Below are 127578 nucleotides of genomic sequence, written 5' to 3'. Positions count from 1 at the left end.
ACACAAAGGCAAACAATGAGAAAATCTTGCATATCTCCTTTTTTGACATATAAGGATGGTTCGCTTTAGCTTCTCTCAATTCCGCTTTGACAGTATTACTTGTCAATATTGCTATTCCAAGCTCGCGGTGCTTGCTTCAAGCCATAGAGGGCCTTCCAAAGTCAATACACCTTGCCTTCTTTCCTTTGACTGTATAGCCTTGTGGTTGCTCCACATAAACCTCTTCTCTAGTTCACTATTGAGAAAGGCAAATTTGATATCGAGCTAATATACGGGAAGCTCGTTTTGTGCAGCTAAGGCCAAGACTGCCCGTATTGTCTCCATCCTTGCGACTGGAGCAAAAGTCTCATTAAAGTCTATTCCAGGTTGTTAGGAATAGCCTTTTTCCACTAATTAAGCCTTGTGTTTTTGAATAGATCCATCTTCTTTGTACTTAGTCTTGTAAACCCATTTAAGACCAATTACGTCTTTTCCCTAGGGCAAGTCAACGAGCTCCCACGTGTGGTTCTTTTCAATAATTGTAATTTCTTCATTCATTGCTTTTAGCCAAATTTCTTCTTTTGCAGCTTCCTCAAAATTATGTGGTTCACAAGTAAAAAATGCAACATCACAAGATTCATAAATTTGGCTTAAAGAGCGTACCTTCCTTGGTAGTGTACTAGAGTCCTCATCCAAGTCATCTCTTCGATTGTTGGAACTCGGGCTTGGATTCTGACTTGGAGTTGGAGTTGCAAATTCTTGTTCTTGTTCTTGTGCTAGTTCAATAAATTCAAATTCTTTTTGATCTTCTGCAAGATCATCCCATTTCCATGCTTCTTTTTCATCAAATATCACATCTTGAGAAATCACAAATTCATTTGTTATCGGGTTAAATGGACGATAACCTTTGGATTCGTCACTATACCCGATAAATATATATATTTCTCGCCCTTTTCGTCAAATTTTTCTCTTTTCTGTGAAGGAATTAAAGCATAAGCAATGCATCCAAAAACTTTTAGAAAGTTTACCTGGCGCTTTTGTTTATGCTAAGCCTCGTAAGGTGTTTTATTTTGGACAGCCTTCGTCGGAGAGCGATTTGAATTATAAACAGCAGTATTAACAGCTTCCGCCCAAATTGGAAGACCTTTACCTTTTAGCATGCTTCGTGCCATTTCAACACTGGTGCGGTTCTTCCTTTCTGCTACTCCATTATGTTGAGGCGTGTGTCAAAGGGTGAGTTGCCTCTCAATTCCTTTTTCTTTGGAGTAATTCTAGAATGGAGTACTGTAAATGAACTCTCCTCCACAATCTGTTCGCAATATCTTTATTTCCCTGCCACTTTGCCTTTCTACCAAGGCTTGTAAGTAGCATTTCTGGTGGTGGCACAGGTCCGAGTCACGGAAACAAGCTCCCCAAAAATAAGGGTAAGGTATCTTACGTCTTGCCGTCACCTGTACCCCCTCTGTTTGCACTCTTTTGAAGTGAGAACAGAGTTGATAGTGATGTGATCCAACAGGAGAAATCTGGTCCATGTTTTTTGTTGGATGAGATACTCATATTCACTAACAACTTCGACGAGGTGTTAGTTATTGGGAATGGAGGATTTGGTAAGGTATACAAACAGTTCGTTGACGATGGTGGTATGGTTGTTGCCATAAAGCGGTTGAATGCCGAGTCCAAGCGAGGTGCGGGAGAGTTTTGGACAGAGGCCAAGATGCTTTCAAAACTCCAGCATACTAATCTCGTTGGATTGATTGGCCACTGCAATGAGCATCAGGAAATGATCCTTGTTTACGAATATATAGCTCAAGGGACCTAGCTAGTAGGGATGAAAATTTTAACCGGAAAACCGACTGAACCGATCAAACCGATCAATTTTTGCTTAATTCGGTCAGTTTTAGGTATGAGTCGGCTCGGTTCAGTTTTTATTTTTTGAAAACGAAACAGTTCGGTTCGGTTCGGTTTTATAGAACAACCAACCAATTCAAACCAAACCGAACCGAACTTATTATATTAAAGAGATTATGCTTTCAATCCTAGCCGTTGGATCTATCACACATATATATATATATATATATATATATATATATATATATATATATATATATATACCCACGATCATCAGATCCTAAAATCCCTAATACCTCCACTTCTGTTACTCCTCTTCTTCCCATCCCCGACCTCACTTCCCAGTTCCCATTGCCGACATCACTACCCACTCCACGTTGAAACCCCACACCACACCACACCACCCCCCTGCGAGAACGAAGAACAGATCGTGATGGAGAACAAAGAACAGATTGCTTGTTCGAAAGCACAATCCACACCTATCTCCCTCTCATCTTACTCTAAGATCTCGACAGTCAATACTCAATAGGTTCGAAACACAGCAGTTTTTTGAAGAAAAAAAATAGGGTTTTTTGAAAAGAATCTTTTTTTTCTATTTTGTTTGCACGATTTGGTATGATTTGTATTGTTTATGGATGGATTTGGACGTGTTTTGTATGATTTGTGTTATTTATGGATGGATTTGGTTGTGATTTTGTATGATTTATGTTGTTTATGGATGGATTTGGACATCCAGCTGCCATTTTCGTCAAAAACCGATGGAACAGACCAAACCGAACCGCCAAAACTACCAACCGAACCGACGGTTACTTCTAGGCTTGGGTCGGTGTCGGTTTGGAAGATAAAAAAACTGACTTGGTCGGTTCGGTTCAAAAAGTGGTAAAAAACCGACCGAACCGATTTCATCCCTACTAGCTAGTCATCTCTATAAAATTGGTAGACCAGCGAGTGGCACAAGCATTTCTCCTCTCACCTGGGAGCAAAGGCTCGACATACGTATTGATGCCGCGCACGGATTAAACTACCTTCATAGCAGTACCGATTGAACTTTCATACACCGGGATGTAAAAACCAAAAACATTTTGCTAGACAAAAATTGCGTAGCCAAGATTTCTGATTTTGGGTTGTCCAAGGGCACTAAAAGTCATTTAACAACCCATATTAGCACAAAAGTGAAAGGCACGTTCGGGTATGTTGATCCACATTATTCCATAACCCAGAGACTAACCACGAAATCCGACGTGTATGCCTTTGGCGTAGTGTTGTTGGAAGTGTTGTGCAGGAGACCAGCTTTGTATACAAGTCTGGAGGAAGAACAAATCAGCTTAGTCGATTGGGTTCAACACTGCATCAAGAAGAAAAAGCTCGACGGAGTCATTGATCCCTCTCTCGACGAGCAAATATCACCGCGTTGTTTTGAAGTCTTTTGTTGGACTCGTCGTCAATTGTTTGCAAAAGAGACCAAGGTCAAGGCCTTCGATGGCTGAAGTGTTGCGCAGCCTTGAGCTCGCTTTAGTATCCCAACAAAAAGGAAGATCAAACGGGATAGGTCTTGAGGTTGCAACGGGTATTCTACTCCTATAACATTTCTCTGGTGATGGGTAAGAACGATTGGATTACTACTGTTGAATTGTCCTTTATGTTTGATTGTAAAAGGTGCTTGTTTTTTAGCTCAAAAAATATAAATATGAGGAATTTTTGGCTAAGTCTCCCTATAATTCTTTGTACCTTGTTTGCTATATTGGTTGGTATGTGTTTGCTTAATTCATTACTTGGAACTTGGAAGTCGTTGTGATATGTTTCTTTTATCTTTGAAAATTGCGGTGAGCGTGGATCAAACACGCCACCTTCAGATAGGTTAATAACAACTAGAGGGCTGCGAAAGTTAGTGTGTTAACAGCCCGAGAGAGAAAATTAAGAAAATTTCACAACAATTAAAAAAAAAAAGAAGAAGGAAGAAGAGAGAGAGGTTTTAAGGAACATTTGTTGAGAAAATCTTATTTACATACGTACAAAGGTGATGTAAACACAGCACTCAATCGTGACCATCCAAAAGTGTTTTGGACGGTCGGGATATTAATGAAATTTTTCCGTAAAAGAGTTAAAAACTTTTCCCGGGAAAAATTTCATTAAAATCTGGACTATCCAAAACATTTTAGTGGACAAGTAATCCATCAGTTGTCTTAGGGTACCGAGATGTGGTGCCCCAACCGTCTCAACACTACATATTTCGGCGGGTTCCATGCACAGTGGTTATGAGGTGTTAAGAGATTTGCAGGCACCACCTACCCCAAGAACTCCCAACAATTTTTCTTGATGGAGGGATGGTGGTTGCAGGGGAAAGTCGGTTTGGGTCTATGTTACCAATATGAGAGAGAGAGAGAGAGAGAGAGAGAGAGAGAGAGAGAGAGAGAGAGAGGAGGGACAAAAGGGTGAGGTAGGAGCCTGAACACTAGGAAGCAAGAGGGGGTAGGGATGCTAATCAAGCCAAACAAAGTATTTCTCAAATTCGGCTCAAGTCCTTTTTACATGTGTTCAAGCTCTGCTTGAGCTTGAGAATTTTATAAGACTAACAGTTCAAGCTCAACTCACATTTAAAGTTTCGTGATCGTGATAAGATTGGCTTGGCTCATGAAATATGCAAGTCAATCTCGCTTTCAAGCATATGCTTGAGCTCGTGCCATTCCAAAATGACAAAAGTAGGGAAACAAAAGCTATTCACCTGCACAAAATATTGTTCCATGGAAACCCTAACCAAAAGAAGGTGATGGTGGCTCCATATTTTCCCACTAAACCCTATGAATTGTTCCATGGAAGATTTTTACAAGGTTGGATGAAGCCTTAAATTTCTATATCTCACTTGAGAAGTTTCCAATCTAGATCAATGTTCTAAAACAAGGAATTAATCGGCGATTAATTGCTGGAGGAGCCTATCCGACTAGGTCCGAGTAACGACTAATCACCGATTACTAATTAATATGCACCGATTAACCGCCGATTTATCTTATTAATTGCTCGAAAGTGGCCGACCGCTAGCGCCTAGCGACTTTTAGAACATTGATCTGGATGCAGAAGTACTGGATTTAAATGGACGGGAAGATCTCACATATTTGAGATATTTATTGATTTACCCATATCTTTACAATATTTACAGAATGAGGGTTCACGAGCCTATCAAGTCAAACACACATATGCTCAAGCTTGATTTGAACTTATCATTGTTCTAAAAATCAGCCTAGGCAGCCAATTAATCGGCGCCTAGTCGCTAGGTGGTAGCCCACTGCCACACCTAGGGGCCTAGGCGTTTATCATGGCGTCGGATTGTCGGCCGCTAAGTTGGATTACTTGGCAAGGCAGACAATTAGGCGAATAGGTGATGTGATTTTAAAAATCAAGGGCTTCAGTGACGTCATAATATTAGGGGCTTTGGTGTAGTTTCACTGTGATATATATACATTTCCAATCTACCCAATTCTCTTACACGATCGAACATTGAACTCTGAATGTTGAAGTTTCCATATAATTTAATGTTTTTGTCTACTTATGTTGTATTTCCTCTCAAAATATTCAAAAAATATAAAGAAAAGAAAAATCCGCCTAATGTCTAGGCGCTAGATAGTGCCCGGCCGCCCGACTAGAGCCTAGCGACTTTTAAATTCATGGAATTCATAAACAAATAATAAAAAGTGATTGAGCTTAACTTCAACTTCGTTTGAACGAGTTGAAACAAGCCAAAAGTCAAGTCAAGCTCGCGCCGAGCTCAAGCTAATGGGTTTGTTTAGCAGCCCGAGGGGGCACTAATTTTGGGTTGGAATTGTTGGGAGGTTTCCTCCCAAACACAGTGGACACATAACATGACTGAATTCCCTTCTTTTTCCCCAAACATGTACAGTGCAGCAGCTCCTACCGTGCTTTAAGCACCGTAGCCAACTGTGTTTTAAGCACAGCAGGCTCCCGGCTCCTCCTGGAGCTCGGATACAGTCCAGTTCGAACAAAGACATCTTATAGTTACCGGCAGACTACGACCCATTACAGATGCCAAGGGAAAATCAGTTATGTGAAAAAGGTGCTTTCCATACGTCTAGTTCCAACAGATATCTAATGATTCTAATCTCTCCTTTCAGTAAGATCTCAAATTCAGCTACCATTTTGTTAGACATCTTACACCCGCAATCCCTCTTTCTCCTTCAATTCACACCACCACCACAAACACCAGCTAGATCAGATTAAGGAAATAACTAGAGGTTATATAGGTGAAGTATATTAACAGTTTTAGTGGTTGTAGATTCACATTGGACAGCTCCAATATCCATATCTAAGCAAGCAAGAAAATTAAAGATCGCAAGAATAGAGTCCATGTCTGCATTAAACATTATTAATAGAGTCAAACATGAAAAGCTTCACGATGCATGTGTCCCACAATTCTTCAGCTCAACAGAAATATAGAACATCAAAGAGAACCCAAAATTCTCAAGTATCTCTACACGTAGGGTAACAACTGCTTACGCTGAGGATATCTCCTACTCGGCCACAATATCTTTAAGCTTTTCCTTCAGCTCACCGTTCTACATGACAAAAAAACCACATAAGCACCATATCTAAGATTAAACAGGAACAATTTTTTTAAGTCAGATTACTTGGTGCTCTATTTCTTATGTTAGTAATTTAGTGTGGGAATACCAGGAAAGAGTCAATCAACCAGTGTCACGTAATTTACCCAAAAAAAACAGTGTCACATAGGGACATTGGTTCAAGTGGGTCACTTTACCCTCTTACAGACTATATTTTCTAGTATGTTTTTTACAATTGCGACCCCACCAAAAAGCCTAAATTGCCCCCAAACCCCATATTGACCCAAGGCCTCAACTATTTTTAGATTTTTGACCTTACTGCGCGCTGATTCTAGCTCCACCGCTACCCACCGGGGAGACAGACAAGAGAAGCATGGACATTTCAGGTAACAAGGGAATACCACAAGCTCGGGTCAGTAGGTGCTTCCACAAGACAAGGTTAAGCAATAGATTGACCGTGCATTGAGTGAATAATGGCATGAAGCCAATACCTTGTGCATGCTGAGAATAATGTCTGATCCTCCGATGAACTCCCCCTTGATGAAGATCTGTGGGAATGTTGGCCAGTTGCTGCAAAGAAACAGATTGAGAACTAAATGAAACAAACTACACGTTTAATTGTCAATAATTTGACCAAATTGGTGGCTAAACTTATATTTAGTCCAAATAGCAACTCCATTTGCAAATGTTTATTTACATTGCAAGACTAAATCACAAGGACTGCGAACTCTACAAATGATCCCAGAAGTTTACTGCCTTAACACAAACTTTCTCAATGGAGTTCGAATACCAAAGGGAGAAGGAACAAATTAGGGAAAACAGGTTGAAATGAAAAGGGTAAATTAGATAATTAAAACATAGGTTCTGCCCCTACTAAAAGATTGAAGTATGAAATTCCAATTTTTTTAATTTTAACCTTGAACTTTTAAGATGATATGAATCCAAACGCTCCGTCTAACTCCTTTAGTAATGGTACAAAACAAAGAGATTAAATTGTTTTTGCGGCAAACCCATTGATCAACGCCATGTCACCATGGCTCATCCAGATTCTTCTCTCCCTCTCCAGTCACTTTTCTCACACTTTAGTTTAATTCTTTTAGACTATTTATATATTAAAAATATTATTAAAAAATTAATTATTTTGATTTTCAATCCAATTAAATCGGTGCGAAGATTTTATTTTTTTGATCATTTTATCTTTAAGAATCATAATTAAATTATCTCTAGAACTCTCATAATTAAGTAGCTATTCTTTATTTAGGATCCTATAGAGTAGAAACTTGATTATAAGAGCCCAAGGCGACAAAATTTGATTATGACCATTTAGAATAATATGATCAGAATAATAAAATCTTCGCACTGGTTCAAACGGATTAAAACTGGAGCACTTAAGTTTCTAACCATATTTTTTAATATAAACGGTCTAAAAAAATTAAGTGCTCCAATTTTTAATCCGTTTGAATCCATGCAAAGATCTTATTATTTTGATCATTTTATTCTGAAGTGTCATAATTAAAATTGTCTCTAGGGCTTTCATAATCAAGTTCCTGCACTATAGGGTCCCAAATAAAGAACATTTACTTAATTATGAAAGCCATAGAGACAAAATTTAATTATAACCCTTCAGAATAAAATGATCAAAATAATAAAATCTTCGCACTTGGTTCAAACGGATTGAAAACTAAAGCACTTAATTTTTTTACACTGTTTATATATTAAAAAATATGGTTAAAAACTTAAGTGCTCCAATTTTCAATCCGTTTGAACCGGTGTGAAGATTTTATTATTCTGATCATATTATGCTAAAGTGTCATAATTAAATTTTGCCTCTAGGGCTCTCATAATCAAGTTTCTATTTCATAGGGTTCCATATAAAGAGAAGATACTTAATTATGTGAGATCTAGAGACAAGATTTAATTACAATCTTCGCACCGGTTTAATTGGATTGAAAATCAAAACAATTAAATTTTTAATATATAAATAGTCTAAAAGAATTAAACTAAAATGTGAAAAAAATGACCGGAGAGGGAGAGAAGAATATGGATGAGCCATGGTGACGTGGCGTTGATCAATGGGTTTGCCGCACAACCCTTGTACACGGCAGGGCCATGCACAATTTTATCTCCAAAACAAATACTAGTTTTTCACTTTATCTACCATTTTCTTCCTCTTTTACTTTTCATCTTGACAGCCACCAACCACCTCCTTCTGCCTTCCCACCACCAAAACCGAAACTGCTCCCGCACAATTTGACACCACCAGTCCACCCTCATTCCAATCGCCACCTCCAATCCACCAACGCATAACACCACCAAACCCCTTAACCCCATAATTGGCACAACCACCTATTCCAGCAACCACCAATCTCTTACATATTCAACTCAAACTCGTACCACGAAAAATGACTTTTCAACAAGAGTAAGACATGTTATGGTAATATCGAGTTCAAACAAACATTGCTCCAGTTGGAAACCCAAGCCTCTCAATGGACAAATACATCGATCGTTAGTTCGTTACAGTAGTTTCATTTCATTCTGCACTATTAAAAAGTGCCAAAGACAATGGCTTTATAGCCTCTTACTACTCTTACATGGACAACAATGTCAAAGGGATGTTCTAAGATAAAGATCCAAAGAACTGAGTTACCTGTATGCTTTGACAGAATCCTTAAGCTCAGGATCTTCAAGTATGTTTCTGGAACTAAAAGGTACATCTGCAGAAAGCATAGCAACAATAACCATGCCATAAATAACTTTAAAGTTATATCAGCAGGGTTCAATCGACCTAAATCTCAAGAAGTGCCATGCACAAATACAATTCCCTCTATCAGATATAACTCAATTCAGCTAGGCTGTGAAATTTGAATGCTTTCATCTGTCCCCTTCTCGAACATTTCTTTTTTTTTGGGATCCTACACCTTCTTGTACTTCACTTAGGGAATTTAGGCTAACTATAAACTGATCTCTTACAAATAACTATTCCATAAAAGAAAACAATCAATGCACCCCAATTTTCAATTTCCCTAAAATTGGGTAATCAAAAAAATTACTTTTCTTGGCACATAAACAAGCGATAAATAATTCTAGCTCGCTTAAATATTCATGTCAATATATACACCTAGCTGCTAAAGTGAATGGTACGTATATAGGCAATAGAACACTTACTATATTCCTGCAACACTCTTACTGCTAGCGAGCTGAACCCACAACGAGGAAGCTCAGGCACCCCTTTTATGTAAATCATCACAGGATTTTCCTTGATATCCTATATTATAAGAAACATCATCAATACAATTAGGCTTCAAACAATTTAAATACTAAAAACTTTAGCTGGACAAATGGAGAATGAGAAGGCTTAAGATGTGATATCTAATGTGGAAGGTTTGTTGTCTACCTGCTCAACAATGTCCTTCAAAGAAAGGGAAGAATCCTCAAGCTTACTAGTAGGTCGGAAGTCCTCGTGTGTGTCAGGTTCATCAGGTACTGTAGTTGAGTATTGCATCCCATGGTGGATAAAGGATCCAGTTGCCTACCAACAAGCAAGTGACAATATTGGCAAACACCATTCCAATGATCAGGAAAAAAAATTTCCCAAACTGAGGTCAAACATTTGTTGGCTGAAATTTCAAGCGGCCTTTTTTTGTTAATTCTATTGTTTATAGTTAAGCAATCATCTGAACTTCTCCTTTCTGGAGTGTTTCTTGCTTGCAAGAATTTCGCTTACAGTTTTATGAATGTAGATCCAGGAATTTTAGACGCAGATGGTTTTGCTTTACTTAAAAAATCTAAGCAGTTTATTGAATACAAGGAGTATATTTTACGATTAAAGTATAAAAGAAATTTGGATCATATGATTTTGTTGCACGTATTAGCTCTAGAACAGAGCAAAGGCCAAAGACCAAGTTGACCATGGTTTTGAACATCATAAAGCCAAAATAGATTATTTGTTGAAGGACAACCGCATATGACACACGTGGGCGGAGGCAGTGAGAGACAAGGGGAGTTGATCCCACTGCCTCCCAAATTTTCGTAGAGATAGGTAAAATTTTCACCCTATTTTTACTCATTTGACCCCACTTTAAAATTTATTTTTGCCCCAACTGATATAAGGGTTATGTACTTAGGGAAAAGAGGGGTCAAAATAGAATCACCACCCACAAAATCCCCAAACATTGGTTTCATTGGTTTCATTCATTCTTCAGGAAAAAAAAAAAAAAACTAGGTTCTCCCTCCCCCCCTCTCTCTCTCTCTACGTACGTCTATGAGTGAGAGTAACTGTAGGTGCATAATCGATGTTTCAGATTATCAAAATACAATCATTCTGTTTCAGATTACTTATGCCTTGTTCGGATGGGATTTTGAAAAAAAAATTCCAACTCAAAAAACACTCATTACCCCTATTTCCAATCATTACTCTCATTTCTCTTTCCTTTCTCCAATCATTATTCTCATTTCTCTCTCTCTCTCCACTCTTTTCCCTATCTTTAATCATTATCCTAATTTCTCTCTCCACTCACTACCCAAAAGCCATACTCAAAAATTTTCTAAACACCATCTAAACAAGGCATTATTCAATTTTATTACATCTCTTTAGCCTCTTGAATGCTTGTTTCTGTTATCAGATTACGATGGTAATGGGAATCATGGGATTAGTGCTTTGTTGTTTCGAAACATGTGATTAAAATAGTCAAACGAGGCTATCATTCATGGTTTCAAAAGTATGAAAAGTCGTCGAGGTCAATTGTGAATCGAAGCTACATTTTATTATTAACATATATCTACTTTTTGATTAACTTGTTAATCTAATTATTTTTTCAATTAGCAACTAGAAAAAGTGAATCAAACATAGTTCATATTTTCGACCCCATTTATCGAAAATCCTAGCTCCACCACTGCATCTACATGAAGTTACAAGATTGAGTCCAAAATTAGTGTCTGCTGCAGTGGAGAGGTACTGTTTTAGTCTTTCAGAGTTAAAGACAAGGGCAATTTGTACTCTGTTCTAAAATGAAAGTCCTGAGGGGTATTATGTTTATAGAAAAGTATGATCCTACAATATTAAGCACCCAAGCCCAATTAAGGACAATCACGAGTAAAATCTCAAGCCAGCATTGAGCCAGAAATATGACACTCCTGTTCAACAATAAGACCATAACTTTTCAAACGAAGCTCTATGTTAATTAAGCAGTTATTTAGACTTCATCCCTTCCCTACAAATCACTTTCATGATACAACTGAGCTATTTACTCTCAAAAGACTCAACTTCTTAAATCCCAACCCTTGAATCGAACATGATGATACTTAAACAAAATGGCTAGCCGAACACAACAGCAGCTACGATGGCATGTGCAACCAAACAATAGCTAGCAGGATTTCAGTTTTCCTAACAGGAAACACATACAATCAGACAAAATTCCACACGACTACACAGGATGGAGACTATAACCACTTTAGAGAAATATACTTCAACTAATTTCCATATTCAGGGTGGACCAAAGACTTCATCATTTGGCTCAACTATAGAACAACAGATATGGCTGTGCTCAGGATGAGCTTTCAATGCAAATGAACTAAGAATATGTCATTATATGGGCTAATCTAACGATCCCAAAAGCAGCCATGGTTTTGAAATCGCATTCTACTATGCAATCATAAGGACCTCTGAAAGGATTGCAGTCAGTGTTTCTAAATTCCAAGCCTAATTTGCCTTTATGATCCAAGATGACAAAACACCATTTCTCAAAAAAAAAAAAAAACCTCCAAAAAAAAATTCCTGAAATTCTTCCTCCAAAAAAATTTCCCGAGTTTGGCACCCTCAGCACCCTTAAATTTTTGGCTGATCTCGCATCCTCCACATACACTTCAGAATTTACAATAAAGTTAAGTGTTTTGGCCCTGACAAAATCTTGATAATTTTACTTTAGCCTCTTCGTAATTTCTTTACCATAATCCCTCCAAACTCAAAGTAACACGCATTTAGCCCATCTTTACCGGTTTTCTATGCCACCGCTGAATAAACCACTATTTAACCACGGAAACATTTTGAAAACAAAAAAGGCAAGGGAATTGGATTCGATTGACTAAAGCAACGAACTTATTTTAACCCTTTTTCCCAAGATGCATTCATCCATACCGTAATCGAAGGCTCATAACATACACAAATGCCGAAGACTAGACAAACGAATGATCACATAATCAAATTAATCATTACACCCAGATTGATTAAAACAAGTTTTTTCTTGTATAAGTAGATGTCTGGCAAGAATTTCATTTCAAATAAACGCCATTAAGGCCGTTAGCTACCGTATAGGCCGTACATAACGGGATTTTAAACCTCTACACCGTTATTTACTTATGTATCTGCCGGTACTGTCCGATATCGGTTCATATATCCCCGTATTAATGATACTATAACGTTTCTCGATACCAAGACTTACAACCCTGATACGAATAGACATAATTGAGCCCTAAACTGACCTCAGCAACGGACTCGGAAGCGGAGGGGCGAAGGAAGAGAGTGACGGATGATCGGAATCTCGACGGCGAGGAGGAGGAGGTGATGTTTGCGACGGCAAGGCGGTGGAGAGGTGTCGAGAGTCTTCTCCACATGGTTTTAGGGTTTTGGGGGATTTGTAGATCAGGAAGGAAGAAACCTCTCACTTTTTCTGTGTGTCGTGTCTCTTCGTGAAGTTCTTCAGCAAATAAATGGGAAGGGGAAATGGAAATGGGGTACGAGGTGGGTGCAAAGTGTAATAAATGATGTCTTCTTCTTCTTCTTTTTCCCTACTGCTGTAAAATAAATTTTTTTTTTTTATCAAGAAAATAATGCGATATAAGGGTGCATTTCAAAGTTATCAATCCCCCCTACCGGCAACCGTATTGTTTTCTCTATTAGGAAGGTATGTATCGGTATCGTCCATTTTCTCTATTGGGACGGTTCGTATCGTACCATTTCTCTATTGGGCCCGCGGGAAATACGAGAAATGAAAGAATTTTCTCTTCTATTGTTCAGTTTGGATAGAAAAATGAGAGTAAATAAAAAAATTTAGTGTATCTTTTTCCTAGGACACATCCAACGTACCTTATGTATCTCATGTGTGATTCAATGTTAGGGGAGTTTTCGATAGTGAATAAATTGTGAGAAAAAATTTATTGCAATTAAGTTATTAAGTGTTTTCGCTAGTGAATAAGTTGTTGAAAAATGTCAAATTATTTCCAGTAATAAATAAGTTGTGGATGGATATGTGAGTGAAAAAATTATTCAGAAAAAATTTGTTGTCCAGTTGCTAGTTAATATGACATGGTAAAATGCCAAAAAAAAATTGATTAATATGAACGACATAGTAAAAATGCCTATAATTTTTTCCTCAAATTGTTACAGGAAATACCCCTAATAGATTTCGATAAAAAAAATATCATCAACAAATTACAAAATATTTATAGGAAGTGATTTTCGCACCCTCTAAATTATTAACTTTTGAAGAGTGCTAAATCATGCGGTTAGCAATTCGAGGAGTGCCAAAATTTACGATGCTTACGTTTTCTTTTTTCTCAAATCGTTACCAAAAATACCCCTAACATGTCCCGATAAAAAAAATATCATAAACAAATAATAAAATATTTAAGAGAAGTGATTTTCGCAATTTCAAATTGTTAACTTATACGGGTGTTAAAATCATTTTCCATGTTTTATTGACTTTTTACCCACTAGAAAAATTAATTTCCTGAACTTTAACCACCAAATACAGTTGAAAATCTAGCTTTTCGTCAACGACTGATTCGTCTCTCTCTCTCTCTCTCTCCAAAATTTCTTCATTCGACTCTGCCACAGATTGCAAATTTAGGGCTTCAATTTTGACCAAAGCCCACAACCCAAACCCCTTCCTCAAAAAACCAACCCAATCAATCTCCAAACCGTCCACACGAAATGGACGGAAGCAGCGGCGGAGGACCGGCGCCGTTCCTGCTGAAGACGTACGAAATGGTCGACGACTCGTCCACGGACGAGATCGTCTCCTGGAGCGCAGCCAAGACCAGCTTCGTCGTGTGGAACCCTCCCGAGTTCGCTCGGATCCTCCTCCCCACCTACTTCAAGCACAACAACTTCTCCAGCTTCATCCGTCAGCTCAACACCTATGTAAATAAATCCTGTTTCCCTTCGATATATCATTAGATTTTTTTGTCGGTGTTTTTGCTCAGCCAAAGTTAGTATTGTTGGAATAGTTAGATTAGCACTTTAGAGGAGTTGAACTCCAGACCTTAGGACCGGTCCCGGGGTGCCCCTGGGACCCGGGCCCTGCACAACTCCAAATATTCATGTGTATTATACTAATTTTTAGGTTAATCTAAACAAGTTCTATGGGATTGACCACTACAAGTTCCGTGGGTGAAGAAAATTCTTATAATTTCTATATGTGTGGAGTAAAAATCCCTAGAATTTCTAGTTATCAATCATTTTTTAGGTTGCATTTATAAAATTGAACGGTGGCTACGCACAACACACAATATCTTTCTTCAGACATCTCAAGTAGCAATATATATACTTATAAAATCTTCTTCTTCTTTTTTATCAGTATGAAAATGAACATGTTTTGGGCCCCTATAGACTCAAATCCTACATTCGCCACTGCCTGACCTCATTACTCCTAACACCTAAATGCACCACCTGATGATGTTGGCCCAAAGGCCTCTTGGTGATTTATCATGTGAATTTCCTCTTTTTGTGTGTGTGTCTGTGTAGAGGATTGATGTCATGTTCAATTGTTGTAATCGTGTAAGTTGAAATTGAAGTTGTGTTTGCTAGGAATATGGGGATAGAGGGCTTTAGATAGACGAACATAAATGATAAAGCGTGCAAGTGAAAATCAATTAGCAATTAGTGGGGGATTTGCCAAAGCTCGTATACTAGTTTCGGAGGTTATAATTAGCAAATCGGCAACATTATTGATTATTGTATAAATTGAAGGCGAAGTCATGTTTGGTGGAAATTTAGGGTTTTTGATAGTCAAACATGGATGATAAAGGATGTGACTGAAAATTAATTAGCAATTAGTAGTTGGGAGGTCGCTCAAATTCATATACTAGTTTCAGCGGTTATGATTAGCTGATATGGGACAAGCAAGTGCAGAGTGGTGAACAGAGGATCGAGGACGATCACAAGGGAATTAAGTTCAATATGACTAACAATAAATGAAATAGAGTCTTGTCTAATTGTCTCGGGAAGGATAGCTTTCATACAATGTTAAAGCATTTGCTTCGTCCGTCGATATATCAAAATATATGATCACCCCAAGCGTAGAGCTAAAACGTCACTTGAAGCATAATAATCCGGAAGTCCGGGATCATACCCAAAAGAATATCATCATGGCTCGATTGGATTTGTAGAAGCAAGTTTTGTGGCCTTGAGACGGCTAACTTTAGGAATAGTTTGAAACAGAGAAAAAATGCAATTTAAGTGTGTTTTGAAAACAATTAAACTAAGCGGCTAGGTCTTGGGGATTTTAACACTCTTAACTTGAATCAATCAGCTTTTCTCGCGAATTACTCGGGTTGAGATACGCGTCAACAATCTCCCAACCCGGAAGATTTGACACTAAGCCCGTTTAACTAGAAAAAAAGTTGAGTTACCAAGCGAGTTCTAGTATTCGTCTAGCAAACGCAAGGGATGACAGTGCTCCAAGCATCTATGTGTGGCAAGTAGGCTTGCTCTTGTCTACGCATGATCAAAGAGGTTAACACCGCCAAGATTTGATAGACAAACACAAACTACCTTGATTTGCCAACTAACTTGAAGATTTATTGAGAAAAGCACGATCAATCCAAGTCATGAAGTGCTAATCACCTCATGACCAAGCCTAATTAACTACTCACTCATGCTAGAAATTGAATCAACAAAGGTAATTATTGAAAACATAATGGAATTCAAATTAAACTAGAGATTAAGATAGATCAAGAGCGTAGCTACAACTTTAATGAAGAGTAAAATAACAAACTACAACTAATTAAGGGAGGAATCAGGAAAGTGCAGAATTAGCTAAGAACACCAAGAACAATGAAGAACAAGGAAGAGTAAGCACCAAGTAATGGAAAATCCAATTCTAGATCTAAAAAGTGTTGTAGATATTTGTGACATCATGGGATATTTATACAACTCCATTCTCCCCCACAAAATATCTCAGCAAACGTCCTAAAAACTTGCCATGTATTGATACCGAGCAGCTTTGACTGGGCCATCATAGCCACTCGGTATCGATACAAGTAATGTTGTATCGATACCCAAAGTCTACGAGCTGACTGGGATCTGCTTGCAAATGGGTATCGATGCACATCTATGTGTATCGATGTGTATCGATACCGACCTCGATATTCTTGGATTTTCAGCTCTTGGCTTCCGGCTTGGCTTCCAATGGTCTTGGCCACCCGACGGGTCTTCGACTCTTCGTTCTTGGGCCCCTGTAGCTCCATTCTTGATCATCTTGAGTCTTGGATGCCTCCAGCTTGGCTTTAAGCTTTAAAACCCTCTTTGTTACGCGATTTTCCTACAAAATGAAATAAACTACCCTACGCGCAATATCAAATAAAATACTAATTTAACTAAACATAAAGCGATAAAACTAAGGATTTAAGCATCAAGAATATGCATTATTGGATGCTTATCAGCATCCGTCTCAAAACCAATCCAACAATGAGTGGGGAGGCTTATAAGGATTGTATCCTAGTTATAATTAGGTACAGCGAGACAAGGTCTAAGAAAGAAATCAAAAACGGAGTTCTTTATGTATTTGCAGTCTAATGTATTTTCAGTATACCCCTTTTGTGAGCCTATGCTAAGTTGCATGACATGCTATTTTAGATTTGACCAGACACAGAAGGTGATGTGTCGTATTCTTTTTTTTTTATAAGTAAATAATTATATTAAATAAGGCATTAAGGGAATGCCACCCGTATACAAAAAGGCCACCAAGACAAAAAGGCCCTATACACCACCTAGTGAAAAGAACAACTCAAACCACTCTAAAATGATCAAGGGATGGATGACACTCTCCCTTATCCCAACTATACAAACTACTAACCACAAAACTTTTAATTTTAAACAAAGGTTTTTCTACCCCTTCGAAACATCTCGAATTCCTCTCACGCCAAATAGTCCACATCAGACAGAGAGGAATCATAGCCCAAACGCGCTTTCTCTTCTTGCCCACTCTATCACCCCTCCAAGCAATTAAAAGCTCCATAACATTTCTCTACGTAACCCATTGTATCCCAAACCAAGATAACACTGTGGACCAAAGTTCCCATGCCACCAAACAATGGATGAGGAGGTGATTCACCGATTCGGCATCCCTTTTACACATACAACACCAATTAACAATTATTCTCTATCTACGAGATTATCAATAGTAAGAATTTTTCCTTGAGCCGCGCATCAAACAAAAAAAATCACTTTCAACGGTGCTTTTGCTTTCCAAATCGCTTGCCACGGAAGGGTAGAGTTACCACTCCCCCGTAACGCTTGATAATTACCACTCCCCAGTAACACTTGATAATAAGATTTCACCTGAAAAAGACCTGATTTTGTAAGTTCCAACGCATCTCATCCTCTCCTTCTCCTATTCCTTGCAAACTGTACACTCTAGAAAATAAAGCCATCAAAGCTTCCTCCTCTATTTCTCTAACATGTCTACGCAAAAGGATATCCCAAACCATAGCCCCATCATAGAGAAAAAGACCTGATGTGTCATATTCTCATCCCCTTAGGAATTTGTTGGAGCAAAAAGTGTAGTCATTTGCAGAGTTTGTAACCACCTCTTATTTTGTTTATTTTCTTGTTGACAATCTCCTGTATATCCACCAAAAGATGCTGGCATGCGCCACTGACTTTTGGAAGAAATTGTAACCTCGTGTGTACCGTGATTTAGGCAACAGACCTTAACCTTGATGAGTTGCTCTAGGCAATAGTTGAGGAATCTCAATCTCATGTGCGTTGTTATGTATTTCCTAGAGCAATTGAAAGATCCCAAAGCTAGATTTACTTAGAATTGAAAATAAGTTTTTCTCTTGATTGTGTTCTAATTTGGAATCTCAAGCAAAACTTGTCATAGCTAAATGATGTTTCCGTGTTGAGTCAAAGGTAATGGAATTACTAAGAACCTGATTTAATGGTTACTAGGTTGAACTTGAGCATAACTACTTTTGGCAAGAGCTGTTCCATGTGTTTAAAAGTCAAAAAAAAAATTAATGAAGAAGAAGAATTACAGCTCTGGGATTCGCTTCGTCTATCTGAGATCAGTTACACCATTTAACAATCATTATGGTGGGCATAGAAGTTATTTGTGATGTGTTGCAGTTTGGTTGGCAAAAATCACGTCTGTTATGATTGTATATATAGAGATTTCCCTCAAACTGCTCAACCAACTTTGTATGCACTCATTACTTTGGCATTCTTTATTCCTCCTTTGTCAGTGGATAGAAGTCTGCCATATGATTTTACTGTATTATGTTCTCCCAAATGTTTGCTTCTTCTTTTTTTTTTCTTTTTTTGAAGTTCTTGGTTTCTTGTCTCATTTTCCTGTGTAAAAAGAGACTTGTTTGTATCCTTGGCATGCTCCTGGGAAGTCTTATGAATGTTTGTTTCCTATCATGTCCAATCTGTTTCTTTCCTTGCTGAAGTTGCTGTTGTTTATACAGTGTCATGCTCTTGTTGGAGAAAAAGCAGAGAAATGATGGATACTAGGCAGTGCATGTTTGTTGCATTGAGGTCAAATTTGAAACTGAAATGTTTTGCACCCAATTCAGGCATGTGACATGTCTAAGAAAAATCAGAAACATAGTCCAGACTAGATTATGATGCATTATGAACTTTTTAAAGTTTGGGATAGGAACATAATTGCTGGCCATGAAAATATTAGCAATAGAAATGGAGGAAAGAAAGATTCTACCAGGGGATGAGAAAAGTTGTATCAGTCATGGTGAATTTTATTGGTTTCATCTCAAAAGTAATAAAGAGCAATGAGCGTCATCTCAAAAGTAACAAGGAGTGTACATTTGTCAAGTTGTTTGTGTCCTTTTTCCTCACTTTTTGTTAGACCTACATATGCATATCATGCTATGTTAGCTTCCCACAATGCACCTTTAAATATTGCACCTTCTTACTATGCGGGAAACTCTTGCTGGTTTTTTTTATTCCACATCTCCTTGTAATCTTGTATGTTTGAACTCGGCTTGTAAATCATTGGAGTTCACAAAAACACGAATACCTTCTGCAACAGGGATTTCGAAAGATTGATCCGGAAAAATGGGAATTCGCAAATGAAGAGTTTATGAAAGATCAAAAGCATCTTCTAAAGAATATCCATCGCAGGAAACCCATTCACAGCCATAGTCAACCTCAAGGTACCTCGGGTGACCCAGAAAGAGCAGCTTTTGAGGAGGAAATCGATAAGCTTTCACGCGAGAAAACTGCACTTGAAAATAACATTTTAAGGTTCAAACAGCAGAAATCTTCGGCAATACTTCAGTTGGATGACCTGACTCAAAGGGTAACTGGTATGGAACAGAGGCAGGAGAATTTGATTACTTTTTTGGAAAAGGCAGTTCAAAACAATAATTTCGTCGAACAACTTGCTCGGAAGCTCGAAGCTACGGATTTCTCGGCATATAATAAGAAAAGGCGCCTCCCTCAAGTTGATTACCGTATAATGCCGGTTCCAGAAACTAGCTTCGTAGAGAATAATAGCAGCTCTAGGCCTGATTGTGGAAACATTACCCACCAAGATTTCTCAAATACGCTACGGCTGGAACTATCTCCTGTTGCTTCAGATATTAACTTGGTTTCTCATAGCACACAGAGTTCCAATGAAGATGGGGAAAGCCCAAATAGGAGACTGTACGAACCTAAAGATACACAGATGGGACCCGTTGGTCTTTTGGTGGCCCCTGAAACCTTAGAGTTGTCAGACACTGGAACATCTTTCACATTTAATAGGGATTCAACAAGACTCCAGACGTTGCCCCAAAATTTGGCTTCGAATGAAGAACTTGATGGCAATATTTCTTGCCATTTAAATCTTACTTTGGCATCTTCATCACTGCAGTTGGAAAAAAGTCAATATCCACAACTAGGTCATGAAATCAGCAAGTCCTCAGAGCCAAGGGCCAGTGATAAAGAGGCTGAAATTAGGGTTTCCCCAAGGAAGAGAGCCGCCTTCTCTGATGGTGATGCCACTTTGTCTTCCTCAAAAGAAGCACCAAATAAGAATCAAGGGATGGCGACTCCTCAGGTCCGCGTGAATGATGTATTCTGGGAACAGTTCCTAACTGAAAGACCAGGCGCTTCAGAAACTGAAGAGGCTAGTTCTAGTCTGAGGTCAAACACATTCGATGATCAGGAAGATAGACAATCAGTGCGTGGAATGTCCAGAAATGCGAAGAGCGTGGAGCATCTCTCTCTTTGAGCCCTGAAGTTACAGTTTTACTCGGTCAAAAGTGTTCAAATGCTTCTCCAGGCTCCACATGCATGCAACTTTCATGTATCATCAGGTATAATATTCTAGGCTTCGTCTGAGATGCTTGTTTTGTGTTTGTTTGGGCGAAAATGGTCTTCTTATCGTACCTTTCTTTTGGTCATCAATGGTTATGCTCTTTGCGGGCATTGATACATGCACCGGAAAACACTTTTGGTTTGTTAGTTTAAACTGTAATATATTACTAAATAATGGATAATTCAGAGGTAGCAAAGTGTGTTGAGGTTTGCTTAAGATGTTGGAACTGGTATATGATCAGTTTCTTTTTGTTTGTTTTATAAGTATGTGATTCTTGTAGTATTGCATGTAGATGGGTTTATCACATGGAACTCCAAATCATTTAATCGTTGCGATAAGTATTCATAATTCTGACCTTATTAAAGTATCTAGATTCTTGTTGCACTGCACGTAGATGGAGTTATCACCTTAGGTTTTATCTCAGATGAGCATTTAGACTCGACGCCTACAAATTGTTTCTATTTCATATCCTTATACAGTTATACTGAGTTGGGTTGAATAAAATTGCAGCCTCAAAAGAAACCAACAAGTGGAGTGGTGGCCAAGTGGAAGGCTCCATGTACTCTCATGTATTTGACAGGGGTTCAAACCTCACTAATTACAAATAACAAAGTTTACTTTAAGCGAGCAAAAAAAAAACAGAGAAACCAACTGAGGCTCCGTTCCGGAAACCTTCTTAAAAAATAAGTACTTATTTTGCCACTTTTTATTCAAAAATAAGAAGGGTCATTTTACAAAACCTAAATAAAAAATTCCTTTCACATTTTCAAACTCAAAAATAATGTAAATGAAAAAAAAAATTCAAATTTTTTTGCACCGTATTAAAGATCTCAATGAGAACTATCAAACAAAATCCATAGTGATAGGAAAATTATTTGCGTAAACACATGATTTTTGAGCTTGAAGTTGCCTTATACAAAAAATAAGACTGTTGCTATGATAATGGGCGCCGGCGGAGAAAAATCGTACCGACGGAAAAGGGATGATCGGATTAAGCACCCTACACACTTCTGATGCCGTTGATTCCCTCGTGGGCCCCCTCAGTTTTTTTTTTAGAATTTTTGGACGGCTCGGATCGGCCGTCCGGTGGCCGGAGACGGCCCGGCGCGACCGTCGGTACGATTTCCCTCCCCGGCGCCAATTGGTACCTATATAAATTCTTCAAAAATAAGCACCTCCTTTTTATCTTTGTGGAACAAGCCTTATTATTGAACAAAAAATAAGTTCTTATTCCATTTATGGAACGAGCCTGATTCTTTGTTGTCAATGAGAAGAACTCTACTGTTTCCGACCTGTGTTCTGTCCTGATTCAAGTTGGTTCAGTTCTGTGTCTTTCTTGCTGATTGCAGTGGCAGACAGTTGAGTCAATTACTTAAAATCAGCTTGTTATGACAGAACTGAAATTGATCACAATTTTCGAAAGTTCTTTAGGGCTATGGGCCAATATTTATGGGATCAAATGTGGAAAATGGTACTCAAGTTATACTCGTAGCTACTCTGGCAATTTTTTCAAATTTTTTACCCCACTTGCTAATGCGTCTATCAAAAATGATATAACCACACACACAAATGCACAAACCCAATCACAAAGTGTGTGGGGTCCACACACTTAGCCACACACACTTTGCACACACAAATGCACAAAGTGTGTGAGTGCGTTTGTGTGTGCAAAGTGTGTGGTTCTAGACTAATTGTGCATCTATTTGTTGATGTAATCGATTATAAATTCAATTATGTTACGAGACGAAGTTAAAAGGGTGGCACATGGCGAAATTTCTAGAGAAAAAAAACCCTCATATCAATTTTCTCATGATTGTTTTACTCTATTCGTTCTAAAATGTTAGTCTACTACGAAAAGACTTGCGAACTTAGTTAAAAAAAACTTTTGTATATACTTCTTTGAATTTCTTCGCACCAAATTAAGGAATTAATTGAGAACTTTAGATCGGTGCAATAAATTAAAAAAATTATGTTCATCCAAAATTCTCACGTCTTTTCATGGAGGACTAACATTTCGGGATAAAGTAATTTCTCTCACAAGTTGTTTTGACAATTTATTATCGCACTTTCATACCATAAATAACTTCGATTGTCAAATTATATTGTGCCATTTACTTGCACCTCAAGGCCAGGATCTAACCTATTTGATAAAATATGTGAGAAAATAAATAAAATAAACATGGTCTCTCTCTTGTCGGTGGGGGAAAAATGATTGGCTTTCATTAGAGGATATTTCTTTTTCTTCATTGACGTTTGTCAAAGACAATCTTGATATTTTAAATAATGGAGTACAACCCAAGCTAGATCTGTAGATCCATTTGCACATGGGAGCCACCGACATTTTTATGACAGTTGCCGTCATATGAGCACATTTATATTTTGGAGTCCACACCACACACAACACTTGAAAACACTTTAATAAAGCTTCGGATCCCCTCCGATTTAAGCTTTGAATTGGATGAAACGTTCAAATCTGAACCATGCATTGATAGTATTAGTGATGGAATACATTGATAGTATTAGTGATGGAGTAGTAGTTTGAAGTTGCTCGCAAATCCAAACCATTGCAGTAACTGCCCCGTACAATCCAAATTAAAACCGAGGAGGATCGAGATCGTTCTATAGTTTTCTTTTTCTTTTTTGATTGGAAAGACTCCATTCAGTTTTCAGGAATGTTCTGTGGAAAATTGGTTTCCAGAAAAAAATGAAGTAAAGGAGAATGAAATTTTATGTTCCTGTGTGTGTTCTGTTGAGTGTTGACAAGAAATCTTGCAGGAAAATAAAAATTCCTTCCTTTTGACAACACCTATTTTGCAGGAAAGTATTTCCCAGTATAAAAGTTAAAGCGGTAAAATTACAGGAAAGTTGATTTTTCGGTCATTTCTCATCATTTCCGTGCAATTGAACTGGGCCAATTGGATGGGAAGGGGCAACCAGAGTAGAAATCCCTGAGCATGACCATAGGGATTCCCGACACGCTATGAAATATCCGATTCGAGTCATAACTAATACTTGTGAAGGCATATAGTCACCACAGCATCAACTATGTACTAAATGGAGTTCTAGGGGCCTCCACGTGAAATGTAATAAAATATTGCTTGGCGTGAGTCTTGAACCGCTGGCATTGATGGAGTAGTTTTTAACCCACTCACCTTTGCCATCTAGGTTGCCACCGTCGGTGGTAATCGTTTTTTTATTATTGGGATAACTAAACTTTGGTGGGCGCGCATAACAAGAATCTAGTTGAACAATAATGAGCTGGCTTGGAGTACCATTTTTTGTTTTAAAAAAAAAAAAAATTGTTTAGTAATGTATGTTTTGCGCGACTCGTGTGAATATCTTATGGAAAACAACTTTCTTTGAGGAAATCTAAAAATGATAATTTTTGAATTCTTGGATCTAGCATTTGATGATATCCACTTGAGTTGATATTTGACGACTGAAAAGAAGTTAGAAAATCAAACTCCACGTAATGAACGGATGAGGGCAATTTTGGTTGATAAAAAAGAAGGAAAAAGATGGATCTTACTACTGAAGTGGAGCTTAATGTAAAACTATGCAAAGTGGATAATATTCACCACTTCTGGGTGAATGACGAAGTTTTTCTCTTCTATTTTTGCATTAAACCATACAAGAACTACAAGTGTTCTAACTCTTATTTTCTCGAAAACAAGAAAAGTGAAAAAGAAAAATATGTGACAGCAATACAAAATTCGGTTTGATGTTTTAGGGAGGTTTTTGGAGGTAATTAGTGAAGAGATAGATACAGAGACATTTTATTGAGAACCGTGCTAGAGAGAGTAATTTGGTTTTAAGACTTAAAGCGAACACAGTCAAGTTTTGGTAGACAAAGATGTTGTAATTGGGATTCAAGCACTTTTATTTTAGTTGGTAATGGGTTAAGATGTAGTGGGGAAAGAAAGAAAAAAAAACTACTTCCTTCATTGCGTGTGTACGAAATATTTAATTTGTTGGAGTATAAATAGAAAGTAGCTATTTTCTTTTTGTAAAATATTGTTCCATACATTTCATGCTCGAGTTTCAGCCTCCCCTCTTATTAAATCCTTGCTCCGTCCCTGCTTTGTTGTATCTTTGAAGTTCACTTTGGACCACAAAAATTGTAGCACCAGCCTAAAGGCTAAAGTACAGAATTACTATATGTTGCGTTAATGAAGAAGAATCGACTTCTTCAGAAAAGGAATCCCAGCTCTCTAGTTAGATTGTGGGTTCCGTGATTAAGTCTTAAGGCCTCCAGTAGTCCACTTACGAAAGCTCAGTGGGGTTTTTCAGGTTCGATTCTTGGGGTCAAATTGCAAGAAAGTAATTTATCATAAATTTTCTAGTCTCAAAGTGAATGGTCTACCTTTGACCGGACTGATGTGAGGAGATTAGTTGACGTGAGCACAAACTTAACACGGACAGCTCTGACCGTCAAAAAGAGAAGAAAAAAAAACCCATAGGAAAGGAAGAGGTGTTTTATTACCAATCACCAGTTTCAACATGAGCACTAAAAACTTAAATTAACGAGGAAGATTATTTAGTGTTCCTGGGACATAGTCACATCTTCCACCACCACATAATCATGTGCGATGTGTGGTGCGTCCTCACATGATTGTGCACCATATGGTGGTGTCCCTCATGTGATTGCATGGTGGTGGAGGAGCCCAAGCACGGTTTGGTGCGTCCTCCTCACATGATTGTGCACCATATGGTGGTGTCCCTCACGTAATTGTACGGTTGTGGAGGAGCCCAAGACACTACGTGACAATGCCCATTGGATAACCTTTAAAATATTTCAGTGGGTTGATGAATGTCCTTTTCAAAGAACAAACTTTATAAGAAGAAAAACAGCCAAGAATTCCAGGAGAAGCTAGAATTTATAAGGGTTTAAAACAACCCAAAGGGCTATTCCAAAGTTGGTATCACCTACTCCATTGAAAAATCCAGCCAGTAGAAACAAAACCTACCACACTAATGTGTGAAACCCACACCTTGAAGCTTCAAACAGCCTCTCAAACATCTTGCCCCACCCATCAAAGCCTTTAATTGGATAAGCATCAATTGTCTCAAGTATTTGGATTTAGGAGGACCATAACCCACTCAAAAGAGAGAAAAAAAAAGACAGTTGATTGATTATTGACAAGAATCACAGTTGCCTAACACTTCATTTTCAAAAGTACAATAGTCTCTCGAGTTTATTAAAGAGAGAGAGAGAGAGAGAGGAGCCAAATCCGGTATCCAATCAACACAAATTTTTACATGGTTGAAGTACTCGACGAGATCTACATAATGAAAATTTTCAATTATCAATGTAGGCCCGGTATGGACCGAAAAAAAAAAAGAGCAACCGAACGGGAAGCTCCTCACATAACTGGAGAGGAGTGATAACTGTATTAATTATTCAGTGCTCTACTGCCCTGGCCAATATGCCAACCCATCTCTACCACTTGTTCCCAGCTAGCAAATTAATGAGTTAAATGCTTAATTTTTGAATTAAAGATAATGCATTGTGAGAAAATGACTTGTCTCGTATAGCAAAAAATAAGTACTTAATAGTAATTAAGAAACTTAGCAGAAAGGGGCAATGAATTTTCTCTACTACCAAACTAGCAGGAGGCCAACATACAAAGGCAGCCACAAATCGGAAGAGGGGGGGGGGGGGGGGGGGAACGAGAGAAATAAAAGTAACAAAATATTTTCTTTCCATTTTTTTAAATAGGCACCATAACCAATGCAGTAAATTCTAAACTGCAGCAGCTACAAGATAAAAAACTCACACACCACCAATACTCAAGACCCTTATTCAAACTCATTTGGTTTTCTTCAACAATGAAGAAACCATTTTTTCCCATTCCAACCACCCACCAACAAACACAAACCCATCACAAAATCTCAAGACAACAAGGGAAAAAAACTGCAATGCTAACTGAAATCAATGTGAAATAAAACCCATCATAGAGTTCCATTGATAAGTTTTCCGAAATATCCTCTCTTAGTACCTGTAGGCAGCCGGCTTGTAAGGACCCTCAACCGGCACGCTAATGTAATCGGCCTGGTCCTTAGTGAGCTTTGTAAGCCTAGCCCCAAGCTTACCAAGATGAAGAGCGGCAACTTTCTCATCAAGGTGCTTAGGCAAAACATAAACCTTCTTCTCATATTTCCCAGAACTCTTCTCCTTCCACAGCTCCAGCTGTGCAATCACCTGGTTCGTGAACGAACAAGACATCACGAAGCTAGGGTGCCCAGTGGCGCAACCTAAGTTCATGAGTCGTCCTTCCGCCAAGACAATGATTCCTGACTTGGTATCCGGGAAAACCCATCGGTCTGTCTGGGGCTTAATTGTAATTCTCTTAACCCCAGGGTAGGTCTCGAGCCCGTGCATGTCAATCTCGTTGTCGAAATGGCCAATGTTGCAAACGATGGCATTGTTCTTCATTTTCCTCATGTGGTCAACCATTATGATGTCCTTGTTGCCAGTGGTGGTGACAAAGATGTCGGCCTCTGAGACCACGTCTTCAAGGGTTAGGACTTGGAGGCCTTCCATGAGGGCCTGAAGGGCACAGATGGGGTCGATTTCTGTCACAATCACGCGAGCTCCAGCTTGTTTCATGGCAGCAGCACAGCCCTTGCCAACATCACCATAGCCGGAGACAACAGCAATCTTGCCTGCAATCATGACATCAGTGGCTCTCATCAGACCATCAGGGAGGGAGTGGCGGCATCCGTATAAGTTGTCAAACTGTTCACATGATGAACGGAGATTGTTACTCAGAATGAATAAATAAATACAAAAGCAGCCCTAAGTTTCAAGACATGAACAGCAGATCACTACCATACCCACTTGTAAATGTATACATAGAAGGGTGTGGGGGTGAGGAAACGTATAGAGATCAAAACAATGTGTATACCTTGCTCTTGGTGACAGAGTCATTGACATTGATAGCAGGGAACAACAAGGTCCCACTAGCCTGCATCTGGTAAAGCCTCTTGACGCCAGTCGTAGTCTCCTCCGAGACTCCCACTAGCCTCTCCTTCATCTTGTGATACTTCTTGGGATCCGTCTTCAAGCCATCACGGATCAAACCCAGAACAAGCTGGAACTCAACATTATCCGTCGAATTCGGATCGGGGATCTTCCCGTTCTTCTCATACTCCTCCTCTGCCTTAACCCCTTCATGAATAAGAAGAGTGGCATCTCCGCCATCATCAACAATCAGATCCGGTCCGCCGCCTGGGCCCCAGTCGAGCGCCCGCTCTGTGCACCACCAGTACTCCTGGAGGGTCTCTCCCTTCCAGGCGAACACAGCAGCTGAGTCGCGAGCGATGGCAGCCGCCGCGTGGTCTTGGGTGGAGAAGATGTTGCAGGAACACCAACGGACCTACAAGGCAATTGGTAAAATGTTACACTGTTACAAACTATACTACATGAAAAGAAACCCATAAATTCCAGCAAATGAATCAGATTAAATCACAGGTTCACTCATGACTCAACCATCTCAGAGCTGATCTGCACTGTAAACGTGTTCATGATGTCTTCCCTTATCGGAGGGGTAAAAAATCAATTTTTGAAGAGCAAAAACAAATTGAAGCAAAACAAAAAAACATATGCAAGAAACCCAATCCTTGATGCTTTTGAACATTTATTTTTCACTACTTTACATGTTTACCCCAAGTTCACCAGCAAAACACTTGCAGATCGGGAAGTCTATGCACACATCTTCCAAACACAACTCAAGACACAGCAGTATCCACAACTGTTCCATGCATATGGACGCATAAATATCAAACGGATCCAAACACAATTATGTCAGGAGTTGTGTTTTAAAGTTGTGTGCGTAGCATTGGTCGTTACAGATCTAGTAGATACAAAGTTACCGCTAAACTAGATGGACTAAAGCCCATGTTTTCACAGATATATCGGCAGGTTGTTCAGCTCACATACATCAAAAAAATACCAGTAGCCTGTAATCATTTAGCGGTGAACGAAATACCAAAATATGTGGGCAACTACTTTTTAAAAAGATATATAACCCCCATTTAAATAAGCGGATTAAGAAGACAATTAATGAAAACAAATAATGACAGCAATAATTAAACCATATCTATTCCAATCAAATTACTCCATTCCTTTTTTTTTTTTTGGCGAAATAATAATTTTATGAACCCCGAAAAGTTTACCAAAAATGTTCCTGAAAAACTAATGATTGAGATTCACTTTGATGTGTGGGAGCCCAACATCCAAGTGAATCTGAACCACTGATTTTTCATTCGGGTCCCTAGCATTGCTGTTGGCGAAATGCTCATTCCAATTACACAAATGCTATGGATACACAAGGAAGTGTAAAGATCAAGACACATTAACCCTGTGGAACTCACGTATACCAAATTTGTGCACTTCTATCTATCTGTGTCCGTGGAGTAGTAATTATTATTACCTCGGCGCCGAGGGCGGTGAGGGTTTCGATGAGGACGGCGGTCTGGATGGTCATGTGGAGGGATCCGGTGATCCTGGCCCCCTTGAACGGCTGGGACGCGCCGAACTCCGCCCGGCACGACATGAGCCCGGGCATTTCGACCTCGGCCAGCTCGATCTCAAGGCGGCCGAAGTCCGCCTGGGACATGTCCTTCACCTTGTACTCCCGCCCACTGGTGGTCTTCTCTACTAGCAAAGCCATGGCTATGGTTACTCTCTCTCTCTCTCTCTCTCTCTCTCTCTCTCTCTCTCTAGATCTGGTAGAAGTAAATTGATTTCTCTCTCTCTCTCTCTAGGGGTAGTGAGAGGGAGTGGCAGTGAGTATAGAAGGGGGAGGAGAGAGATAAATATAGGGTTTTGAAGGGGGAAATGGACGGTCAGGAATGAGCGGATTGGATCTGAGAGAGATTATTGGGTTGGTTGGTGGATCTGGTAAAAGGGGCCCATTGACGTCGGGTTCGGAGGGTGGTGTTGGACCCGGCTTAAGTCGATGGTGATTTGTGTAGGTGCTTATTAAACTCACGTAATTTCTCGTGCGGCCTCGTGCGTGCGGGAACGGAATTATGAGCGCGACGGTAAAAGCATCTTTCGAATATATTTCAGTGTAACGATTTAAAAAGGTGTATGAAGTACTATAGTAAAATTTAGTATAGCGAAGTTCGAGCGCAAGAACACGCCGCGAAAATTGGAAACGTGAAGCGGAGGACGAAAATGTGTTCGATAATTTTTTTTAAAAATCCTAACCCATTAATTTTAATTGGATTTCTTCAAGTACCAATAAGGTTTAATTACGAGAATTAAGGGCGTGTTTGATAGCCGGATTGGGGCTTGGGATGGGACTCCGAAAGTGAAGTGTAATTCAAGAAATGTGTTTGATTGGATTTTTATCCCATGGATTACAAATCCCATGGGAATACCAATCCACCCATTTGATGGGATTAGCCAACCCATGGGGGGGTGTTATTACGAATCCCATCCCCATGGGATTGAGCAAAATCAGTTTAAAAACTCACCTCAATTCCAATCCCTATCCTAATCCTAGCCAAAACAAACATGTTATTTACAATCCCACCTCATTCTCAATTCCAATCCCAATCCTAATCATGTGCAAAGCAAACATGAATAAATTATTTATCCCCTCATTAATAATCCCACCTCATTCTCAATCCCAATCCTAATCCCACCTCATTACGAATCCCCCTAAAACGAAATCTGCAATCAAACACGCCCTAAAGGACACCCCGGCTCAACTCGAGACCAAATTAAAATTTGAATTAAGGCAATCAATTTTAAGTTGGCAAGGATCTTTGGTCTTGTTCGTTTATCATATTTACTTTGTGTTAACTTTGTTTTTCAATCATTGCCCTATATCTTTCTTCAATCATTATCTTATTTCTTCAATTATTAATTTCATTTCTCTCTCTATCTCTCTCCACTTATTTCCCCTCTCTCCAATCATTACTCTATTTCTCTCTCCATCCACTATCAAAACTAAAATATCCAAATGTGCTAAACGAACAAGGCCTTTGTCTTGTCATTGCATCCTCTCCATGCATTTTCTCACTCAGGAATTCTAAGGCCTTGTTTGGTAATCATATCTTACGTTGTTAACCGTAAACATACGCAAGACACTAATAAAATACAGTACTGACATAAGGTAACTAAGCTACATTCTTTTAAACTTACAAGTCTGAAACTTATTTCGATATTTTTTATTTTACGTAACTTTTTGTTTAGTTTTTCGACGTAATTTAAGGGATTAATCGTTCGTCCCAACGAGGCGAATTGAAAAAGTAAAAAAATATGGACCAATGTTAAAAAAATTCGAATAAGACGGCACTTAAACTCCAAAAGACAGCTATTTGATACTTTTTGTGACTTTAGTGAACTTTTTCTTACTTTTGGTCATAATTTTGAACTTTTTAGACTCCTCTCATCAGGACGGATGATTAATCCAAACAAAAGACACGTGACTCTAACAAAATTCAAAAAAAACGAACAAAACACTCTAAAACGAATAAATAAGTTAGGTTTAGAAGAACCCAGCCTAAATGGGAAATGAACACATTCCCGGCACATGATTATGGACAAAACGATCAAAATCTCCGGTTGCCGGTTGCCTAAATAAATTGAATTGTTTTTTACCTATTTAAAAAACAAAACTCAGTTTTCTTTATTATTTCTGGGGTGGTTGGTGAGGATTTGGTGGGGGAATTTAGCAAAAACCACTTCAATACAAAATACCATCCAAATTTCAGCCTTTAATATATTGATGATTTTATGCTCAGATATGGCCCAATGAGATATTGGTCAATTAATATATAGTAATAAAAATGAGACTAGTTGTATTATATTCACAAGCAAAGGTGTCAAAGTCAGGGTTTGGTGTGGCCAAAAGTACCAAATTGCCCCCACCAACCCACATGCATATTGCTTTTTTCTAAACCAATATTTCCTAACCCTTACCAACTCCCACCACCCCACCAACAAATATCTCATTTTATTAGTGTAAACATTCACCACTTGATCTCCACAAGGGGTAAAGCCTATTGCATTGGGAGGCGATTTAATGCATTTTGTGGACCCCATAGATCTTATTATTGTAATGAGCAGTTGATCATCTTGTAATTACTAAGTTGATAAGGTAAAGTCATAGATCAATCAGATATCATTAGGTTTTTGATCGAACAATGTTTGTTGTTGCATAAGAAATGAATTGGTCAGTGTAATTCTAAAGCAGAATTGTAACAACAGTAGCTTGATCGCGTGTTATTAAAATTCTATTAACTTGATTTTTGATAATAAAAAAAAACAATACCGGAGCACATTCCTAATGCATTTACTTGTTAACGTATTGGCGCTCCGACGTTGATTATTGCTTGCAGCCTCATTCTTTTTTCCTTTTAAATTTTTAGGTGTTCGAATAAATTCACATGCATCTTTATAACTTCTTTTTTTTGTTTCGATCAACAAATAATAAAGAAGGGATAATACATATATATATATATATATATATATATATATATATATTTAGAGAGAGAGAGAGAGAGAGAGAGAGAGAGAGAGAGAGAGAGAACCAATATAGTTTTATTTTAAAGATGATTCTTTTTGTAATAGGTATGCTTTGGGAAAACACAAGTACAACCGCTAAAAAATACTGTATTATTATTCTAATTTCCGATATAATAGGAATATAGGATTTTATTCTTACGTCCTTGAGAAATTTAGATCCAAAGACATAAGTTGAATCTCACCCAGATAAAATTTAATAAAAAAGACCACCTTCCTGTTATAAGGTACTGTAGAATCCACCAACCTCTTGATCTTTCTTAAGCCACAAAATTTGTACAGGAAACAGTCAACGACAAGAAATGGAATAATGCACAATATCGAAAAAAGAAAAAAGAAAAAGAAAAGAAGAGAAATGGAAAATACTCCAACACATCACTAATAACACCAACCCCCTTAAGCTTTGGAGAGAATACCTTTGAAGGGTACAATCTATTTGGATATGTTTTGTTAGTAAAGGCAAAATGGATCTACACATCCATCAAAAAAATTGATATGAATCTTAATTTTTTTTCCCTCGTTAAATTCTTCAATCCAAATGGATTCCTAGTATATGTTCATCATTTCAAACATCTTTTCTTCTTCCAACTACTGATAGGAATTCATTTTCTCACCAAATTCCTCTTCCAAACATATCGTTTTTCTTGAGACAAGATTCATTTTCTCACCAAATCCCTCGTCCAAACATATCGTTTTTCTTAAGACAAGAAAAGATGCTATACGCATTCATGACTTCTTATGTCCTTTGTTCATCTAAACAATTGATGAAATCATGAACTTGAAAGCTAGCCCAAGTGGATGTGTGCTTGTTCCAAGTTCATGTAATCTTACGTTTAATTTCTCTTAACCCTAGTAACATATTAACATATATTATATAAATATGTTCTTTGTCTTCCCTTAAAAATTGATATTATTCTTCTTCTTTTTCCCATCAAATTCCTCCATCTAAACAGCCAATCACTTTCGAAACGCCGTCCAACACCATCAATACAAGGAACATCATGCCTAGTGTGGTTGATTCGTTACTCTCCTTTTCGAGAGAAAAGATTCCGACCTCGAGTCCTCATGGAGAAGTTGTTCGACTCCAATTGTAACCCCTAACCTCTCCTAACATCCTATCGGCAAAAAATAAAAAACACCATTCGTACAATTCACACACAATAGCAGAACTCAAGGAAAATATTACCATAGTACCCACAAGTATCTCATCCGAAAGCTCAGGAGAAACCACTGCAATTAATCCCCCAACAAACCCCAAGGGCTATAACTGTAATTTAAAACCCCCAATCCCCTGCTTTTAAACACCACTCCCTCACTCCAACCGCTCCACCACATATCTCTCTCTCCTCTCTCTCTCCTTCCAATTTAGCATTGTTGGAGGAACAAGATCTAAACAGTAATTCATTACAAGATCCACACCTCCTCTCTCTCTCTCTCTCTCTCTCTCTCTCTCTCTCTCTTAGACGCTTGCTTGTCTCTTGTTTCTCTCTCTAGATATGGAACCCGTCTCCGACTGGGGCCACACCCCGCTCCACACCGTCGACCCGGAGATCCACGACCTCATCGAGAAGGAGAAGCGGCGCCAGTCCCGGGGGATCGAGCTCATCGCGTCGGAGAACTTCACCTCCTTCGCGGTGATCGAGGCCCTGGGCAGCGCCCTCACCAACAAGTACTCCGAGGGCATGCCCGGCAACCGCTACTACGGCGGCAACGAGTTCATCGACCAGATCGAGAACCTCTGCCGCAGCCGCGCCCTCAAGGCATACCGACTGGACCCCACCAGGTGGGGCGTCAATGTGCAGCCCTACTCGGGCAGCCCGGCCAACTTCGCGGCGTACACGGCCGTGCTCGAGCCCCACGATAGGATCATGGGGCTCGATTTGCCGTCCGGGGGCCACTTGACTCATGGGTAATGTTTGGAAACTTGGGTTGTTTCTTCGTAATTTTTTTCTTAAATTTTAATGACCAGTTGTTGGCTAGCTTCCGCTCACCTTGACTAATCTTTGGATGATTTGCTTTTGCTAGACGAAATGACGTGGGATTTCGTTTTTTTATAACCAGGTGTCCAGTGTCAGCTTACGCTCATCTCAAACGAATAATCCTGGATGTTTTTCGTTAGAAGAAATGATTTGTTTAGGTGGTTTTTCATTCACAGTCGATTAGGATCGAGTATTTTGGTTTAAAAAAGGAAAGAAAGGATTAGACTGTCGCACTGAATCATTCAGAATTGAATGATTTGGTGAGAAATGGAGAGAAAAATGAAAAAAATTTATCGGCCCCTTTCGGAGAGCCCCATTGGATTTTGAGAAAGAGTGTGATAAGAAAGGGGAAGGAGCCAATGAAAAGATATCATTTTTGTAGACTCTTACCATTTCTCATCAAATTGCTTAATCCAAGTGAGTGATTTCACGAGAAACTCCAGTCCGGTCTTTTGTTTTCTTATCAAATCCGTCAATCAAGGGGGTTGATGGCTGAAGGAATCTTTTTTGCGTATTTCAATTTATTCAAAAATGGGATCTGGGAAAATGAAAGAATAATGTTACTGACAGAGATGAATGTGAACGGATCTGGACGTGTCCATAACCGTGACATCCTACGGTTATGAATGCATCTATGTTCAAAAATGTGCACGCCCATCGATGTCCCGTAGCATTTTTTGAAATGAAATGATTTGTTTCTGTGCCTATTCAGTTTTTAAGGAATTAATTAGGTGCAGTTACTAGGGTCTTTACAGAAAATGTGATTAGAAATTAAATACCCAGGAATCTAATGCCTGAAGTAGACTTATTCTGGTATTTTAGTTTATTCAAGGATAGTGTCCGAGGGATGTTTTTATAGAAATTTATGGACTGAGCCTGAAATCTAATATTATTATTGAGGAGCCTAGAAATAGGGATTAGTTGGATCTGGAACCACATTCATTTTCCTTTCCAGCCATCCAAAATGGGCCAAATGTATGAGTATATTCGTAATTGCCGAGAGAGATTATCTAGGAAGAGTTTATGAGGATATTTAGAAAACAAAAAAAATTAGGGAGGGAGGAAGAATTTCTTTGGAAGGTTTCTAAACTTGATATAAATATATATATTTCTCATAATTTACGGACAAATCAGTTCATGAGTCTTCATATTCTCGATATGGATGGATGTTAATACTGAATTAATAATGCATGTTAATTCCAAAGTTGAAATCTTGGAACCGATACACAGCTTTTGAACTATAGAGGAGCATCGAGTTTTGGCTAAATGCATCTGCTAGATCTTTACTAGGCTCTTATGTCTGTATATTATTATTTCTTTGCAATGAGAATCATCATTATTTTCTCTAATGTGGCTGACCATTGTTTGTACAGGTATTATACCTCTGGTGGGAAAAAGATCTCTGCCACCTCGATTTACTTTGAGAGCTTGCCATATAAGGTGAATTCAATCACTGGGTATATCGATTATGAGAAGTTGGAAGAGAAGGCAATGGATTTCAGACCCAAGTTGATCATTTGTGGAGGGAGTGCATACCCCAGGGATTGGGATTACGCAAGGTTTAGATCAATTGCGGATAAGGTGGGGGCGTTGTTGCTCTGTGACATGGCTCACATCAGTGGCCTTGTGGCTGCTCAGGTACATTTCTTGTTGATTTATGAATCTGATTGCTGCTCTGCCACGTTTGGTTTTACAGTCCACTAATGTTCTTTTGGTATTTTTTATCTATGTCTGGGTTTCGGTAGATGTTTGCATGCTGTTGATTTGTGTCATAGGGTCTCAGCTAAAGTGGCTTTGGTTATTTACAGCGGGCTGAATTGCTTAAGTTCTGGTCTGGGTTTTTGTTGGGTCTATTTGGTCTTTTTGTGGTTTGGGTGTAGAACGTTTTTTCTGTAGTTCTGTTTTTGTCTTTCTATTTGCCAGTTCTAAATTTGACGTGTCAAAGATTTTCGATTTTGGAATTCTTCTTTCAGCTTTTAACTATTGAGGCTCACAATTTAGGTTTCAATTTGCTTCTACCAGTAGTGCTTGGTGTGTTTGACATTGATTGGCAGTGCCTACTCAACGACTATACAGTTAAAACATTTGAAGTAGCTTAATTGGTGCTTAAATGAATTGTGGGTGGAATTTTTATATTTTCTATCATTATGGATTGCTTTGTCTGTAGTAATCTTACTCTTTTGGAACATGTTCCCAATAGGATTGTGGAGCATAAAAAATTCTACTTGATGATCCCAAATGTCTTGTCCATCCGTTAGGATTTCTGGTTTTCACCCGGGAGCCTCAGGATCATCCTGGTAACAGAAGACATTCCTTTAGTTAGAAGGAAAAGTCATTGTAACTTTATAATGGGAATAAATACGAGGTCTAGGCCAGCAGAAATTTTCTAACTTATTTCACTTTTGTACTATGTGAAGATTATTTCCACCTCAATTTTCCTTTCTGGATATGGAGTTAATGAGTCGAGTATATAGTTGATTAATAACCACCGTTAAATGATATCCGAATACATTTCCATGCAAATCATGAGACTTGCAATTCGTAATGTTCGCTTGTTCATCTTTGTGACGGGTTTTAGTGTACTGGCTATTGACCCAGATCCTATTTTTATTCAAGCAGTCTGGTAAATATTGGCAAAATTTTCCTGTTCGTGTAGGAAGCTGCAGATCCCTTTGAGTACTGTGACATTGTCACAACCACAACCCACAAGAGCCTGAGGGGTCCTAGGGCTGGTATGATCTTCTACCGCAAGGGTCCTAAACCGGCCAAGAAAGGCCAACCAGAAGGTGCAGTTTATGACTTTGAAGACAAGATCAATTTTGCTGTTTTCCCCGCTCTACAGGGTGGACCCCACAATCACCAGATCGGTGCTTTGGCTGTTGCTCTGAAACAGGCCATGTCTCCTGGGTTCAAGGCTTATGCTAAGCAAGTGAAGGCGAATGCAGTTGCCCTTGGAAACTACCTGATGAGCAAAGGCTACAAGCTCGTCACCGAAGGGACTGAGAACCACCTCGTTCTGTGGGATCTTCGCCCTCTGGGGTTGACTGGTAAAAAGACTGGATGCACATTTTTTTATTTGAGGTGTTTGGGATGTCGATAACTTCAACCTTTTTGGGGCGTATTTTCATCTCAATTAGATTTTTGTGGCTTCTTGGTAAAATAAATTTATTACTTGTTTGATCGTGAAAAATGGGATTAATTTTTTCTCAAATCTTGAAGTTCATTTTAAACACTTAACTGATTTTTGTTGGCGTGAAGTATTAGAGATGTAAGAAATGTCATGCAAGAAAAATGGCTTATTTAAGGGATGGCAAATGAAGACTTTATGAGAATATAGATCTCTATTGGTGGAATCTAATTACTTGTTGCTGTTGTTGTGGTTGTAGGAAATAAGGTTGAGAAGCTCTGTGACCTATGCAACATAACTGTAAACAAGAATGCTGTGTTTGGTGACAGTAGTGCCTTGTCCCCTGGTGGTGTACGAATTGGTAAGACCTGTTATATGGACTGAATAATACTTTGTGGACATTAAGTTGAAGTAACCTCTATAATGTGACAATAGAATAATCCAAACCCTTGTGTCGGGCACCTGGCCCACTCCTTGTATAATTGTTCTTCACGATGTAATTATATGGATATTTTGTTGCGCAAAAGAAATGAGAGTGTCTGTTTACAGGTACTCCGGCTATGACTTCGAGAGGGTTGGTTGAGAAGGACTTCGAGCAGATTGCAGAGTTTCTCCACCGTTCTGTGACCGTCACTTTGAAGATTCAGAAGGAGCATGGAAAGCTCTTGAAGGATTTCAACAAGGGCCTTGTGAACAACAAGGACATCGAAGAACTCAAGGCTGACGTGGACAAGTTCTCTTCCTCATTTGACATGCCCGGTTTCTTGACTTCCGAGATGAAGTACAAGGATTAGGTTTGCCACCGTTAATAGTTCCCCATTTTATTATGTTTCCGGGTTTGAATCATTGAAAGTTTTCTTCGCAAGTAGCGTCTTCATTCAAAGTCTGCTTAGGTGAAAAATAATATTGGTTGCTTTGTGCTTGGTTTTTCTAGCAGTCCGAGGGTAGTTTGTATTCAAGTTACGAGTTTCAGGGAAAAAAAATACACATCTGGTGTCCTGCTGTCCGTCTTCATTGCAATAAGTTATGAAAAGTTTTCGATTTCTTTGGGTTCTCCATCTTCTTTGTTTGTTTTTTGCGAGATGTGTAACAGTATTGCAAATCCTTTGAACCCTAGTCGTGATGGAGGCAGATTTAGTCTTGCAGGCTTACACACATGCAAAAGAATTTCCTCAATGCGTTCTTTCTTCCTATTTGATTGTTCTTTTAGAATTTGTTTGACATCTTGTCAAAAAAAAAAACTGCGAACGAAAAATTACGTTGTTTCGTTTTTGTTTAGTGTAGCGACCCGGATAATTATTTCATGGAAAATACGTCAATATTAAATGTGGCATTGGGGGTAATGTGTAATTAGTTTGGGGTTGGGGCCAATGTGTAAGAGAGGGAAAATATGTATATATGTATAGGGGTGGGGTGGAAATCAAAACAAAAACAAAAAAAATCAAAACATCTCTCCCCCTCTCTCTCACGTCTCCCTCTCTCTCTTTACCCCTCTTCTCCAAACTTCATCTCCCACAATTCCTCCACAAAACCCACATCAAAAACCTTCAATCCTTGCTCCTCCAAGCTTTAATTTCGTGGGTCTAGCTCGGTGGGAGTTGGTTCGCCTCGGTTTCGGAGTATTTCAAGATCTAGGGCTCGATTGGCTCGGGGGAAGTTCATACGACCTTGAGGTAGGGATTTCTTACGCTTGTTATGTGTTTATATGTTGATTATGTTGACAAATCGTGCTTAAAATCGTTGTTTGAAGCTATCCCTGTCAATTCCGAAAATCTGCAGAACAGGGTCTTCGGTTTTTGGGGTTTTACGCCTTCTTAAGCTCAGAATTGAATTTTGGTTTCTTCATATGAAATAGAGTAGACTTAAAGCCCGTTCTAATGCCGCTAGAATCACTCAAAACCGTTGAGAATTGAATTAATGGTGGATTTTAGAAATCAGGTCACAAATCTGTCACGTTTTTACTCGACAGATTCGTGTTGCTTCAGTAAATGCTTGTTTAGCCAGATTTTGAGTGCGAATCTAACTAGGGTTCCTTTGTATCTTTTGTACTTTGTTCAATTGCGCAACTATCGGGACTGGAATCACTCAAAAGTATTAAGAATTTGATTTATAGTGATTTTTAGAAGATTGTCCTGCAAATTTGAAAATCTGGGCAGCTTATAGAGCTGCGTTCTTTTCATCGCTGGTCATGGTTAAACGACTCTATTGGTTATGGATCCTTATGGGTTTTAAAGATTGGTAAGTTGGTGATATTTTGGCGTTGGAATCATTGAAAGATATTGAGTATGCAATTTTTTATGATGTTGTATAATCGTTTTAACTCGATAATGGGTGTGAGATTGATTATGGATGGATTGTGCATAATGAAGGATGTTTATGGAACTATGACTCGAGTGTTATGGCTACGTGTGATATCGAATTTTGTATGCATCATGGTGTGGCATGTCATAGCATATGGACAATAGATGGAGTCGTATCCAACTTCGGATGTCGACGAAGGTTACGAGGCCTAACACTGTCCGGAATGTGGAGTCGCATCCATTTCGTGGGATGTCGATGAGGGTTACGGAGCCCAACACCGCCCGGAATTCACGTCAATATGGACGGAGCCCGGTTCACCTTCTTGGTGGGACCTTGGCGAGGGTTACGGGACCCAACAGTACCAATATGGACGGAGCCCGGTTCACCTTCTTGGTGGGACCTTGGCGAGGGTTACGGGACCCAACACCGCCCGGAATTCACGTCAATATGGACGGAGCCCAGTTCACCTTCTTGGTGGGACCTTGGCGAGGGTTACGGGACCCAACACCGCCCGGAATTCACGTCAATATGGACAGAGCCCGGTTCACCTTCTTGGTGGGACCTTGGCAAGGGTTACGGGGCCCAACATTGCCCGGTGCATTGCTTTGCATCACATATCACGCATTGTTGATTGGTTGGGCTAGACATATGACCTGTGTTGCTTGAGAAATGAAAAGAGAGATAAAGTTGTTAATTTAATGTTTGGCTTGTCATTCGACTTTGAATTGTATCTTGGATTACTATCCTTCCTCATTAAGCCTCTTGTTTGGTAATTGAATATAACATGTTTTCATGTTTTTCATTTCAAGATTTCTCTACGAGCTAGTGAGCTCACCCTTCCTTAACATTTTCAGGTACAAATCAAGGAAACTGGTTCTTGTTGCATGGAGTGTATGCCTGCAAAGAAAAGGCATCTTTTGTGAACTTATTGGACGGTTATTTATACATCTACACTTATAGTCTTTTGGGAATTGTGTAGATGGCTCTGTAACCGTATTTTGACGTTTACTTTTGACATTGGAAGAATGTAATTAACTTTGTTATTTCCACCCGTTAACCTTGATACTTGAATTTTCTCCAACTTATGCTAAACTCAAAGGATCTTTTGGTCATATTATTATTATTTTTATTTGTTAATTAGTATCTTTTTTTGAAGATATGTTTAAAAAGCAGGGCGTGACATTTAGTATCACATTCTCAGCAGAAATGCATAATCTTTTGACAATTTATGAAAACTGTGTTATTTTAAACAAATTCAAAATGCGAACTGTAAAATAATAGTTTTCGAAGAACAATTTCAGAAATCAGATGTGAAAAGTTATGACTATAAATCGAAAAATGGTAATCATCAAATACTAGTAATATTTATCTAAAAGTACATCTCCGACAATTTGGTGATTTTAAAGACGAACAATCCTTGGATCTAGTTTTCCTGCTCTGGCCATTCCAGATTCTGGTCCAGAGGATACTGATTTGATAACTTCTTTCTGATGTGCACTATCTTGAAAGGGTTCGGATCAAAAAAAAAAAAAAAAGGGTTCGGCTCCTCTTTTAGGGGTACCGTCTGACCTTCTTGAATTGAAATTATTTATTGTTTTAACATTATTCCAAAACATCAACCAAGAAAAAATCATTTCGATCGCACATTAAATATGATTTTGGGTATGCATGTATCACTGAAAAAATAGATTGGCCCACTAGATCGAAGCCTATTTATCTAAGATAAGTGTGACGAACATGTGTGGGCGTCCAACAAAAGTGAATTTTGAGGGCGTCCAACAAAAGTGAATTTTGACATGAGATAACTATTATTTTCGGGAAGTTTTTAAAATTGAACAGTGTCAATCAGTGAAGTGAGAATAGAACCAAAAAAAATCAAAAAATCAAAACTGGGCGATCCAAACATAGCATTAGGCATAAAAAGAAAACATTCAGCATAACTAGTAACATCGTAAACATTATAGTACAAGTTAACTGGCTCAGGTCCTTGATAATTCCAGATACGTTTAATCAAGAATCTGGCTATACATCAGAGGACTGGAAACCAACTCACAAAGACCAAATTCGAAAGAGCCAAAAGTATAAAACAGGAAAACAAAAGAAAACATGAGTAGAAAGAAAATGAAAACACTTGCAATAGTTACTTTCAGGATACAACAAAACGTCAATGTCGACAGCTTCTTGGAACTGTCGCGCTGCTGCTCTCAACGATTAACGACCTCCATTGTGTCAAAATCATGTGATGGACTTCACTCGAATATTTCCTGGGCTTCGATTATGCTGTGCTGACTGGAAAATCGAGCTAGAATTAGCATATAAGAGCAAAATATACTTCCTCTACCCGACTTTGTTTGTCCATTTTCGGTAGTCATACCCTTTGATCAGATCACCAAATAATTAATTTCCGCAGATAACTTGGAACTTTTTCACCGATCAAAAGGTTTCAATTAGTTCTTTGGAGATGAAGCTCTCAAAATCAGTTTGAAAAATAAAATAGACGATATAGACAATTTATTGAGATGTACAGAATATGTGCAACAAGGCAAAGTGGCCGCCGAGAATAAAAAATTGAAATTCAAAAGAAACTAGAATGAGAAATCAAGCTAAACAATCATGTGCTTACTGGTCATCTTTCGTGACTCGATAATATCTTTCTGCATGCTGCCGTTGACCAATAAGTTGAGCGAATCGCTCATCGTGAGTAATAACTATCAGTTGAAAATTTTCTTGGCCTTTTCTATCCTCCATGATTCTGGAAAAATGGGTAGAATCAGAGAGAATTTGCAAATCTTCTCCTAAGAGAGAGACTCTCAAGTAATTTTATGAACTTTCATACCTCAGAAGAGCTGCAGCCAAACTCTCAGCATTGGGGCCATCTAAGTTTGTAGTTGGTTCATCAAGTGCAAGTATTCCACAGTTGAGGCAAAAAGTCTCGGCCAATGCCAACCGTATAATTAGTGAAGCGAGGACCTGAATCAAGATCCAACGATGTTTAGAACAGAAAGAAAAGCGAAAAAGTGCAGACAATTTTTCAGGGCATCTTGAAATATAAATACAATGTCTCCAAATAATGAGTCAAAATGGAAACAAGACAAGAAATTGAATGGGTGCAAAGCCCAGTATCCAAGGTGTCTTAACATGTGAAGACAATGTTCATGAACAAAGACAATGTTTCAGGGCATCTTGAAACATGAAAACGTTTCCAGGTGATAACTGACCTTTTGGCCAGCACTACACCTGCCTCGCATTTCTAGCTCTGCATTGCCAGTTTGCATTAGGACCTACAGAAGACACCATTATAAGAATTTGCCCAAGAAAACCAACAAAAAACCAAAATCTAAAACGAAGGAATCATATTATCACCCTGTAGCTGTAAGATCGAGTCCCAGCACCTTCTGAATCTGAATGAATGAATATGTAATCTATATCCTGTCCCCTGTACGTTTGCTGCCACAACTCCCTTATAATCTTATTGATTTCTTCCATTTTCATTGTGTGGAAGCGCATGAGTGCTCTGAAAGAGAACAGACAATTCAACACAATTGAGATACATTAACTCGGCATATGACCATAAAGGAACCTACGATATTCCAGGAAGGAGAAATGCCATTTCAGACCTACAACCTATTTCATCCAACTAAGTTGACCATCGATTTCATGTTTCGTCAATCTGGGTTAACACCCACACGCACAATGTTGTCTCATTAGTAAAAGCAACGTAACCTAAAACACTACTTATGGTCATTAATTTTTAATACATACTCTCCCCGTCCAAATTTGTTTGTCAATTTCCACTATTTTAGACATCACAAAGACCATCCATAAGTTACAGTACAAGTTATCATTTCTCCTTGCAATTTTGTAAACTCCGTCCAATTGATTGGCGAAAGGTTTTGAAACATTTTCCACAAAAGTACATCATTTGTTGACCCGATTAAGGGGAACGATAGCCAATTAGAGACAAGAAAATTGGGACAATTTAAGATAAGACAGGAAGTGCAGTACTGTAACTAAAACGTGTCAAATAATGTCGGCTAACATTAACTCCACGAGGAAGCAAACAAAAGGAGAGTATAAGCATAAATATGAGGCCAGCTTACTTGTCAAGGGCATTGTAATATCTGTCCAGGTCCTTGTTTGCCATCTCAGTTGTCTGTTGCAAAAGTCTATTGAGTTAATCATACAATGTAAAGTTTTAACAGATTGAATAATGAGGCAATAAGAAAAAGGTTTCACCTTGAGCTGGATTAGCTGATCATAATACCGTTTGTCAATGTCCTTGTATTGTGCTTGTTTAAGATCAACTTTATTCTTAGAAACATTGCTCTGATATACAGACATTGTACCTTTGCACCTGTTTAACTACAAAACATCACAAGTTATCCATTATTTCCTTGCATTTTGCAATAAGCGCCTGGAAATATTTGATACAACCAAAGGTAGAAGGAAAATTTAAATATTCAAGTTAAGGGGAAAAAGTTTTGACAGCATTATTCAACAATTTCCAAGTTAAAGTGACCACTTTGAAACCACATATTTCATCTTAAGTATTAATATCTTAAATTACTGCTTTCATAACTACACTATGATAACAAATTTCTCACAACATTTGCAAATGAAACCAGTTGGTTTGTAAAATCAAAAACAATTCCAAATAAATCAATATAAAAAGACAAAATACCTTTCCATTTCCTTTCTATTTTGGGCTCATATATACTACGCCTTTAGATTATTAGTTCCTATTTTCTGAAGAAAAAGAAAAGGAAGTGAGATTCAAATTGTTGCTGAATTAAGGTAGCTGGAGAAAACCTAACAGAAGGACAACAGAAATACTTGTCTAGTGATTTGATTTTCACAAACATTGCTGCTTAAATTAGTAATCTTATCCAGCATTTTGTTGCTTGTGTAATAATTTCCATATCAAATTAACATCGCAAGGAAAATGTGTTATCCTGAATGTTGTACCAATTTGTGGTGGATGCATGAGGTGAGACACAAAGTATTTCAAATATTATGCATCATGGAGCTGAAAATACTACCCCTAGCGGTGAAAATGTTAGGTCATTTTGTGGTTGATACGCCCTTTGTGATATTTTGTAACATCTTTTTGTGGTGATTTGTAGCATCTTTTTGCGGTGATGTTATGACCATTTTGCGGTGAAAGTCAACGGGACACATGGCATCCCCTGGCACAGGCGGCTCTACCTTGAGCCATGGGTATGCAAATGAACACTCAACACCCTAAATTATTTCTCACAAACAGGGTAATTTATACATTTCAAGTTCAACCCATTTTTTGAACACCCTATTAATCAATTTTGAACACTCTGGTCCGTTAAAGTTGAACATCTTATAATGTACTGTTCAACCCAAAGCATGGTTGTTACGAAAAAGATGAATTTCCAATTTATAGATGCGAGTAAAGAATGAAAAACTAAATTTAAGGCATTTAAGGCAAAAGAAATGTGATTTTTTTTTTAATGTTTCGTGTCAGAGCGTTATACTAATGTACTAATTTTCTTATGTGTGATTTACATAAAATTGATAGAGTTTAAGTTACTCAATTATGAAAACCCCGGGAAAAATTCCGGAGCCGCCATTGTCCTCAAGACACTATACACAACAGGTTACATATGTCTACCCAAATAAGGTAATCAATAAACACAACCAAGACAAGTTAATATTGGTTGCTTGTTGCCTAATCCAGGGTCCAAACCAAGACTCCCCCTAAACAGAACCAATTGGACAAAAGTAGGCTGGGTCAGCTTGGCTCTCAGGCAACCCTAGCACAATGTGCATGTGTAGTCATTGTTATATTGTGCAGATACATAATAATGCATTTGTATACTATAGCATCCAAATAAACTAAACTCAAACTCCATATGCCTTGAATCTGACTTGGTAATTGGCTGCATATGTTGCTCATCTCACCTCAGCTCTTTAAATAAAAACACGTTAAATCCAAGGCAATGTCAAACACCTAACAAGAATAACTGCTATGAACACAAAACTGATAAACTAATGCCTCAAAACACTGCTTCAAATCTAGCTTTTGTATTATTAACAGCATGCTGACCTATTTACCAAAAAGAACAAAAAAAAACAGCATGCCAACCAATTAGTTTAATTCTAGGAAAGAGCAACTGACTATGACACCAATATTTAAATGCAACCAGTTAGACTTAAGGTAAGTGACTGCATAAATATTTACAGCTGGATTCATACCTCTGAAAGAAGTCTGTCTCTTTCTTGAGTGAGCTTTACCAGATCCGCTTCAATGGTGGAAACCCCACCAATCTTCATCATTTTTTCTTCAAGTGATTCTATCTCACGAGTGAGCTCATCTATTTCATCCCTCGTTTTCCTATACTTCAAGTTGTCCTCGATATTGCGTTTTACCTCAACTTGTTTCTGTATCAATTCCTTACTTCTGTCCAGCTCGGCCACAATTTCCTGCTTCCTTATCTCACAACTTCCAAGTTCAGATTCCGATAAAGTTTGTTTTTCTTGCAGTTCCTTCAGCCTATCTCCTTTTCTTGAATCATAGTACCTGGTAGACAATAGATTAATGATCAATATCACCAACAAGAGAACCACATAAATCACTCCTAAGCTCCAGATAGCATACTCTTTGATCTTAGACGTCAGTCCAAGAAGCGTTTCAACTCCCTGCTGATAATTTCTTCTAACCTCAGCCTGTTCCTCATAATCACTATTGAGTTTGCCTTTCAAATCATTGTAGTCACCAAGCCATTTTTCTTTCTCATTGGATAAAGGGCCAAGAGCCTCTGCCAAATGCTGAAATTTTAAAAGCACAAAGTGTGACATATGCATAATAATTATAAATATGCAACTAGTTTAGCGAATTGGCGGGAAATATAATGACAAAGATGCAGATCCCATTTATTTTAGCTTCAGTGCTTCAACAATCTAGCAATGCAGGATTTAGCAGTCACGCAGGGCCTGTAAAGTCTCCAAGTACATCATCAAGTCATAAGAGCTGTCAGACAAAAAATTAATCCTCAAGGAAACACCTTCTCATCAAGATCGACTTGACTTTTCTCCTCTGACAGACGATCCAACTCATCCTCTGCCATTTTCACATTGGACAATTGTTTAGCTGCTTCCACCTTATCCTCCCTCAGGCGATGCCACCGTAATCGGATATTTGACAGGTCATTTTCCATGTCCCTGCGCTCATCTCTTAACTTTTCCAGATCATTATGTAAACTGTCCCTGATTGTCAACAAAAGTACAGAATAAAAAAGGGAGCAAAAATATCAAACAAAAAGAAGAGATACTGCTACTGAGTAGGTTAGACAAGACAGTAAGATAGGTACATAAACGCTATCCGATTGTTAACCACCATTTCATCTGATGCTTAAGCTATTAGAGCGAGGGGTAACCTCATTGTTAAATCCTTAACACGCGCCCTCACATGTAGCCAGGCTCTCATCCATAAGCGGGCTAAACATGTGCTAGTATTTAATTATCAGGTGGGCGGTGAGGTTCCAACACGAGATCTATTGTCTGCTGTGATACCTTATTAGTTTGTTAACCACCATCTATAACAAACAAAATTCTAAATCCACAAAACTACGGAAAATACATTCAGCCCATGGAGCTCGCAAAAAGAATCTTCTGTCCTCTCAAGTTCATCAATCAGGGAAAGCAAATTATTCAAGGACCGATACACAAACGAATATTTTATACTTTGTGCTCTGTAAAGTGTTCAGCTCCAGCTGAATTTCCTCCTTAGACTTCACGCCTTGCCCCCGAAAATCAAGCTTATACTCCAAATCATCAACTTGCTTTTGCAGAGCCTGTATTTCTTGGTAAAGCCTGTCAACATTTTCTACAGGTGGCACCAAGGCCTCAACGGAGTCTTTATCAGCCTTTATTTGAGCCAAAACACCTAACACCTGCAGGTAAGAACATTCTCTGAACTCTCAGAATCTTCTAAAGTATTGTGTACAACCAAAAATACGTGAAGCAAAACTGCTGAAGTAAATTTAGCAGCAGCACCAATGGTTCGACTTAGCAAGATATGAAAGAAAATGTAGTAGAAGCTAGAGGAGGGAGAAGCAGTATTTGCCAGACAAGCAATGACAAGTTTAAATGCAAGACTGTCACAGCTTACACGTGAACAGAAGATTAAACAGTTGTCAATTGTCATCAACTCCACATAAAAATGAAATGAATACACTGATGCTTTGGCAAGTGACACTTACCGTAAGAACTACAAAATAGTTGGTATCTTAACAGTTGCATTTTCAGGATTCTCATCGAGAGTGGTTTTCGAAGCTACACAGATCAACGACGACGGGGAAAGAGTAGATCGGCAACGACGACAGGGGGTTTCAAATCGATTGAATTTCATTAGGGTTTTGATAGTTTCTAGGGGTTTTGGAGACTGAAGGTGTTATTTGGGGTTCTCGGGGACGATGATTGAACCGCGGCGGCTGTGGTGGCGGTGAATTAGGGTTATGATATGGCTCTGATACCATGTTTTAGAGAGAGGAAAGAGTGTTTAGGGTTTGATTAACCCTAATACACGAGTATGACTTATACTTAAACAGTGAATGTACAAATACATAAAGGACTGAAATACCCTCTCACTAATACTTTACTACTCCTAACAATATTCATGGACTAAAAATCTAAATATAATAACTAATACACAAGACAGGAGATACAGCTTTAACATACCAAACCTATCTCGTAAAAAACATACATGTGGAAAAGCATTAAACCAAAGCACAAAAGAAGAACAGAATTTAATGCCAAAAAAAACAAAACAAATGTTTTCTCCTGACTCTCCCCTCTCACGAGTCAAAAACTTCGATAAGATTTTCCAGAGGATAGCATAACCTGAAGTCAGAAATCAAGGAAATACCAGAAGCAGAAAACTTTTGTGCAATGCATAACCAAGGAAGGAACGAATAAAAGATGAGCAGAGGCCTCGTTGTTGCTATCATTAGAAGAACAGAGGAAGCCACAAATAAAAGATGAACGGAGGCCACATTGTTGCTATCATCAGAAGAACAGACCTTTTGCAGCAAGAGTAAGAGGTATTCAAGTATGTGACAGTGTTGACCCAAAATAAGCCATCCAAGAGGAATGGCAGATTAACTGAAGGGGGAAATTAGTATAAGCCTTAGAAATGATTCGAAGCAAAAGGTGAGGTCCCTCTGAGCATTAAAATAAACATGGCATCTTAACATGAAAACACAATAATTGCTACAAGCATTAAAGAAGTGAAAAAGAGGAAGAAAGACCAGAATTTATGATTACATCATCGAGTGCCATAGATTTTTTATCCAACTCCTCATTTAGTTCAATCAATTTTTTCTCAGCAAGAGGAATTGTTTCATTGCCAATTTTAGCATACTCTTCGTACACCACACGAAGCTTGTCTAACTGTTGGAAGGAGGAATCAGCATTTGAAGACTCCACAGCCAATACTTTTATATGCTCTGCAGAACTTGTAGCCTTCACCCTTTGCTGCAATGTACAAGTTAATATGAAACAATATGAGTGAAAGACCATGAAAGGCAAGGAAAACAAAGACATTATGTCATCTGTGAAAAAGTGGTGCTACAAGCCTAATACTAAATCAACTCAGAGATTGAAAGGATGAAACAGATCAACCTTTTTAACGAAGTCATCTTCCTCTTCAGCAGAGAAAGGGCGCTCACAGCATGGACAAATATGATGAGCACGAGCAACTCTTTCAAAAGGATCAAACATCTGCCGCATACCATCAGCGATGTTGTATTTGCTGTACCCGACGAATAAAAATATGGAAAAAAAAATTAAGCAAACTGATGCCTTTGTTACGAGCAATGCTGCCAAAATGAATTCAGGACCGTGTGCATTGTCCGCGAAATGTTTACAAATCCAAGTACCTTTTCTGCATATCTCTTTTCTCTTTAGCCAAATCCAAAACTTGAAGATAAGAGTCAATAATAGCCTGCGGATCCAAGGACTGAACTCTCGATTCAATAAATCTCTTTCTAGCTGCATTCAACCACAAGGATAAATTAACGAATCTCAGTCAAGCAGCAAATTTATCCATCTGCGTGGAAGGAGAAGAGAGTGGTAAGAAACATAAATAAATAAAAAAATTGAATGCCAACTGAAAAGCCAGCTTCATTTCGAGGTGCAGTGATCAGGTTGCTTCTACGGGTTTGACCACATATAGGTTAGCATTGTGCTTATTCCAGAATAATGTTTAATGATCTTACTAAACATTTTATTTCTTGTAGAGAGATTGTTTATTCGGTAGTATAGCATTCGAACTTCTTGTTAATGTATTCCAGTATTCCACTACACAGAAATAGGAAACACCACATAACTGATCAATCAGAGTGCTACCGAAGTAATAAGATCATGCTTCACAGACATTGGAAAGGAAACATCATAATCAGATGTATTTGTTACTAGCAAGGGTATCTCATCTCAGATTCTTCAGTATGTAGTTAAAACACAATAGTACCCACACGAACCCTGCATGCAGAAAAGAAGATATTACAGCCTTGACAAATAACTCTAATGGAGGGAGGAATGATGCTCACAGTCCATATCCTTGTGAAGTTTGGTCAGGTTATTATTGACTTCTTGTATTTTCATTTGCAACATATTCACCTCCTTCTCAGATTCACGGGATTTTGAGTTTAAGTCATCAAACTCCATTCCAAGAGCCCTGCACAAAAGAAAGTACCATTACAACAGGCAGAGTCATAATGCATTCAAACAAGGAATAAATGAACACCATGCTTAAGAAACCAACATGGCCTTCCATCCTACAAACTTAAAATCTTGGGCTGATATGTTTCCTTATGATGAAAATTATTTTTTCTCAACAATATGATAGCACCATTTTCGTGGTTTAACTTCATGAAAAAATGAATTGGGTCCGGATTATCAATGAAGGAAGCATGGTAATGTGCACATAAATTGAATTGGGTCTCTAGGCCTGCTTTCTCTGATGCCATTTGGCTTTGATTTGAGGGCATGGTTCCACAGCAAAACAGGTATAGGGGGCCACTGTTTCAGTGGTATTTTGAGAGCAGCCACTTTGTGTATATTGCCAAAGGTTAGGTCTGTCTCCAATCGTCCCCCGCCCATACCCCCAATGATTTGAGACTACACGGGTTCTATTGTTGTTGTTGCGGCCACTATCCAAACATCCAAGACAAGTGTATCGACATTTCAGCAACAAAATCGTTGATGCTCTGGATGCCACAGAGTTTGAGGAAGCTTCTTTATCTCCACAACAATTCTCTTCAAGCACATCTCAAATTAGAGTGCAAATGGTACTCTCGCATCTTCTTGACAAAGAGTGACAATGCAAAGCACGAAATCAAAATGGCATTGTCTCTACACAACTTTAACTAAAATTTTGCTGACAATGGTACCTCCTTACTCACAGGCACGAATCCCTTCAAAGTACCATATTAAGCTAATTTGTTGACCTGTATATTACGTCCTTATATCGAACACCTCCCACATTGATCTGTGCGGTAACTCCATAGTATTGTCCTAATTTCATTCTTAATTTTTATTCGCCATTCTAATTAAGCTCGCCTTGCTCTCTTAAGCTCTTTTTTACCTCTTTATTTCCTTCAAATTTCCTCATCTTTCTTTCCATAACCCCAGCTCATGACCATCACCATTAGGTCTATTGCCCATGTCATCTACCACCATCAGTCCATGGCTCGTGACCCTGCACCATGTAAGGTTTAAGTAAGATTTCACTCCCACTGAACAAAGATCTGGGGTCCGCCTATGTTGATCTTTGATCACCTATTCCACTTCTATTGGAGTCAAAGCAGGATGGGAATGGCTATACCCACTACTCCCCTCTCTAAAACTCATTCCCCCTTCTAAAACCTCATTCCCCCTTCTAAAACCTCATTCCCCCTTCTTGGGGGAGGAGGTGAACTGTTTACCTATCTTTGGTGAGTGCTACTATTCTCAAAGCGGTGAAGCACATATCCATCAACTCCAACAAAATACATGAACACGTCTTGGCTCCATCTGAGCTTCCTTGCACCTTCCAGTGTGAGAAAATGGGCCCACCCTTGAATGGTTTTCCCATTATCACATCAGATTTCTCCATATAAACTCTCCAGAATCAAGCCTGCATGCTCTCAATTGGAAAATCAAGGTAAAAAGACCATTTTCCTTCTACTTATCTTAGATATCTTGCTTTACATTTAGTTTTACATGAATATCAGAACGAAGATTAATCAAGTAATGTCATTCTAGTTCTACTAGAGAAATATTATTATCAACATAACATTCAAGAACTTTGCTCAAGGTATAGAAACCATATAACCCAATTGACTTTGTACTGGAAAAACAAAAATCAAGAGAAAATTTCATAGCTGAGAAATAACACCCTTAATTATGTTAAACTAGTACGAATGCAAGGCATATAAAGATAACCTCTATATGGTTTACCTCTACACAGCAATAATCGAAGGAAGATTTCAAAACAAAACCAGATTGACCATAACTTGCATAACTCGAACACTTAAAACCAAAAATAAAATGACTGGAAAAAGAATTCACAATAATCTTAACAAGCCGCCTTAATAAGCCACCAATTCTACCGGTTAATTAACAAAACTTTTGGCACTGGAAAACAACTTCTTCAATAGATACCAACTTAAACTGGAACATCTTTGGTTAGCACAACCTTAGGGCTTTTCCAATTTCGTTTTTCAAATCCTTATCAGGAGGAAGCCTTCCTTTTAGCACTCCTTTAACTCTATCTCTGATTTCATCCATTCTGCAAAGCGAAACCATACATCAGCTCCAAACAGACCTATACATGCATATACCAGAGAGAAATATAATGAGAACATACAGAAATACACAGCCAAACTAAAAATAAGAGCCATTGGGGGAGAGAGAGAGATTTGACTTGCATCTTTTTATGCTTTTTCTTGGAAGTTTCAACCTCTGACTTCTTAAAAGACAGCAGAACTCTGTCCTCAGAATCAGCATCCATGATGTCTTTCTCGCGACTAAGAGCTTTAATTTTTTGCTCAACGGTGAAGAGCTCATTCTGCTTTTGGAGTATATTTGATTCAAATTCTCTTCCAGCAAGTTGGTTTGTCTTTCTCTCAATTTCATTTTGCTGCAAAGATTCAAGACACCTTTCATCACACATGTTCATGGGGTCAGCCAGAATTAAGTTTCTGGAACCAAAGGAAACAACTGAGCAGGATCATCATTACCATGTTCTTATCTCTCTCATCAATGTGAGCCAGATTCATGTTAGAAACATGGAGTTCATATGAATCACGTTCGCGTTCCTTCTCTTCAATACGTTTCAAAATACCTTTCTGTACTAAGCACAAGTTAGAATATCCTGAATGTCGCGCGAAGAAAACAGTATTTGAACCTTAATTGCATACCTTGATCTCTACTTTAGCCTGTTTCTGAGCCTCAGTGTCTTTCCAACGATCATTCGCATTCATGAAGCGATCCCATGCTACCTTAAGTTTCAATTCATTTGATTTCTGAAATAGCATTATTTCCGGTCAATGATGATCATAAAAGATGATATTGTGCCTAGATATGAGTCACACAAATGGACAGCCACATATGAAACAACATATGCACAGGACTTCTCAACCAGGTGGAAATCCAGATTGTGATCAGTCTTGGAATTTGGAACACTTGGAAGAAAGAAAGAAGAAAAAAGAAGCACCTTTGTCTACCCAAAACAAAAAAGTTGAGAACAACTGAGGAGCACATAACTTCATTGTCTCTGAGATGTTAGGCATGCTTTACCATGAAGTACCAGTCCTTTAATCAACTGAATCAAATTTCATTCAAACATGTAGGAGTCAAACTCAAGACATAGATATGAGGAAAGGACCCAGAGAAATTCCAGTGTGTTCTTCTTTGCCAGACATGCCAATTTGTTCTTAGGGTCAGGGAATGACATACCATCACTGATTCTGAGTCTAAGTATTATGAATACCTTAATGAAGTTCGTGAAAGGTAACATGAATACACTGCGCAATTAAGCCAACAATTCCTGTTGTCTCAAGCATCAGAACAACCAAAGGAAGAATATCAGAATGAATGTAACCAGTACGTAGCTAGGAAATTGTGACGTTTTCTTTAAATCCCCAATGACATGACAGTTTTCAACAACAATAAAACTTTTGTCTTTGTGTGTGTGTGGGAGGGGTTGCACCATTTAATATAAATGTATAGCCACGGCGTATACATTAACTTAAGCATTAAGAATAAAACTCTATTACACTGAAGTAGTTTTACAACAATCCTCATATATCTGAAGAATCTTTGAGCCTCTAGATATTCGAAACAACTCACTGAAACGCCGCGCGCGAGCATGCGCGCACGCGCACACAGAGATGAAACATACAAACAATGACTGAAAGAAAATTAACCACCTTTTTCTCTTCCAAGTCCTTCTCAAGATCCATGAACCTCGATTTTATTCGATTTGAGAAGTTCATAGCAACTTCATTGCTGAATGGGGTGCTCGGAAGGGACCCTAAATTGTGTCTCGCAAAAAGCTTTTGAATCAGTGAATCTCTTTCATTCTTCAATGAGACATGAGCCTGGATCCAAAATTAAGATTCAACGAGAGAGAAGTGAGATATCTGTTTGATGCCAAAATTAAGATTCAATGAGAGAGAAGTGAGATATCTGTTTGATGTATTCTATCTATCAAAATATGCATAGATTCCTAAACATTACTTCAGCTTCAGTTTGAAGCTTGCTGATCTCCTTGATTGATTCCTTAATTGCAATGTTAAGCAATGAACTTCTTGCTGCTAAGTCGTCCTTTTCCCTCTCCAGCTTGCTGCTTTTAGATTCCAACATTGCAATCCTTTCATCAAACTTGGTTTTCCACTCCTTCAACTCTTCATCAGTGTCTGAAAAGAAATATAGTCAATCAAAGCCGCATTTTCAAGCAACAAATATAGCATCAACAGCAGTGCACGTTAAATAATGAAATTATGAAAAGCACAGATATGATAGCATCAGCAGTGCTTATTCAACATACCTTCATTCTCCTCAGCAAGATTCGCATGTTGTTCCTCCTTCACCTTGTACAAAGTGCTTCTCACATCAGTCTTGGACATTTTCTGTTTCTCAAGTTTTCGCAAATCTTTTAATGTTGCTTCATTGTGCTGGATCTTAGCATCCATAGTTTGGATGTTTCTTTCCAGATCCTGCAATTGACCTTGTAATACTTCTGTTTTCTCTTGGTCCTGAGATATGCCTTCCCGAAGCTGCATGACACCAACTATCAATGGGAACATATCCTTTTACACCATTTCATTAAAATTACATTGGTTTTCTTTGTTTTCGTGCATTTCAAGGCAGAAAGAAACAAACATTAATCTTACACCAGTAGCTAGAACAAGGGCTCAACTGACAAGAATGTTGACATATAAGAAAGTTTTTAGCGATGTACTAAATAACTAGAACATCTGCAACACAGATACACATGAAGATCAAGAAAGGGGAAAATAGGATGCGGCTCAAATGAACATATTTATGGAGAATCAAGTGTTCTACTTTTGTACATGTGGATGAAAGAAGAGCAATTTTCTTGCTTCTCGTCTCTTTTGCATTTTCCAATTTTTGCAGCACAGGAAAAGCTCAATGTTGAATTCCATAAAAAATAGTAAATACTCCCTCCATCCCAATTTAAATGCTCCCTATGGGAGACTGTGTAACTTTGACCTAAAAAATAAATTACTTTTGGATTTTTTTTTTTTTTTTTGCACCGTGCAAAGGATCTCAGTGAGTAGTTTCAAACGGTGCAAAAAGTTTGAAAAATATTACAAAAAATACGATTTTTTTAGGGCAAAGTTACACGGTTTCCCATAGGGGACATTTAACTTGGGACAAAGGGATAAGGGATCACACACACACACACAAATTACAGACACCAGATTTACATGGTTTGGCCGGAATGCCTGTTCCATGGAGAGAAATACATTATTTTGATATTCTCCCATAATAATGGAGTGCAATGCATGAACTCTCTCTCTCTCTCTCTCTCTCTCTCTCTCTCTCTCTCTCTCTCTCTCTCTCTCTCTCTCTCTCTCTCTCTCTCTCTCTCTCCACACCCACAAAGCTTTCTCTACATGCATGAATTTACACGCACAGAAAGCCAAAATAAACAAAAGCTATTAAAGATTTTCAGCAGGCGTGGTCTGAGAAAAGTGCCAAACGGCGCATCAACTCCTGTTGGCAGCTGTGTTTTGTGGACTGAATCCAAGGGTCCCACTCTCTCATTAAGGGGAAGACTCCAACAATACTAACCATGCTTCTATGTGCAGTAGTAACAGTGGTTATGGTACTAGTAGCTATAGCACAGCGGCTTAATGATGATACAATGCCAGAGATGAAAACAAGAATATTCGTCACAAGTAAAATTTAGATAACATAAGGAACTGGTTATCAACATGAAAAAGAACTTCCCAAAAAAACCTTTCATTTATGTCTTGTTAGAAAAATGAAGCAAACAGAATACCTTGTAAGCCGCATCTTTCAAAGTTTGAAGATTCTCCAACTTCAGTTTGTATGTCTTTATCTCTTGAGCCTGCTCCTTGTGAAGCTTTTTAATTACCTCTAGTGCTTTTGTATACCTAACTTGAAATCAATGTATTTGTAAAAACAATTGAGTACAACTCAAAAGCAACAGACTGGCCCAAGAAAAGGGCTTCCCTGTTAGTGAGTAAAATGTTGCATGACTGCTAATATTAGTTTCCCCTCTTTCTTCATGTCCTTTTTTTTTCTTTTTATTTCCAGAGTTTTTCAGAATGTTATTTTATTAAGGCTTTTGTTAAGAGCTTGTCTCAGATCCATTAATATTTCATTAACAATTAGAATATAGCTTTGGTTGGCTCTGCCCTCTTTGCCAATTAGTTTTGAGTAGGATGCGTTAACATAGTGTTAGTCTTCAGAGCTAGGATTTGGAAGGTTTTGGGCAAAATCCTCCACTTACTTACTGATTGAGTACCCTGTGTTTGTGCCAAAAGTGCACCTCGTTTACTTGTGACGGGGTATGGACCCACTATTTACGCTGGACATGCAAGTCGGAAGTCACACATGCAAAGTAGTGTTAAGAGCTTGACCCAAGCCGGTTAAATAATACCTCCAATACTAGTATGAGCATGGCCAGTCTCTTCACTACTTCCAATTTGGTTTTCAATTGGGTGCCCTAGGTTTAAATCTCCCAATATGCGCAGCAATGTTAGCCATGTTAAGATAAGCCTGTTGTATCATCACATGCAAAAAGTTGACAGTGTGCACAACAAATTAAACTGCAGCAGTAAATTGCATCTCAAGAGGTACATCCAATATTAGATCAGTTGTCAAAGGATGTTCTCAAATACCTAGTAGCAGAGAAGATATCATCAAACTTCTTTTTCAAGGTAGAAGGATCTTGCAATGGCCAATTGGCCTCATCTTGATGCACAAAAATAACATTTTCAAGAATAGCCTTTGAAACACCCATAAGAGCAGGGATTTCCCGATCCATGTCAGCACATCTATAGCTTAGACAAACTTTCTGCAGCTCGAAATGAAAACAAAAACATTAGCATTGATGTGGACCATTTATCAAAATTATCACAAGTGACCAAAGTAACTATTAGGTAGCAAATACAAAATGAAAACTACCTGGGCGAGCAGAAATATGAACAAAATAAGCTTTCTCTAGGAAAACAGCGGACAATAATCAAACAGCAAATAAGTAGAGACAAGCACTGAAAAATAAGTGGGATCTGAGGAAGCGCCAAAGAGGGGTAGTCAAAGGCATTACCAAAGATCAGGCAGAGGACGATATCTGTGGGAGAGAGGTAGCAGTGTTGGGAAGAGTGAGGTAGGACTTGGAATTCAACCATGCATTATTTAAGTTTATACAGGAAGTTGTCGAGCATTTTTATACTCAGACAGTATCCTGTTAATGCCTTCTATAATAATGAAATACAAATATCAATACTTGTGAAAAAAAAGTGGAAATAGGCACCAGAGAAACCCACAATGGAAACAAACCACTTGCTACTCTCCGGTATGAGGATTAATTGTCTGAAAAGCTAAATTGAGAATTTCATTGGATACATAATAACATGGAAACTAGAACAATATCCAACGAACTTTACAACCTTACTTGAACCATGCACCTCAAAAATGCACTATAACAAAACAAATTAATGGTGTACCTCTCCAGTATGGGGGTTAATTGTCTGAAGCACACTCTCAATTGCCTTGTACTCCATCTTTGATGCCTTCTGAGTCAGCTGAAATGATCTTATACACACAACATCCTTCCCCGCGGCGGTCTTAAACCGGAGCTTTATCTGTCCCTTTGTCTCTGTCTCCCCTGCAACCTACAGGAATTCAGCCCAGTTGCAAAACTTAGACATACATGTATCATCAGGAGACACACAAAGATGTAGTCCCTGCAACCCATATCAACAAATACTCACTCATATCAAACAAATATGCAGATTGTTGATTTTATGGTTTCCCTACAGCCCACATCCACAAATACTACCAAAAATATACACAACTTAGCGTGTGCATTTATTCCCAACGCAAAAATACTTACCCTACATAAAAATTATATGGCCAAATGCCATCCAATGTTTATAGACCAATCTGGTCCATTTTAGAGTATGGTGATGGGACCAGAGGAGTGCTAGACTACACACAACAATAAGAAAGGGTCTTAAACGGTCTATAGAAACAGGATTCATATATATAGATCACAACTAGTCACCCTCTTACTAAAAATGGTACATCAATACATTCAGAATAATTTCAAGTACATATGTACATGATACCATTTTGGTGTGAACGTCAATTTTGAGGTTGGCTACTTGGCTCACATATTTTGTTCCCAATCTACCCTTTTAACGGCCTAAAAAAATGCCAAGAAGGAGGGAAAAAAACCAACATCCCAAATATATTTTCTACTTTTCACATCCCAAATTTAATTACAAATGAATCTCAATTTAAGATTTTACTTTTTCTGTTTTTTGACTACAGCGATCTGAACATGCATCGAAGTGTGCCCGGGCATCTAATATATACCCACTCCGTTCATAAATGGCAGTCCACTGCGAAGTTAGTTCTTTACTTTGGTGACATTTATGCACGGAAGTACTCTATATTTTGATCCACAAATTGCATGTCTTTTTGCAGAATTAGTTCTTTACTAAATTTTAAAAGTTATGCACAGAAGCACGTCTTTTCATAGTAAACTATCATTCAGGACCGGAGAGAGAGAGAGAGAGAGAGAGAGAGAGAGAGAGAGAGAGAGACCTTAGGGTCATGGACGAAGCTGTGACCAGACCGCGCATTTGGGGGCAACTCGCCAGTGCAAGAGAGCTTCAAGCACTCAATAATAGTCTGAAAATCAAACACAACCAATAACAGAATATACCCATTAAGATATCCAACTATAACAAAGTACACTACACACACACACACACACATATATGTAGAGAGAGAGAGAGAGAGAGAGAGAGAGAGAGAGAGAGAGAGAATTATTGATTACAGTTTTTCCGGCGCCGTTGGGACCGACGATTAGGGTTAGGGGGCGGAAGAAGGTGATGACGTTCTTGTTCTCCGGATCGAAGCTCCGTATGCCCTTTATGAGCATCTTATCGACCGTGCTCATTTTCGCAGATTATCACACAGTGAAGTGCAGATTTTCAGTACATATATATAGATGATTCACTACATCTAATAGGTGATTGAAGGTGAGAGAGAGAGAGAGAGAGAGAGAGAGAGAGAGAGGGTTTAAGGAGTTGAGCTGAGAGAGAGAGAGAGAGGGAGAGGGAGAGAGGGTTTTAGGAGTTGAGCTGAGGGGGAAAGTGGCTAGTGGAGTAGAACGGGAAAGGGTGGCAGAAAAAGGGGTGGCGTTTAAGGGGTGTTGATGAAACATTTTAAAGGTCCCTTGGGGAAATGAGAGAATCTCGAATAGTTTGGGGGCTAATCAGTTAGTAATAGAGAACTGTGGGGATGGTGAGTTAAGGAGTAAACTAATTTCTCTAGGTATTTACCTTTATTGATTTTTTATTTATGTACTCATCCTAATTTTTTGATCAATCAATTGTTTCGATGAAATCAATTGAATAATTATAAAAATATTGGCCGAGATTTTAAGAAAAAAAATCTGAGAAGACAGCACTAAAAAAAAATAAAAATAGTTGTTTCAAACAAAAATAATAATTGTCTTTGGTGAATTTTTTTACTTAAGATCATAACTATTTACTTTTACATACTTCTCATCAAGAAGAACGATTAATTCGATTAAAATTGACTTGAATCAAACAAAAAAAAAATAAGATAAGACAAAAAAAATACCAAAAATGTTGTCCTCGCGTGCTTATTGCAAATAGCTACATATTACATCACAGAAGTGCTTATTGCAAATAGCTGCATATTACATCACAGAAATTATCTGACATGTCATATCTTTGATATATACTCCTAAAATCAACAAATTAAAACCAAACGAGTTGCTAAAGTCAACATTTTGCAATCTCTCTCCCCAGCCCAATTCATCTGGAATCATGTTCCCCTTTTGACAAACTATAAGTTTTGTCAAAATTCTTTAGAATGTCAGTTCTCAGGTTCAAGTCGACGGAACGACGTTGGCCAACTGTAGTAATCTAACTCTATTAACGCAATAACATCCTACCTTGAAAAAAAATTAAAAAGATGAAGCATTTGTGTATAAATATTACAGGTGAAATTACAACTATTGAAATGAGATCATCAATTTTCGACAGGTCATAGGACATAGGTAGATGTGAAAGTGACATGTACTGCTTTTTTGAACAGGACATGTACTGCTTGAACCACGAATAATTGGACGCAGGAGAGATTTGAACAAAAACGAGATATTTGAATTTGGAAGAGCAAGGAAAAACACAAAAAGGGATGATTTTTCTGAATTAGCCACTTACTATTTTCCTTCCAGGAATACCACCCTAGCCACCCTCTTTTAGCCACCACCAATCTGGCCAACCACCTTCTAGTCCGACAACCCTCACCACCCACCTCCTTCCGACATCCCAGTCAACCAATCGGCCACTCCATACCTTTCCCATCTCTCTAATAAACATGATTTCAAGTTCTTGTTAATTGTTCTTTTTAAAATTTATGAAGCCAAACATTTTACGTAGTCATGATTTCATAAGTAAACAATAGAAATGTTGCCAGCAGGTTTGTGTAGCGCTGGAAAGCAACAAAGCCAACAGATTATACAATAACCAACTGCATATGCAGGCAATAACAGGCAAACTTGTACTCCTTAAACAGCATTCGTAACCCAAAACAAGTCAATGGAAAATCCAATTTGAAACATGGAAATGCATCTCTAATGGCCCTAGAAAATGAAACATAACATAGCCCATGCTACCGATTGGCAGTCCGATTAACAGTGCTCAGAAACCATCATTCTCTCTGGTATCACCAAAACCGCCACGATAGCCGCCGCCTCCGCCACCTCCACCACCACCATAAGTTCTAGGGGCAGATGGTCTATCATTAGCATAGTTCACACGGATGTTACGCCCGTCAAGAGGCTGAAAAAGAAGCAACAAATAAGTTAGCCGCACTAAACCCAAAAAAATAAAATAGCTGAAAAAAAAGCTTCCTGAGTTTGGTTATGACCTGTCCATCCATTGCAGACACGGCCGAGCTGGCTGATTCTTCACTATCGAAGTTCACAAAGCCAAACCCTCTTGATCTACCTGTATCCCTGTCAGTGATGACTCTAGCTGTGCAACCGAAACCATGGACAAATTCAGCATGGAAACAAGAGTACAGACCATATACAACCACACCCAGTATAGGAAATCTTGTGGAAAAAGAGATACAAGGGGAAGAAACCAAAAATTACACTCCTGTTTTAAGTTACAAAAACACAACCCATGGATTGGTGCTAAGAAAACACAGAAACATGCCTAAGTTGACAGACTTTTCGGATATCCACAATTTCACATGTTATATGAACATACCAAACAACCCACAGGTCTTGTGATTATGGGTCATCACAATGCACAAGTAAAAGAGTGGCTTCTACCTCGAAAAAGCTTATACTTAAGCTTCTCATTTAGTTACCAATCAGCCCTTAGATGATAAATGTAAAAAGTGAAAACGGTAGGACAACCCCAAAATTAAACTCTAAAAATGATATTCACTGTGTTTGGTTTGCAAATTTGAGATTTATTTTTGAGATAAAAAAAGTTCTATAGATTTGCGTATTTTGTCGTCTTTAGTAAATTTTTTAACGTTTTGACAAACTCTTTTACTTTTTGAATAGAGGTAGGCTATGTACATCCAAAAAGTATAAAATAAGTAAAAAAACTGACAAAAAATCACTAAAGATAAAAAACAAGGATGACGAAACAGTCAAAAGTTTTGGAGAGATTATTTCTGAGAGGTCAGAGGAGAACCAAACAAAGTGATTGGAATTATAATCACACTATCATGCACCTATCCTATCATGTGTGTAGCTGTGAGGCTGTGATAACAGAGTACCGTAGAAGCCATCAGTTGGCCGAATGAATGAAAATACTGTAATAACCAACTTTATCCTCATACATGTTATAGTTTAGCCCAATCGGACAACTTAGCTTTTGCATGCTGGTAGCTTGTAAATCAGATTTAAACTCACCCTCCACAACTTGACCAAAGCCCGAAAATGCATCCCTGAGAGAATCGTCATTCGTTCCATAAGAAAGACCTGAAAAAAAAAAAAAGGCTGGTAAGGTTGATCCAGTTTCAAAGACAATAACTTGTACAACGTTGAGTACATTACACAACAATACTCAAGTAAATACCTCCAATGAAAAGCTTTGAAGATGACATGCAACGAATGGTGTTAAGCATAGATGTCATGGGAACTTGCCCACTTGGCTGCGAAACGGTCTGCCTCATGAGACTTCCAAGTCTACCATAAAATGCCATTTCGACCGTCGACTGCTACTGTGCACTCCAAGAACCTATGTACAATAGGATGTGAAAAACAGTTCTATAGTGTCAATTTAGTTTGTCAAGTGCCACATTAAAAAACAGAGGGAGTGGAGAATAAGATTTCAAAATGTAGGCATCATATCATCTTTATGCAAGCAGGGCGATGACCAATCAATTAAGGTCTTGCCAATAAAGTAATGATTTCCGGTTAATTGGACCTCAGACGGCTCATCAGATAGTTCACAAGTTTTAAAGCCGAACATTGTTCCACTCCAAAAACTTAGATGAAGGTGTTATTTAGTGGACTGACATTTTGGAATAAGAAATAGTGTATTTATAAAACAATAATTTCAGCGAACAACTCCGCAATACCAAACAATAAATGATTCAGCGACTTCAGTCTCAGTTCATCAAGGATGAAGCATTTTCCATAATCAGTAATTAGGACAAGCCAAAGTAACTTCAGAATTGATCTGAATGCTAATCCTCAAATTAAAATGAAACTCATGGTCTGCTGATAATTATGCTGACTACAAGGAAAAACCATTTAGAAGGAAAAAAGTAACAGCCATCTTTTGCATTCACCAAATGCATTCTTCTATGTGGACAAAGATCATGCTCTGCAGCTAGAAATTTCTGATGGACAATAACTTCTAAACATTTCCACCTAACAGAGAACATCGAACCACTCTGACCAATCCAAGCATGAGACGTATCTCATCAACTTATTGCTGCTCAATTTAGTGAACATTGGGGCAGTAAAAACTCTGAGCTCATGAACAGGGAGGGAGCTGCTTATTTCATGCTTCTAACCTTTTCTCCCTTTTGAAAACACGTGAAATTTCATCCAACAACCACAACAAAACATATCGCCGAATGCCTACCTCAACTAACTCAATTTTTCTCCCACAAAGTCGATCATCCAAGACGCGCTTCATTTAAATAGATACATTCACGACAGGGTCACAAAGTAAATCACGCTTACTACACTAACATTCCTACTCGCTGAGAATCCTTAATAGACCACCTTGAAACTCCATTTGTTAAACCATATTTCACAAAACCCACATCATCAACCAAAAAAAAATATCCATTTCCACATGATGTACTGATTTCAACTAAATATTTCCACCTTCTATTCCACAAAACAAGCCTTCTATTCACATGGAAAGTAAACAGAGTAACACAAATAAATAAACAACATCAAATTAAACGAACACAAAATATTTGACCATACAAACAACGGTAACTCTCAGATAGAAGGAAAACAGAAAAACAAAACTGTATCTCGAGATCAAAAAAGAACGATGTAGAAGGTAGCGCTAATCGAACAGAGATCTCAAAATAATGGAGATTATACCTGCAACGGAATAGAAGGCAGAGAGAGAGAGAGAGAGATGAAAAGGAGGGTTTTAAGAGAGAGGGGGGCTAGGGTTTATGGCAATTTCCGATTATAGACACGGAGAAGCCGAAAAATATCCTGTCACTTTTATACGGAGAGTCGGTACTGGGTTTTGATCCTCTGCGGTTATCTTTCACTGGAATCGCAGAGACGCCGACCGTTTGATTTTTCCAGCGAAATAACTTTTCTTCGCGAAGGCTTTTAGCAAAAAAATAGGCAGTTGATTTTACCATTTCCCTTTTTGTTAACTTCACTCATTTGCAAGTGTAATTTTGCACCAAAAATACACTTGTAAAAAAGTAGCATTAACAAAAAAAGAGTGGCAAAATCATTTCCCATAAAATACTGTAAAAAAACTTTCATTAAATTGGGCGAAAATGGGAAAAAACACTTAAAACAAAAATGAGATTTGATTCATTGTGAATTCTTTAATTCATAAAAGAGCTCACTTTAACTGTTTAGAGTCTGTAACCGTATACCTTTCATTACAAAATCAATAAACCGCAAAAAGATGGATTATTTTGTGAATGAATTTTTGGGCCTCTAAAAAGTGGAATTTGTGCTTGTAGAAATTCTCGAGGAATCAAAGATAAAAAGGAAACCTGATATACACCCCCATAAAATTACCTCAATGTTGTTCACACTGAATTTTTTTTTTTGTGAAAACTGAAAATAAAATAATTCCCGTTTCGCTAAGAAAAAAAATACTTCTTTTTTAAATTAAAAATGAATACAAAAAATTCTCAAATTAAGCCAACTTTTTAGAACATCCAAAACAGACAAAGTTAATAGTTACTCCAATTTGGTAATTCTAAAACATGCGTTGTTAATTGACAAAAATATGAACTATGACAAGTATTTTAAATATTACAAACTGAGAAATGGCTCCAAAAAAAAATGGAATAAACTCATTCTCTCCTCCTTTAGTTCAAAAAAAAAATATTTATTTAATAATCGTGTGCCTGAGTCAGTGCATTAGGGCCCAAGTAAATGAATTAGGCCCCCAAGTAATCATGCAATTTTTATAAGATTCATCACCAAGGTACCGGAAAAATTGCATACCTTTGAGTAAATTTGCATTGATTGACCTGCGCCTGAGTCACATAAGCGTGTGCATGAGTGAAAGCGAAAGGGAAAGTGTGACAGACATTTCAAAATTATTGCAACCTATTAGTAAAATTCATTAGAGTTAGGTTTGAGACTTGAGTGCGATAACAAAGGGTTCTACAGAATAATAATAACAGACTTAAGGGTGTTTTCGATAGTGAAAAATTTGTAAATTTTTATTTGTGACCGAGAAGTTGTTAAGTATTTTCCGTAGTGCATAAGTTGTTGAAAAATGTCAAGTTGTTTCCGGTAGTGAATAAGTTTATTGATAGTTTGTGAGTAGAATTATTGCAGTAAAAACAGTTTTTTTTGACAAGTTTTTTGTTAGTGGAAACGAAATGTGAAAATACTGAAAGTTTTTTGTTAGTGAAAACAAAATAGAAAAATGCGTTAAGTTTTTTGTGATTTTTATAAGTGAAAACACCCTCTTAGCAAGTATGGGTGGTGCAAACGAGCCAATCTTTGCATTGATTGAGCCTGGCTTGTTTGTAAACAAATCGGATCTTTAACGAGTTGAGCCTAGTTCAATTGCAAAACGAGTCTCTTTTAATGAGTCAAGCCTAGCTATACTAATGAGGCGAGCAAAGTTTAAGAGTTTTGTGCTCGACTCGTTTTTTAAACAAGCCTAAACTCGAGTTTGGCTCATTTGTAAACGATCCAAGCTCTTAACGAACTAAGCCTCAAGTTGGCCTTGCCTCAAGCAGCCAACCTCCATTCGAAATAACCAATATGACCAATTAATGTTTTTTGGGAAATAATAATGCCAAAACTGTTTTTGTTGGTGCCAAAACTCTAGTGTACAATTCTAGAATTATATATTTTACCATTTTAAACAAAGCTTCAATATTGGCATTCTTTATAAACACACATACCACAAGGCGAGCAGAGCTTTAGAATGTTGTGTTTGACTTGTTTATTAAACGAACCTAAACTCGAACTTGAGCTTGACTCATTCATAAAAAAAAGTCAAACTTTTAACAGGCTGAGCCTTGAGTTGGCCTTGCCTCAAACAGCCAAGCTTTGTTCGAGCTAACTAAAGGGTGCATTCTTTTTTACTTAATTTTCTTCTTCGTTTGTTGTGCTTTGTTCATTTTTTTTAAATTTTTGTTAGATTCACGTGATATTTTTTGGATTAATTATCCGTCTCGACGATGAGAGTTTAAAAAGTACAAAATTACGACCGAAAGCAAAAAAAAGTTTACTAAAGACGGAAAAAGTACTAAACAATTGTCTTATTTGTCTAAAGTGTCGTCTAATTTGAATTTTTTCAACATCAGTTCATACTTTTATACTTTTTATATTCATTAATTCCAAAAATTACGACGAAAAGTAAAACAAAAAATTACGAAAATATAAAATATCAAAATAAGTTCCAAACTTATATAGGTTAAAAAAGAACACAGCCTAATATAGCCAATTCATGTTTTTTGGGTTAACTTTTAAATCCATTTTCCAGGAAACAACTCTAGAATGATGAGCAAAATTTACTGCTCCTCACACTTTAAAACAAAGCTTCTGAATATTGGCATACCACGTGGATAAGTCCAGCTCACCTGGGCGGGGAGGGAGGAAAATGCTAACGGTGACACGTACGACAAAAATACTAAAATTAATGCGCAATGGGGTGGCGCCACGTGGAGGAGCAGCTGTTATTTAGAGGACATGGGTAGGGAACCAACCCACATGTGCTTAGGCAAATGGCTTCTCGTCGTGGAAATTCTCGAGAGCGGTCCACTGCCACGCGCGATTGCGGGGCGCGTGCAAAGGTCTCTGATAAATACTACTTGTACCCCGCCAGTAAAAAGGAGAATGAAAAAATGGGAAATGAAAGATACGGATAAGATACGTGAGAAAATTAAGATCTTATCCAAACGAAGCCTGCGCATTCACGAAAATCGAACTGTAGATTTGTATGTTTAAAAAAAGGAAGAAAAAAAAATTGCAACGCTTTTTATTTTTATTTTTCATGAATGCACTCTAAAATTTGTGTTCTGCGGGAGCGTTTCCTCTAAGCGTTAAAGTTATGAATTACTTCTTGTGATCTATTGTTCCAATTTTATCGGATGTCCCCGAAGGAACCTTCTTGTGATATATAAATGTTAAATTGGTTCCACTGAACTTTCAAAAGAGTGACCTTGAAATTCTGAGAATTGTTAACTTCAATTCAAAAAATAAGGGGTGAGAAGGGAATTAGTCTATGAACTTTTTAAACTAGACATACATTTTGAGACAAGTTAGAGTCAAAAAATGGACAACAACATTGGGACAAAGGGAAAATGTCATAGAGGTACGCTCCTCATGTATAATAGAAACAAATAATCAATTTAACAAGAAAATAATATTTAAAAATAAAATAAAATTTCTTTCGTGAGGAACTATCGTGGCTAAAGTAGAATATTGTGCAGCATTGGATGCAAAGACGGGCCCTACTAGGGTTTTAGGGGGTTCCCAATTAAATTATATATATATTTTTTCATACTTATAGTTTTATATATTTCTTTCACATTGTCCATGCAAGATCATTCATACAAAACATGATAAAATGAAAATTTATTTAAGTTTGGGAGTAAGTAGATCATATAAATCAACAAAACAAGCAAAATTAGGCCTGATAAATTTTCAACTTAAAATAGATATTTTTTTTTATGTAGTTAGTTGTATGAAAAAATATATATATTTTAACCGTTAAGTAAAAATTCTGCGGCGACCTATGATTGGATGTGCATTTGATCTCTCTCTCTTGAAGTTATGCTCGGATATCTCATGAGTCATGACTGATGAGTGATTACTATGCTTGAGTTATGGGACCAAGGGACTGTACTACGCAGCCTCATGCAGTGTGAGGGGCAAATCGCCGGCGCTCCAGTCTCGCTTTGATGATCGAAAATGTTCACTTCGTAGAGTTCGTTGAATAGAACAAATATACCAAAAATCAGCTCAATCGAACATCATTAAGTGCCTCATCCGAATATTATTATCTTGAAATTATTAAGTGTACCAAAAAACAGTGGATTTTAATCTAGTGTTTCGGATCCATTCATTTCAAGATAATAATGTTTGGATGAGACACTTAATGATATCCGATCAAATTAATTTTTGGTACATTTGTTCTACTCAATGAGCTTTACAAAGTAAACGTTTCGATTATCAGAGCGAGACCGAAGCGGCGGCGATTTATCCCGCACAATCTCTCGGTTCTGAGTTATGGGATTAGAAATGCACTGTATTGGACTAACAAAAGCAATTTTTTTAATTTTGATGAAAGTAATACCACGAGATAGACTAAAATTTGCTACCGAGTACTCAATATAGAGATGAATTGATTTCGTCATTCAATACCAACTTATGAAAAATTGATCACGTCAGACTAATTTTAGGCTGCGTTCTTTTTAACTTATATAAGTTTGGAACTTATTTTGATATTTTTTAATTTTTTTAACTTTTTGTTTAGTTTTTCATCGTAATTTTTGGGATTAATCGTTCATCTCAACTAGATGAATTGGAAAAGAATAAAAATATGGACCGATGTTGAAAGAATTTAAATAAGATGACACATTAGACAAATAAAACAACTGTTTGATATTTTTTATGTTTTCAGTAATCTTATTTTTTGCTTTCGGTCATAATCCAAAGATTATCACGGGAATCTAAGAAAAATTCAAAAAAGATAGATAAAACACACAAAACAAAAAAAAAAAAAAATTAAAAAGAATGCACTATTTTTCCGTCGAACTTCAAGATATAAGGAAAAGCATACCAAATACTCTTTTGACTTTATTTGTTTCAGAAGTCTTGTCTCAGTTCGGTATCCTAGATCCTTCATGAATAGGAACGTGATTTCATTGTGAAATAGAAGTATTTTATGGTAAGGGCTTGTTGGGCAAAATAATTCATTTTGGATTATTTTTTGTCCTTAAAAATTCGCATTTATTAGTTTTTCGTCAATTTTTGGGGATTATTGCTTTGTCACGACGAAAACAATCTAATCTAAAAAGTAAAAATTACGATAAAAATTCATTTTTTTTTTGATAATTTCAAATTGATTTATTCAAAAAAACGAGTGACACAAAATAAAAAATATTTAACTCAACGTAACATGTTGCGATCATGTGTCGGTTAATAGTCGATTAACTTATTTTTTTTTAGCATAATTGATAGGAAAATGTTAACCTCCTCGGAAAATATACAAGGAAAATTCTAAAATCAGCCCAATGGACTGACGATAGTAGGTGTGTGAATGTGTATTAAAAGATGTAAAAAGTGCACAGAAATACGTATTTTTATTGTCTTTTAGTGTGTTTATCGTCAGCCCAGTGGGCTGACAATAGCAAGACCGAATATACAAAAGGTGCATTGATATTCGCAAAAAAATATACTGATATATGTGAAAGTGTAATAATATCCGGGAGATATGTATTGATATCCGAACTTATTTGTCATATATCATCCTCATTAAGCGTTCTTGGAACATTGTCATATAGTTTCTCGGTCTCTTTTCACTCCACATTGACGTAGAGTTTGAGATCAAATGTGCAAATTGAACATCATCATGTTGTAGAGTACGAGCTTAGAGCACCACTTGATCGGTGTTTAAGAACATGAATAATCTTCCAAGTACAAAATGAAAAAAACAAAGGGTAAAAATTTTGGCATTTAATTTTTTGATAACCATATTCCAATTTTTTTTTTGCCAGGTGTATTTTGAACACTTAAACACAAAAATTAGAAAATTGATTTCGATACTCCATTTTTAGTCAATTTTTTTTTGTTTGACAAAAGTGAAAGGTACTGTATTGATAAAGCCCAACGGGACTTACATAACGAGATTCATTACAGATAACTTGGACAAAACCAAACTAATCATCTAACTGATACATAATGAGAAAGAACGAGGCGATTGATGTCTTTCATCCCCAGCCCAGGCTTCGCCTCACGCATTTTCTGCAGAGCGGAAGATTCATATTTTCTATAACAGTCTCAAAAAGAGATTTGTTGTTAGCCAAGAAAAAAAGACAATAATAACCCAGATGATTAGATGAACTTCGACTAGAAATGAACACACTAATGAATTTCTAACAAATCACCAATAGATGCATACTAATATTCTTAAGCCCAAACAATAAACAAATAGCCCAAAGGCGTAATACTCTATTTTTTTGTCTTTTTTTCCTATTTAAAATTACAACAATACCCTTTAGAGTGAATGAACACTGACAAAATAAGAATAATTTGATAATTTTTCGTAAGATAAAGATACAAAGTATAGTGACAGTGACTAATATAGAGTGTCAAAATCACTCTTCAAAAATTAAAGTGTAATTTTCAAAAAATAGAATGACAAAAACCTACTTAAAAGAAAACACACGAAAATAAAACAACCGGCGCGTGAGAAATGCTGAAAAGCTCTCTTAACATTTTCTCTCTCTAGAATTTTCTCACTTTAAAACTCTCTCTCTCTCCCTCTCCCTCTCTCTCTCTCTCTTTCTCTCTCTCCTTCGCGTGTAACTTCCGAACAAAAACCTACTGCGAGGGTCTGACCACCCCCATTTTGCAGCACACTCGCATCCAGATAGAGAGCGAAACTGACAAGCAACTCTAGAGAGAGAAACTACCCAGCACACCACAAGAGAGAGAGAGATAGAGAGAGAGACAAGAAAGTGTGTTTGAGAGAGAGAGAGAGAGAGGAGAGGAGAGAGAGAGAAGTGTGGTTCTTGGCATCGATTATTTGGATCTTGTCCCTCCTACAATGCGCAATTTGTAGCGGACAAGGTAAAAACAATAATTTGACCCCTTTCAGTAGATTCAACCTTCTATCCCAATCCATCTACATATCTTTAGTATCAATACATATGTATATATAAGCACATATCTAGACAATTCCTTCGAATCGAGCTTCCAAAGCATTTTGATTTCGCTTTTGGCAAAAAGGGCTTGTTTTGGTGGAAAAAAGTAACCGATTCTTCTTCTCCCCTTTTTTTTCCCGTTGAAAATTTGATTGGTTTTCAAGGCTGGGAACTAGTTTTTTTTTGTTTTGTTTTGTTTTTATCTTGTTACTGAAGAAACGTGCTTGGCTTGGATTTCTAGGGTTTCATCGCACGAACAAGTACTGGGAAAGGCTTCGAATTTTGCAGTTTCGGACTATTCCGGGCTTCGATCAGGGCATTGATTGTCCAGTGTTGAGGGTTTGATTGAAGTGTACTCTGGTATTTCTAGGGTTTGATTGGAGTGATTAGGGCTTTGATCACGGCATTGATTTTTGATTGAGGAGGTGAACTGTGGTTTGTTGAGGTGAACTCTGGTGTTTCTAGGGTTTCATTGGATAACTTGTGGGAAGGCTTCAAATTTTGCAATTGTGGAGTGCTTAGAGGTTTTGATCTGGGCACCGATTGTTGATTAAGGAAGTGAACTGTGGTGTCTTGAGGGTTTGATTGAAGTGTATTCTGGTGTTTCTAGGGTTTCAAATTTCGCAATATCGGAGTGCTTAAAGGTTTTGATCTGGGCACTGATTGTTGATTAAGGAAGTGAACTGTGGTGTATTGAGGGTTTTTGATTGAAGTTTACTACTCTGGGATTTCTAGGGTTTCATTGGACGTACTGTTGCTGCGGAGGCTTTGAATTTTGGAATTTTGGAGTGACTAGGGTTTTGATCAGGGCACTGAGTTTGATTTGAGGGAGTGAAGAGAAAGGGTTTGATTCCAGTGTACAATGTACGCGGTCATTGACCTTTCTAGGAATCGGCAAGGCAGCGTATTTGGTGGATGTGGTATTTTGTGGTTCGCTATTCAAATTGCATAAGAAATATGGTGCAAGGTGGTTGTTTTGGGTATGACTATGGAAGAGGATTGCAGTTTATAGATTGAAATATTGTTCGTGGGTTAACTGTTCCGGGCTTGAGCCCTTTCGGAGTGGTTGATCCTCGGTGGGGAATGATTTTGGTATTAGATTCTGGTGACAGGGTGGGTTTGATGATTCTGTGCTGGTTAGTCAGGAAAGGCAGCAGATCGTGCTATAGCAGACCGTTTGGGTTAACCTAGTTTGAGCAGAATCTATACCCATTTAGTTTCGTTTTTGTAGTGTGTTTTCATCTGGAGTTTCGCTACATATTATAGCAGTTCGGATTAGGTTGCTGTTGCAGTAAGTCTGAACTCGGAAGTGAAACCTGTCCGGTGGTTTTTATCTTGTGCCCGAGTTCTTATAACTGGTGTTACTATAAACTGACTGCAATTTGTAATAAGCAGTTTCCGTAGTAAGATTTTACTACAAATAATTGGAATCCCGTCTGCATTTGAAGCTAAAGTTAACTGGAATTTGGTAGGTTTCAAATTTTGTTGGCATTGGAGGTACGAAATTTTGATGAAGTAATATTGAAGCCGGAAATGAATGTGGGGACATGGTGCATGGACAGGAGCATAGTTTCTGGTTCGTTTCCTTAACCGAACAGCGCTGCTGGAAAGTAACTGAAGCAATTCTGTTTCTGTCTGGTTACCAATTTACTTATTTTAGTATACTGTGCAATGTCTCGCTGCTTTCCATTTCCACCACCTGGCTATGAAAAGAAGGCTAGATTGGATGATGCTAACTCACTAAATAAGGTTTGTCTTTTCATAACCTTCCTACTTTTACCTTAACCTGTTTTTTCTATACAGTGTGGTTTAGTTGGGGAAATATTGGTCACAGACCACATAGATGCTAATTTGATCTCCGCTGCCACGGGAGTGAAATATATCGTTATTCTCTTTGCTTTCATGAACCTACTGAACCTGCTTAGCTGAAAAATGGGATAGCTAGATTGCTTAGTTAGCAGTATTTTTCACTTCATAATTTTGGCATGTGTTTGTTGTTTTCTTTGTTACTTATCTCCTTGGATCTGCTGGACATTTTTCCTTTTGATGACTCAAGGTGTTTGGAGTTTGGACTAGCTTATGTGCACCTTGGATCTGTTGGACTTTACGACCTAGAATCCAATATATTGAGTTGATGAACTTAAGATCCTAAATGATTAGTGTTTAACTCTTTCCGGTGATTTACCGTATTAACTCAGATAGTAGCCCTAGATGTGTTACTGAATTGGGCATCATCTTTTATCTTCCGTCTAACAAATTTTGGTCCTCAGATTTTTACAGTTTGGATCAAATTTGGTCCTCATAAATGGGAATTTTCTCCACATTAGCAGATTCAAAATGACCAAGTTATGTTGTATCTCTTTAGGTTTTGTTTTCTTTGATTTTCTCTTCTCCATTATGCCTAATGGGTTTGTGTGATGTTAAACTCCAGAAGTTTGTTGCAGATAGTTTCCTGGTTTATACCAAAGCTTTTGATATTAATCTATTACACTTGGCACTAGAATTGGATGGATAAATGGTTTTTTATTTGCAAAGGAATTTTAAGGTGCATAATGAAAAATAGGAAAGTCTACTGTGGAAGATGGTTTAGGGAACCGATGTAGATATGACTTCGGAGTGTTGCTCGGGTAGGGGCTAGAAAGAACTATTAAGAGTGTTATTAGAAATCAATTTTGAAGAGACTGTGAAAGAGCTACGCATTCCGTAAGCCATCTCTCCTGTTCTCAAGTTTTTCCTTCTTGGTATGGTAACAATTGTATTGGGGCTTTAGGTTTAGATTATTTTAGACCTTGAAATGGAAGAAAGTTTCCTATTGAGTTTTTCTTTTAGCAAAATATGTAAGGAAAATATTTAAGGTGTAGGATACGGTCAAGGGAACGTACATTGTAGGTGTATCATCTTGGAAATAATTTGTTTTTCTTTCCAAAGAGATTACCAGAAGGAATATGGAATCAAATGAAGTACCTAAAATGGAAACTTATCTGAAAAACTGGAAAAATAAATGGACTGTGCAGGAATTTGTGTGGTAGCCTAAAGATTGAAAATTGTTAATGGAAATCAGTTGGAACTATTATGTATTGAAATGTTATCTCTCAGTTGTTGGTTCAAGTTCTTTAATCGTTCCCAACCTTGAAGGAAGTTACAAGACCTGTTGTGAGTTGGCGTATAATATGCCCAACCGTTTCCTAATGTACTGCGGAATTTTGAGGATCATTAGTTTCCTTTTACTTTCTTTTTTCATTTTTAGAATGGCCTTATGCAGTGTTTTAATGAAGATCTTGAAATTAATTGTGTGTGTGTGTGTGTGTGTGTGTATATATTTGATCTACATCTTGAAATTGTACTGGGTATTGAGAGTAGAAAGATTGCAGTCATCTCTCAGTTAGGGAAAGCATGAAATATTGAGAGTAGAAAGATCGGGTTTGTAGTCTATCATATGGGAATGTGGCAGTCTGAAAAAATTTAAAGTATGTGGGTCCCTGGAAAGAAAACCAACTGAATTATTTGGGGAACCGAAGGAGTATTTGAGAAAGATGGAGGGAAGTTTGTTAGTGAATGTTGGAACATTGGGGTATTCTGCCTATATGCGGATGTCTATTCTGATGCATTATGCATATATCAGGAACACCAGTTGAGAGATGTTACGTTTAGAATAAGGACATGTATTAGTGCCTTATCTGAATCCTTGCTTCTTGAAGACATATGAAAAGGAAAAAGGACTTGCTTTTGAGATCTCTCAGGTCACCAGGAGCTTTTAAGAGCTCATAAATTGTCAGCATTATCGTGTGACATCCCAAAACAGGCAATTTACTAAGATGATATCCCGTAGACAGTGGATCATGTGTGCCATAACTTTACTTTCAATTAATGGTGTAGTTTTCTTGCCAAAATGGCTTAGTTATTGATTATTCCCCTCAGCCTAATGTACTACTGGTTGAATTTTATTGGAGTGTAGAATAGTAACATATGTAGGAGATGTTGTCTTTCACTAGTTGAGACTGTTAAGTACTTAGGTCCAGATTATGCTTTTATGTGTTCCTTGCACCACTAAATGTGAAAATGAACTCCTCTCAGTGTGTTTCTTCGACCTTGCTCTGAGATATTGCTTGCCGAAATGGTTTTTTGCGGACCAAACATGTGCAAGTATTGTATTCAGTAGCTTGGCAGTGAGGTTTGATCACATGAAAAATGTGGACAGGCCCACAAGGCTTACATACAATGTGAGGTGGTATTACATTGTTGCGGGACAAGCTCTAGGCCTCTAGCGCTCCTTTGCACGATTTTTCGTATTATTGATTTCCGGCATAGTAGTCTTATTTTCCTTGCCAATATATATATATACTTTTAAAGTATGGCATTTGTAGTTCGTGTGTGAATGTTTGTCATTTGAACACTTTGTTGCCAGTCTGCTCTATTGGATTTAATCATATTCTGGATGGCTGTTGTAAAATATTTTAGTTGGATTCACTAAACCCTCGACATAATCTTCAGGAGAAGCAAAGAGAGAAGAAGCCTAAGAAGGAAAAGAAGGACAAGGAGAAAAGGGAAGATAAAGAGAAAAAGGAGAAAGATAGAAGCGATGGAAAACATAGAGACAAGAAAGACAGGAAAGAAAAAGACAAGGAGAAAAAGAAGGAGAAGGAAAGGGACAAAGATAAAGATAAAAAGACCCCCTCAGAGGACAAGAGGCTTGCGGTTCAATCTGATAGTAACAAGAAGGAGAAGCTTGATCAAAAACATAGCGAGAGAGATAAAGATAAAGACAAAGACAAAAACAGTATCTCAGAGGAAAAGAAACGGGTCTTGCAGTTTCATGGTCACAGTGGAGACACGCCTATTCGCAACAGTCTTTTTGCTGAGGGAACTGGGGAATTCAAATTTGTTCAAGAGTTGTGCAGGAGGATTAGAGATGAAGAAGAAGGAACTGGGAGCCAATTAGTTGATAGACTTCCAGTCACAGAATGGAAAAATGTTGAGCGGGACAGAGTTGTGCTTAAGGATGCAAGAAATCTGTCTGGAGGGAAGGAAAGGAACGATGAGAAAGGAGTTGACAATAAAAAGATCAGTGGGGTTAATGCAAGATGTAGTGGTAGTGCAGTGGTCCAGAACCTTGTTGGATTGGTCCAAAACAGAGTGGATGTTCTGCCAAGACCATTGGAGAAACAGTTTGAGCAACGGGTGGAAGAGGAGGAGAAATCAAAAGAGAGGGAAGGTGGCGACAAAGGTGGGGAGAAACGCAAGGATAAAGACAAGGAGAAGAAAAGCCACGGGAAGGACAAAGAGAGGGATAAGGAGAAGAAAAAGGAGGAGAAAGTGAAGGAGAAAGGTGAACATAAGACTAAAGATGGGGGTAAATTGCAAGATAGCCAGAAGAATGACCAACTTGGTGCTTTGAAGGTTAGAAATACACATGGTGCCAAGGACGGTGACAGGAATTCTGCTACCGAGGGAATTCTCAAGAAAAGGAAGGACCTCGAAGTGAATGGATTTTTGCATGGTTAGTCTTAATGAACTGTTCTGAACTGGTTGTTAACGTGTTCACTTTTTCCTGAACAGGGGCCCTAATGAAAGTTTATGAACCAGTCTGTGATCACCCTTCTTCGTAATTGACTAATGGTACTTCTTGTTGAATTGCCTTGCAGCCACGGATGTTAGGCCTCGTAAAATGCCACGGCCCAGTCCTCATCTGTCGACGGAGAATGGAAGAAAATTGGAACCTTGCCATACTGCCATCCTGTTTACTTCTGGTGGTGAGTTTTTAATTTACTTTGATGGCTATTACACTTTTATTTCTTTGGGGAAGCAACTTGGGCACTTCTGTTTTGAACAAGCGGTGGAGGTGGTAATGAAAGTGTTTTGTCCGAGTGCCAGATCCACGTGTACTCATATGGCATTTGTGAGATTCCTCCTGATCTTAGAAAGCTATTGTGTTGAACTTTGTTGCAAATGATAGGATGCACTATGTTGTTTTTACATTTGAACAAAAGAAACAGAAGATAGGCTACCTCATGTTTGTGACGTAGGAGAAGATTTGAGGTATTCTTGTATTAGGAAACTCTTTTGTAGCAATAATTTGTGCTATACTTGTTTTTTGGCACCTTTCTATATTATTTTCTAGTTTCCAGATTTGAGTTCATGTCAAATCTGCTATTTTTGGTAGACTTGTATTTTCCTTTCTTAGTTTCCTTGGTAGGAAAGGTTTTTAGCCTAGGTTGCTTCATGCTAGGACTAGGACTTTTCCTTTAAAACTGATAACGGAGTTTCATGACAATAATGATTTGTTTTCTCGTAACAAGTATCGAGTCAGTCTTTTGCATTTCTCATGGCGTCTTTAATTCCTCTAGGAATGTTTTTATGTTCTTTTTAAGTTTCTAAGTGTCTCTTAAGTTTTCAAGAGTCTTCCTAGTTTTTAGAAAGTCAATTGTCTTTATTTCTCATTAAGCTCTAATCTTGGAAATCTAATTTTATTTTTCCTATGTTGGAGGGATGTTCCAACAAGTCCTATATAATCATTTGCTATGAATGAAATCATTAGAGAGTGTGTTTTGAAGTTAAATTGCCTTTGGCTTGTGAGAAGTTTATCTTCTTGTTTACTCTTTATCTCTTAAGGTGGATTCCTTAGAGTGGCGAGTATATTAAGCCTTGTATCCCTCGTCGGGTGGTGTCAATCTGTATCCCGTTGGTTTCCTAACTTGGGTGGTGAGCTTTATCCCTTTTATCATTTTTACTTTTCTTCTTTCCCATTTGCGAAATCCGGTATCAATAACCCCTAAGGGCAAAATTGATTATTCATTCATGTCAATAGATCTTAAGAGTTCTGCGGATTGTCTTGCGAGGATTCAAGGGTGTTCATTTGTTATCATGTACCAGAATGAGATCTAGTCGTATGTGGTATTCCTATGTTTTTGGATCTTGGATTTACTAAGGAATTTGTGTGGGGAGATGAAAAGGGGATTCTTGAAGCTAGTTTCTCTTCCTTTTCCTTCTTGCTTTTCTTTCCCCTCTTCAAATCCAACAACCCAGCAAAGTGTTAATACACTTTTCCAAGCATGTTCAACTGTGATCACCCTTCTTCTAACAAGTATTACTTCCTTGTTGAAATTGCCTTGCAGGTACTGATGTTAGGCCCATAAAATTTCCAAGGCCCAGTCCTCATCCATTGGTAGAGAATGGAAGGAAAGTGGAACCTTGCCAAACTCCCATCCTTTTGACTTCTGATAGGCAGGGTGTGTCACCGAGTAATCTTAAGTTGAATAACAAGGAACTCAAGGTAAATGGGGTGATAGAATCTCAGCCATTGCCCATCTCCTCAAAAAAGTCCCCATCTCCAAGTACAAAAGCTGAGAAAAATGGTGAAGCTTTGATAAAGCCGCCCCATCCTGATTCAGAGTATCTGAGCAAGGTACTTTCAGTTCCCAAAATGGAGGACTGGTCTGATTTTGATGACCAGGAATGGCTATTTAGCAGCAAAGATTGTCTGGCCAAGAAGAAGCCCAAGGTGGGGTCTGCTGAGAGCCCAAGGGTATGGGCTGAAGCTCTGCAGATAGAATCAGCAGATATTTGTGCTCTGCCGTATGTTATTCCTTACTGAGGGGTGTTTAACCTGATATGAGTTGATGAGGTGAGTTCTTCAGAAGACCAATATTTGGTGAATTTTTTGGAAGCATCCCGCTCTTGAAAGATGATGTCCGGCTTTATACGTCTGCCGGATGTTGTTCCTTGCTGGTGCGTCTTTAAACAGAAATGACTGGATGAGGTGAGCTCTTCAGAAGAACGATACTTGGGCAATGCTGGAAGCATCCATCTCTTGAGAGAGATTTTCCGCTTTAACCCTCTACCATATGGTATTCATTGCAAATGGTTGTGTAACCGTGAATGACGTAATGTGGTGAATTGGAAATCTCTTCAGAAGATGAAAACTTGGTGACTATTGAAAGCATTCAGCTCATGAGGGATGAGTTTCAGTGTTGATACTCCAGTTTTATATTTCCTCCATGTGTGATCGAGCAGATGGGTAGTTAACCGGGAATGGCTGATGAGGTTCTCTTTAGCAGACCAAAACTAGGTTAATTTTGGGAAGCATCCAGCCCTAGAGAGATGATTTTCTGGTATAATCCCTTTGCCAAACAATATTTGTTACTGATGGGTATTTAACTGGGAATGAATGGCTGAGGTGACCTCTTCAGCAGACCTAACTTGGTGAAAATAGTCGCATCCAGCTCTTGAGAGACGAGTTTCTGGTTTTATGGCTGCATTTTTCTGCCATACACGCACGTGACTGATACAGACATCTTATTTTGTTTTCAAGTGAAATAAATCCGTCACATGTCATCGTTGCTCTCCAGTGGGTTGGCATCAGTGGACAGTTTGCATTGAAGAACTAATTCATTTGGCATGGAAGAACATTCCACGTGGTCCCGAAGGAGGGTTGGCATCAGTGGACAGTTTGCATTGAAGAACTAATTCATTTGGCATGGAAGAACATTCCACGTGGTCCCGAAGGCGAGAGACCCTGCGAAAAACAGTGGGTTGGGTGAATGGGCTTGGCGCCGGCTGGGTAAAGATTGTGCAATTTTATTTTACTTTTGTAGTATCTGATTGAAAGCTAAGATGCTCTTGTTATAGTTGAAGTTGTTGAAGAAAACTAGATGTGCTCTTTGCAACTCCACCACAATTTTGATTTGTAACATAGAACACTCTTATTTATATGAAATGTAAGATAGAGAGAGAAAAAGAGAGAGGTAGTAGTCTCAATTCTATTGTTTAACATCACATGTATAAGTAGTGTTACAGTAGTGTTGTTCATAAATCCTTAATATTGTGTGTAGAATCTTGGATCTTGTTCTTCTCGAAGTACTTGTAGGTGGGTTTTTTTCTCTCTCCCCTCTGTGAGTGGCAAAATACTTATACTCCTTTTGTCTCAAAATATTTGTCTGGTTCGCAAAATAATGCAATTTTTGCTAGAAAAATTCAAATTTTTTTTTTAACAATTTACTAGATATCAATGAGTTCTTTTAATTTGAATTTTTTCTTGAAAAAATTATGTTATGTTTGGGACATCGTTTTGCGGGCCGGACAAAAATTATGGGAAGAGGAAGCAGGTGATTTGTCATGTGTTTGGTGATAGAGAGTGCTCACGCTTAAGTACTAGGCCCCGGTCCAATTTGCTTGCCTGTCCAGCTTGGGTCATTTGTGGTCCCTTTCCAAGCACATACGAAAGATCAGAATTATTCACTTTTTAAAGCCCGTCGAGAATATCAACCACGATGAAAATTACGTTGATCGAGTACTGTTGTTCAAACACGTGGATATCGATTTTTGGTAAACTTAATTTTGTTTTGAATAATTTACCAAATAAGTATACAATACGGTGTTCGGACCATAGTAAATTAGTTGGAATGAGTAATACACGTACCCAATTTTCTCGTGTTTTGGTGCTCTCTCCCTTAAGAGGTACTACATACATTATACATTATATAGTTACACTACATTTATGTGGAGTCACTTCAAATCCCACAAAAATCTAGAAAACATCTATAATTGCACAATTTCGCCCATACGTATCCATAAATAATAATTTTTTTTAAAGGCAAAAAAATTTAATTAATTTTGAAGATGTTACAAGGCTAATAGGAGCAAAGAAACTACACCCATGTTCGTAGAACACTTCTATCTAATCCGGGACCCAAAACCTATGAATGTTAAGAAATCAATCGAAGGACATCCATATGGGACAAACTCATCTACATAGGCCGAAACCCAAACATCCTGTATGGGTCTGAAACCCATATCCTTCCAGAAATAATTTGCCGATATCCGTTAGAGCTAATTTTTTATAGAGTTCGACAAAATAATATTTTAAAATCTATAAGAATTTTCTGTACTTTTATGGAGTCCAGAATTAACCCCACATAAGATATAGCGTAACTATATTGTGTAAAATGGTAATCTTCCTAACTTTTCTACTATTTATTGGTGTTGTCCGTAGTCGAATCAATGAATCATGTGAGAATTTTTTCCTCTCAAGAATTTCACTCCCCTCGTCACGTGATCTACTAATAAAAAATGCATCAGAAATTACCGATGAGAGGAAATTTTAGCACTAATCTGAGTAGTAATTGGTCGTGGGCTTCGTCCCAAATTGATGTTCTAGATTGGTTTCTTGCGGATCGTAGGTTTAGGTCTCGGATTGGGCAGATAAATGTTCTTTATACACAATACTGTTTCCTTGTTCCGTTTAGTTTTGTGACAATTTCAAGATTAATAATTTTTTTTTCAGTTTAAAAAAAACTAGTGATTTAATAAAACAAATTAATTTGGTAGCAAACGGTAAGTTGTTGGCAGTTAAGTATTGGCTTCACGAAATAGAATATACGATCTAGGTTTGCATAGGGCTGTCCATGAAATAGACTAAACGATCTTGGTTTGCTACTCCATGGAGTATTTGTGAACTCTTCTCGGGCTCACTTTAATAATGCGATCCGTTCGTTTTTTAGATCTTAGCATTAGCCAAATTATTGTCTATGCTTGCTTTGGGTCTCTAAAACCAGTCATTGTCAAACCAAACAAATATGTTGGGATCCTGATATGATTTCGGAAGGGAAAATGACGGCCAAAGACATGCTTTGATAATTAATACCCGTCAAGGACATTTTCTGCATTAATAATTGTTCTTAGCATGTCCTTAGAGGGTATTAATTATCAAAACACGTCCTGGGCATTAGCCAAATTATTGACTATGCTCACTTTGGGTCTCTAAAACCAGCCATTGTCAAACCAAACAAATATGTCGGGATACTGATATGATTTCGGAACGTATCTAATTTGAAAAAGAATACAACAAGACCGGAATCCATTTAACCCATTCATATCAAAGTATAAATGCATATTAAAATCCTATCAAACAAAACTGGATTTATGCTAACGGATTTGTAACCCAATGACACTTCCTCACCTCTTTCACATGAGAGGTGGGAGTTCGATTCTCGTCACAAACAAGAGTGTTTTGTGTGGTGGATGTCCTTTGGCTTGTCCCACCCGTCTGCCGCTTAGCGGTACTTCTCTTCCATTCCCTTAGAAGTAGACTATACATTTATCGAGCAACAAAAAAACAAAATTTGATTTACGAGATGATCATCCCGGGTCTAAAAAATAAATGGATTGAATCATCAGAATGGGTCCGGAAATAGTCCACAAACGAAAACAATGGACAATCCACTGTCCACGTCCCCCAAAAAATTCACATTGAATGCAAAATTTAGTGCAAGAACTACCCACTGTACGAATCTTACACGTATTGAAAACCCATTAATTCTCTCACCATCCCACAGGCGACGCCATAGCCAACATAGCGGCTGACCCCGTGGGAAGAGATGGAAAGACTATTAATATTATGCTAGCTTGTACGCAAGAAATGAACCCATTAAATTTGGTTGATGAACCCGTCCTAGCTTGTACGCAAGATGAAAGTAGATAATCAAAAGTTGTCATATTATATTTTAATTATTCATTTAAGAGGTTGATAAGGTTAGCAATGTAGAGGTCTACAATAGTTCAATCAAAATTAAATAACCAAAATTTGTCACATCATCTTTTCAACTTATAAAAATCTTGAAATTGTGACATAAAAAATAATTTTTTTGAAATAGTTTTCAAACTAATAAAAACAGGTTATTAGAAAAAGAGAAAATAGTTTTTGAAAAAAAAAGTTTTACTAATAAAAAATCTGTTTTTGCAAAAAAAAAACAAAAAGCAGTTTTGGAAAAAACATTTTTAATAAAAAAACATTTTTGAAAAAAACTGTTTTTAAAATGTATTTTTTTTAAAAAACATGTTGAAAATGGAAGAGAAAGAAAGTTTTTGTGTAGTGATAGTGTATTTGATTGAGGAAATGTGGGGACAACTAAATCTAATTATTGGCAAAATGTTGCTAGTTTTGATTATCCAATGGCCAAAATTTGATGAGTTGGTAAGAGGTTGCTAAGTTTGGTTATTCCAATATGAGTTCTTTTTTAAGCGAATGCTGCTAACCTTAACAATATTTTAGTTTTGATTATACCACTATAGATGCTCTTAGATGGAGTATTACTCAAAATATTTGTGCACGGTTACGCACACCTTAACTAATTTCTGGAGACTCAATCTCACTGTCTACTATAATACTAATATTAGTTAAGGTGTAACACTTGAGTCTCAAAATATTTGTGCATGGTTACGCACACCTTAACTACGCATAAAAAATAATTTCGTTGCGTAACACTTGAGTATTAGTTGTTGATATATACTGTAATATTTAGAAGGTTTCACACTTGAGCCCATAAAGATCCTATCTACTTGTTTGAGACCAATTTAATCATTTAGCATATTATTTGAGAGCTATTATTTCTTCAAAGAAACCTTTAAAAATTGAATGGACGTATAATTAACAATTATAGACTTTGGTTGAATGTACTTCAAACTCCATAAAGTTTTTGACCCCATGAAACAATACTCCTGGAGTCGCCATTGCACCCCCCTATAGCAATACTAGGGCTCCGTTGGAATGTCATGTGAGAAATTGGTTCCCAAAAAAAGTGAAATGTGAAAAAGTAAAGGAAAATAAAATTTATTTTCCTATATGTATTCTGTTGACAAGAAATCTTGTAGGAAAACAGGAATTCATTCCTTTTGGCAAGACCTATATTGTAATAAAGTATTTCTCAACGAAAAAGTTAAAGATATAGGTCCTATAACTTTCCTTGTAACTGAACATAGAGAAAACTAAAGAAAAATTAATTTTTCTGTCATTTTCCTATCCTTTTCGTGCAACTGAACAAGGCCTAGAGATATGCGCAGAATTCCTCCCTAGAAAATATAACAAATTTAATTAAATCCCTCGCATTAGAAAGAAATCTCCTACAACAATTTGTTTTAGGAAGCACAAACATATTCCATTCATAATAAAAACAAATATGAAGGACACTATTGGTTCGAAAATACAAGGTAAACAATAGGAAAAAAAAAATACAAAAGCTATAAAAAAAAAAGCAGCGGTAACAATAGTTAAAAATTTATGAGTCCACTCAAGACTGAATTTTGAAAGGACCAATTCTATATCTTGCGAAAAACACCAAGCCCGTTGTCACTGCCGTCTCTACTGGCGGTACTCCACCACCGTCGTTTCCAAAGAATCGTTGGACGCCGGAGCTCCAAATCCATATCATTTTGGATGTGATCTTTACGTTGCATCAGTTTTAAATGTACACCACGGGTTCATCTTCTCAAGTTTTCTAAGACAAGGGTAGCATTAATTAAAACCAACCTCCAACCGCAAATTAAAACTCGCCTCTAAAATCATTATTAGAGTACAAAAATATCTATAACGTCAACCTTTTATTTCAGCCCTAAGGGAGATTTCGGCTTCTGTGGAGCTTTCTATTTTTTATTACTCAATCTGTTCGTGTTTGTTGGTCCATTTTTGACATTCGGGTATGTTTTAAATTGTCTATATTTTTCAATTTATAATGGGTTTCATGATTTTGAAAAATTCGTATAGTAGAACTAATTGAAACCATTCCCCAACAGTATAATAGTATAGAAGATTACATGATTGAACAGTAGTGTTAGTCGATATAAATCTGCACCGTTCATTTTACTTCTTTGGACACTTTCATGTTTTCTTTTCCCGTATTGTACTATCCTCAACCAATATTATTGACTTTATGCCTTTATATCTCCACTAACTAGTAACTACAACATATGAGACAGTTTTAAAAAAGTAAAACGAAGGCGGCCTAGTGATCAAAGGCTTGGAATTTAGGAATTTACTCTTTTAAGGTTTTCACGTTCAAAAATTTTCAGGTATAATTGATTCATTCGCGGTCAGTTCATACAAAGATTTGTTTTGTCTTTAATTAGGACTCCCGCAAGTGGATGGTGGAATTGATTATTCTAGATTAATCGATATGTGCGTAAGCTGGCCTAGATTGCCGGACACCTGAGTCCAAAAAAGGTTTTTTTAAAAGTATTTGAACAGTACATGTTCTGTGTAACATTTGCAATTTAAGGTTTCGCACGTACTTACCAAAATAGCCAATTTTTTGCCCTTAAAACCAGTCAAAAGATAGTTCAAAGAAGAAATGCATTAAAAATCACAAAAAAATTGTTCTTTCCAAAAACGAAAAGTCAAAGTTACAAATTTAGGCTGCGTTCCCTTGAACTTGAACTTAAATCTAAAAATTGTCTTTATTTGAATTTTTTTCACATATGTTAATTTTGCGTCAAATTTTTGTGGGTTATTGATTCCTCTCGACGAGAGGAATTGGAAAATTAATTAATTTTTTACTTTTACCAAAGTATTTTGAGAAATAACCACTTTTTAGCAAAAAAAATGACATTTTTTTTGTTAGTTCACTTTTACTATTCCACACACCTTAAAAATTGCACATATTTTTTAATATAAATATCTATAAATATGCAATATTAATCTTAGTTGGTAAATTTCAATTAGTTTCACTATACGAAATTTTCAAAATCATGAAATCCATTATAAATTGAAAAATATGGACAATTCATAATCATGAGAGTTGTCTAAAATCAATTTCATAGATCCTTAAATCAATTTCTGACGTACCAAAAGAAAAAAACAAAACAAAAACGGTATGGTACATGAAACCATTCCATAAAAGTGTGCATGAAAGAGGAATCAATGGTTCAGTTGTGAATCTGAACCGTCCATTCACCTTTCGTGTACACTCTCATGTATTGATTGTGCTTCATGTACCTTCCAAACCCAGAAAAAAAACAAACATCCTAGATCGCATCCCCAGTCTATATATCACTCTCCATTGTCTCCAATAATAGCCCCATAATCTAGTCTCACAGTATTCCCAAAGGAGTACCTCTCTCTCTAGATCTCTCTCTCCTCAAGCCACCATGGTATCCCCCAAAGAAGAAGAAACCCTATTATACGGCAAGAAAATCTCATCGGTCGGGCCGGGCCAGGTCACCGGAGAGCACGTGATCCACGAGCCAACAAGCATGGACCTAGCCATGAAGCTCCACTACCTCAAACCAGTTTACTACTTCAGGAGCCAAGCAGTTGACGGGCTGACCACAATGGACATCAAGGAGGCCATATTCACGTGGCTCAACCAGTTCTACCCGGCCTGCGGCCGATTCCGGCGGGCCGAGTCGGGCCGGGCCTACGTCAAGTGCAATGACTGTGGGGCCAGGTTCATTGAGGCCCATTGTGGAAAGAGCCTTGATGAGTGGATGGAGATGAGGGAGGAGGAGGAGGAGGTTTCTATCGAGAGGCTGCTTGTTCCTAGTCAAGTTATTGGGCCTGAGTTGCCTTTCTCTCCACTAGTTCTTTTGCAGGTACTTGTATTCGGTTTTTTTTTTTTTCATCGGCAAAAGTAACAATTTATTAGGGATAGGAGAAAGGATTTCAACTAAAATTTGGAAAATACAGCCCGAGTGACAGAGTCCTAATTAAACAACACCTAAAGGCCTCAAATGCCCAAATGAAAATAAATACAGCTCATAACCTTCAAAAGGTCTAAAATGTCCAAATCAAACAATAAAGATCAGTCCAAAGAAGCTCAAACTCTAGCCCAAGAAGTTGCCCTCCCGATGAGACAGAAAACAAACCACCACCGTCAATCCGCCGCCACCAAAACACCACTGGTTACCCCATCGGCACTGCAAAACCGGAACCCAAGCAAACCAAACCATCGCGGATGCATCACCAAGCCGTTAGGCCAGAAACCGAGCCGTCCAACAACGACCACGGTGGGAGCCGACGCCAGCCGCAACATCCAAGCCATAGAAACCCACGCCGTTAGGCATGATCGGAAAAACCAGCAAAAATCCAACCGGGAAACCATGGACAGATTTACTTGCCATTCGTTCTACATTGAAAATGTTTTATCTTGGAAAGAGTTTTTTTTTTTGAAAGAGTTTTTTTTTTGTGAGTCTCATAGATTGAAAGATATACGCAATAGGCATAAAAGAGACAAAATGAATAATGAACAAGCAAAATGGGACGGAGGGAGTAGTACTTATTTTGTGTTCGAACATAAACATAAAATCATGCGCAGGATTTCAGTAATTAAATAAGTGGGTAAAATTACTAAGAAAACAAGTAATGATTTTAATCATCCATCAAAATATTTGATCCGTCAAAGACTACTGAATTTAGATGCCGGAACTGGTTTGTGTGTTTTGGCGTGGCTTGTTTGACCTTTCAGTACTTGTAGGCTTTCTAGCTATTAGCTTATCTTTACCAAAAATGTTACGGATGGATCGACACAAAACGATTCGTACAAGTTCGAATATAGATGTGTCTGGAACGTTTGATGTATACGAAGGAGCTCCGCATCTATCGTGTCGGAAGATTGATAGTAATATGTTGGTGCACGAACATCCATCTGCACGTGATTGTGTCCTTAGCATTGCTACAAAATCTAATAAATTTCTAGTAGTTTTCAGAGTCATAAAGGAAAACTTATTGTGCTCGTCGCACGACCCGGGGACCCTGCCGAGCGGCACCCCTGCCAAGCGGGTGCCGAGCGGCCAATCCGACCGTTCATCTCGGAATCAACGGCTCGGATCGAAACATCTTTTTCCTTCTTTTTTTTTTTTTAAAAATTCGTTCGATACCTTTACATCTGAGCCGTCCAAAACACTTTTGGACGGCCGAGATGTGCTCGGTACCCCTGCCAAGCACCCCTGCTTGGCAGGGTCACAATAGTAATATGGCGTGTGCATTTAATTCGGGGATCTACTAGCTAGATTACCATCAAATTTTCCCTTTTTTACCCCTCATCGGTATGGGGTGTTTTGATAAACTTACATACCATGGAACTAATCTCCTCCCCCGTCGGTCAATGACAAATTTTCCAAACCGGGACTAAAGAAGTTAATAACAAAACTTTAGCGGCCTTGCTTGAATAATTATGTCTTTCGTGGGAATCGAACAACTATGTACTACTCTAATTAACTTTTCCGGAAGAAATTGCATTGTTCATACTCATATATGGTATTCAACTTGTAAGCTATACTGAGATTTTCCTGCTATGGTTTTAAGTAATCTTCTCCGGTGATAAGATTTTTTTTGCAATTTTTGGGTTAGTACTTTTAGAAAGTTACTGTATTAAGGAACCCCAGGCAAATCAGTCTTGCTATAGGAACCGACCATTCGGCTACCGAAATCGTACCGACGGCCGTTTCGGGCCATCTCTGGCTACCAAACGGTCGATCCGAGCCGTCCAAAAATTCTAAAAAAAAAAACCGAGTGGGCTAGTGCGGGAATCAACGGCATCTGACGTGCGTAGGTGCTCGATCCAAACACTCATTTTTTCGTATATACATGTATATACATATATACACGAAAAATAGGGTGTTTGGATCAAACACCTTACACATATCGGATGCTGTTTATTCCCAAGTAGGCCCCCTCGTTTGTTTTTTTTAGAATTTTTGAACGGCTCGGATTGACCGTCCGGTGGCCGGAAGCGGCCCGACGCGACCGTCGATATGATTTCTATAGCGGAATGGTCGGTCCCTATAGCTTTTCTGCTAGGCAAATGGCCACCTTCTGTTTTAGAAATAAATTCCGTCACAACCACGCACACCTTTTTTTTTTTTTCTTTTTTGACATAAAAAAGAACTTCATAGATAATAAAGAGACGGTCAAGCCCCCAAATAGTGGATACAAAGCAAACAAGAAGTTAAAAATTGTACAATCTAAATAAGGGAATATAACAAGCGGATCTAAGATAGTCAATTTTCAAAGTAAAAAAGGATCCATCGGTTGAGTCGCACACTTAAATAAACTCTTTCAGATGAGGTTTGGATCCAACACGCATATGGCGGGGATCTATCCATCCTATCGAGTATCGAGGAAATTTCCTTGAGCGTGCCCAATTGTAGAGTTCCTATTGCTCATGCATAGAGAACAAATGCTCATCTTTTTTGAGTTGGCATAAGAGCACTCGACCAACCGTTGGTGTTAAGAATAAAAGCTTGACTCGTTTAGGGAAGTTTGGCTCGATTAAAGAGCCACGCTTAGTAAATAACTAAGCTCGACTCGTTAAAGCTTGAACTCAAGTTTTTAATTTGTTTAGTAAACGAGCCGAGTTCGAAACCCAATTAACAATGATTAAGGTGTTTCTGGTCCTCTGTGCAGTTAACAAAGTTCAGATGCGGTGGAGTGTCAGTGGGCCTTAGCTGGGCCCATGTTATGGGAGATCCATTTTCAGCCGCAGAGTTCATGAACGCATGGGGCCAAGCCATGAGGGCCCAAAAGCCTGCCCTACCACTCAAACAAGGCCGAACACCAACCAAGCCGGAAACTTACCCGAGCCCGCCCGCACCGTTCAAAGATCCGCTTTCCGTCAAACGGGTCGGCCCAGTTGGAGACCATTGGGTGAGTCCCAATAACTGCAAAATGGGAACATTTTCCCTAAATCTTTCTACCAAACAGATGAATCACTTGCAGTCTAAGGTATCCGGCCAAGTTGGAAGTAATCCAATTCCAGTGTTTGAGTCCATATGTGCCCTAATTTGGAAAGCTGTTGCGAAAATTAGAAATGGGCCTGAGCCCAAGGTAGTGACAGTATGCAGAAACGACTCCCGCGGCCAAAGAGAAAAGGGTATTTTGGGCAATGGACAAGTTATCAGCATTGTTAAGGCCGAATTTTCGGTAACCGAGGCTGAACCGAAGGAGCTCGCGGAGATGGTTATTAATCAAGCCGAGGACGAACGGAGCCTGATCAGAGAAGCGATGGAGAGAGAGGGAGGGTTGCCCGATTTCGTCGTTTACGGAGCGAACTTGACTTTTGTGGACTTGGAGGATGCTGATCTTTATGGGCTGGAGTTTAATGGGCAGAAGCCCATTTATGTGGGCTACGACATGGACGGAATTGGGGACGAAGGGGCTGTATTGGTAATTCCAGGGCCCAAAGATGCCACCAAGGTCGTGACTCTAATCATGCCAGAGAGTGAAGTGTTCGAGCTTAAATCTGAGCTGAAAAGGGAGTTATCAATTGCTTGAGTGAGTGAAATTATGGACAAGTAATTGTGTGCTATGATCATGAATAATTTCCTAATATGCCTTTGCTTGAGTATAGTTTGGATGTTGCTTTTGTAGGGACTTTTACGATTCAGCTTAAATAGCTTATTTGCAATAAGCTGATCTCGAGTGCCGCTGTTTATGAAATCCGTTATGTAAGTGTTGCTGTCTTCATTTTGTCAAAAAGCTTATTTGTAATGAAAGAGCTATTTTCAAGCCCTTCTTTCCCCCATTGTATCAAACAGCCCCAGCCTTAAGATGTGATAGGATTGCGTTTGTCATTAATTAGTAAGTGGAATGTTGTTATTACTGGTTTGTTCAGGGGTGTCCAGGGCTCGTTTGCAAAATAAACTATTAGGAGCAGTAATTTGGAAGCACTACTACACAGGTAACAAATCATACGTACACATGCATGCAATGGCAGAGCTAAAATTTGGATTACGAGGAAGCATTGTTTTGATGGGAGCTAGTCCACCGATATTGTATTATAAGAATATGAAGCGAAATATATTAAGCTAAAATTAAACTTTGTCATGGACTTTGTTTTGATTAAACTCTTTTTTTCCCCCTTGAAATGAAAGTTTATGATGCAAATCGTCCATTTTGCATATTGCTATTTTCCCATCAATTTTGTTAAAAATCAAGTTTTTTCGAATATGCATCTAATTGATATGAAACTCGATAGCTTGTGTCACTCTGCCCGAACATAGCTCCGTCCTTGTACAGGATACACATGGGTGCCATTGACTACTAATAAAAAGAACAGTCCACTCAAGGGGTAGGCGCGCGTGTGTATATATATATATATATATATATATATATATATATAGCATCAACTACCAATTTGCTTTCTTGTTCCTATTGGTTCGAAAATTCACATTGAATGCAAAAATTTAAGTGAAAGAACTACCCAACTGTACGAATCTTACACGTAATAAAATCCCCATTTAATTCTCTCACCTTCTATGGTACTAGTACTAGCTAGTAGGTACCCAAAATTCCTCCCTTGAAAATACTAGTATTCAGGAAGACAATAATGTATGTAGGTAGATGACAACATTAATTGAACTCACTTTTCAACTAGTACTGGTCTTGCGCCTGGTGACAGTTTTGGCCACCACACAGTATTCTTGTCATGTGGGGCGCAGTATTATTGTCATACCATAGAAATGCGTGGTTTGTAAGTGTTGGGACATCACGTGACGGTACTCTAAAACGATGGAATAATGTTTTCTTTCAATCCTCACAAAGGAGAAGTTTCTAGAAAAAACAAATACAGTGACTCGACATTCGAAAGATCAAGCAGCACACTTGGTGGTGTTGGTTCGTTATACTCTCTGACAAGGAAGAGGCCTTGAGTTTGAGTCCTTGAAGGTGTTCGATTCTTATTGTAACCACTGACAACTATCCTAATAACATCGATCCTATCGTTGGCAAAAATAGAAAAAACTTTCGAGACATCTAAAATTAGTTTTCAAAGCTTTCACAAACATCCCACTCCCATCCCTACTATATGAGAAAATCTTATTTCCGGAGTAACAGTAAACAAGAGTTTACAACGCTCAATTACGACCGTCCAAAAGTGTTTTGGACGGTCTAAATGTTAATAAAAATTTTTTGGAGAAGAGTTAAACTTTTCTCCGAAAAAGTTTCATTAAAATCCGACTTTTGGACGGTCGGGATAGACCACTGGTGTTAAGTATTCTCCTACTCTATATATATGACTCTCCCAGTGACCCCATAATCTACCCCACAATATCCACGAAGGACTTCTCTCACTCCCATCAACCTTTCGCCACAACCCCAAACTCTCTCTCTCCACCATGGCGTCCACCAAAGAAGAAACCCTAGTCTACGACATACACATCTCCTCGGTCGGGCCGGGCCAGGTCACCGGGGAACACGTGGTCCACGAGCCAACAAACATGGACCTAGCCATGAAGCTCCACTACCTCAAAACGGTTTACTACTTCAGGAGCCAAGCAGTTGATGGGCTGACCACATTGGACATCAAGGAGCCCATGATCACGTGGCTCAACCAGTTCTACCCTGCCTGCGGCCGGTTCCGGAGGGCTGACTCGGGCCGGGCCTACGTCAAGTGCAATGACTGCGGGGTCAGGTTCGGTGAGGCCCGGTGTGGGAAAAGCCTTGATGAGTGGATAAAGATGGTGGAGGAGGAGGTTTCTATCGAGAGGTTGCTCGCGCCTAATCAAGTTATTGGGCCTGAGTTGCCTTTCTCTCCACTAGTTTTCTTGCAGGTACCTTTATTCTGTGTTTGGTACCCATTAAATGGGCAAGAGATTAATGATTGTTTGATTTTTTTACTCATTTCAGGTCTCACAAAGATGATTTAAATCGCTAATTATTCTTAAAATATTTTTATGGGTTTCTAAATTTTTTTTTAGCTTGAATCCGATTTCAATTAGGACTGTTTTAGAATTCGTACAGTGTTCTACAAATTCTGAAATAGCTTGTACAATATTGGATGTAGATAATTTTTTTAGAAACCAATAAAAAATATTTTAAGAATAATGAGTTGTTTGATTTATTTCTGTAAGACCCACAAAGAATTAATAAATCATTGATCAGAATCGGAAATAAAGGGTGGTCAAACGAGGATCTATCCCAACCACAAAACGGGATCGTTTTTGGTTCGACAGAACCCCTGCTGACCCCACGGCCAGCAGCGTCTCGATGTCCAGAATTATGGCACCATTTGTCTTATCAAATGATAAAGCACTCCTGCGCATTATTGGAGTATTATTATTTTTTTATTTTTTTCATTATTTGAAAGATCTCACTTAAATTTTTTAATGTGGTGTAAATTTTTTTCAAAATTATGCATGAAAATATTTTATTTTGATCTAAATAGTGATGCGATCTCTTGTTTTTAGAGGGAGAAATTTTTTAGTGCCGAACGGGTATATCTCACGTGGTGCCCGCTTGGCACTTTCAAATCATCCGATGCACTTTTGGACTGCTCAGATTAAAATTTTCTCTCTCCTCTCACCCCTCCTCTTTCTCTTTCCAAATCTGAGTCGCCCATATTCTTATCGGGCGACTCGAATATGCCGAACGGACACCACGTGATACAAACCCGACTCTGATAAATTTCTCTTTTAGAGGGGGAGGGGGGTGGGGTTGGGGGGTCAAAAGTCCCTCACAGCCTCAAACAAACACAATTAACCTTGATATTATAACTTTGGATAACATTGCCGACACTGACAACTTTGCAAAGATTTGTACATATTTTTTGTGGCGCCCACTTTTGACTGTGTCGGCACAAATCTGAGCAATATTGTCTGCGTCCGTAGCGCGTTTGTATAACTTTTGGGCCTCCTGTGCAGTTAACAAAGTTCAGATGTGGTGGAGTGTCAGTGGGCCTATGCTGGGCCCATGTTCTTGGAGATCCATTTTCAGCCGCAGATTTCATGAACGCATGGGGCCAAGTCATGAAGGCCCAAAAGTCAGCCCAACCCCTCAAACAAGGCCGAACACCAACCAAGCCCGAAACTTACCCGAGCCCGCCCACACCATTCAAAGATCCGATTTCTGTCAAACGGGTCGGGCCAGTTGGAGACCATTGGATGAGTCCCAATAACTGCAAAATGGAAACATTTTCCCTAAATCTTGCTACCAAACAGATGAATCACTTGCAGTCTAAGGTATCCGGCCTAGTTGGAATTAATCCAAGTCCAGTGTTTGAGTCCATATGTGCCCTAATTTGGAAAGCTGTTGCCAAAATTAGAAATGGGCCTGAGCCCAAGGTAGTGACAATATGCAAAAACAATTCCCACGATCCGCGCGAAAAGGGTATTTTGGGCAATGGACAAGTTATAAGCGTTGTTAGGGCCGAATTTTCGGTACTCGAGGCTAATCCAAAGGAACTCGCGTGGTTGGTAGTTGATCGAGCCGAGGACGAACGGAGCAGGATCGGAGAAGCAATGGAAAGAGAGAACGGATTGTCCGATTTCATAGTTTACGGAGCGAATTTGACTTTTTTGGACTTGGAGGGTGCTAATCCGTATGATCTAGAGTTCAATGGGCAGAAGCCCATTTATGTGGGCTACGACGTCGATGGGATTGGGGAGGGAGGGGCTGTTTTGGTAATTCCAGGGCCCAAGAATGCTACCAAGGTTGTGACCCTAATAATGCCAGAGAGTGAAGTGTTGGAGCTTAAATCTGAGTTGAAAAGGGAGTTTTCAATTGCTTGAGTGACTGAAATATTGGTCGGACCAGTAATTGTGTGCTGTGATCATGAATTTCCTAATGTCCTTAACGTAGGTCTTGTTTGGATTGTTGCTATTTTTACTAGCTTTTACAATTCAGCTTATACACTAGCTTTATTTCCAATGAAAAGAGCAGGTTTCTAGCTCTTCTTTTCCCCCCGGTGTGTCAAACAACCCCTATGCTTTTATTAGGCAATGGAGGGCCAGATCAAACTTGCCTATGCTATATATGCAGCTTCAGCTGCCATGGTGGAAACTAGAGCATATTTGCATTTATTAGACAGATTGTGTGCTTTTCCATTCAAGGGCTAAAAAATCCACAGGTTGCCATTTTTAGCTTGCAAACAGCTCTTCTCGATTTTTGTTATTTGTGCTCTCATTTCAATTATGTAGAAGTTAGTATTAAAGTTCCTAGTCGGACTGTTAAAGCTACTCATAACATTGCTCGAGCAGCTGTATTAAATTTGTAATATTTGTTACTTATGTTATCTATGGGATAATATTGTTCGTCAAAAAAAAAAAAAAAAAAAACTAAAATGGCATGCATGGCATGGAACAAGCATTCTATTTCATCATACCCCTATTTTATTAATGAGCTTTTATTATTCTTGTTATAGTAAGATTATAGTATAAATTTCCAATTGGTTGTTTCATAATAAGAACAACAAAAGCTTTTATATAACTTCATCATAACATGAACCCGAACATGAACATGAAGGGACTGCATTGATTCAATGGGGTGTGAACATCGCTAGTTTTACAATAAACTTAGGGTGGCTCTAATGCCGCGACAACTTTCTCTAGGACCATGACATCTTCAGCTGGGGACAATTTTACCCTCTATGCAGGTGTTCTTCCCTTTCTCTATACCTCTCTACATTTTCTCTCTCTTCCTTTACACGCTCCACTTTCCCTCCATCGTTCTCCTCTCTTCATCTTTTTGACATAAACGATCTCTTTCAAATCCTTTCCAGTTCTCTCTTGTCTAATTACCATATGTTGGAGGCCACTAGAAAAGCCAACAATCGGGTCTATTCTTAGGGCCTGGTTTAACTTTCATGCCTATATCTGCGTCCAAACACAACAGATTCATCCCACAAATACAAAAATGTAGCCAATATTTGTCACAATAGAGGGTGCTATAATCCATTAAAATCCAAGACCTGATCATTCAATCTTCTTTTATTTCAATTTGGATGTCACTCGCATGAAAATGGGACCCTTGCAAAGAGGAAAAGAAAATTTTGATACAAATGAGTTGTGTTGATGGTGGATTTAGTGAAAATTTATCATTGGAAGGGGTTTGTTCGTCCAAAATTGAAGAGAAATGAGGTTTGCCATTTTGAGAGAGAGAGAGAGAGAGAGAGAGAGAGAGAGATGCAGTCATTGAAGAGGAAATGAGTTTGCTTTGTTCTTAGTGGTAGCCTACAATTGAGAGAAAACAAAGAGCAGGAAGTAAGCAAATTTGGGGGAGCATGACATGAGAGGGTAGCATTGTCAGATTGCATAAATTGTCATGGCACGATAAAATTGACTCGTGGCATTATCATTAACCTAAACTTAAGTACATTGCAATTAAAGAAGCACAAAGGTCTACGCATTTTGCGTTTCTAATATACTACAATATACACAACTAGCCACGCTTTTTTTTTTTTTTAAGATACACATATCTTGTATCCAAATTACTAGTTAAAAATTATCCCTGAATGTTCAACCCGGGATTTGATTTTATTATAGAAACATTTAGTTCTTTTAATTTAATTATGAAAGTCCCTTTATTTCTCTTTTTCTGTTGAACATTCAGCGGACTATCAGGGAAATTTGTTCAATGGCCTATTGAAAAGAAAACTCTCCATGTCTATACGTCTAGATGGTAAAAAAAGAAAAAAAAATGAAAAATGAAATACTCCTCCTCCAATGGCCCCATTAAGGAGAAAAAGTTTTATTTCCGTTGCACCAAAAAAAAGAAAAAAAGTTTGAAATTCCTCCTTGTCCAAGAACCCCAATAGTAAAAGCAATGAAACTATGACAGTAAATATCAAATGAAAATGACCATGTCAACAGTTAATTCTGTGTTTGGACCTAAGGTATGGATAAATTATTTGAGATTTCGCCTAAAGCTTGTTCCAACAGTATTGGGCCAACCCTCGAATCCGGAAAACCATTCTCTCCAACCACTACACAATCAGGTTTCTCTCTTAAATGAAATAGGTCACATACTTTTTGCAAAAATGCCAAGGATAGATGTATAGATCCGGACACAGATTCATATAAAATCGTTCGATGTGTGTGAGTTCTCTGTTTATTGTGTGGCATTCATATGTATCGGACGGTTCTGAATACGTCTGTGTTAACATCTGTACAAAAAATGTTTGTATCTATAGCGTTGCTCGTATTTACACCCCGTAGATTATTCCTCTTTGTGAGATATATTCTCGATTCTTGGTACAATATATCCTATGATAAGCATCGTCCAACTAAAGGAGTAATGACGCTCAGTCAGCAGATGGAAGAATTGGATCTTTGGCAATTAAACGAGATGCGTCTAAACCAGCCAAACACCTGAAACCATAGTTGTCAATCTCGTACCGTACCGGCCGGTATGTATCGGATTTGAGGAAAACCGGTACCCTAACCGAATACCGGTCTTAATTATAATATTACATGCGCAAGGCTCAAATCCTGGATTTGCACCCTCACCTGCGCGAGAATAACCCGTGACGCACCCGGTTAATTGGTTTTCGGCCACGGCCAATTTTTCTGAGCGCGCGAGACCTTTTCTTGGGTCCTCTTTCACAAGTCTACCAATGTGCAAAGTCATTTAAGATGAAAAAGAGTTTTGTAACTAGACAATGTGGGAGTGAGAGGTGGAATCTGCAATTTAGAAGGGTGTTACGTGATTGGGAGAAACCAATTGAGGAGGAACTAAAGCAAAGACTACAATCTGTGATATTAGATGAATCTAAGTGTGATATTTTGCAATGGAAATGGGCTTCGGACAAATGTTTCTCAGTTAAATCACTTTACTACCAATGGGAGCAGCAAAGTTATGCTACGAATCTGGTTTTGGGATCAGTCTGGAGGAATCTTAGCCCCCCAAAGGTGGAAGTCTTTGTATGGATGGCAATCCAAAGCAGAGTAGCTACTAGATCAGAGCTCTATAGCAGGAATCTGATCCAAGAGGATCATCAGCAGTTTTGTCCGTTGTGTTCGGCGCACCCAGAAACTCCCCAGCACCTATTTTTACACTGTAAGTTCTCGTGGGACTTGCGGTTGCTCCTGTTGGACTGGTGGCATGTTAGGTGGGTATGCCCTCCCTTTTTGGAAGACTTGGCACTATGGTGGTTTGATACTAAGTTTACAAACTTGGAGAAACACTTATGGGAAGCTACCTTCTATGCAACTCTTTGGTCCTTGTGGTTGGTAAGAAACGACTGTGTTTTTAACAATGCTTCAACAAGTATCCAGGAGGTGGGTGAGCTTGCGAAGACTAGAGTGGCTATATGGATGAAGTCTAAGTTTGAGATTAAATTATATACGGTGGAGGAGTTCAAAGGTTTTTTGGATGGTATTCGGAAGCTAAGGATTTAGCGGTATCTTTGGTGAGGTATTGTCCAACTATCTGTTGGATGAAGTAGTCTAAGCAATTTTTCTTTTTCGTGTTTTTGTTTTCTCGATGTACCCTCTTCAAGTGAATAAAAAGTTTCGTTTGCCGAGCAAAAAAAAAAAACTAGACAATGTGGGATAAGAGGCAAACACATAGGTGTTTTATGATGAATTGCATGGCATGAGGGATTTTTTTGAATTATAATTATATATAATTATTATATATATTGTAGTTGCAGTAAATCCGAAACGGTATCCGGTATTTGACCGGTACCGGTACGTACCGTACCAGTAGGAAAATTGGTACCATGACCGGTACGGTATTCAGAACATTGCCTGACACCCAAGTTAAAAAAAAAGATTTTTAAAGCTCATTTTATACTATAAAAAATGAAACGAAACGAGTCTCATTTTTAATGCTTAGATGAAAAAACTATCACATTGGATGAGACCCATACATGTATTGAGCTCGCATCATATGATAAGGTATTATAAATAACCATTGCATTGATTTTTTTTAGTAGTGGTATAACTAAAATACTAACCAGGTAGTGCTATGTGTAAATATGCTATGTACATACAATGTACATATGGGTTTTGTAAGGCCCACCTCGGGTCCCACAAAGATGATTTGAATCGACAGTTATTTTTAAAACATTTTTTATGGAGCCTTATAAAAAATCAGGTCAACTCGATATTGGTAAGAAAATTTTTTATTTTGAATTTGTAGGGGCGAAATTGAGCAGTTAAGTAGTTTTGTCCCCACAAATTCAGAAAAAATCTTTACCGATATCAGGTTGAGCTAATTTTATACAAGGCTCCATAATTTTTTTTTAAAAAACTGATGAGCCATTTGAATCATCTTTATAAAACCCGAGATAAACCCCACAAAATCTATATGTATATGATATGTACATTTCAATGTGTATCAGCTTTATTTATAGTATACTAACCGGCTATACTTAAAATTCGAGGAATGCTAGGTGCAAAGAAAATGGGTAAATAAAATACCCTCAATGCTAGGTGCAGTGAATCTGAGCCGTTAATGTACACTTTAAGAATATTTTTTTTGTCCATTTCTTTGCCCCTAACATTTCTCTTAAAATTTACCCACTCTATATTTCCCGAGAATCCATCTTCGCCTCAAAACATTCACTCAATTTTTCACTTTCCAAAGTCCCGACAAACCTCACTCTCCCACTTCTGCTTTTCTCTCTCGATTTCCCGAGAAAATTCTGTCTCCAAAATCACACCCTTCAGCCCCAATTTCCATTTAACAAATCTAAGAGTATGTACACCAATACTAGGTATAATACCTATTAAAAAAGGTACAATTCTATTTTATCTACCTATTTTTTACTTCCACACTACAGCAGCTTCTTTATTACTTCCTCTCTATCCATATATATATATATATATATATATATATATATATATATATATATATGTGTATATATTTTACGGTTGTAGCAGATATATAGATCGAGTTCGCCGGAACTGGGAGATCGTGGCCGCCGAACCCAAGCCTTTCTTCGTTGAAGACCTCCGTCGAGATTGATTCCGACGAACAATATAGAGAAAAATTGAACCACTGTTTGCATAGATTGAGGTTGCCGGACCCAAGCTTTCTTCTTTTGAAGACTTTCGTCAAAGATCGATTCCGGCGAACAGTAGAGAGAGAAATCTAACCACTATTTCGTGAATCGTTCTTTCGTCGCAAATCGTTCGAAAACCATGTTTCGAAATCAAAATCGATCTTTGCAGGCGTATTTCTCTGAAACAACTAGGTGTTGTAGTTGTGTGTTTGTGCACCACTCGGTCGCTGAGGAAGTCGTAGGCCTCTGTGATTTGCTTGAACCAGGCGTGAAGGGTTTCGACGAGTTCTGTCGACGACGGACGAGCTGAAGGGTTTCGACTTTCGAAGATGATGGGTTTCACCGGATAAAAAAAGAGAGGAGAAAGGAGGGAGGTGAGAGAGAGAGAAACAATAAAAAAAAGAAAGGTGTGTGAACAGTGCGTAGGTAAAAGTGGCGAAGCACTGTTCAAAAACGTATTTTGCCTCCTCTTTTACCTCAATTGCTGCAGGCTAAGAGCAAGTTTACCAGAGTAGCAAAATTACCTTTTTAGCTATTTTACCCATAGTTCTGAATACCGTTTCGGACAGGGTACCGGTTTTCCTACTGGTACGGTACGTACCGGTACCGGTCAGGTACCGGGTACCGTTTCGGATTTACCGCAACTACAATATATATAATAATTATATATAATTATAATTCAAAAAAATTCCCCATATCATGAAATTCATCATAAAATATCTATATTAAAACAACAAAATTCACCATTTGGAGTCTAAAATCAAACATTGCAAGTGTATAGATCGCGCAGAAAAATTCTATTAACAATAATACTTGTCATAAGACGTTGTTACTGATTCACGATCATAATAAATAAATTGTTGTTGTTGGAATTTTGGTGTGAAGTCATAAAACATTGTGTTTGCCTTTTTGTCCCACATTGCTTAGTTACAAAACTCTTTTCCACCTTAAAAGACTTTGCACACTAGTGAGCTTGTGAATGAAAATCCAAGGAGAGGTCTCGCGCGCTCGGGAAAACAGACCATGGCCGAATGCAATTTGAAAAAATTGATTCGGAAACCAATTAACCGGGTGCGCGTCACGGGTTATTCGCGCGCAAGGGGAGTGCAAATCCGGGATTTTGAGCCTCGCGCACGTACTATAGACAAACTCATGTTTTGCTAAAATTCTGAAACCTTTTTTAATTGACGTTCCAAAAAAAAAACAAAACCAATTTTTTTTTTCCCTTTTTAACGTTCCAGAATACACAGGAAAAAAAAAAAAAAACTGCAACATTCCGGACAGAATTTCCGGTATTTGTTTTCCGGCCGGTATTTCCCGAAACGGCCGGTACCGACCGGTACCGACCGGTATTTAGCCCGGAACGGTATTGGGGTGTTAGGTTACCGGTTTCCTTCGATTCCGGTACGTACCGGCCGGTACGGAACGGGATTGACAACTATGATTTTACCTGTCCAAGACAAAAAAAGAGGGGCTGTAGCAGCTTAGTCAAACAGAGAGGTATTTCCCATTTATGAATAGTACTTCTTTATTTTTAGAGAATAACTGTTCACAAGGTAAGTGTTAAAATATTATTTCTTTCTCTCTCCTCCCTACCAATCTCTCGTTCTTCTCTCTCCTCCCTACCAATCTCTCGTTCTTCTCTCTTTCTCTCTCTCTCTCTCAACCAGTGCTCATCACCATGAAACAAAATTCTTCCCATGTTTGAATCATGCTTTCCTATGGGTTTGATTTTGACGAGAGATTTGCCGGAAAATCAAAGTGGTTGAAACTCCATTTTGACCAGACAAAACTCTACTGTCTTGACGAGAAGAAGCTTTCACTTCTGGCGAACATAGTCCGGTGGAAAAAAGAAACGTGCTTGTTTCTCCACTGCCCACAAATCAATTTGATAAAAACCCAGTTTTCAGCACAAAAAAAGGGAAGAAACTCAAGGGAAAAAATTGATGAAGGAAAAAAGTGGAAGAATGTATATTTTAATTGGTGTTAGGTAAAATAGATAGTATTGGTGTAGTTGTGAAAGAAAAAAGTGATAGCTAAACTGTAATTGTGAACTATTGACATGGTATTTTACCAAATCACTGGTGTACATGCTCTAATTTTTTGTGTTTTCTACTCCAAAATAGCTAAAAATGCATTTTACATCAACTGATGTACATGCTCTAAGCTCACAAAACCCTAGCCAACCCATCAAGCATTCGCAAATCTCTAGCTCTTAGAGCAAGTTTACCGGCCACTTTAAAATAGCTTTATAGTTATTCTACCTCACAAAAAGGGAAAAAACATCCTTACCGCAGATGAGCTAAACAGGGACCCAATTTCCCTCTATCTACAGTTGTAAGCTAAAAATAGCTTACAACTGTTCACAATCAATCCATTTTTTTTATTGTTTCCTCTCTCTCTCACACACACACTCTCTCTCTCTCTCTCTCTTTCTTTATTAATATTTTAATAAAAAATAGGTAAAATAGATTGTATTGATGTAGTGTTAAATAAATATGGATAAATAAAATAAAAAATATGCACTGTTCAAGAGCTTTTTTAGCAAACGATTGGTAAGAGCAACTTTATCAGTGACGGTAAAATAGAGAAAAAGTTATTTTGACTAATAAAAAGGGCAAAGTTCTCTTGCAGCAGGTGAGCTAAACATGAAGCTATTGTGCATCCGGCTACAGTTCTTCGGCATAAGAAGCGAAGAACTGTTCAACAGCCACCCTATTTTTTATTGTTTTCTCTTTCTCTCTCTCACTCTCTCTCTCTCTCTCTTCCCAAAAAAGAAAAAAGTAAATAAAAGTAATAATATTTTAATAGATAATAGGTTAAATAGATAGTGTTAATGTAGTGTTGAAAGAAAAATGAGTAGATAAAATAAAAAATGTGTATTGTTCACAAGATTTTTTACCTTTTTATTGATAAACTTGCTCTAAGGTCAGTAGTTGCAGTTCTCTCTCTTTCTCTTTCTTTCTGTATCAATGTATTTTGATTCATGGGTATTTGTTTAATTTTGATTCTTTTATCTGGGTCTTGACTATTAGGGCTTGAATGACTATAGAGTTGTAATTTCTAATGATGCCTCCTCCAAGAAGAAAGAAATGGACGGAGGCAGAAGAGAGAACCCTAATAGACAAGTATGGGGAGATGGTGTGTGATGGGAGTTTGGCAAAAATGAAAACTAGAGAGAAAGTACAAACCCATTGCCCTGTATGTGAATTCTGTGCACCATGTTCGGGACCCAATCACGTTTCCGTGGCAATGGACATGGAAAGATGTGTCGACCAAGGTACAGAATATGAGGCATCAGTATTCACTGGTCAAGCAAAAGATCAAGAAGACCGAGTTCGTGGATGATTCGGGGGTGGAGGAGTTTGATTGGGTTGAGGGGCTAACTCATTGGTCGAATTTCTTGAGGTATAAGGAGGTTTTTGGGGATGTGGCACTTGTTTTTGGTAGTAGTGATTCGGTTGTGGTTGCGGGGTTAGATAATAATGAAATTGCTGATGGGTTTGATGGGAGTGGTCATGGAATGGATATTTCCGAGTTTGGGCATCTGGGTCATGATGGGGAGGGTGATTTTGCGGTGGGGTTTGATGGGGGTGAGAATGGGGTTATGGGTTTGGATTTTGAGTATGATGGTGACGAAGGAGAAGATAACCATAATTGTGCTAACCCTTCGAAGGAGGATGCAGACGATGGGTTTGTGTATGAAGATGTTGAGCCGAGTGGGTCCGATACGAGGAAGAAGAGGAAAGTTTTGAAGGGGATGGGGAAGAGGGGTTTTCTTGCGAACCAGTTAGGGCAGTTCAGGGAATTGGAAACTCGATTTGAGCATTGAGAAGTGGAGAGAGAGCGGGAGAGGCAGATAAATATTTGTTTCGTTAATAACTTTGTGAAAAGTCACGATTTTTTTTTTTTTCAATTTTATTATTTTTTCCAAAATTTTAGAAATTTTTTTTGTTTTTGAGTTAAGATTTTGCTAGGGATATGCATTTTTTCTATAAAAGGGATTGTAATATAATGTTTATGCAACTTTTACATCAACAATGTTACGAGTTTTTCTCTTTTTTTTTTTCTTGTGCACAAAATTTGCTTGTGGATTCGAGTTCTATCATTCGTTTGATTAGTACGCAATTAATTTCTTGTGAATTCCGCTGCGTCACCTCTTACCATGCCAAAAATCATGTGACCGAATTCCATCAATTCCTCGTACAAAACCAAACCAATTCTAAAACCCAAATCACACACGCGCTTGGTATTGTTGATGACAAACCTTCCACTTCCGTCACCCTCCCCCTCCCGCTCCTTCTTCACCAAACTCCTCCACTGCACCCACCACAAGAACCTCAAACACGCCCAAACCCTCCACTCCCAAATCATCCAAACCGGCTCCTCCTCCTGCCCCTTCATCGCCAACCCCCTCGTCAACCTCTACGCCAAATGCCACCGCCTAACCGAAGCCAAGCTAGCCTTCGAAGAAATCAAATACAAAGATGCTGTCTCCTGGAACTGCCTCATCAATGCCCACTCCCAACTGGGTGGGCCCCAGAACTCCGCCTCTGTAATGCACCTGTTCCGACGCATGGTGAGGGAAGCAAACGAAAATGATGTTTACCCAAATGGGCACACCTTCACGGGGGTTTTCACCGCCGTGCCGGACTTGGGAAAAAACCCCTTGGGTGCCGGAAAGCAGGGGCATTCGCTGGCATTGGCGTTTGGCTGTGGTTGCGATGTTTACGTTGGTAGCTCTTTGGTTAGCATGTATTGTAAACTGGGTCTTGTTTGTGATGCACGTAAGGTGTTTGATAGAATGCCTGAGAGGAATTCAGTTACTTGGGTTGCTATGATTTCTGGGTACGCGGCGCAGAGGCTTGGCGTGGAAGCTGTGAGGGTTTTTAATTTGATGGTGGGTTTGGGAGAGGAGGGTTTGAATGAGTTTGTATTGACTAGTGTTCTTAGTGCTTTTGCCATGCCCGAATTTATCGCAAGTGGGAAGCAAATTCATTGTCTTGGTATTAAAAGCGGGCTTCTATCAGTTGTGGCGGTTGGAAATGCGGTTGTGACCATGTATGGGAAATGTGGGAGCTTAGATGATGCTGCCAAAACATTTGAGTTGCTTAGTGGTAAGAATACGATTTCGTGGTCGGCTTTGATCACTGGTTTTGCGCAATCCGGGGATTCTGAAATGGCATTGGAAATGTTTTCGAAGATGAATCGTTCTATGGTGAAACCTAGTGAGTTCACCCTTGTTGGAGTCCTCAATGCTTGTAGCGACAGTGGTGCTGCTAGAGAAGGAAAGCAGGTGCATGGTTCTTTGGTAAAACTGGGCTTTGAATCTCAAATCTATATCAGGACAGCTATGGTTGACATGTATGCAAAATGTGGTTGCGTAGCCGATGCTAGGAAGGGGTTCGACTTTTTACAAGAACCTGACATTGTTTTGTGGACTTCGATGATTGGAGGGTATGTGCAAAATGGGGAGAATGAAGATGCTCTTGTCTTGTATGGTAAAATGCAGATTGGAGGTATCTTTCCAAACGAGCTTACAATGGCTAGTGTTCTAAAAGCCTGTTCAAGCCTTGCTGCTTTAGAACAGGGAAAGCAAATCCATGCCCGGGTGGTCAAGTACGGGTTTAGTCTGGAAATTCCAATTGGAAGTGCTCTCTCGAGTATGTATGCAAAATGTGGAAGTCTTAATGATGGGAACCTTGTCTTCAGGATGATGCCCACACGGGATGTAATCTCATGGAATGCTATGATGTCTGGGCTCTCCCAAAATGGATATGGCAATGAAGCTCTTGAACTTTTTGAGGAGATGCTGTCTAAAGGAACAAAGCCGGACTATGTTACTTTTGTTAACGTTCTCTCTGCTTGTAGCCACATGGGCTTGGTAGAAAGAGGTTGGATTTATTTCAATATGATGTCCAATGAGTTCCGTATAGTCCCACGAGTAGAGCATTATGCATGCATGGTTGATCTTTTGAGTCGTGCAGGGAAGCTCACAGAAGCTAAAGAATTTATCGAATCAACACCTACTGAACATGGCTTATGTTTGTGGCAGATCTTATTAAGCGGTTGTAGGAACTATCGAAACTATGATTTGGGAGCCTATGCAGGGGAGAAGTTAATGGAGTTGGGCTCAAAAGAATCATCTGCCTATGTCCTGTTGTCTAGTATCTATACTGTGTTGGGTAGGAGGGGAGATGTGGAACGGGTGAGGGGGATGATGAACCTTCAGGGGGTGAATAAGGAGCCTGGGTGCAGCTGGATTGAGATGAAGAGTCAGATTCATGCGTTTGTTGCTGGGGACCAAATGCATCCACAAGATAAACAAATACGTGCAGAGGTACAAAGATTGAGCAAGCTGATCATGGATGAAGGTTACAAACCTGTTTTTGATTTACTTTCTGCTGACTTGGAAAGCTGAGATAATGAAGAAATTCTAGTCTCTGGACCAAGCGTTTATCGAGCCCATTTATTGGCAAGTAACTCCGTTTCCCCTGATACATGAGTCTTAACATGAAAAAGGTCCCAAAGTTTCATGAACAATGAAGTCTATAAATTGAGTTACTGAATTTGTTCTTAAAAAAGAAGGTTCATTGTAGAGTCAGATTGGAAAGTAACCTCAGAAAGATCCCAGAGTTTCATCCTTGTAGGGTGGTTCATGACAGGGCTGATAAAAACGGTCATCCAGGGAAAGGCAGGATGGAAGTTGGAAAAGGCTTTGGCTTTGATTCACACAGACGGACAAAAGATTTGTTTCTATACAGTGATGTTGGCATGAGTTGAGCCGGTGGACAAGAATACATCTCTGTCATATTTATATGCAAGATGGAAGAAGTTATTTCACAGATTTGCTCGATGTTGATGACCAGCCGCTTAACTCTTTAACCCCAACTCAGTGGCTACTGGCTAGTGCTGATGTTGTCACTTTCAACCTGTCTGAATTGTGCTTTCAGTCATGCGCAACTTTTCTTTGCCTGGTTTTCTTGTTGAAGAATGGTAAGATTGGTATTGTCCTGAGTCTTTATTCATTTACGTATTTGCGGCTTTGTGCACACAACAAACCACACATATCTTGTTTTTGCCATTCGCTTGAGAAGGCTAAATAGAAATGAATTGATTGTTAAAATGTTACTTCCATGTGCTAAATAGTCTTAAGCTTGAGGAGTTTGGGAGTTTTAACTTTCAGGTATAAATAAGTTCCTAGGCTTCTTTAGAGGACCATGGATAACTTGGTCCAGAGTTTTAAGCAATACAAGTTTGTTATTTTTTACTTGTGGGGAGCTGGGAGGCTCTTATTTGGTGGCTAATTGGTTTTTTGATAATCCTGCTGCGATCCTTACCTGAGGGCGTTCTTCTAGGTGATATTAAGTTTAATCAATCTCGATGCTCTCTCATATGGTATTAACAGTGTATTATGATTTTGCGTTCTGTTTGGCAGTCAATTGTACATCACGGTCCTTTTGTCTCATAAACTTGTTATAGGGTGGGGGCTTGCTTACTTTAGATGTTTAATGTGCAGGCAAATGTTCCACCTTTGGCTTCAGTCTACTCTGAATATGCTTTCAAGAGCTAAATATAAGACATACACTTTTCTTAGGGCATATCAAATGGAGCATGATTATCTCATATGGTGTATCATGACTCATTAGGTACTTGTCATTTCTTTTTCATTACACCTGCATGGCTCGCACTTCTTCACATCCTTAATTTTCCGTGTCGCGGCCTTACCCCCATTTCAAGAGTGGTGGCACCTTTCATTTCCCCGAAATGGAATTCAATTAGATTTTTTCCTAGAATAAAATATTTTGCCAAATAGGCTAAAACTTCTTCCAAAGGATAGTTAGTCAAGAATCTACAATTAGATTTGCTGACTGCTCATGCAAACAGTTTGGTAGTGGGAAAACAATAGAGAAATTACTCTCAAGTCTTAAAACAGATGCTGGAAGAAGAGTCGAAGACATCATAGACAGAATGAACAGAAATCAAATATGCAAATGACAAAACTGGCGCAGAAATCAAAACATAGTCCTGAAGAAAAAGCAGGAAAAAAAAGCAATTAAGTTATAGCAATAGTATTATGCCGTTTTTGCTAGCTTAAAGATATGCCGCCTCGACGTCTTTGTAGCATGTTCCTGTTGTTTCTATATCTTCGGTTGGTTGTTTCTAAGTCTGTGCACAGCCATAGAGGATGGAAACCAATGCGTAAGTTGAGAAGCAAATACAATATGTCCTAGAACCATGTCCCTTATCCGATGTAACATAACCGGTCAACCCAAAGATTACTGGTGATCTGACACAATCAGTCACCCCAAAAGCTTACTGCGATCCAAATGGTACCATAAATACTCCCCCCAAAAGCTTATTGGTGACCGTAGGTATCTTTCACTGTAGTGTTGGTTGTTGGCTCTTCCTGGATTCCATAAAATCATCCTAGATAGGTTTAAACAGATTGTGTTGGTTTAAGGTTCTCATTGGGACCAATCATAAGCACGGAGGTCTTGTGTTCAATTTTGACAAGTCCTTGACTCACCCGAAACTTTTGGCTTCCGGGAAGGAAAGAATGTGTTGGTTTAAGGTTCTCATTGGGACCAATCATAAACGCAGAGGTCTTGTTTTCAATTTTGACAAGTACGGAGTAAGTCCTTGACTCACCCAAAACTTGTGGCTTCCGGGAAGGAAAGATAGACTTGTATGTTACTTTTAATGTTGTTGTTCTTCATCCATTTCCCCCCCTTTCCCCCGTTAATTCATGGCAGGATTTATTTTTCTTCCTCTTATAATTTCACTATATTTCCTTCCTGTTTTAATTACAGGATCCGTGTGAATGATTTGTGAGCTTCTGACATCTTGTGGCAATAATCATAGGGATTACCAAAATACTGATCATTATCCATCTTTGCCCATCTCTTGTTTGCCAAGGAGAGTGGAGAAGATTGCTCTTTGGTTGGAGGCTATTCAGGTAGGTTTTCTTGGTAGTGGCGCATCTGTAAATTGTCCCATTTATGATGATTGATGAAACTTTGTCTGTTCATATTTTAAGAAACAATTGTTTCCCTTACACAAGATCGAACTCTATGTGCAAAGAAAAATGGTTTGCGATCTTTTCCCATGTCAATCACTTTCATGATTCTTGAATAGGGAGATTGTCTATCGATACACGGGCTGAAACTTCTTTGCTATTCTGTTGACTTGAAAACTTCGAATTCCTACTAGGAGGTTTTTTTTTGGAATTCTTTACTGACCCTGCCAATTGAACTAGCTGAGTTGGTCCCTCAGAGATGGAATATTCTTGTTCGCTGCTTCCTTGAATTTGAGAAATGTGATGTTCAAACCGATACGCTGTTGTGCGATTCTTTTTATCGGTACCTTGTTGTGCAACTCATGCAAAATTGCGTATTTAGGTTCCTCATGGGGAAGATTTATTGGAAAATGCTTAATCATGTGTTTCAAGAAGCCATCAAGTGCACGAATTTGCAAATGAAGAAGACAAGTCCAGGTCTTGGGGTTCATGTGGTAATGTCAATGCCTAATTGTCTGGCCAATGACTTGTATGAGGATATTCAAGGGATTTCACCCTTGAGAACTATGTTCTCTTGGTTTCTACTGTCCCTTTTTGCCAAAAATACGTATAACTGAAAAATGATTGTAGTCATTGCTTGGTAAGTTACTGGAGCACTATAGTTTTATCTCCTTCGAAATTACTAGTTCTCTGAATGTTCAACCCGGGATTTGATTTTGTTATAGAAACATTTAGTTCTTTTAATTTAATTAAGAAAGTCCCTTTATTTCTCTTTTTCTGTTGAACTTTCAGCGGACTATCAGGGAAATTTGTTCAATGGCCTATTGAAAAGAAAACTCCCCTTGTCTATACGCCCAGATGGTAAAAAATGAAAAAAAGAAAAGAAAAGAAAAATGAAATACGCCTCCTCCAATGGCCCCATTAAGGAGAAAAAGTTTTATTTCCGTTGCACCAAAAAAAAAAAAGTTTGAAATTCCTCCTTGTCCAAGAACCCCAATAGTAAAAGCAATGAAACTATGAAAGTAAATATCAAATGAGAATGACCATGTCAACAGTTAATTCTGTGTTTTGACCTAAGGTATGGATAAATTATTTGAGATTTAGCCTAAAGCTTGTTCCAACGGTATTGGGCCAACCATCGAATCTGGAAAACCATTCTCTCCAACCAATACACAATCAGGTTTCTCTCTTAAATGAAATGGGTCACATACTTTTTTGCAAAAATGCTAAGGATACATGTATAGATCCGGACACAAATTCATATAAAATCGTTCGATGTGTGTGAGCTCTCTGTTTATTGTGTGGCATTCATATGCATCAGACAGTTCTGAATATGTCTGTGTTAACATATGTACAAAAACATCTGTATTCATAGCGTTGCTCGTATTTACAAGGCTTGCAACCCTGTAGATTATTCTTCTTTGTGAGATATATTCTCGATTCTTGGTACAATGTATCCTATGATAAGCCTCGTCCAACTAAAGGAGTAATGACGCTCAGTTAGCAGATGGAAGAATTGGATCTTCGGCAATTAAACGAGATGCGCCTAAACTAGCCAAACACCTAACACCCAAGTTAAAAAAAAAGAGAGAAGATTTTTAAAGCTCATTTTATACTACTATAACAAATGAATAGAAACGAGTCTCATTTTTAATGCTTAGATGAAAAAATTCTCACATTGGATGAGACCAATACATGTATTGAGCTCGCATCATATGATAAGGTATTACAAATAACCATTGCATTGATTTTTTTTAGAAGTGGTATAACTAAAATACTAACCGAGTAGTGCTATGTACATATAATGTACATATGGGTTTTGTGAGACTCACCTCGGGTCGCATAAAGATGATTCGAATCGCTAGTTATTTTTAAAATATTTTTTTATGGAGCCTTGTAAAAAATCAGCTCAACACAATATCGGTAAGATTTTTTTTTTGAATTTGTAGAGGCGAAAGTGAGCAGTTAATTAGTTTTGCTCCCACAAATTCAGAAAAAATCCTTACTAATATCGGGATTAAATTGATTTTTTACAGTGCTCCTTAATTTATTTAAAAAAAATAATAGACAGTTCAAATTATATGACCCGAGTTAAGCTCCATAAAATCCATATGTATATGATATCTTCATTCTAATACGTAGCCATAGCTTTATTGATACTAACCGGCTGTACTTAAGATTTACCCACCCTATATTTCCTGAGAATCCATCTTCTTCGCCTCAAAACATTCACTCAATTTTTCACTTTCCAAAGTCCCGACAAACCTCACTTTCCCACTTCCGCTTTTCTCTCTCGATTTCCCGAGAAAATTCTGTCTCCAAAATCACACCCTTCAGCCCCAATTTCCACTTCCCAAATCTTAGCTCACAAAACCCTAGCCGACCCATCAAGGATTCGCAAATCTCTAGCTCTTAAGGTTAGTAGTCGCAGTTTTCTCTCTCTTTCTTTCTGTATCTATGTATTTTGATTCATGGGTATTTGTTTAATTTTGATTCTGTTATCTGGGTCTTGACTATTAGGGCTTGAATGTCTATAGAGTTGTAATTTCTAATGATGCCTCCTCCAAGGAGAAAGAAATGGACGGAGGCAGAAGAGAGAACCCTAATAGACAAGTATGGGGAGATGGTGTGTGATGGGAGTTTGGCAAAAATGAAAACTAGAGAGAAAAAGTACAAACCCATTGCCCTGTATGTGAATTCTGTGCACCATGTTCGGGACCCAATCACGTTTCCGTGGCAATGGACATGGAAAGATGTGTCGACCAAGGTACAGAACATGAGGCATCAGTATTCACTGGTCAAGCAAAAGATCAAGAAGACCGAGTTCGTGGGTGATTCGGGGGTGGAGGAGTTTGATTGGGTTGAGGGGCTAACTCATTGGTCGAATTTCTTGAGGTATAAGGAGGTTTTTGGGGATGTGGCTCTTGTTTTTGGTAGTAGTGATTCGGTTGTGGTTGCGGGGTTAGATAATAATGAAATTGCTGATGGGTTTGATGGTAGTGGTCATGGAATGGAGATTCCTGAGTTTGGGCATCTGGGTCATGATGGGGAGGGTGATTTTGCGGTGGGGTTTGATGGGGGTGAGAATGGGGTTATGGGTTTGGATTTTGAGTATGATGGTGACGAAGGAGAAGATAACCATAATTGTGCTAACCCTTCGAAGGAGGATGCAGACGATGGGTTTGTGTATGAAGATGTTGAGCCGAGTGGGTCTGATACGAGGAAGAAGAGGAAAGCATTGAAGGGGATGGGGAAGAGGGCATGGGGGTTTCTTGCGAACCAGTTAGGGCAGTTGAGGGAATTGGAAACTCGATTTGAGCATCGCGAAGTGGAGAGAGAGCGGGAGAGGCAGAGAAGAGAGAATCACCGAGTGGAAATAGAGCATGAACGTGAAAAGAAATGGGAAGAGAGAGAGAAGGACAGGGAAGACAGGGAGAGGGCACGTGATAAGTTGAGGAAGCAAAGGATTCGGGAGTGGGAAGCTATGGAGAACGAGAGTGAAGAGAGACAAAGGAGAAGGAGAGAGGAAGAGTTGATTTATGAGAGAGAATGGGAGGAGAGGATGAGCCGCAGGAGGTTAGAATGGAAGAAGAGAATTGACGAGATGTTGGGCCAGCATCGAGTAGAAATGGGTCAAATTCAGACACGAATACTTCATGAACAACAGAACCTTACAAGTCAGATGCTTGGGATTGTTTCACAGTGGACCGGTCATCCAACTGGGCTCACGGATCACACTGCGGCTGGCAATCACTATATGTCGCAAATGCTGCAGAATCTGCACCAAATTAACAGTATCGTTCATGGGGACACGCGGGTTGAGGATGATAATCAAGATGATCAATTCATTGTTGATGGATGACATATCACTCAGCACCATTAATTTATTCTCAATTTCCTGAAACTGTAAGGAGCATACAGGGATGTTGTGGCGGGAAGAACTATGAAGGTCAAATGTTTCTTAAATGTGTTTTACTATGTTCTTGCAACTAGGCATTGGTTATATATTAGTTTGTCTAGTTTTGAGTTTTTTGGTTTATTTTTTGGTCCAGCGGTCTTATAGTAGGGAATAAGGGATGTAGATTTCTGTGATTACGTTTTATGTGTAACTATTCTTGAATACAATTTCACTTTTTTCTGAATAAAATCAGTTTCATGTTTGAATTTGTGTTCAGCTTTCTTTACTTTTTCCTCTTAGTTTTCATATATCTGCTTGAAGGATAAATGGAAATGAAAAATTCAGTTAGCATGGGAATTAAGTTGAATACTACTAAAGAATGACAGTTCTAGATTTTCAGCTTTTTTGGTTTACTGTTTGGTGCTATGCATTTTCTAGGATTAATTGGCACTTCCCTTATATTATCACCTAGCCTGCTGTTGAGACTGAAATAAACCTAGTGATGCAAGTTGAAGCTAAAGTAATTCAATGCATCACTGTTTCTTCGTAGGAGCTATAGGTCTACTAGATCAAGTTGGACTCTATCCTATGAGACACGGTCCTTTTTCTTTTCTTCCCAACTTTCGCTGAAGGAAATAACTTTTGCATGATCCAAAATCCAAAGTACTGTACTGTGGGTATCTCCACCAATGGCCACGCTCTTTGCCCAACTCTAAACAATGTTTCAATCTTGTAGCTAAACGTACTTCGACGGGCTTTGGGGCTGGGACCCACTTGCCTGTTTCCTATGTAATCTTAATACTTGCTCAGTTTGGGCTTGGGTGCTTGTTGTGGGAGTATCCTCTGCACCACTGCAACAGTAAATACAGTTAAGTCAGGTTGAGAAGGTAGATGAGGGATATAGTTTTTCATGTGTCTTATCCTATGATGCATGGACACGGACAGGGGAATTCTAAAAAAATGGGGACACGGACATGGCTGGGGACATGCCACGCATATATTTATATATATATTTTTCAATTTTTTCCCAAGTTTAAATGGCAAAATGTGGACAAAGCGAAAAAATCCATAGTTCCAATACCATTCAAACAAAACAAACATCCATATGTTCAATACAACCCTACTGAAAAATTACTATTTGACCCCTATTTTTTTAAAATTACAATTTGACCCCTAATTTTTTTTAAAATTACACTTTGACCCCCCCGGTGTCCCCCTGTATCCCCAGCCGTGCCCCTCTAAAAAATTTAAATTAAATAATGGGACACGCCATGCTGCGTGTCTCATACGTATCCCCACGTGTCCGACACTGCAATACATTGATCTCTAGAGGTGTTGGTGCTTCATAGTTCTACATTATAATTGCCATTAGGGTTGGTACTATTATCAGTTTCAGTTGCAGCTTAGTACTAGTTTAGTTCGCAGATGGGGGGAATTTTCTGTCAGTGTTGTAAAGCAAATTGTTGCGCATGTTTTGCGGTAAGTGAGCTGGTGTTATTGATCATTTGATCTTTCAGGTAAAGTTTGGATCTTATAAGGTGGCTAATGTGGTAGCAAAGTTTTTGTACCTCTGATATTCGTACTCTGAGATGGTCGGTGCTTCCTAGCTTGCTACATAGGTAGAGTGAGTTTCATTTCTTGGCTCAGTTATGGTCTGCATTTGGAATCAAGATCCTCTCATGTGATGCCTCGTATGACGCAAAATATGATCTCTCATGGTTCCATTCAACGAACCACACCCTTCATTTTGAGAACAACTTATCGTCGAGTCTCAAGGTGGCTGCTTCCTGGTAAAGTGCTGCCATTTCTAGCTAGCTTATCATTGAGTGACTTATCGCAGTTTTTTCATTAATATCAAAAAACAAAGAAAGATTTATCACAGTTTTATTATTTTGTAGTTTTTTGAGTCACAGGTTCTTCAAGGTGACGCAACCTCGTTAGATACCCATATATACCGCTGCAACATTTTTGTTTAGGGAAGTTTTTGAGAAATTAGAAGGTTCAGATTTTTTATAGACAGTTGATTACCTTTAGGCTTCAGTTTTGAGCTTCATGCTAGTGGATTCGAGCCTTGTTTTGCAGAAACCATTGCACAGTTGACAGTTCTGATTTATGCTAGTTAAGCCTTCATAGTGTTATTAGGGTCAACCTTCCATTGTAGTTTAGTTGTTGAACCTCCCAGTGTTTTAAAAGGCCCGAGGCGCATGCCGTGCATCGAAGTGCCAAGGGCCCTGGAACTAAGCAATGAAGCGCGAAGCGAAGTGCATGCCTTATTGAAGTGAAGCGCGCATTGAAAAAAAATAGTAGATGTGGCTTACCAAGTGACCAAATGACCCAATATCATCAAATAGGACATGTGCTATTGAAAACAACATATGTAATATGCCAAGTAGCATACTTTGAAGTCCAAAAAGGTAGAACGTCAATAATCATACATGACATTCAAATGACCGTATATGACAAAAAGAACATACCATGCGTCCATCAAAACTATCTTTGAAGTTTGAATGTTTAGGTTTAGAAATTAGAAACATGATGAAGGAATAGTAGGCTAATTGCAGTCTAATTGAAGGAAGCGTCGCAGAGGAAGAGTCAATTCAATTGAAGGAAAGGCCAATGCAGTCGAAGAGAAGAGGAGAAGAAGCGCCAGTGGAATATCGTATTAGACTTTGTAAAAGCTGTTATCCAGTGCTTTGGTCTCTTCAAAAGTTTTGATCTGGTGCGTTGGATCTCAATCAGAGGTGGATAGACTTTAAAAAATGGACAGCTCTGATTGAATACACAAATTTCCTAGAGTTAATGGTTAAGCACACGCTTAATGCGCCTTGGGCTTAGCCCCGAAGCACATGCCTTTTACGCTTCACCTGCGCTTCGCCACCTGCACTTCACTTTTGCACATTGAAGCCCTATACCTGCACCTCGCTCCGCTTCGCACCTTTTTAAGTCACTGGAGCCTCCCACCGTAAAAATTGTCTTCCCAGGACAAGTAGTTGAATCCGATACTGACACACTGGGGTCATGGAAAGTTATTTTCCCAATCAACTTCTAAAATAACGCGGGCGAAACAGGTTTGGTGGTGGTACAGGGTTTAACGACGATATTACCGTGAATCAGTTGAGGCTTTCGCGAAATCCTCTCATGTGATGCCTCATATGACACAATATAGGATCTATCATGGTTCCATTTGACGAACAAAACCCTTCATTTTGAGAACAACTTATCGTCAAGTCTCAAGGTGGCTGCTTCCTGTAAAGTGCTGCATTTCTTGCTAGCTTATCATTGAGTGACTTATCACAGTTTTTTCATTAATATCAGGGAAAAAGAAGATCTATCACAGTTGTATTATTTCGTACTTTTTCGAGTCACAGGTTCTTCATGGTGACGCAACCTTGTTAGATACCCATATATACTGCTGCAATATTTGTGTTTAGGGAAGTTTTTGAGAAATTGGAAGCTTCAGTTTTGATGAGCTCCTTCGCTAGGGGGCTCGAGCCTTGTTTTGCAGAAACCATTCCGCAGTTCTGATTTCTGCTAGTTAAGCCTTCATCCTGGTGTTATTAGGGTCAACCTTGTATTGTAGTTGAGTAGTTGTTGGCCTCTCCCGCTGTAAAAATTGTCTTCCAGGACAATTAGTTGAATCCGATACTGAGACACACTTAGGATACTTGGACACACTGGGGGCATGGAACACCTGAAGTCAAGCTAAAAGTTATTTTCCCAATCAACTTCTAATATAATGCGGTCAAAACAGGTTTGGTGTTGGGATACGGTTTAACGATGATATTGCTGTGAATCAGTTGAGGCTTTCGCGTAGTCCTCTGATGAGAGGTTTGTGATTTTTTTTGTCGGCTGTTTTTGGATCATATATCTGTGAAGGCATTCCTGGAGGAAAGTGAAAGGTAAAGGTAATGTGATCTGATTAAGTCGCCACTAAATTGTTCATCAATCTGGTTGATAAACTCGACGAGTTTTTACGAGTAGTAGTTTGGACTAGCGAGGTAGGCCCAGAGTGTGGTCTTCAGTAGTCCAAGTGGACCATCCACGCTTATTTAGGGATTGGAGAGAGTAGTCTTGTCCATACCACAATAACTAGAAAACCCTCAGGGTTCTCGTACAGTACTAGTAAAATCCTGACAACAAGCTTTTGTTTGGAGGTTCGATCAATTCTTGTGTTGGACTAGCCATACAGGGCTTTGTCTCAATTTCAATCGGTCCCCCTTTAGTAAGCTGTGTGATTGGGCTCCCGGAATAATCAGTCTAAAGGGCCAAACGACGAGTTATCAAAAACGAAAATTAGAAAAGATGAAATAGATTATTGAGAATGCATAAATGCATTAATATCATATTATCACCATGTTTTCATTTCAGACAATTTCTAACTGAATTTAAACACTCAATTTCCTCCACAACGGACTAGACACGAGCAGAGGTGCTTATTAAGTCGAGCAATTGGATCACATCCGCACTTCATAGCCATCCCAGATGCACCATACTTGGAATTGAAAACCTAAAAGCAATCGAAATTCTCATCGGGCCCACATCACCCTGGCATTGTCATGTTAACCGGGCAGAATCTGAATTCCCCTGAAATTCATTTACAAAAAAGAGACTTTTTAAAAGAAAAATAATTTTTGCACTCCACTTTTCTATGATGGCACTCTAAAGTTTGTCTTTCAGTATGCCTTGCTATGTATAATTTTTATACTAAAAGACAAATTTTTTATCGGAAAAAACCGACCTCAGATCCGACTAGTGCCGCCCACTTAATTTATGGAAGGCAAATTTGTGCACGTTAAAACCGCCTCCTTCGTTGTGTCACTTGTGATGTCAGTCGAAATGGGGTTAACGGGGGTGTCCCCATTCCGCGTGTCAATGGGCTTCTATCCGTTGATAAGAAAGGTGCAAGTTACAAGGGCTGCAAACGAGCCGAGCCGAGTTTTACGGTGTTCAAATTTGTTTATTAAGTTTTAATGAACACGACCTCGAGTTCAGTGAAAACTTAATGAGTCGAGCTCGAGCCGAGCAGGCATTGGCTTGACTCGAGCTTGAGCTTGTTCACGAGCCTTAACGAACCAACGAAAAATGTATATATATCCTCGCATAGGCCTAATACAACCAAAAATATTTTAATTGTGAAAGTATATATCTTTCATTTTCCTATGAAGCGGGGGTGTACTGGTATGCGTGTGCTCTCGCTTCCCTTAGTTGACTAAAAAGTGAAAACGGAAAGAACAAATTATGAATTAATAATAAAAATCCTAAACTTAAATATATATACCCCGGCTCGCGAGCCAACTCGAGCTGAGCTTATCTTAGCTCGAGCTCGGCTCGTTTACAAAATGAGCAAAAAAAATCAGTTCGAGCTCGTTCGTTTAACTTCCGAGCCGAGCTTAAACGAGCCACTAACGAGCCGAGCTGCGAGAGCGGCTCGGTTCGTTTGTAGCCCTAGGTGCAACACACTTCTCTGTACAGAACACGCGTATATATATTAGGAGGGCAAGTTTGGAGGTTCCATATAAAGGACGAGGATAAACCCTAACAATGTACAACTTGTCGTCGAGTCTCGCTAGCTTGTCATTGAAGAGTGACTTATCACAGTTTTTTCATTTATATCAAAAAAAAGAAGAATTATTTCGTAGTTTTTCGAGTCACAGGCGGGTCACGTGATCCGATTGGGTCGCCACTAAATTGTTCATCAATCTGATTGATATACTCAACGAGTTTGGGAAAATGACGGCTCAGAACGTGTTTTGATAATTAATACCCGCCAAGGACAAGCTAAAAATATTTGTTAATACTGAAAATGTCATTGACATGTATTAATTATCAAAACACGTCATTGATCGTCATTTTCCCATATTTTTACGAGTAGCAGTTTGGATTAGCAAGGTTGGCCCAGAGTGCGGTCTTCCGTAGTCCAAATGGACCATCAAAACTTATTTAGGGATTGGAGAGAGTAGTTTTGTCCGTACTGCAATAATTAGAAAACCCTCATCAGGGTTCTTGTACACTGGTAAATCCTGACAAAAAGCTTTTGTTTTGAGGTTTGATCAGTTCTTGTGTTGGACTAGACCATACATGGATTCGTCTCAATTTCAATCCGGGCTCTCTTAGTAGGCTTTGTGATTGAGTCTCCCGAAATAATCAGTCCAAAGGGCCGAACATCGAGTTATCAAAAACAAAAACCAGAAAACATGAGATGGACAATTGAAAACGCATTAATATCGTATTATTACCATGTTTTCATTTCAGACAATTTCTAACTCAAAATTTAAACACTCTCAATTTCCTCCACAACGAACCAGGCATGAGCAGAGGTGTTGATGAACTCGAGGAATTGGATCACATCTGCACTTCATAGCCATCCCAGATGCACCATACTTGGAATTGAAAACCTCAAAGCAATCAAAATTCCCATTGGGCCCACATCGCCCTGGCAATGTCATGTTAACCGGGCAGAATCTGAATTCCCCTGCAATTCATTATCAAAAAAAAAAAAAAACATTTTTAAAATAAGGCAACGTGAGAAAATTTTATTTATTTTCAGTTGAAAATTTTCATTTTAGAAAAAGAATGGTATGCTTGGATATCGGATATCAAGAGAAAAAGGCAAGTTTAAGCGAGGAAAATTTGCATACTTTCTAAAGCGTAACCAATTGTCTAATATTTTAAGAAAATACTTCACCAAATTCTTGGGTACAAATTGGGCACCACGTAATGGTATCCAGTGCCTATCCGAGCCGTCCAAACGTATTTTGAACGACCCAATTTGCACCCAAAAATTCTCCAACTCCAAATAAAGATTTCTTCCCTTTTTGTGGTGCAGGGTTATGACCCAATTAGTCTATTCGCCACATAGAGTCTCTAATTTTCACATATATCAAGTATCAAACAAGTTCTAGGAGTTGACACATAGAGATCATGCTATTCAGACAACGCGAACTCATCGAGTATAAACTTGCCACTGTGCAACTGCCAAGAGGCCTTTGGCTTGCCTAATGGAATCAGGAGTGCACATAGGTGTCACGAGAAACAAGATTGAACTCTTGTCAATGTGTTAATCTAACTTGTAATAGTTCTGACTTTTGGCGACCATGAATAGAAAAAAAGGGAAAATGATGGCCAATGACATGTTTTGATAATTAATACCCGCTAAAGACATGCTGAGAACATTTGTTAATGCTGAAAATGTCTTTGGCTGATATTAATTATCAAAACACGTCCTAGGCCGTCATTTTCCAAAAAAAAAAAAAAAACCTTACCACTGTGCAACTACTCACTCGGTCACTTGGTCAATCCATTTGAATTTAGTGAGAAAAATAAGTTTGTCAACTCTCAAGCAAATTCATTTTCTTAGCAATTTTATTTTTTTCATTATTCTTTTTGTTTTCCTCTTGAGGAATCTTTTTTTTCAACCGAAAAAAAAAAAAAGAATGACAACAATTGAAACGTCAATAGTGAGCGTTGAAAAGATAACCTCAACACCTGAGTTATAAAAAAAGAAGAGACAATAGTGGCAACAATCATACCTTGAGAGAGGGTAAGTAAGCTCAAAAGAAGAGTGAAAGAAAGCATGGTGAGTGCTAACAATTTCCCCATTATCTTTCCTCTTAATTTTCTTGCCTAGCTTTAATACTATGGTCTCCAATGAAGGATAATGGTATAATTTCTTCAAACCCTAGACTCTATTTATAGAGAAACTTTACCATCATTGAGTAATTAATAGAGGAGCACACGGTTTTGGTAGGGATATGGAATGGAATCGTGAGATTTGAAAAGTGGATCCAACAGCTATGGTAATTAACAATTGAGTTTCCAAGCAAAACTGATCATCATTACTCTAAATAGATAGTACACAGTAATAACTTATCCCCCCGAAAATAACTTACCAAATGAACACATAATTTGAAATATAGGTGTGTAAATTGAAACTAAAAGGTCCGGTTTAATCATGCATGTTTTAAACGTTGAAAACATCAATAAAACCGAACGGTCCGAACCGAAATTATATGTTCCAATTTTTTAAGAACCATAGGTCCATAACCAAACCACTGGACTGTAGAAGTAGACCAATAGAGCGGTCCGGTGCGAATCGGTTTAACGGTTATTTTGATTGTTGAAATAAAGACTTTATTATTTATTTATTTTTTGAAAATGGAAATTAATTTATCCGGTGCGCAGAAGTATGAAGGAAGTGAGGCGGGCTATAGCCCAGGTGCAACCAGGGTGAAGTTTATATATACACATGTATAATTTTAGCCCACCTCATTTATGTGTGTATATTAGTTTATTAAATTTTGAGTTAGCACAGGATAAATTAGATTCCTAGTTTCATCCTTCAACGGCGGTTTGAGATGGCCAAACTTCAGACATTCAAGAGCCCTTTCAGTTGTGTTTGGAACATATAGGGGCGTGGAGGGGTGGACTATTGGAAAGAAAAATGACAGCTACGGAAAAAATTTAGCATATTAATTTTGGATGGATCAACATTTAAGGGGATGCAAACAACACAACATGCGGAGCTAAGGAAATCCAGTAGCACAAAATAGGATTTGGATCCCCTGTAAGGATTGTGTACAACAGGGATTCTCATAGAGGATTCGGACCCCATTCTTAATGGGCCTAAACTGCCCAAATGTGGAAATACTGATCAAAAGAAAACAGGCCAAGCCCAGCCCAGCCCAAAGAAGGCCAAGCCCAGACCTGTACCCCTAACCCTATTCTGAGGAGAACACCACCGTCGCACGCACCCGCAGCCACCACCCCCAACAAGCAACCCACCACCACCACGAGGTACAACCCGCCACGACCGATACCCAAAACCACCAGACGCCGAGGTGACTGAAAACCCACGCTGTTTGATCTCGTCACACTCCCGAGCCCCAAAGCCGCCTAGAAACCGCCACTTCGATCCTCCTAAACAGCCTGAAAATCCGAGAACCAAAGATCCAAGAACGTCATTGCCCTTGAACTGTATAATCTACTTGAGTTCCGGAAATAACTTGAACTCAGTCATTGCCCTCCTCTTTAGATCACCAAAATACGATTCTAACATGCCCAAATCCAATTTCTTTCAAGAAGATAGGCAGTTGTCTATATCTGTCGTCCACAGTCAAATGCTTCATCTGAGAACAACACTTCAAAACTTGTCCAATTCCTTCTTCACATCCTCTTACGTTTAGTGTATGTAAGTTGGGGCACAAGACCCCTACTTTTTTCAGCAATTCATCGGTCAGGCACCAATTAGAACACAAAATCACAGATGTTATACGATCGTTTTGCTCTAGATCCGTGACAAATTCATCTCCAACTTCACTCATCGGGATCAGTTCGATTTCAGAAAGCATAGGACATTCTTTTGCAAGAATGAAGAAGGTTGAAAAGGTTAAGTTCTTACAGCGCATAAGCTTTATGGATACGACATTGGAAATAAGTGTTGCTATTGGACTTTTTGTAAAACGAAATTTCCGATGATACAATAAATTTCGGCCGATGATTATTTTTATAACGACGATGCATACGTTCATGAAATCCATCATATATTGTCACCATCTTGTTCGTTCACACAACTTCGAACTCATACATTTTATTGAAGTTTTGAACAATAATATATAGCTAGTAAATATATAGTTTAGCTAGCCACAATGGACAAGGCACGAGCAGAGGTGTTGTTGGATTCTATATAAATCCTCACATCTACACTGCATGGCCATCCCAACTGCACCATAAATAGCATTGAAGGCAACGTTGCAATCACGGATCCCATTTGGACCACATTCCCCTTTCATTCTCATGTCTACCGGGCAGAATTTGATTTCCCCTGAAATATATATATTGCATTACACAAACAAAGCTTTGTACAATATGAAAATCTAACCTTTATAAATTCCTATGACAAAATGCAAGAAGATAATTAGTTTGATTATTTTCAGTTCAACGAAGTAAAAATAAAAGCGAATGCACTATGCTTGGATATTGGATTTCTAGTGAAAAAAGATAAAATTAAGGTGCATACATGTTTACAAGTAACAAAATGGAATTAAAAAGAAAACCCTTTTTGATGTCAAGTAATTACTTTACCATTCCCCCCCCCCCCCCCCCCCCCCCCCCCCCCGATTTTCTTGACCCAACTGCAAAGAAAAGTTTTCTTTTTCTTTTTCGTGATGTGGGATTTTTGTCCTGACAAAAACGCAAAGAAAAAGTTTATTTCTTTTAAGCAATTTTCTCTCTTCTTGCCTTGTTTTTAAATTTCTTTGCCAAATTAAACTTCAAAAACCAACGCAAGGGTTTCAGATAGAATATCATACCTTGAGAGAGGGTAAGTGAGCTCAAAAGAAGAGCGAAAGAGAGCATGGCGAGGGCTACCAATTTCGTCATTATCTTTCCTCTTTATTTGCTGCCTAGATAATATCGATGTAATTAGTCTCCAATGAAGGTAATGATATACTTTGTTCTTGCCATATATATTGGCTCTACTTATAGTGTGCAAAATGATGGGTATGGACAAATGACACCACGGAATGAGATATTATATACATACCATTTGAAATGGGAAAACATTAAAAGGGAAATCCCTTCAAACTATTACCTGGATGTTATACATAAAGGCTACCTATTTTTGAAGAAGTTTGTATTTTCTATTTTTTGGAAACAAACCCCGGAATACATGTTTGGTATTAAAATGAACGATTGCGACCATGGACCCAAAGTTCAATAGAGCGAAGTATCCCAAACAGCTCGATTTAAATATTGCGCTCTCAATTTCAACAAAACGCTTGAACATAAAGAAAACTCGAGTATAAGAAGTTTTCACTTACCAAGGATATATAGATCAATAAATTCAACAGCGTCATAAAAGCTAGTAGTAGGGAAAAAGTTCTAACCGGAGTACTACCCGAACCACCCAGCTTTTTCTGTTCTCCAATCCCTAGAGGCCATGTTGTGAAATTTTATTGCACGTACGTGTAAGCGCACGAATCATATCAAAGTAAAATTATGCAAGTGCGAGGTCGAACCCACATGGACTTGTTTTTTTTTTTAATAGGAAAACTAAGTAAACTGAAACTGATTAAACCCTAACATAGTTAACAAAAGTGTGATTGATTTTATAAATTACGAATTGAATGAAAAATTATATATAAACGAAAGTAACTAAATTGTCACGGCAATAGTAATGGAGTTTTCGGTTGAGAAAAGTAACCAAGGTTTTGGAATCCACACCCACAAATATTTATCAACTAATTTTATGCAATGATTTTTCCTTTTATTTCTGCACAGTGATTTAGAGGCTAATCTTAATCATTATGTATAATATGTCGTTAAGCCCTTTTTATTTATATCAAAAATATGTTCCTCCTCTGCTTCAAAAGTTTAAGCCAAAATCATCAACTGTATCTGTATGAACAAATCACAGTAGATATCTTAAACTTAAATATTAACTCTGATAAACCAAGCAATTCGATTAATAGGGTAATATCAAATCATGGGAAAACCCATTCCGATTGAATCCATATCCGAGTTTCAACCCAACAAATTAATGAGATCAGAACAATAAATTATGAAAGCATGTAGGAAAAATCATACGTATAACATTAATCAATAAAATTTACGGGGTTTCATCCTCAACATACCCTAGTTGAGGATTTTAGCTTGTCATAGATAAAAACAAATAAATCATTCGACTAGATCGACTCCATAATAATAATCTTACAATAATTTCTTTTGCTAGCTCCTCTGTTTATCTCCAACCGTGGCCTTGAGTTTTGTCCGTGGCCAAGCCGCACGGTGCCTCTGATCCGTTCTGCCATCGATCTCAGCCGTTTTGCTTCTTTTAAATAGGCTACTGATCATGAGGTGAGGTAATGCTCATGGGAAGATCGAGAATCATTTTTTTCTCTTCTAACTTTCCTAAACTCTACTACGTAAAATTAGAAAGGAAATATTCTTATTTCATGAAAACTCTAATGGCCTTCGATTTCTTCAATTCTTTTGCTTTCATCAGGCCACATCAGTCTTTTTCTTAAAAATCAACTACTTTAATTATTTGTGTTTGAGGTACCGCAGGGTCCTACACAATCCGTTGTGCATTTGATGCACTGTACACCAAATAGCGTACTAATGGGCTCATTTATAATCTCTGCATTCATTATCTTCGATTGGTTAATTGGGTTACTACCCCGAAACAGTGTACACAGAGTCTAATTATTCAGTGCTCTCGCAGCACAGCCACGTGGTACTCTAGGCCACTCAAACACCACGGCTAAATGTATGAATTTCACATAAATGTGTGACGTTGAAATGATCCGAAGCACTATATGGCTGTGGCTACGCCCTAAGATTATTGGAATAATTACTCATAAAGAGAAAGAAAGGGAACAACTGTTTCCCTTCATCTCCGGCGCGGGGAAAATATTGAGAAATTCAACCTCAAACAAACTTCATTGTTATTTCCAGAACAAGTGTTCAAGGATGCAACTCCAAAGGGGTTGGCGAAGTAGTCTTAGCCAGTGACTTAAGTATTTGTTTCGTCTTAAGGTTTCAGGGTTGATTCTATTTGTCAATAACTTTTGGGGGCATTTCATCCTCATGCGTAAGCGAGTGAAATAGTTATGGGAGAGGTTGTAGAGATTAGTGCAAGATGCGCGCAAGCTGATCCGGGACAGCTCGTATTGCCAAAAAAAAAAAAAAGTGTTCGAGGATATATGCTCTGAAGACTTACAAGCTCTTTTTAGATATCTCGTGACATATGATAAAAAAAACAAAACAAAAGATAGATCGATGTTTTGTAGAACATCGTTTATTGAAGTTTGAACCAGCAGCTACCCTGTACCACATGGAACAAGGCACGAACAGATGGTGCTCGGCTCGTGTCTTGTAGGGCCCCTACCAATGCTAAAACATATGCTATTTGGGGAAAAAACTTCTATACACACCACCTTCAAAAATCTTTGTGGCTCATTTTTATTAGGGGTGGCAAACGGGCGGGTTTGGGTTAAATTGGGTAAGTTGTTAGTGGGTTGGGTCTTTAATGGGTCATTGACCCATTAACTATGTGTCTAATTACCCATACTCAACCCGACCCATTTATTTTAAAGCAAACCCGACCCGCCCATTAACCCAATTACATATATACTAAAAATTATGATCGAAAAATTAGAAAAGTAAAAAAAAATTATGATCGAAACTCATAAATTTTTTCAAAAAGACGAGAATAAGTAATTTTTTGTCTTTATTCAAAAAATTATAAGTTTCGATCAAATTTTTTTACTTTTCCGATTCCTCTCATCAAAACAAATTAATAAGTCACAAAAATACGACACAAAACAAAAAAAATTTGAATAAGGACAAAAAAATAAGTCAATTTTTTAATCCAAACCCTTTGCGGGACTATCATGAGAGAAATTTATTTACGGCGGAGCACAATTTCACGGGTCCATTCGCGCAATTAATGGATGAGATGTGTTTTCAATTTTGACTGGTCAAAATAATTGTTACCGGTCACAATTGATTTTTAATTCGGACCATTCAAAATATTTTTGGACGCGTGTGATTTAGCACAAAACAATTGAATAAAAGAGAGAGAGAAGGCCATGCTCCTGGGGTTGGGGGGGGGAGGAGAGAGAGAGAGAGAGAGAGAGAGAGAGAGAGAGAGAGAGAGAGAGAGAGAGAGAGAGAGAGAGAGGGAGAGAGAGAGAGAGAGAGAGAGAGGCTGTACTCCTCCACTTCTCAATTGCAAAAGAGACCAATTAAGAGATGAAATTTGGTGGTTTATTTTCATTGCCCATTGGGTCATTTAAGTTGACCCAATTGATGCCCCAATTATGACCCAACTAATAATGGGTTAGCTGGGTTTGAACCCATTCGTATCCAACTAATAAATGGGTTGGGTTGGGTTTATTTTCTAATTGATGGGTCTGGGTTTGTTAATGGGTCTGGGTTCAATTTGCCACCCCTAATTTTTATGAGTTTTTATGGCTCACTTTATGAAAGTGTATACGGTACACATTTGCGAATTTTGTGGTTTACTTTTATGGATTTTTGTAGCCCCATATATGAGATTTTGTGGTTGTTTATATATGTATTTTGTGGTTACATTTATGAATTTTGTGGCTCACTTTTACAAATTTTGTAGCTTACTTTTATGAATTTTGTGGTAAAAAAGACGGCTAAAAAGTAAAACAAAGATGGCTCTAGGTTACGAATTTTGTGGCATACTTTTACGATTTTTTGTAGTTCAAAATACGAATTTTATGAGTTATTCTTATGATCAGTTCTTTTACGTACATGAGTTTTATAAAATGGAAGAACATTTTGTTGGGAAAAATACGGCAGAATCAGAATTCCCAATAACAATTTCATTGACAATTGTGTAATTATAGATTACATAAACAATACAATAGATTATAATGAACAGAGGTACAAACAAAATTTCTGTAACTTGAAACCGAGTCTTGTTTGATACAACAGTCTCCTTAAAAAAGATTCACCACCTAGCGAGGATGTTGTAGGATTCATCGGCGTCTTCCTCCTAGGATTGGCGGCTAAACCACAAACCTCCTAAACACCTCAGTGGACTACCTTGGTGAACTGAACCAACGAGGGAAGACAAGTACAGCAATGAGGAACATACATACCTCAGAACAAGAAAGAAATTAAACACTACAAAACAAATGAACAAGGAAGGAAAATGATGAAAGGGCAAATGTTCAAACCCTTCATCACGGTATTTGAGTTTAAGGTGTCTCTTTGGGTGTTGTTTTGGCTTGGTTGGGTTCTGGGATTGATGTAGTTTTGGCATAGTTGGTTTCTTGCCAACCTTAGAATATTGTTATTTTTTCTCTTTGGGTCCTTGCGGAATGTGATTAAGGGAGCATGGAATCGTCTCTTTGTGGGTTTTGGTCTTCTCCGGCTTGATGCCTTGTGCTTAGGGTT

General features: G+C 38.3%; 12 protein-coding genes, 1 long non-coding RNA gene and 1 other non-coding gene across 19 annotated transcripts; 10 read left to right on the top strand and 4 right to left on the bottom strand.

The window, feature by feature from the left end:
• Positions 1 to 6159: 6159 nt before the first annotated feature.
• On the bottom strand, positions 6160 to 13224 carry LOC131316118 (monothiol glutaredoxin-S15, mitochondrial). The gene is made up of 6 exons (XM_058345397.1): positions 12876 to 13224; positions 9793 to 9927; positions 9564 to 9663; positions 9046 to 9112; positions 6890 to 6968; positions 6160 to 6392 (listed from the first exon to the last, which is right to left on the bottom strand). Exons 1-6 carry the CDS (start codon positions 13005 to 13007, stop codon positions 6348 to 6350), a joined length of 558 nt encoding a protein of 185 aa, XP_058201380.1. The 5' UTR covers positions 13008 to 13224; the 3' UTR covers positions 6160 to 6347.
• A 937-nt stretch (positions 13225 to 14161) lies between these two features.
• LOC131316117 (heat stress transcription factor A-5) lies at positions 14162 to 21242 on the top strand. The gene is made up of 2 exons (XM_058345396.1): positions 14162 to 14535; positions 19667 to 21242. Exons 1-2 carry the CDS (start codon positions 14326 to 14328, stop codon positions 20849 to 20851), a joined length of 1395 nt encoding a protein of 464 aa, XP_058201379.1. The 5' UTR covers positions 14162 to 14325; the 3' UTR covers positions 20852 to 21242.
• Positions 21243 to 26623: 5381 nt separating this feature from the next.
• Positions 26624 to 54534, bottom strand: LOC131316114 (adenosylhomocysteinase). 2 transcript variants are annotated; one of them, XM_058345393.1, is made up of 4 exons: positions 54524 to 54534; positions 29374 to 29638; positions 27847 to 28317; positions 26624 to 27677 (listed from the first exon to the last, which is right to left on the bottom strand). In XM_058345393.1, exons 2-4 carry the CDS (start codon positions 29611 to 29613, stop codon positions 26931 to 26933), a joined length of 1458 nt encoding a protein of 485 aa, XP_058201376.1. In that variant the 5' UTR covers positions 29614 to 29638; positions 54524 to 54534; the 3' UTR covers positions 26624 to 26930. The 2 variants fall into 2 exon arrangements, with proteins under 2 accessions (XP_058201376.1, XP_058201377.1); XM_058345394.1 differs by lacking the exon at positions 54524 to 54534 and adding an exon at positions 29665 to 29680 and having other exon boundaries at positions 29374 to 29632.
• Positions 33792 to 38642, top strand: LOC131316115 (serine hydroxymethyltransferase 4). Its single transcript, XM_058345395.1, has 5 exons — positions 33792 to 34389; positions 35833 to 36097; positions 37116 to 37506; positions 37846 to 37947; positions 38136 to 38642. The coding sequence occupies exons 1-5, from the start codon at positions 33977 to 33979 to the stop codon at positions 38378 to 38380; spliced, it is 1416 nt and encodes a 471-aa protein (XP_058201378.1). The 5' UTR covers positions 33792 to 33976; the 3' UTR covers positions 38381 to 38642.
• LOC131316116 (uncharacterized) lies at positions 38998 to 40999 on the top strand. Its single transcript, XR_009197008.1, has 2 exons — positions 38998 to 39259; positions 40742 to 40999. It is a non-coding gene; the product is annotated as an uncharacterized LOC131316116 (long non-coding RNA).
• Positions 41798 to 59881, bottom strand: LOC131316113 (DNA repair protein RAD50). The gene is made up of 27 exons (XM_058345392.1): positions 59464 to 59881; positions 59229 to 59315; positions 58124 to 58291; positions 57296 to 57471; positions 56431 to 56545; positions 54949 to 55177; positions 54639 to 54817; positions 54329 to 54499; positions 53318 to 53422; positions 53138 to 53245; positions 52826 to 53037; positions 52594 to 52686; positions 50465 to 50592; positions 49796 to 49907; positions 49539 to 49668; positions 49182 to 49391; positions 47601 to 47809; positions 46922 to 47123; positions 46516 to 46685; positions 46113 to 46437; positions 44124 to 44249; positions 43988 to 44040; positions 43251 to 43401; positions 43106 to 43168; positions 42724 to 42857; positions 42511 to 42639; positions 41798 to 42176 (listed from the first exon to the last, which is right to left on the bottom strand). Exons 1-27 carry the CDS (start codon positions 59584 to 59586, stop codon positions 42137 to 42139), a joined length of 3948 nt encoding a protein of 1315 aa, XP_058201375.1. The 5' UTR covers positions 59587 to 59881; the 3' UTR covers positions 41798 to 42136.
• On the top strand, positions 50815 to 50922 carry LOC131318214 (small nucleolar RNA snoR100). Its single transcript, XR_009197550.1, has one exon. It is a non-coding gene; the product is annotated as a small nucleolar RNA snoR100 (small nucleolar RNA).
• Positions 59882 to 61089: 1208 nt separating the features above from the next.
• Positions 61090 to 64460, bottom strand: LOC131315869 (glycine-rich RNA-binding protein 2, mitochondrial-like). The gene is made up of 5 exons (XM_058345087.1): positions 64255 to 64460; positions 62762 to 62923; positions 62596 to 62664; positions 61590 to 61696; positions 61090 to 61501 (listed from the first exon to the last, which is right to left on the bottom strand). The coding sequence occupies exons 2-5, from the start codon at positions 62886 to 62888 to the stop codon at positions 61361 to 61363; spliced, it is 444 nt and encodes a 147-aa protein (XP_058201070.1). The 5' UTR covers positions 62889 to 62923; positions 64255 to 64460; the 3' UTR covers positions 61090 to 61360.
• A 6399-nt stretch (positions 64461 to 70859) lies between these two features.
• LOC131310570 (uncharacterized) lies at positions 70860 to 80099 on the top strand. 4 transcript variants are annotated; one of them, XR_009195267.1, is made up of 7 exons: positions 70885 to 71172; positions 71488 to 71596; positions 71692 to 72995; positions 75738 to 76743; positions 76889 to 76996; positions 78359 to 79590; positions 79670 to 80099. XR_009195267.1 is itself a non-coding variant. In XM_058337659.1 (5 exons), the coding sequence occupies exons 2-5, from the start codon at positions 72918 to 72920 to the stop codon at positions 78835 to 78837; spliced, it is 1671 nt and encodes a 556-aa protein (XP_058193642.1). In that variant the 5' UTR covers positions 70875 to 71172; positions 71488 to 72917; the 3' UTR covers positions 78838 to 80099. The 4 variants fall into 4 exon arrangements, 1 of the variants encoding a protein (XP_058193642.1); XR_009195265.1 differs by having other exon boundaries at positions 71488 to 72646; positions 72695 to 72995; XR_009195264.1 differs by having other exon boundaries at positions 70860 to 71172; positions 71488 to 72995.
• Positions 80100 to 86029: 5930 nt separating this feature from the next.
• LOC131312202 (protein ECERIFERUM 26-like) lies at positions 86030 to 90609 on the top strand. Of its 2 annotated transcripts, XR_009195787.1 has the most exons (3): positions 86061 to 86603; positions 89416 to 90455; positions 90568 to 90609. XR_009195787.1 is itself a non-coding variant. In XM_058339931.1 (2 exons), the coding sequence occupies exons 1-2, from the start codon at positions 86160 to 86162 to the stop codon at positions 90280 to 90282; spliced, it is 1311 nt and encodes a 436-aa protein (XP_058195914.1). In that variant the 5' UTR covers positions 86030 to 86159; the 3' UTR covers positions 90283 to 90516. The 2 variants fall into 2 exon arrangements, 1 of the variants encoding a protein (XP_058195914.1); XM_058339931.1 differs by lacking the exon at positions 90568 to 90609 and having other exon boundaries at positions 86030 to 86603; positions 89416 to 90516.
• A 1420-nt stretch (positions 90610 to 92029) lies between these two features.
• Positions 92030 to 94976, top strand: LOC131316561 (protein ECERIFERUM 26-like). Its single transcript, XM_058345973.1, has 2 exons — positions 92030 to 92558; positions 93648 to 94976. The coding sequence occupies exons 1-2, from the start codon at positions 92124 to 92126 to the stop codon at positions 94512 to 94514; spliced, it is 1302 nt and encodes a 433-aa protein (XP_058201956.1). The 5' UTR covers positions 92030 to 92123; the 3' UTR covers positions 94515 to 94976.
• Positions 94977 to 97355: 2379 nt separating this feature from the next.
• LOC131317094 (uncharacterized) lies at positions 97356 to 98120 on the top strand. The gene has a single exon (XM_058346672.1). The coding sequence runs from the start codon at positions 97356 to 97358 to the stop codon at positions 98118 to 98120; it is 765 nt and encodes a 254-aa protein (XP_058202655.1).
• Positions 98121 to 103846: 5726 nt separating this feature from the next.
• LOC131315613 (pentatricopeptide repeat-containing protein At2g33680) lies at positions 103847 to 108861 on the top strand. The gene is made up of 3 exons (XM_058344770.1): positions 103847 to 106252; positions 106358 to 106726; positions 108544 to 108861. Exon 1 carries the CDS (start codon positions 103989 to 103991, stop codon positions 106149 to 106151), a length of 2163 nt encoding a protein of 720 aa, XP_058200753.1. The 5' UTR covers positions 103847 to 103988; the 3' UTR covers positions 106152 to 106252; positions 106358 to 106726; positions 108544 to 108861.
• Positions 108862 to 110914: 2053 nt separating this feature from the next.
• On the top strand, positions 110915 to 112913 carry LOC131315612 (uncharacterized). The gene is made up of 2 exons (XM_058344768.1): positions 110915 to 111166; positions 111270 to 112913. Exon 2 carries the CDS (start codon positions 111301 to 111303, stop codon positions 112609 to 112611), a length of 1311 nt encoding a protein of 436 aa, XP_058200751.1. The 5' UTR covers positions 110915 to 111166; positions 111270 to 111300; the 3' UTR covers positions 112612 to 112913.
• The last annotated feature ends 14665 nt before the right edge of the window (positions 112914 to 127578 follow it).

This window comes from Rhododendron vialii, chromosome 2a (genome assembly GCF_030253575.1).
Source record: "Rhododendron vialii isolate Sample 1 chromosome 2a, ASM3025357v1".
NCBI classification, from domain to species: domain Eukaryota; kingdom Viridiplantae; phylum Streptophyta; class Magnoliopsida; order Ericales; family Ericaceae; genus Rhododendron; species Rhododendron vialii.
Note: the sequence above shows the minus strand (reverse complement) of the source record. Positions and strands in the feature narration are given on the sequence as shown.

Bases quoted from the DNA above. Each gene is read 5' to 3' on its own strand.
- LOC131316561 (XM_058345973.1), top strand. From the start codon at position 92,124: ATGGCGTCCACCAAAGAAGAAACCCTAGTCTACGACATACACATCTCC. The intron at 92,559-93,647 runs GTACCTTTATTC...CCTCCTGTGCAG, and splicing joins CTCCACTAGTTTTCTTGCAG to TTAACAAAGTTCAGATGTGG.
- LOC131316115 (XM_058345395.1), top strand. From the start codon at position 33,977: ATGGAACCCGTCTCCGACTGGGGCCACACCCCGCTCCACACCGTCGAC. The intron at 34,390-35,832 runs GTAATGTTTGGA...TTGTTTGTACAG, and splicing joins GGGGGCCACTTGACTCATGG to GTATTATACCTCTGGTGGGA. The intron at 37,948-38,135 runs GTAAGACCTGTT...GTCTGTTTACAG, and splicing joins CCCTGGTGGTGTACGAATTG to GTACTCCGGCTATGACTTCG.
- LOC131316113 (XM_058345392.1), bottom strand. From the start codon at position 59,586: ATGAGCACGGTCGATAAGATGCTCATAAAGGGCATACGGAGCTTCGAT. The intron at 53,246-53,317 runs GTATGCAATTAA...TGCTTAGTACAG, and splicing joins AGGCTAAAGTAGAGATCAAG to AAAGGTATTTTGAAACGTAT. The intron at 46,686-46,921 runs GTGTTTCCTTGA...TTAAAATTTCAG, and splicing joins AAGTCGATCTTGATGAGAAG to CATTTGGCAGAGGCTCTTGG.
- LOC131315612 (XM_058344768.1), top strand. From the start codon at position 111,301: ATGATGCCTCCTCCAAGGAGAAAGAAATGGACGGAGGCAGAAGAGAGA.
- LOC131312202 (XM_058339931.1), top strand. From the start codon at position 86,160: ATGGTATCCCCCAAAGAAGAAGAAACCCTATTATACGGCAAGAAAATC. The intron at 86,604-89,415 runs GTACTTGTATTC...TCCTCTGTGCAG, and splicing joins CTCCACTAGTTCTTTTGCAG to TTAACAAAGTTCAGATGCGG.
- LOC131316114 (XM_058345393.1), bottom strand. From the start codon at position 29,613: ATGGCTTTGCTAGTAGAGAAGACCACCAGTGGGCGGGAGTACAAGGTG. The intron at 28,318-29,373 runs GTAATAATAATT...ATTGCCTTGTAG, and splicing joins TCACCGCCCTCGGCGCCGAG to GTCCGTTGGTGTTCCTGCAA. The intron at 27,678-27,846 runs GTATACACATTG...TCATGTGAACAG, and splicing joins ACTCTGTCACCAAGAGCAAG to TTTGACAACTTATACGGATG.
- LOC131317094 (XM_058346672.1), top strand. From the start codon at position 97,356: ATGAAAAAGAGTTTTGTAACTAGACAATGTGGGAGTGAGAGGTGGAAT.
- LOC131315869 (XM_058345087.1), bottom strand. From the start codon at position 62,888: ATGGCATTTTATGGTAGACTTGGAAGTCTCATGAGGCAGACCGTTTCG. The intron at 62,665-62,761 runs GTATTTACTTGA...TTTTTTTTTCAG, and splicing joins TTCAAAGCTTTTCATTGGAG to GTCTTTCTTATGGAACGAAT. The intron at 61,697-62,595 runs GTGAGTTTAAAT...TCGGTTGCACAG, and splicing joins CTTTGGTCAAGTTGTGGAGG to CTAGAGTCATCACTGACAGG.
- LOC131315613 (XM_058344770.1), top strand. From the start codon at position 103,989: ATGACAAACCTTCCACTTCCGTCACCCTCCCCCTCCCGCTCCTTCTTC.
- LOC131316117 (XM_058345396.1), top strand. From the start codon at position 14,326: ATGGACGGAAGCAGCGGCGGAGGACCGGCGCCGTTCCTGCTGAAGACG. The intron at 14,536-19,666 runs GTAAATAAATCC...CTTCTGCAACAG, and splicing joins TCCGTCAGCTCAACACCTAT to GGATTTCGAAAGATTGATCC.
- LOC131316118 (XM_058345397.1), bottom strand. From the start codon at position 13,007: ATGTGGAGAAGACTCTCGACACCTCTCCACCGCCTTGCCGTCGCAAAC. The intron at 9,113-9,563 runs GTAAGTGTTCTA...TGCTTTCTGCAG, and splicing joins AAGAGTGTTGCAGGAATATA to ATGTACCTTTTAGTTCCAGA. The intron at 6,393-6,889 runs GTATTGGCTTCA...TTTGTCATGTAG, and splicing joins TTATTCTCAGCATGCACAAG to AACGGTGAGCTGAAGGAAAA.
- LOC131310570 (XM_058337659.1), top strand. From the start codon at position 72,918: ATGTCTCGCTGCTTTCCATTTCCACCACCTGGCTATGAAAAGAAGGCT. The intron at 72,996-75,737 runs GTTTGTCTTTTC...CATAATCTTCAG, and splicing joins ATGCTAACTCACTAAATAAG to GAGAAGCAAAGAGAGAAGAA. The intron at 76,744-76,888 runs GTTAGTCTTAAT...ATTGCCTTGCAG, and splicing joins AGTGAATGGATTTTTGCATG to CCACGGATGTTAGGCCTCGT.